The following is a 144,179-nucleotide window of genomic DNA, read 5'->3' on the forward strand; positions in this document are numbered from 1 at the left end:
CTTGCGCTAATGTTTTAGCATCTCATAAATAAAAATGTAAACATTACAAATGTAAAAGAAGTAGTAGGTCGTAGTAGTAGTTCAGTCTTCAGTCTTTGTCTCCACAAAGTCCTGAGAAATATCTGGCTCTTTAGCTGCAAAAAATTCCACTATGTTTACCAGCTTGTTGCTAACTTTGTCTGTGGTTTGGTTTTCGGCATATAGTGTCCATATTTAGGCTTTTTTATATAGATTATAATTGAAACATGGACTAGCTTAAAAGTCTTTTTAAGCCAGAGATAGGCCGCTGTTCAGCAAAAGTCACATTAAAGTGCTTCTGTTGACAGAGCAATACCTCTGCAGGTGGGAGGTGGTGTACATTATGCACAGGGTGCTGCACCGTTACATCTTTGTCCTGAAAGAACTTTGGAATCATCCCTTTCTTGCAATCGGGGAAGCAACCTCTATTGCAGTCTTCAAATCAACATTCAAAGCCTCTCAATTTTAGCACCATCTAGCTTGGGAACATTTTAGTCTCTTTCTTTTCCAGCACTGATATAGAAATCTGCAGTTGGGACCTTGATGGAAACTCATTCTCTGTTTGCTGTGAGATCACACTAATCCAACGTCTGCTATCTGTGTCAGAGTGAGCGTGTGAGTCATGATTTACACAGTTACCTGTCTAACTGTCTTTCCTCTGCCCAGACTCGGGACACCACGGCTGTGTGTGTGGGTGCTGCCTCCTACTTAGCAGTTGATATGAATGCTGCCTGTGATTCTCCGTGTGTTGAATCCCTATCGCCAATGCTTGACAGTTACATTAACAGAACCTGGCAATGGCCAATGTCCCATCTGTCCTATTTGAAGCATATGAGACTGGAAAAACATGTCCAACTATGTTTTTTTTTTTTTTCTACCTTGTATTCTTTGACTCATTGTCATTTTACATCTTTTTGATGATAGGGAGTCTGTCTTAAGCACGGTGTACCCAAAGTTTCTTTCATTACTTTTTGTCCCAAGAAGTTTTATACACTTTAAGCTCAAGGGTGATACTTCTGGGTTTCATGTTGTTGGATTTGTAGGATCTCATTATAGTTTCTACATCGTTCAGTTACTGACTCTTTTTCACTTTTCTTTTTACTCTTTGATACTTGCTTTGATAAAAGGCTATATAAATAATTTAACTTGAATTTCTGTAAACTTGTCACCTCTGTCAAGTATACCAAAGTCTGGAAAATTCAAGCAGAGCAGGTGGTTAGAAAATTGTTTCTCACAGCTACACCTCCACCTAAGCTGGAGCTGGTCCTGGAGAAACTCAAACGGATTCCCTTTTAAGAGAAAAACCAAGAAGTTTGATTTATTAGACAAGATTGAATAGCGCTCTATGTAGAATTCTTGTATGTATCCTATAAGACTGAACACGTGCTTGTACATGTTTACTGACGTCAGTTGATTATTGCTAGTGCTTGCTGTGGATTTTGAGCAATAGCAGTAAGGTGTTAAACAACAGGAATCCCTTCCTTACATGTGTAACTGCTCATTCTGTCTGACCTACTTCAATATGTTGTTATTTGTCAACTGCAGCTTGTGTGTTAATGACTGTTCTTTGGCTCCTAACTGGAAAATAGTGGTTTCAACTGTTGCATAGCAAGGGTCAGGATGTTATTTGATCTCGCTGGTTTGTCTTACTTTATTATTGACTGTAGCTTGTTAGATGGAATTACAGCTAGCTGACAAGGTTTCTGGCAGAAATGGGTCACTGCAATTCTTGCAATTCTTGAGCTCAGCCATCATTAGGCTGGAATGGTATATCAACCATAAACATGACATAGGCCTAATTTATATTCACTCACATTTGAAGTCATGTTCGCGCCGTGGCTGTAGGGATGGCAATATCAGTCTGTCGGGCTGCCACTGCCTGACTATATTGTTAAATGATGGCTTGAATATATAGTTAATTATAGTTATTATATTATTATAATGCTGTCAGTGTTGTCTATACACATAATGCAGAACCACGCATTTCTACCGAACCCTGCTCCTGAATGATAAACTAGTAATGTAGTTGGACGTCATTTTTATCATCTGTGGAGACAGTTTAGTTATAACATAATGAGACAATCCTAATCAATGCTTCAAAAACAGTGCTTTGTAAACCAATGCTCTATTTCAAACACCCTTGCATCAGTGTGAGAAGGAGCATGGACTAATCATAATAAATAAATAATAAAAACCTTTGGTAATCTCTCACCCCTGATGGATTTCAAGTACTGAAACAGATAAAATCCCAACCCAACGTGAACTACTTTATTGTGTGCGTGTTTACTTTAGCGAAAAAGCCCAGGGTGCTGATAAAATATGCAGCCACTGTCTATTGTCCTTTTGCAAAAGATTTATTAACTCTAACACTTTATGTAGACTACAACAGCTGCAATATACTGAACCTATGGATTTTTCACTTCAGCTATGCCTTTTTCCTTCCCCAGCATCAATGTGCAGCAGTCCTTTGCATTAATAAAACTTATTGCAGATGATAAAAAAATAGCCACATCAAATGGATGATCACTAATAAAGTTCGGTGTTGTAAATTGCATGTAATTTGACTCGGCAGCAGTTTGTCCCTGTAAGCTGTATTAGTGTGCTTCTGCAAACAATGGGAGCATGAGACTCACAGGGCGGAAACCTGAAGGAAAACACTAAGTCTGAGTGTAAGATCAGACTTTTCAAGGGCAACAATGGTGAAAAGAATCAAGTCAAATTTAGCTGGTGCTTCAGAGTAAAAACAGAACCAGAGGGGCTAAAGATAACACACTTTCCTGTATCTACTAATTTAAAATTTAAACCAATGCACCTCGTCAACCCTTCCCTTTTGTCGTTAACAGCATTCTTTATTCAAGTACCTCTCCTCCTTTGGCCCACTTCTTATAAATTAAGATATTATTTGCAAATCTCCAGTGGACTTTCATGATGACACCAGCAGACACGGCTGGGACACTTGAGACGCAAGCGACGAGCCTCTATTAGTGATGAATGTGGCAGGAAACACTACTTTGTGTTGTTCAGCCCCCTTCTTGGCTCACTGGTGGAATAAACGCTTGAAAGATGATGGATACATCTTTGTATTCGGTGATTTACGGAGCAGTTACTGCTGGGATTTTTTAAATGACATAGTTTAGTTTAAAATAAAAAACGGAATGGGTATATCATGCCTATAAAACGTCTGTCGCTCAGACAATATTGCAGTTTGCAGCGTAATATTCCTTCATTTATCACACTGAGTACTCTTCTCTATGAGCAAATCAATGAAGACCTCGCTGTATGCTGATCATCTTTTATTTGAGCTAATAACGTTCCCCAGGAAGACCTTACATGACAGAGGGAGGCTATTCTATTGACAGCATGACCCAAATACCTCAATTATTCCAGAAGAGTGAAATCGAAGGATAGAGCGAATAAGAGAGGTGTTAAAATAGAAACAATATTCAGAAATTTAGTCGATTTGACACATTTGGAAAGTGGCAAATAAGAGCCATGGCACCAGATCAGACAATTTTCAGATGAATCAAGCATTAGATAGACAATCACATTAAGCTGTGCAGCCGTGACAGATTTCAGGCAATAATCTATATGCAAATATTTTACATCTTTTTTTCATTGCGCCCTTTATGGGTCAGTGTAAATGTTAGCAAAGGACAGTTCTAACATTTTCCACAGAGGTGCGTATGCTGACCTTCATGCATTAAAACCACTCCCCTGTCCATTATTGACAATGTTGGCTAAGTTTCTGTGTGCTGTAGTATGTATTTTAATCAAATATATATATAACTATCTCTGCACTTCTTCACTCCCTCTGTAATGAAAGAAAATGTCAGATCATATTAATATCTCGCTTTCCTTTTCTGAAAAGTTGCTCAATGGTTGCTTTAATCTGGTGATGACAAAGACTGAATGAATGTGGCAAACAAAGTTGCCCTGTTGCAGTGTCAGGGAAATCTTGCTGTCGCTAATCCTCTCTTGCAAATGTAAATGTTTGATGAGAGCCACTTCTGGGGGTTTTCATTTTCACAGCAATTGCACATTAAACATCCAACTGTTTCCCAGAGTGTTCAGAGTCTGACTCTGTGTGTGTCGCTGTGGGTGTACAGAAAGCCAAGCCTGTGAGTGAGTGTTCACACTGGAAAGACTCTCCTCTTTTGTAAAAAATATAGCAGTGTTAAGGATTCATGGTTTACAAGTTAGGCTCTTCACCGACACTCTTATCAATAATGATTTTGTACAAGAGCAGCAATAAAACAAGTCAACAAGTGTTCTGTAATGCAATGCTAAAATAAACTACTAGTGATGGAAGGGGATTTTTCAGTATCTCAGTAATACTGTAGAGGAATGTTGTTGTAGGCCTAGTGGCTTAAAATCCTTCCAGAGCCACTAAGCAACATAGGGGTATGATTTCAATGCACAAAAGACCAAGTCCGAAATGAAAATCCATTTTAAGTCCATTTATTTCCATTTCAGGTATAGCGATGCAAAAAAGAATGTGTACGTGTGTCACAAGCCACCCCGCTCCCTACTAGCAGACATGATAAATAAATAAATAATTATACCACTCATAATGTAGGTAGGCCATCTAATACTTATAGAAGAAAGATTTGGTAAATATAAATGTAGATAAAATATGCATGGTAAACTCAGTAAATGGCTCCTACCGTTGTGTTTAAGTGTAGCATGAGGAGATTCTAATATGTTTTTCCAGCACAGTATATTGTCTGTGAAGCTCCAACATTATTGGTCCTGTCTTCAGAAAAGCATGGACGTGTCATCTGTGACAGCCTAAAGGTTTCACCAGCCTGATCAAACAGAAATAAGCAAAATGACCACAACCTCTTAACACCACTTTATGTGGTGGTGGTACATAATGTGTGAAAATTAAGTGCCGGCACAACAGAAACAGTGCCAATAGAAAGTCAATTATGAACTAGAAAGGAGGTCGGGGTGGATGGATAGGTCAAACTAACGTGGAAGCTTCTCCCAGGAGGCTGCTGTAACACACTTAATGTACGTCATGTACGTGATGCTGGTAACTTAACAAATGTACTCATTTTAAATCAAACCGTGATCTTTTCATAAACATCTTTATCCAAAGCTACATTTTGCCCTACACACATTAGGACTAGTGACGTCCAAATGAAGCTTCATAAACCATTAGTTGAAATTTTTTGACCCAACTAAATGCTCTTTGTTTACCGATGATACACAGCTCTATATCAGCACCAAACCATCCACTCAGCTTCCCCCCCTCTCCCTGGTCAACTGTCTACATGACATCAAAGGATGGCAACCAACCTACTCAAACTGAACAGCAATAAAACGCCCCCAAAGCGCTGCTTCAGAAGTTTGGAGATCTCAGTGCTGGATGTTGATGGGTGCACCATCTGCCCATCCTCTGAGGTCTGCAATCTTGGTGTAATCCGGGACTCCACCCTGTCTTTCCGTACTCGCATCAAATCCATCACCAAATCCGCCTTTTTTCATCTTAAAAACATCTCCAGACTCAGGCGCCCGGATAGCTTAGTTGGTAGTGCGGGCGTCAATATATAGAGATTTACTCCTTGAAGCAGCAGGCCCGGGTTTGACTCCGACCTGCGGCCCTTTGCTGCTTGCCATAACCCCCTCTCTCCTCTTTCATGTCTTCAGCTGTCCTGTCAAATAAAGGCCTAAAAATGCCCCAAAAATAATCTCCAGACTCCAACAATCACTATTTGACTCCGTGGCAGAAACCCTAATTCATGCTTTTATCACTTCCCGTTTGAACTACTGCAATGGAGTCCTGTCTGGGGTCCCCAGCAAATCCCTAGACAGGCTTCAGTATGTCCAAGCAGCCAGGGTCCTCACCAACACCAAGACCTGGCAGCACATCACCACAACCCTCATCCACCTTCACTGGCACCCAATCAAGTCCTGCATCAAATATAAAATCATCCTCAAATACAAATCCCTCCACACCCTGGCCCCACTGTACCTCTCTCCCCTCCTCCATCCATACACCCCACCCCCAAACCTGCGGTCCTCAGACTCTGGACTGCTCTCCATTCCCCACACCAGACTCTGTACCTTTGGAGACAGAGCCTTTAGTGTTGCAGCCCCATCCCTCTGGAACACCCTCCCTGCAGAAATCCGAAATGCTACATCCCTGGCCACACCGCCAAGGTGTCATGTTTTGCATTCGTGCAGGTACTCTCCACTTCCGTTGTGCGCTGCATTGTGGATTGGATTGCATTGGATTTAGGCTCAGCATTGGCTACATTCTTGTAAGTTACTGGGTCTGTCCCAACGCCTACACATTTAGTCCAGACCACAGTAGTAGTAGTAGTAGTAGCAGAAGAAGGCTGCTTTAACGATCGAGACTTTAAGTTTAGGAGATGCAGGATTAAGCCTGAATCATATTCATATGCAAACAGTTATGACAGAACCCCCACAGATGTTATCACACCATATCAAAAATGGTTTCCTCTTGTTGAGAGTGGTAAGAATGATATTGCATATCTGACATGGTAAAAATTAAATATTTTTAATAACTTTTTATGAATCATTTTGAGAAATACATTCCCACCCTAAAACACGTATCAGACAGAATCCATTCAATGCAAGTGTGGGCATTGGGAAAGAAAACGTAAAAGAGGATAGAGCCAATGTAGAGCTGAAGTGAGACAAGCAAATGGTATTAAAACACAGCTGTGTGTCAGCCTGACACATCTGAAATCAGTCAAGTCTCTTTAAGCCTTAATATCTTCTCAATTAAACTATCATTTTAAGACACATCAGACAAAGTGAAGTTAGCTTCAGACCATATTTTTGTAGGAAAATTGATTGACTTTGTACATCAAATTCAATATAGTCTGGATCCAGCATCTGGTGATTATTAAAGAGGACTGCAGCTTAAGGCATTTTCATATCGTCTTCAACATTCAGCTGCTGTGGTTGCTGCTTGAATCAAAAAATATCAGTATTACAGTAACTCATATTGTGTTTCCTGTAAGACCCAGGAACTGACTGTCCAATCAAATTTAAAAAAGGATTCCCTTGCTAGAATTGAAATACGTTTTTCATTGGAACCCCAGGCCAGGTTATGATAACAAAAAAAGTGGAAATAAAATGTCATTTCCTCTTTTAGATTGGACATGGTGACGTACAGCACCCATCTAATTACCTTCAGCACAATTAGGCCTCAACACTTACAAATTCTCCTCACTTCTTCATCTTTTAGTTTCTGTAATTGCATCCTGTGTCTCTCTACGTCATTTATTTGCCTTATGCTTCCCGGCTCTGTGGCCATGGGAGACGTGAATGAAATCTAACTGAAGAATAATTGTCATGCTGTGTTCATCACTTCCTTAATGATTTTCCAATCATCACTGCGGTGTTGTTTTACGATACTCAAGGCATTTGTGGCAGGATATTAACATGGCGATGACTCAAATTGGAGAAAGTTGAGTCATTCCATTAGATTAAAAGAGCTGAGTTGCATTAAGGAATAAAAAGTCAAGGTTTTCCATACTTTGCCCTTAGAAATGTTTGAAACATCTTCTCTTACACATAGCAACAACCTGTCACCCCTGGCTGGATGCCAGTGTCGATCCAAACTGCATCATGTCCATCATGCAGTAGATGAAGAGAGCAACATATTCTTCATAAGTCTTCTGTCCTGTGGGTGTCTCCGTGGTGCTGTTTGCTCTCATTACCCTCCTTCATCAAGCCTCTGCTTTCAGCTGTCACTCTCTCACTAAAAGCAGAAACGGGGGAGCTAAGTTGGACCAATCATTGCCAGATAATGCGCTTAAATCCGCCAGTGGGTGTGAAAGCCGACCACTTGGGTTTCAGCTCCTCACTTCAAAGCCTCCAAATTTGCCCGACTCTCCTCATTAGCTCTGAAGTATATACTACAAACACTGCTTTCAGTGCTTAATCAATCGCATAATGAAAGTCTTAATGCCTTTGTGTGCCTTTGGGCGGTCTGGTGCTTGTTTTTTGTCATAGGTGCTAGCAAAAAAAAAAGGACCAAAACTTCAGTCTTTGTGCAAAATGCACTGAAGCTTTTCCTTTCAGTCTGAAATCAGATTTTGGAGCTTCTTCAGCAGAAACCGGGTTCTTGCACCATTTTTGAAGTCAAATTTAATGCTTTTAAGACCTTTTTAAGACCACCACAAATATACACTCAACAAAATTATAAAACGCAACACTTTTGTTTTTGCCCCCATTTTTTATGAGCTGAACTTAAAGATCTAAGACGTTTTCTATGTACACAAAAGAACTATTTCTCTCAAATATTGTTCACAAATCTGTCTAAATCTGTTAGTGAGCACTTGTCCTTTGCCGAGAAAATTAATCCACCTCACAGGTGTGGCATATCAAGATGCTGATTAGACAGCATGATTATTGCATAGGTGTGCCTTAGGCTGGCCACAATAAAAGGCCACCCTAAAATGTGCAGTTTTACTATATTGGGGGGGTCCGAAAATCAGTCAGTAAAAAAATTAAATAAAAAAATTAAATAAGAAGTTGCTGGATATTGGCAGGACCTGGAACACGCTGTCGTATACGCCGATCATGCTGCAACATGAGGTGATGAATGGCACAACAATGGGCCTCAGGATCTCGTCACAGTATCTCTGCATTCAAAATGCCATCAATAAAATGCACCTTTGTTCGTTGTCCATAACATACGCCTGCCCATACCATAACCCCACCGCCACCATGGGCCACTCGATCCACAACGTTGACATCAGCAAACTTCTCACCCACATGAAGCCATACACGCTGTCTGCCATCTGCCCTGTACAGTGTAAATTGGGATTAATCCATAAAGAGAACAGACACCATCGAATGTGAGCATTTGCCCACTCAAGTCGGTTACGACGATGAACTGCAGTCAGGATCGAGACCACGATGAGGATGACGAGCATGCAGATGAGCTTCCCTGAGATGGTTTCTTACAGTTTGTGCAGAAATTCTTTGGTTATGCAAACCGATTGTTGCAGCAGCTGTTCGGGTGGCTGGTCTCAGACGATCTTGGAGGAAGATGCTGGATATTGAGGTCCTGGGCTGGTGTGGTTACACATGGTCTGCGGTTGTGAGGCCAGTTGAATGTACTGCCAAATTCTCTGAAACGCCTTTAGAGACGGCTTCTGGTAGAGAAATGAACATTCAATTCACGGGTAACAGCTCTGGTGGGCATTCCTGCAGTCAGCATGCCAATTGCACGCTCCCTCAAAACTTGCGACATCTGTGGCATTGTGCTGTGTGATAAAACTGCACATTATAGAGAGGCCTGTAACTTTTTTTTTTTTTACTGACTGGTTTTCGGACCCCCCCAGACCACCCCAATAGAGTAAAACTGCACATTTTAGAGTGGCCTGCCAATATACAGCAACTTCTTTTTTGTTTTGTTTACTGAATGGTCTATGGACCCCCCCCCAGGACCCCGCCAATACAGTAAAACTGCACCTTTTAGAGTGGCCTTTTATTGTGGCCAGCCTAAGGCATACCTGTGCAATAATCATGCTGTCTAATCAGCATCTTGATATGCCACACCTGTGAGGTGGATGGATTTTCTCGGCAAAGGACAAGTGCTCACTAACAGATTTAGACAGATTTGTGAACAATATATGAGACAAATAGTTCTTTTGTGTACATAGAAAAAGTCTTAGATCTTTAAGTTCAGCTCATAAAAAATGGGGGCAAAAACAAAAGTGTTGCGTTTTATAATTTTGTTGAGTGTAGTTTAAGACCTAAAAATGTTGAAAAAAACTATTTGATAGAAAAGAGAATATATTGGGTCATTAATAAGATTGTTAATTAACTTAATCGCTTAATTTCAATTCAATTTTCAATTCAATTTTATTTATAGTATCAAATCATAACAAGAGTTATCTCGAGACACTTTACAGATAGAGTAGGTCTAGACCACACTATAATTTCCAAAGCCCCAACAATTCCAGTAATTCCCTCAAGAGCAAGCATTAGCAGTGGCTGTTGCGAGAGTGGCGAGGAAAAACTCCCTTTTAGGAAGAAACCTCGGCAGACCCAGACTCTTGGTAGGTGGTGTCTGACGGGGCCGGTTGGGGCTGTGATGAACAGTGGCAATAATAGTCATAATAAAGATAATGGAACAGTGACTTCGAAGGTAGTCGTTATAGTTCAACAATGTCCTTATAGTCCTTGTGCATCCTCAAAAACAAAAATGATATAAGTAGTTTTGAAAAGACAATCTGAATGGTCAACTAGACATGTAGAACGTGCTCAAATCAGCATGACCGCCAATACATCCGCGATGACAGCACAACAGGCTCATCACTTAAAATATTACTTTGCCATTTCCATTTCAACATCACAGAATTCAATCAAAAACCATTTTTATAAACGTTCAACATATTTATAAGCAATTTGTTTTAAAGGATTCACGCTCTGAAGTTAACCGTTACTGGAAATGTTTGGATCACATCAGCTGTGCCGCTGACAGGGCACTTAAAAAATAACTTCTACATTTGAATTTCGCAGATGTACAGAGGTAAATCAGTCAATGGAAAAAAAAAGAATCAGCAGATATCTTAGTTACACCAAAATGGGTTAGCAAAGCAGTTTTGTGTAAATATGTGCACTATTTATTCGGTTTGGGAAATCCCATGATCTCTACAAAGCTAACTTTTATTTCGTTGGTAACGTTAAATGTATAATCGTGTCTGCTTACCGTGTGTAGAACCCACAACTGCTCTGCCCTTTGAGTTTCTGGCGGAGACACAAAAATCACTCGAAGCCGCCAGTTGAGAAGCAGCGAGGGAGTCTGAAATTTTTGCATAATAGCCCCACTAGCCACCGCTGTGGAACGCTTGTTTTAGCAAGCTAATTTGTTATTCAAGTGCTTTCAATCCCATGGTCTCTACATCTTACGGCCCTAAATTGCACCTTGTTTCCTGCCGACTTCAACCAACCCTGAAACCTATTCTCGTCAAACCATTTTTCATTAAACTTGCACCGTCCCATCCTGAACGTAGCACACACAGCTATATAAAATAAGTTGAAACATGCATAACCGTCACTAGCTAGCTAACGTAACAAAACTTCTGAAAATGCTGCAAGGCCTCATCTCTAATAGACGACAAATGGCTACGAAGGTGAGGTAACCAAAGACACATTAGGTGATTTACGCTGAATATTGGCTTTACAATTTTCACGTGGCCACGAACACAAATTTCAAATACATGCTAATAGGGTTGCTCCATTGCTCCAGGGTCTGCTGGATGTGTAAACAGGTTACTGCTTGCTAACACGGTAGCCATGTCACAAAGTGTAGCCAGGCAGCTTGTGTGTTTTTCAAATTTTTATTGTATATAGTGTGGTGTATTGCTTTTGGTTATTTTCTTTGCTTGCCTGGCGCAGATGCTAAGGACGCTCTCCAAACACACCTGAGGCGCATCTCCTAATCAGGGGAGAAGCTGGATTGTCACGAGGATGCTCTCCAAACACACCGGTAGCGCATCTCCTAATGAGGTGAGATAGGAGCTACATATGTGTTCTGATGCTGAGAACGGGGGATGGAGATGTGGAAGAGACTGATTTAACAGTTATTTAACCAGCTAGGCCGTTGAGAACAGGTTCTCATTTGCAATGGCGACCTGGCAAAGAAAAGCATAAGCGTGCAAGACAACATTTCAACAGTTTCACATTCAATACAATACAAGAATACAGAATACAATAGGCTACCTAAAGTGCTGATTAAGTAGGCATTACAAAGCCGGTGCAGAGTGAGGTGTAAGTAAGTAGATGGATATGCGAAAGTGATATGGTAATAACAACATACATGGATAGACAGTCTATATCACTGCTGAGATGTAGTAAGAGTCAAAATACAGTTAGTGCAAATTGTGGTCTAGTTAGTGATGTAGATCAGTTATAACGTAATATATATGAATAGACAGTGTATATAAATGTTGAATGTGGTAAAGAGTCAATATACAGTAGCAGGTTAGTGTTAAATAGTGATTGTAGCTCAGTAGATGTGAAATGACAGACAAGCAATAGATGTAACAAAATAAACGTAAACAGATATGAAATGATAGGATAGCAGAGCAGGTGAAAATGTGCATCTGAGCAAATATGCAATGGGGCATGATAGAGATAATGGACCTGACATGGTGCAGGGCTAGTGGGTGGTCAGGAACTGCGGTGGCACCATTGGGTGCACAGGAACCATTGGGTGCACTAACAACTAGTTCAGTCAACTCAGAGTTTCCCAATCCAGCAGCGCACGCGTTCACATAAAGAGGCGTTGTTTGTGCACCACGACCAATCGCAAACATCTACCAGAGCCGCATATTTTAAACAAGAAGAACAAACTATAATTCTACATAAATATGAAGAACACAAACACAGTTTTACAGGCAAAATGCAGGAAGGAAAGCTGGCAAAAAAGCCGACGCTGTTTTACGTAAATCACAACGCTTATCCTATCAATATCACTTCCAGTGGTGTAGTCTACGTGATAGTAAGCTCCAGGATTTCTATATAGGCTAAACACTTACAAATGCCCAACGGGGTGCCCAGATGGCTCAGTTGGTGGAGTGGGTGCCCGTGTATAGAGGTTTGCTCCTCGGCGCAGCGGGCCCGGGTTCGGCTCCGACCTGCGGCCCTTTGCTGCATGTCATTCCCCCCTCTCTCCTCTTTCACGTCTTCAGCTGTCCTGTCAATTAAAAGGCCTAAAACGCCCAAAAACATTATCTTAAAAAGAAAAAAAAAATGCCCAATAACAACATAGGCTACTTTACATTATATTTTTGATATATTTTGAATTGTCATCTTTGCTTTTTTATTAACATCTATAGGCTGAATAAAGGTATTTTTACCGTAAATTGGTGCATTAAAGTGTATCGGAATGCAGGAAATGAAGTCGTTAATGCTTAAAACTTCCCTGGGGGAGGACACACAGGCCCCCCCACTATGATATGACCCCTTCCTCCCCCAAAGGCAGATTCTGGCCAATATACAGTAGGCTACAGTACACCCACTATAATAGCCTACATTAGACTACACTGGTCACTTCCCCATCAGTCAGGCACAAGATCTGACCATAATTACACTTTTGCTTTCCATGAACTATCGTTGCTTTAGCCTTTTATTTCAGTTGAAACCCTGGCAGTGGTAAGCGATCGTGAGAGAAAATAAAAAAATATCAAAACATAATTCTAACCGATGTGCGTATTGGCGACACACGGCTGAAAAGGCCAACAAATAGCCTACATGTAATTCCCTCCTCTTAAAATCTATATCTTTCATAAAAATACCCATTAGTGAATGTTAATGGGGTTGTCTGTCTCTAAATGTTTTAATCTCTCTCCGCCTGGTCTTCTAAGAACGGTGACGCCGTTAACAATCGAGTATTGATTGGTCAGTAGGCGGTGCTTTAACACCGGTTGATCGCTAATCTCCAACTTAACCTGCTCCCGACCTGAGGCCTGTACTACGAAGCAGGATTTGATGTTAGCGAGCTAACTTCAGGTTCAACCCAGGATTTTCTGTATCACGAAGGTGGATCACTTGTTATCGGGTCCAATCGCCATGGTAACTCATGCTGAACACCTAACCTGGTAGGGAGCAGGTCAAGTTGGAGATTAGAGATCAACCGGTGTAAAAGCCCCGCCTACTGACCAATCAATACTCGATTGATAACGGCGTCACCGTTCTTATAGAAGTTCAGGCGGAGCTCTGTGCAGAGAGAGAGAGAGAGAGAGAGAGAGAGAGAGAGAGAGAGAGAGAGAGAGAGAGAGAGAGAGAGAGAGAGATACACTCATAAAAGTTAAAACATTTAGAGACCGACAACCCCGTTAACATTCCCTGATGGGTATTTTTATGAAATATATATATTTGAATGGGAGGGAATTAGGCCTACATATCAGCTTGAGCTGCGTGTCGCCAATGCGCACATCGGTTTGAATTAAGTTTTTATATATTTTATTTGTCCTCAAGATCGCTTCCAAATGCCAGGGTTGCAACTGAAATAATAGGCTAAAGCAACAACAGTTTATGGAAAGCACGAGTGTAATTATGGTCAGATCTTCAGGTCAGGTCCTGCGATATTGGAGTTGTGATTTAAACATCTACAGCGTTGGCTATTTTTTTTTGCCATCTTTCCTTCCTGTTTTAGGAAGCAGTGACTGTATTGTGTTTTCTCCGTAAAACCGAGTCTGTGTTCTTCATATTTATGTAGAATTATAGTTTGCTCTTCTTATATAAAACATGCGGCTCTGGTGCGCAAACACCGCCTCTTTTATGTGAACGCGCGCGCCGCTGGATTGGGAAACCCTGAGTTGACTGAACTAGTTGATGACCAGCATCGTGATACAGCTTATGCGGGACTGCGGTTGTTAGGTTAGGTGAAGCCGGATAACTGAAAGAGATCCAGGGCATGTTGATCTTGCTTCGTAGTACAGGCCTCTTAGGTGTTAGGTGTTCAGCATGAGTTTCCACGGCGATTGAACCCGATAACAACTGATCCCCCTTTGTGATACAGAAAACCCTGGGTTGAACCTGAAGTTAGCTCGTTAAAGCCAAATCTTGCTTCGTAGTACAGGCCTCAGGTCAGGATCTGCGGAAACGCCCTTTGGGAGTGCAAGACGCCGCACAGTGAGATGTGTGAAGGACAGCAGAGCTGAACCCAGGATAAAGGGGCAGGCTGTCCGACAGCAAGAAGTACGCTAGGCCACCAGCACTGCACGGACACACCGACCAGTAGGCGACAAAACGGGTGCCACTGTCCCCCTTCCCCACGTGACAGGGTAAAGACTGTAGTCCCTCTAAAAGGAACAGACTGTTTTAAAGCTGTTTCAACGGTCAAAAATAAAATGTGTACTTTTGCTGCTGCTAGTAAAATTAACCCATATAAAGACAATTTTAAACTAAAACCAACGTGTGTGTGTGTGTGTGTGTGTGTGTGTGTGTGTGTGTGTGTGTGTGTGTGTGTGTGTGACAAGGTCTGGGGATTTTAAAGGACCTAAAATGTCTACTTTGTGACAGCCATAGCAACTTTAAAAAGGTGATAATATCAGTGTGCACAGTGGCCAAAGAATCACATGACATTGGTTTAAATAAAAGGTTAAAATGGTTGCTAAACCACCCCCAAAATATTTGAGTAATGTTTCAAAAATCCTTCAACCCTTTTGCTAGAATTAAAGTATGTAATGTTCTTTTTCATGGATAATGCCAAGTCTAGGCCAAAAATATTTTTTATCGCTTGTGGCAGCATAACTGTCATGTTTTGGCTGGAGGTTCTATAGAGAGGATTGGGAGTTATAGGAGTCTTGAGAAAAAGCAAATCATTCAGCATCAAAAACAACACCGGAAGGAAGTCATAAATTCTGTATTAGATGAAGAACAAATCAAGTCACGTGGCCTCAGTAAGGCCACTCAATGGCTATCATGTACACAGAGTGGCAACTCGACGTTTGACTGCACAAATGTGGTGTAGAGGTAGGGTAGTGGCCTACTGTGTGTGCATGTGTGTGGCTAGTGGAGTTGATGAAAATTTCTTTAATTAGATGGCAAAGACATTCATCACTCTACATAAGCTCGGTCTCCGAGGCAACAAAGTAAGGTAGCAACTAGGTGCCCTGAGCCGAAGGGTGTGTGTGTGTGTGTGTGTGTGTGTGTGTGTGTGTGTGTGTGTGTGTGTGTGTGTGTGTGTGTGTGTGTGTGTGTGTGTGTGTGTGTGTGTGTTATTATGATTATTTTTCTACATGCTCGGCCTTCAAAACACTGTATTTGGAAGAAGCATTAGGCAAGACCTTTTCTAGAATGCCATTGTTAACACATTTTGGTATGATTACCAATCCCCATGACAGGAATTTCTTATGTTATTTTAACCAGCACAGAGTTTTTTTTCACATTATTTTTAACAATAATTAGACACCAGTTGGTTATGTTGGGTAGAGTATGTCTTTTGTGGATATTTAATTTGTTAACTAGGCACAGTGTGATCTAAGGTGTAAAATAGAGTAAAATGGTGCAAGTGCTCTCTTTCCTTTATAAGATTTACGATTGTTTGCCTTTTTATGTGCGGCACCAAGGGGATTCCCTACTGTTATACAGTAGCCTAATTTGTTAGCATTAAGGATTGCCATTTAAAATGTAAATTGGAGTAAATCGCAGCTAAGGTCATGCTGCTGTAGGGAATGAATTAAAGATGAGTTTGAATGTTAAAGACGAGTCTTAGAGCTTATACAGAATGTAGTGCAGGAGGCTGGGATATTGTATTACTACAACAGCTGTTTCCTATGAAACCCATTTTAGTGAAAGAGTTTTACCTTCCATTTTTTTCCTTGATGACATTTTAATGAATAGCAACAAAATTGAGTTCCTTGCCATCGGAGGAAACATTTTGGCCCAGAATCAAAAGGTGCCATCTGCCCGAGAGCCTTGTGTCTGCAGTTTAGCCATATCACACTATCTACCACATCTATGTGATCAGGACATGGCTGCAGCTCAAACGCTCACCCGGAATGACGGCTGGGGACAGAAACAGTGGGTGGAGAGAGATGAAATCTCAGCTTGGCGAGTGCTTTGATGTGAGCCAAGGCGTCCGTCGATTACAGCTGCCCTGTCTTTTGTGGTCGGGGCTGCTTTGCCCCTTTGGGGATACACCCTGCAGAAACCAGCTACTGAAGAAAAATATGCCTCTTTTGTGCAACTGTAAGGCTGGAAATCCTGCTCCTCAATTGGAATTGATGGGATGTTTGTGGAAGTGGATGTGTCCAAATGCAGAATGTACACCATGAAGCCTGTCAATGCATGCTGTAGGCTCTCTACTGTTCTCACTGCCAGTATCATAGCTTTGAGTGGGTGTAAGAAATTTGCATATGAAGAAAGACATACACATTATTTATCATATAAAAAAGGTAATTATGCCTTCATTTTTAACTATTACTCTCCGGAAGTTTGCCTGACACTTCATCGCAGGACCTCTGCTGACAGATATAAACAAGACCGGAAGGAAACCATGTTAAAGGCAGACTTCATATTTACCACCAGCAGTGACAGCACCGCCCCAGGAAGTATTTGTCCTCGTCCCAAATAGTGTTAGTCGTCTGGAAAAACGACAGCAACACAGAGCATGTTATTACATTTTTGTTCGGGGCCAACACACAATGCTGACAGAGACAGTACCGTTTTGGCCTGGAGCAAGCAGCAGAATCATAAATAACACTTCTTAATCAGTGAGTTGCTGCATTGTGTTCTCCGGCTTTACCACCCCAACCAAGGCAATTGTGGGGGTTTCGTGCTGAATTCCCCAGGGGAAAAACCTTAAATCGTTGTGGTTAATCCTGTCAGAGGCATTTAGGATAAGCACATTATATTTCATTTCAATATGTGAAAAGAGATGCCACACTGCCTTCACATCTTCAAATCTGCTTCAGCTCATGTTCAATTCAACTTTATTAATCCCCATGAGAGAAATTGATTTAAAGGCAAGAAGAGTGCCTCAGACAACAAGATGAGGGACATAAAGACTGAGTCATGGTGGGAGAGAGGGAGGGAGAGGCGTAGCAAGTGCCTTCTGCAAAACTAACTTAGCCAAGGTGAAGTCTTCATTGTGTGGGCTCTGTTTTCTTAAGGGTGTTAAAAACCTTTTGTTCTGGCCTGCTGCTTAAAATAGTGGGTTTCAGTCGTTGTTGAGGCATCCACGGATAGTACATGTGTGCAAGTCTGTTTATATTAAATCAGTAAAACAGACAACATAACAAAATTCAGCGTATTTGGAAAAATAGCTGGCAGAAAGTCTGTTATTGAACAAGAGAATTGTGCTTCCTGGTAAGTAATCACAGACCGTCTCCAAAATTTCCTGTGAGAGACGATGATTTAATTTTTCCTGCTCTGGCATCATAGCTGTTAAGAAAGATTGGCTTTAGTCTCTCAAAAAAGACATTTGTCTTTTCATGAAACCTCTGTGTATAACAGAAACAAAGACATTGGCTGTGTTCGAAATTGCATACCAACATACGGAATACTACATCCTCAATCTGTATGGAGAGTCGGCAGCTTCAGGTTCCTCTGGGGAGGGAGTCGGCAGCTTCAGGTTCCTCTGGGGAGGGAGTCGGCAGCTTCAGGTTCCTCTGGGGAGGGAGTCGGCAGCTTCAGGTTCAGCAAGGACCTGACCTGGACTCACCACATGGACACCATCACAAAGACAGTAAGACAGCGACTCTTCTTCCTCTGAGCTTAGGAGATTCAACATGGACTCAAGAATACTTTACAGCTTCTACAGGTGCACCATTGAGGGTATCCTGACCGGCTGCATTGCCGCCTGGTATGGCAGTTGCTCCACTCTTATTCTGTACCCACCACGTTCCACTTCCGGGATTGCTCCGGTGCCGCTGGAAATTCCGCCGGATGTCCTTCTTTTCGGCTGGATGTCAGTTACCTTCCGCTTTCTTTGGGTTGGAATTTTAAACTTTGAGGACTATGGTTAACTGCTCCTCAGATCTCTGCAGGGTAAATCCAGACAGCTAGATAGACTATCTGTCCAATCAAGGTTTTCTGTTGCACGACTAAAACAACTTTTGAACATACACGTGTTGCAGCAAAACAAGTTCCTTCCCGAGGCTATTTTGCAGCGGCACCTTGGCTCCGTCTGGCGCTTAGCGCCACCCAAGACGATTGCGATTGGTTTAAAGAAACGCCAATAAACCCGAGCATGTTTTTCTTCCATTCTGGAATGATGTGTGGACTCGCCAGACCCTCCTACACAGCGCTGTGGAGGAAGGTCTGGCAATGCGAGACTACTGCACTCTCAACCGTAGGCTCTACAGTTGAGAGGGTGGTAAAAACTGCTGAGCACATCAGGACTGAGCTGTTCTCCATGTAGGACCTCTACACCCAGTGGTGTAGGAAGAAAGCTAACAGGATAATCTGAGACCCCAATCACCCCAGCCACAAGCGGTTCCGTTTGCTGCCATCTGGCAGATTGTACTACAGCATCCGGTCCCGCACCACCAGGCTCAGGGACAGCTTCATCCCACAGGCCATAAGACGTTTGAACTCTTGAGCTCTGAGCTCAACAAATGTCAATTTACCTTTAAACCGTCACTTTATCTTTATATACTTTTACTTACTGTTTACAACTCTGTATTACTTTAACATTCTGTTCAAATTCAGTTTTATGCATTTGCAATACTGTCTACACAAATGTAATTTGTTTATATTTTAGACCTTAACTTCATTTTCTCAGATTGTTTTTATACTTGCAGGATTTTCCTTAAGTATTTTATGCATGGGAGCAGGCCTAAGTTGTTTGTTAATTATGGCCGTTATTTTTCAATACCAATAAAACTTGAATACTCTTCACTAATGTAATATTTTCTGTATTATTTGTTATGTTATATTTGTTGCTTAAAGTATGCTTTGAAAGAACACAGAAAAGAAGAGTCCAGAGAGGAAACCGATGGCACACTTAAGGAATAGATAATACACCACTTAACCTTAAGCTTTATGTATTCTTTACAACACAATCAATGTGCATAATGAAATATGAGTGGATCTTTCCTGAAATTAAGGTTTGTTTTTTAGATTAGACTAGATTCAACTCTATTGTCACCGTGCAGAGTACAAGTACAAAGACAACGAAATACAGTAGGTAGTAGTAGCTGCAGCCAGAATTGATGCCTCATCTCAATTGTCTCAGAGCTTAAAATCCTTCCGTTACTGACTGATTCTTTTAATTGTCTACATCTCCTTTGAGATTGACATAACAAAAGAAATAATTTAAAGACAATGGCCTTTATAAGCACACTGTACATAAACGTGTCTAAAGGGTTAATTCACCCAATTGACCGCCCAAAAAATTTACTTCGTGCTAACCAGGTAGATAGTGTTTTTTTTTCTGTGGATTAAATTGTACAGCCATATATCTCAAAACCTTGGCAAATACAACATTTGACACGTTTTTGACATGGGCACTTTAAGCTGCACAAATTTATATTTTTATTTTAACAGTGGGTCGAATGACATATGGCTGTGATGAACCCACAGAGAACTATCAACCAATTAGCTTATTTTGGTTTTACAGCCTGTAGCACCCAATAATGTAATAATTTCCTGAAAATGTAATCAAATTTGCACTTAACCTTAAAAAACAGTGTCTTTGGGTCTACTGGATGTGTAAATAGGCAACTGTTGCTAACACATTCGCTGATAATAAAACAGTGTTGTGAATACAGCTTGTTGAGCAGTAGCCCCCAACTGCCCAGACTTTGGTTATTAAAAGGTCACATAATGGTGACACTGTTTATCTCAAATTTGGCATAACTGCACCGACATTTCTTGTTACTTATTGGCTGACATGATAAGCTTACATTGGCCCATAACATTGGTCTTTTCTATTTCATCAGTTTCTTATGTTATAATTACCCACACGGGATCTCAAGCTGTCAAGTCCCTACACCAACATTTATATTTATGAGCCTGTCAGTGTACTTTATTAAGACCTAACTTGCTAATCCACCTTGACCCACCTTTGAATGTATTATGTGATTCATCCACTGACAATGGCAACAGCATGTCGCCATGATATATAATTTCAAAATAATGTAAAAAGGAAAAGTTGAACATGAGAGCAATGATCAAGAAAAAAAAAAAAAAAAAGTTAAAAGGCATATCTCCATTTTGGCTAATTTTAGAGCTAAAATGGCCAGAATAATGTGTAGTTTAAGTCTTTGACAGTTTGATTCTTTTAATCATAACTACAAAGAGCTTAAGTAAAAGATATCTGGCTTTAATCAATGTGTAGTCTCGCTTGGCCAGATCCACCGCCAAAGCGTGCTGGAGGAGGGTCTGGCTACTCCACATAGCATTCTGGGATGGGAGGAAAACGTGCTCTGGTTTGTTGGCATTTCTTTAAACCAATCACAATCTGCTTGGGTGGTGCTAAGCACCGGAGAAAAGCAGTGGTGCCAAAATAGGCTCGGAAGGAACTTGTTTTGGTGGAATGTGTACATTTAAAAGTTGTTTTAGTCGTGCAACAGAAAACTCAGATTGGACAGATAGTCTAGCTAGCTAGATAATAAACCAGAATTATCCTTTAAGCATGACACAATTTATCTAACAGTACATATATCCTGTATAACAAATCCAAGCACAACAAAGACGCAACATGTTGATGCAGTAGTTAATTGATTTATTGACTGCCTGGACTAAATGACAGCATACTGAACTTGCTGACTATAGAACTGACACACCGCATGTGTCAGAGGCCTCTGTATGATGCACCAGTGGCTGCGTGGTATTTAGCCACAGTCCTGTGGAGATCTGACCTATGCGCTCCCTCTGGACAGCTGCTGTCTCCCCTTTTATGGGACTTCATCAATCCTTGCAGTTAAGTCCCAAGCTGTGGCCACTCTCACGACGGAGAGAAGGTTTTTGTCTGCTCGCCTGGACCTGCAGGATGATTTGTTGATCTTCATCACAGACAGCATTTGCTCACTCAGACGGGTACTTCTGAATGGGCCAATTTGACCCTCTGTGCCTCTGCTGAGCTGTGACTGTGTCCATTTTAGAGAAATTTAATTCTTACCTGTTTATTGCAACTTGGAGACGCTGCTATAGATATAAAGCATACCGCACAATTCAGTGACTGAGCCTGGTTCACTGTAGCGACTGTAAAAGCATCTTACTACCTCCTGGGTAGATATAGAAACTGTAGCTATGTCCAATTTCATGAAGCTCCTCATTAGGGAGACTGACGGTCTGTAGGCTGAACCTGTACTTCTGTCCCCAAATTATAGTCTATATATAGCTTTGAGTGCGTCGGCAACTAAATGAACGATCAGGGTCATTCTGTGTGTTTGACATACAAACGCTGCATTTGTTGTAAATTCTATTTTGTACAAAGTAAAAAAGAACCTCAGTAATTGATAATAGCTTGTATCTCAATGCCAGGAGTCATTTTGCAGAGGCAGCCGCTCTACGGTTTCCATTGCTGATACCTCAGAATGAAACCTACCCACCACTTAAAATGGATTTGTCACCATTTCATACTGAATTTCAGTTCCTTAAGGTCAGTTACAGCTGTGTTCAATTTCTGCACACACAGTTCCTAATTCTGCTTTTGAGAAAATAGTGGCGGTGGCTGCACCTGTCGTTGACTGACGAGCCAGGCAGAAAGGAAGGTTCTCCTGTTACGCTTCACTCTGCAGGATTTGACTGCATCATGCATATTCAAGAGCACCTGTTTGCATCGCAGCGATACACATTGAGGAAAGCGAGATGATCGGTTATGCCACACTAAAATGCCAAAACATTAAGTATAACCGCCAATCAAATTGATAAGTTTTCCCTTTGAAGGCCAGGAAAGTGGCGATTCTTCATGCATTTGGTAGAACTTACAACAAGCTTCTATTCAGCTTTGCCAACACAACACAAACAGATACACTTTTCATTTAAGACGCCCTAAACAAGCAGTGGTCTGAATATAGGCCTATACCTTATTTAAGGCATCAGGTGGATTCCTTACTATGCATCACTGTGAGTCAGTTTAACACAGCACAAAACCCTCTAGAAGTAGGATAGACTTACACCCATCTAGGCAAGTTGTTTCATTCTCACGTAGAATGCAACATGTAGGGAAAACGAGAGCCGTGTGTCGTCGTTGTACGAGCCCAGATTAGCTTAGCAATAATGATGTTATCAAGAGTTCAAGAACAGTGTCCAATTTATTTATTATATCATGTTATGCATGATAAGCATGTTTATTTTTTTTAGACTTTGAGTTTCTGTAACAAGTGGACCAGATTACCATTCATTTAGAAAATCGGTTCTGAGCCTTGAAGTATGGAGGACTTTATAAGTGGTCATCTTCCATGTGGTAAGTACTTACATATGTTGTTTATCTTGGAGCACTAAAGCATGCATTTGGAGTGTCATGTCTTCAGTGCATCCAAGCCAATTTCCAGAGTGAGAGATACATTTATGATTATAAACTCCAAGTGTCACGATTACTGATATTAAGTTAAGCTCATTGGAGCGCAAGTCCTCAAACAGTTTTTCCTAAGTAGAGACAGTCTGCCTCCCTGTCAGTTCAGGGCTTGTCTGTCTGCTTTCGTCCTGGGAGACAGGTTTTAAAAATACTGACAAAACTTTGCAAGACATTTGAAATCGTATCCTGCAGTTCGGCTTCCATGACAATTTCCCCCTTCAAAGTAAAAAAATTGTACCGACCTCTGCAAATGCAGAGCAGTAGATGTGGTTTCCCTCCGCTTAACCTCCCTGGGAGCTGATCGTCATATCAGCTCCTTCATGTTGTACTTGCTGTTTTTGTGTTCCAAAAAGGTTCCAGGCAGTAGAGGAGGATGAGCAGTGAGAGACTCATTCCTGCTCCTGCTGCTCTACATGGGGGCTTGTCAAACTCAGTTTACAGGCTCGGAGCTGAGGTCTAGCCTAAAGCCGATAAAGTAGCTACAAAACCTTCATGAATATATATTTCACCTCCTCACTCCCAGTGCCTAAACCCATCTACGTATTGTGGTTAAATGAGAAGTTCTTTCATTGTTCGACTTTTATTTAATATTCTCACTTTGCCTGAACTTAAATTAAACATGGCAGTCTGAGCTGTTCGTTGTCAGGGAAATAGGACTTCATTCTGACCCAAAGGTCGATGCCACTATGTTGAAATGTGATGCATTCAACATGTCCCTGACTGTTTATCTCTTGTTTAAATACAAGAATATCCCATGACTCAGTCCTCATGTGTACTCAGGCTAGCCTCATACTCCATCATACATGCATCCCAAATAAATTAAACTGCAATTAAATGATTGGCTGGCTCAGCTAGTAATCTCAACCAAATGGTAACTTGTTATCTTGGACTTGAAGTTAAATGTGATGGAGACTCTAATCCCTATGCAGCTACATTGGTTTTACACATGAAGAGAAGATTACAAGAAGAGAGAATACAAGAGAAGTATTACACAGCTTGTGAAAACAAAACTGATATTTTAGATTGGGCTTGAGACAGCTAAAGCAGCGTTGACCGAAAATCTATCAATGAACCATTTCCCAAGAAAGAAGAAGAAAATCTAAACTCTGTTGGGCAATTTTAAAACTATTTTCAGACATTTCAGACAAAACAACCAATTAATCAAGAAAGTAATCAACAGATTAAACTTTATTCTAATTATTCTTAGCTGCAGCCCTACTTGAGACTTAAAAGAAAAAAACATGAAAAAGAAAAAAAAGAAACGGGGGGGATGTGTGGTTTGAAAGATGTTTGCATTGGGAGGGTCTAAGACACAAGTTAGATGCTTCAAAACAATAACAAAAAAAGTCTGTCTATTACCATCTTAAAAACATCAGAAGAATCAGATAGAATCAAAGGATTCATGTCGGACTTTTCTCAAGTCTCCCCCCCCCCAAAATAAAACAAAAAAAAAACACAAGCAACGCCATCTTGTTCAGAATGCTGCTGTTAAAGTCCTAACAAAGGAAACTGAAGGTATCACACCAGTGTTAAATAAACAAATCTCCCAATGTCTTGGGACCGCGTTATTATGGAACCCACGTAACTTCTAGGAAAGGCCCGACCTACGAAGCAGCTCGATTGGTTGGGGTTAGGCATTGACCTCGAGTGATTAAGGTTAGGATAGCCGATTGGTCAGGGGATAGGACCGGAACAAATCGGGTTACATTAACTTGCGTAAGCATGGACGCCTGGCTGTGTACTGTGTGAATGCTATTGAAGGGCGGGCCTTTCCTAGAAGTTGCATGGGTTCCATAGTAACGCCTTGGGACCACATCTAAGATGACTGCAGCTGTGGATACACACAGTCTGGCAGGTGCTGCATGTTTTTCACTAAAGACATCAAATAAAACCATCTAAACTTCCTTCACAAAGCTGGATTAAAATACTGTACATCGGTACGGTTTCGATTTATAAAAAAAAAGAAGAGCCTACACCTTTTGTTTTCCATGGTCCTAAACAGTGGCCACGCCAAGGCGCCTCCCAAGACACGCGAAGAGATAGGCCTACCATCTATCACGTGTATGGGACTTGTTCAATTCGCTGTAATACTGAGACTGGCAAGATTAAACGTTGGCTTTTGTTTGCTTTGAGCCCATAATGAAAAAGATTATAACTATGTCAAACCAGGAGACTACGGTCTCCTCCTCCCCCTGCCCCCCTCTCCCCCTGCCCCCCCACCCCACCCCGAGCATGATAGCTGCAAGCAGCTCTCCTCAGAAGTTATTTAGTTTAAAGTAATGAGCGGAGAGAGAGGAGCCGGCTCGGTGCTTTTAAACACCTTTGATGAATGACTCCTGTCCCAGTGGCTCGTGCTGTCATTAGCTTGACACCAGATAGAAGTGAAGTCCTAAAAGAAAATGGAAAATTGATTTACCTCAATTTTCATCCGGAGCAAATAGTTCATCTCCGTAATCCCACGCGACGGTGCACAGAGCGATTAGAAAACTGCTAGCGTTTGCTTCCTGCCGGGCTCATTCTAATCCGCGGTTATGCCATCGTTTCACCGTGCTGCACCACTATTAATGTGATATGAAAGACAGTCACCAGAGCTGGAGCCTTAATTTGGGAGACGTTTCAATGGGACCTACTTGGAAAGCTAGTTCTATTAGATCTAGCTAATTGTATTAGATTTGAGCATATGTTCTGGGCCTAAGTGGAAGAAACTGCTGGGGATTATTGAAAAAAAAGCTTCGTATAGTGGATCACATAAGGTAGGTGTTGGATACAATGAATGATGGGTAGTCTTAATCATGACAATGTGTACATGAATTTGTGATGTGATGCATTGTGGGTAAACATGATTGTAGTCTTTATTGTACAACACTTATTACTTATGAATCACACTTCAACTTTGCTAAATGTTTTTTTGCAGCTTTATAGAAAGCTTCCAAGGCATAGGTTTATGTTTCACTTCTTATTCTAACGACCATTTTATACATACTGGCCCTGATCCTTTATTGCTCTGGGAAGGTGTCAAAGCATCTGCCCCTTCAAACAAGATTTTGCAGCAAGAAAGTTAAAGCTGCTGTATGTAAGATTGTGAAGATCCAGGACTTTGCCAACAAATTTGAACATCGACAACTTCTCAGTCCCTCCACCATTTCTACTGCAGCCCAAACCGTCTCCTAAGCCCCTCCCACACAAGGGAGTTTGACATAACTGCCTAGGCATGTCAGACAACATTTTCAATAACACCCACACAATGTTAACTCACCAACAGTAAAACGATGCTAACTAGCAGGCTACCGTTAGCCATTTCAGCATCATATCAGACCGACCACTGTGCAAACGTTACTATTATCCTCACCAACGTAGCTTTGTGGACTTTTGACTACTAATAACCAATTGAAAGATAAATCATTCATGGTAATTATGTTACCTGTCGAGAAGAAATGTGGCTACATCTGCATCGTTCTTCAGATCTTTAAAATCCCGCAGCTCACGCTACCTCTGTAAAGCCTCTCCAATATTCACCCGAGTTTTGGGAAACGTTTCTGCAGCTCGTGCGCGGGGAAGGGGGAGGGGAGAACGCTATCTATGCGTGTGTGTGCCCGAGCAGTGATTGACACGCAGATAGACACCCCCTGTGGCCCTGATTGGAGAAAATCAACCGGGAGCGGTGGAATTTTGCCAATCGCACTACAGGCTGTAGGTGGTGCCAGAGGAGCTGGATTTTTTTTTATATTACATAATTCATGTAGTTCTACTGGATCATAGGGTCAGTTTCAGCAAATATGACAGAAAGTTAGTTTTATAAGTTTTACCTACTGCATCTTTAAGTTCACTGGCAGAGCCAAAACAATGTCAGTTATTATGGATTTTCCTACAGACAAAAGTCGCATGTAGATTGTATGTATATATTATGCTTTAGGTCAGGGATCTTTAACAGGGGGTCCGCGACCAGGGGGGCCTCCAAATTATTGTTAATTAATTTTTCTAAAATGTTAAAGTCTTAACATGAATCCAACACATTATTAGCAAATATAAATTCCCACTGCTTACTGGCCTAGGTGGTCACTAAGGCCATTCACAGATACAGATAAGGATTCACTGTGCCACATGTATGTTTAACATTAAAACAATTTATAAAACCAAGCAAACAATTATTAGGCTATTTTAATTGCTTAGTATTCTATGCAAAAAAAAAAAATGTATAAAAGCTTTAGGCCACCCTACACGTTATCGTAGGCCCAGTTTATTATGCAACTTAATTTTATACCATATTTGTAATAGGGGGTCCCTGCTCCATCTCACTTTCAGTTGAGGGGTCCTTGGCTTAAAAAAACATTGAATTCTGATTTCCAACTTACCTGCTTTAGGTAAGTTGGAAAGTTCTATGCTGCAAACCATTTGACCTTGGCATTTGTATTGGTGAGCTGGGTCGTATGAGGATGTCAAAGCAAAACCAATAGCGGAAAACTGTGGCAAACAAAAACAAGAGTGAGGCTAAATGAGAAGATGATAGCATCTACCCAAAATACTTTGGCTGTATTCACCATCTGTTTCTTCTTCTTCTCCGTTTTGACTTTATGGATTCTGGATAACTCAGCCTGAGGCGGGATGCCATTTCAATGTAGACAGCTCATCAAGACAAGTGACAAGTGTCGAGGTGTGAATGTGACCAATGGAGAGAGAGAGACAGGCAGGAATAAAAAAAAAATACACTCCAGTGTTATGGTGTGAAGTTGCACTTTTGCTTTTAAAAAGCAGACCAGCACATGCATAGAATTTGTAGCCCTTAAAACAGTTTGTTTAATGATGCGTTGGCGATGTCGAGACAGGTGAGTCACATTTGGCAGCTTGAAAAGCTTTCAGCAAAACACCATCAAGTAGAAAATGTCTGAATGTTGGGGACTTAGCTAATGGATGAGTGTCCACGCTCTATATGAAGCCAGTTTCTGTCTCATTACAGAAATAGACACACATTGCAGCCATGTTAAGTTCTCTAATGGAGCCTAGTTAAAGTTCAATTTACCTTCTCTCCTACTTTTTCACTCATTACTTTCGCCTCAAACTCTCTCTCTCTCCTTCCTGTTTTCTTCCTTTATCCAATTAGTCATATTGGATTGAATCATCCAGCCAACGAGCCTAATCTCTCCCTCGTGTATGAGGGATCCAATAACTAAGCCATGTTCTTTATTTTAATACACCTAATCAGCTGTTCCCATATCGTCCTGCCTCCAGCAGACGTTGTTGTCGTACCTTAGTTATTGTTTTTAATCATTCCTGCATCTGGGGCCCGTTTCAGGAAGGAGGTTTAACAAAACTGAGTCTAACCCTCATGTCTGAGTTGATTTACCCTGAGATGGGAAACTGAGTTTTCGGTTTCAGAACAGCTGATATGTGTTTGAACAATCATCGCGGGATATAGAGCATGTTGAGTGGGAGAATGCAGCTAGATTAAAGGGCGTCCAACATATGTGGGCTCACGGTACACTGCCTTTTACTGCCAAGGTTAAACGCCTCAAAAGCCCACACCGGAGTCTCACACCTCCCACCTAAAATGTTCCATCACCATTGTTTTAGTAAAGTCTACTGTCCAACCTCAATATCATCTCCCACATATGTTTCATACTAATAGAAGCACACATCTCTGTATACCCTTTTTTTCTTTTTTATCATAAATTTATTACTAATACTTTTTTAGAAATCAATTATGTAGAGGTCAAATATGGGCTGTTTTACAAAAATTGATTGCCAATTGCAAATTTTGTCCGAATGGGTGTCGGAGTTCAGCGGCCGGTGCTGCCTGGGTTGCTGCCTCGCCACCCAGCCTGTCCTCCTTCACAGACCCTGGCCTACTGTGAAGTAGATGAAGCTCAGTCACGGCTGGCAGCCCACGGTGCTTCATACCCACGCAAAGTCACCATTTCTGGACTACCAAACGCCGCTGCCCTGACAGAGCTCCAGGGCCTGCAGCTCACTGTTCTCCCTCCCCTCTTCCTGCTAAATGGCCGGTGTGTGACTGAGAGCGCGGTCAGCGAGCTTGTTACGCACGCAAGCTCTTACCGCAGGTTCCAGTTAATCTTATAATGGATACGTGTGTTGAGTTATTTAAACAAACGATGGGGGAAATAAACGCCTCTTGTCCGCGAGTCTCGTTGATAGAGCCCGCGGTGAGCTGGATGGAGCTCTATCAATGAGAGCTAGCCAGCATCCTCCTAAACCTCTGAAATTAACAAAAATGCATTAAATTGAATTTAGCGAAGCTTTGTAAGACCTTAGGGTAGCTGTGATACACGTCGTGACTAAATTCAAAGTGTAAATATATAAGATAGTTATGCTGAAAGTGTAGCTAGCTAGCCGCAATCTTTACCCATAGGATTGAAGGGACACTAACAGCTAACGAAACCCCTCACATTCACAAAAATGCATTAAAATTGAAATTAGACACAAGTGTTAGCTTTGTAAGACCTTGGGGTAGCTGTAATATAAGTGGCGTGAATAAATTCAAACTGTAAATATACCATAGTTATGCCGAAAGTGTAGCTAGCTAGCCACGATCTTTACCCATAGGATTGAAGGGACACTAGCAGCTAACGAAACCCTTTACATTCACAAAAATGCATTAAATTGAAATTGGACCTTGGGGTAGCTGTAATATAAGTGGCGTGACGATATTCAAACTGTAAATATACTATAGTTATGCTGGCAGGCGGCAGCTGGCCAGCTCCGCAGAGCCCTGGTAGTCCAGTAACCCAGAAACTGTGACTTTGCCCTGGGCATGGAGCCCAGCAGGCTGCTGCTTTCTTGTCAGACTGTGTGGAGCTCCTCAAGTCCGACACGTCTTACCAAATTTGCAATTAGCCATCAATTTTCATAAAACTGCCCATATTTGAGCTTTATATAGTCTTGTTACAAACAGGGCCATATTCACAGGGTAGTTAAGGGCTCATAGAGCACTCAGGCAGTTTTCAGCCCAACCAGTGTCGCATACCCTATTAGGAGACCTTAAGGAATAGTGTGAAATACCCTATATAAATCATTCTATCACCCCTTTAACACCCTGCGAAGTAATACAACTTCTTCATCAACAGAATAGTCGACAAGGAAATGCCATGTTTTGAGAAAAAAAAAATTATGTTTTATAGTCTGGCTAACATAGTTAAACCAGACACTGTTTTTTTTAATTCATGCTGATAAACTGCGCTAAAATGCGACTGATACAGACTGAATGAATTAATGACGAAATGAAAGAGGGAGGAGACAGAGAAACTCAAGGTTTATTGAAGAAAACCTGCTCCAGACCAGGTTAGGTTCACAGACTCAGTTACCATAGTAACTGACTGAGGTTAAGTTACCTCTCTTTCTGAAACAGAAAACCTCTGAAAATATAGTCCATATTTTTTTAAAGGAACACGCCGACTTATTGGGAATTTAGCTTATTCACCGTAACCCCCAGAGTAAGACAAGTCGATACATACCCTTCTCATCTCCGTGCGTGCTGTAACGCTGTCTGACGGCTCCAGCATTAGCTTAGCCCAGCACAGATCCTGCAGGTAACTGGTTCCAACTAGCCTACTGCTCCGAATTGTGACAAAAGACTGACTTATTCGGAGCAGTAGGATTACTGGAACCATTCACCTGCACGTTCTGTTATGGGCTGATGCCGCTGGAGACGTCAGACAGCGTTATAGCACGCACGGAGATGAGAAGGGTATGTATCGACTTGTCTTACTCTGGGGGTTACGGTCAATAAGCTAAATTCCCAATAAGTCGGCGTGTTCCTTTAAGGTGATTTCAAATAAAGTTTGGTACAACTGAAGAGGTTCACATCAGCCACCCAAACGTGCGTCTTTCCCACACAATCAAAAGTTAAAGGGTTAAAAGACAACGTGTTCAGCAAATGAAAAATAAATAGCACAGAACAGTACCGTTTCTAACTTCTGATTGGGTAGGCAGCCTGCAGCCCACCTCCAAAGTCGCCCACTGCCCACTAGGGCTGGGTACTGAACTCTGTACTTTTAAGGGTGCCGACCGTATTACTACGTTACTACCCAGTACAAATAAGTTTTTTAATAACAATAACAACAACAAGTCATTTATAATGCACTTTACATTTAAAACAAATCTCAAAGTGCTACAGGGTAAAAGCATAAATATAAAAGACAAATAAAAGCAGCAACCAGCGAGGTTAACTAAAAGTCACAGTCTATATCCTTCTGGGATTGCTCCGTTGCTGACAGAAATTCTGCCGGATTTCACTCATTTAGCTCGGAAATCCGTTGCCTTGGGCTTCCTTTGTGTTGGCATTTTAAACTCTGGTGGATTTATGGAGGACTATGGTTAACTGCTCCTCAGATCTCTGCAGGGTAAATCCAGACAGCTAGCTAGACCACCTGTCCAATCTGAGTTTTCGGTTGCACGACTAAAACAACTTTTGAACATACACGTTCCACCAAAACAAGTTCCTTCACAAGGCTATTTTTCAGCGGCACCGTTGCTTTTCCCAGTGCTTAGCACTGCCCAAGATGATTGGGATTGGTTCAAAGAAATGCCAATAGACCAGAGCATGTTTTTCTCCCATCCAGTGTCATGCCAAGGTACTCATCTTGGCCAGGATTTGTATCCCCTGGCCGCGGGAGCATGCGTGCACTCAGAGAAGCAGAGTTTTACTGCTGCACTTCAAATTCAGAAATAGCAATGTGGAAGACTCAGTGTTTTCCATACAAGGGACTCCTTTATCTACATAAATACGTTTGTTACATTAAGGCAACGTGTGAATTGCGTAATGAGTCATTTAGTTTAGGGTTTTCCAAAGTTCCATATTGCCATGCACCTAAGCTACATATAGGCTGACTGATAGGCCTATCTATGGGACTCGACATCACATGCAGGTTTATGAACAATACTTTTTCCTTTAATCTAGGCAACCTCCATATGTCCATTTCTCTGCGGGTGTGGTCTGACAAGGATGCCTCGTCTTTGCCAACCCTGCCCACAGACAGACAGACAGACAGACAGACAGCTCCTCTGTGGTACCAGTGTTGGTACATGAGACCACTTGTGAGTGAGAGAGAAGCGTAACGCCTGCATTTACGCCTGTGAGACGTGAGCCTATATGGAGCAATGAAAGCGTATCTGTTGCGCGAGATGTGCGAGTGAAAAACAAGTCTGATATGCTTCCGGTCTAGACACAAGATTCTTTTTACGGTGACTTTTCCTGCAGGAGTTTAAGGAATCTTTTCCTAAGTTGCATACATTGTCTGTAACAGCCCTGGTAATTGGTGTGTCTTTAGCATTATGTGACTGTCAGGAGTCCTAACCCCCCCCCCCAAATTGTTGCACATGAAAGAAAGAGGAATTTGGTAATCTTGGCCCATTGAGAAATCAATAACAAATACCTTAGACATGGACGAATGTGTTTGATAGAAACAGGAGACTGAATATTAGGTATGGTGAGAAGTCTCACTTGATTAGATTTTAATTTTATTTTAGAACTAAGCTCATTCAATGAAAACTGTTATGGAGTTGATAATGTTAAAATCTAGATGAAGATTTTTATTTATTTTATCAATCTGCCCTGCACTGACTCAAATCATAGGGTAGCAGCAAACTTAGACATGTGCTTCACAACCTCAACACCTCATTTCCCTGGTTCAAAATGTTCTTTATAAATGAGAATGCCCTAAAATAGACTACTTTATTAATCCCCATGAGGGAAATTAATCTTTTGCATTTAACACATCCAAACAGCCCATACACAAACACAGAGCCATAAGCTGGAGAGGCCACAAGGGCAGAAGCTTGCATCTGTGATTTTGCCCAATTTTTGTGCCCTCTGGCCAGGGATTCAAGCTGGCAACCTACGGGCTACTAGTCCGCTTCTCTCAACCTCTGAGCTACCTACCGCCCTAATATACAGTAGCAGGCTAAAAACAACCCCCGCTTAAAGAAAAAAAAAAAAAGAAAAAAAAAAAAACTAGAAAGCAAGCGAGCAGAAAGGTCAGTTCCATAGAACGCATTCGGAACATGACAGGTGGTGTCGATGTAGGGCTCACATGATAGGGCTGTGTGGGTACATCTGACAGAATAGGCTGGTAAGCACAGACACACAGCCTACTGATTAAGACTGTGGAACACTCTGGACGAATGAAAATAAAACCTCACATGTATCATTTTTTGTTTGTGTTTCTTTGACATCCTAACTGGCAGACTTAGAAACTGGTTCTCTGCCCAGCAAGGTTTAACTGAACCAATTTCCGACACCCGACAGCTCTGCCTCTAAGAAATGTTTGCCTAAGTAAAAATCCAATCTTTCTGTTTTTCCTGGATGACAACATCTGTCTGTCAGAGAATTGAGAGGACAGATCTAAATGGTGTTTTCATAACTCAAGTTCAGCAAACAAAACTGGTACACCACCTATCTGAATAATCTACATCTATATGAAAGTCTGATTTATTTACACTCCACCTCCTCCACGTCTCCTCCCTCATCTGTCTTCTGTCTCATCTCCTGTGGGAGAGTGAAGGGAACATCAAGCAGACCAGACTGAGATGCCAGCTCCCCCCTCCCATCTGCTTCCTTATTCTTTCATAAATTATCCAACTAATTTCTTGTTAAGGCCTGGTTTGTACTCCTACATTTGACACAAACCCAGTTGATCACTGACATGCTTTTGTCAATGAGGTCTATTTTTGTGTCACACGTGATGAAAAAAAAGATTCGCTAAGCCCTGTCCCCCTTAGTTACTGTTGCTATGCTTATTAATGCACTGCACCTACATGCAGTTTAACTTTACAACAATAATAATAGTGATAGAGTTACCAATCTTTTAAACTATGAGTCCTTGATTTCAACTGTCAGAGGCAGACAAAAGCAGGCTGTTCTAGCCGGCGGATGTCGATTTTTCCAGCCGAAATTAAACACCTTTTTTTTTTTTTTTAAACTGCTGTAGCTAGATAGCTAATTAAGCTAACGCCGACTTGTCGGTAGAAGTGAATTGAAGTGTACAGCTAGTAATAAAGTATGAGAAGTAAAAATGATAAGGAGGTGGGTCACAGGAGTGTAAAATCAATGTAATTTGTTTGTCATCAAGATGGTCCAGCTTCAAATTCTCTCTCTTTCACTTCAACATGGAGAAACTGCTGTGTGTGTGTGTGTGTGTGTGTGTGTGTGTGTGTGTGTGTGTGTGTGTGTGTGTGTGTGTGTGTGTGTGTGTGTGTGTGTGTGTGTGTGTGTGTGTGTGTGTGTGTGTGTGTGTGTGTGTGTGTGTGTCCATAAGCACTTTTAAAACATTTCTCAAAGTGTTTGCAGTAGCTGGAAATGACTTCTAGCAACATTTTAGTAGAACACAGGAAATATTTCATTCCAACATAACCTTGTTTAGACTACATACATGTTTTATATTTTTGAAACCGTGTGCTTTACGTATAGCTTAACTCTCTCAGTTATAGTTGATTGGGCTCAACTGAAATTCAACATTTTTAAGCAAAAAGGACCCCTTAACTGAATTTGATTTTTATTTGATTAGGATCCCCATTAGCTGATGCAGAACATCAGCTACTCTTCCTGTGGTCCACACAAAACATTACCACAGATAAGACATTTTCAGACAAAACAGACCAAAAAAAAAAAAAAAAAGCTATAAAAATAAGACATTTTCAGACAAAACCCTCATATAATATAAAAGAGCAGTATAGTTAATTATTTTTCTTGCAAATATAAATATTCCACTTCATGTACTCTAATAATAATAATAATAATAATAATAATAATAATAATAAAATAAATGCATAAGCACAGAATATAGAAAAGTTAAATCTTACATCTTTGTTTACATATCAATATTCCTATACATAAATGAAGTACAAAATATGGTTACAGTCTTAGGGCCCTTAGATGTTCCTTTACTTGTTTTTTAAAGCTTGATTTATTATGCACTTTTGCAATCTCTGCTGGAAGTGAGTTCCAAGCAACCATCCCTCGATACAATACTGTACGTTGCATTGATTGTGTTGCGGCTCTAGGAACTTTAAAAAGACCTCTAGTGGCATGTCTGGTAGGGTATTTATGCATGTTAGAGCTAAATGTAAGTTGACTATACAAACAATTAGGAATTTTCAATTCATTAAGGTTTCTAACAAAAACCAGGAGTGATGCTGAAAGTCTCAACTTTCAACCAGAGAGATTGACATGCATGTTGTTTACATTAGACCTAAGTGGACACTGAAGGGCAAGACGAGCTGCTCTGTTCTGAACCAGCTGCAGTTTTCCTAGATCTTTCTTTGCAGCACTTGACCATATCATTGGGCAATATTCAAGATGTGATAAAACTAGAGTCGGCAGGACTTGTTTGGTCAGTGTCGTGTTAAAAAAGCAGAGCATCTTTTTATAACCGATATATTCCTCCCCATCTTTGCAACAAGAGAATCCATATGCCTTGTCCTCAGCAGTTTACAATCTAAGATGACACCAAGAAGCTTTGTTTCCTCTACTTGCTCAACCGCTACATTATTCAGCATCAAAGTCAGCTGAGGTCTAGAGCTCAATGAATGATTTGTACCAAATACAATGGTTTTAGTCTTTTGATAGGTTTAGGAATAGTTTATGGTTAGTAAGCCATTCTAGTGCTATCTGCAACTCTTTGAGGGTTGCAGTTATTTCATTGATAGTAGGTGCACACATGTATATTGTATCATCTGCATACATGGACTAATTTAAAAGCAAGTGGAAGATCATTAATAAACATAGAATAGTAAAGGGTCAAGCAAACTTCCTTGTGGAATTCCACACTCTAAATGTTTTGTATCAGAAAAGCTCCCATTAAAGAAAACAGTTTTCTATAGGATAGATAATTTTCTGTCCATGATAAAGCAGATGGCGCAAAACCATAACATACAATTTTTTTCAATAATAATAATTTGTGATCAATGACATCAAAAGGCAGCACTGAAGTCTAACAGTACTGCTCCCACATTATTCCTCTAGTCAATTTCTTTCAACCAATGATCCGTCATTTGTTTAAGTGCAGTGCATGTTGAGTGATCTACCCTATAAGAGTGCTGATACTCGCTTGTCAAATTGTTAAGAGAAGTAGCACTGTATCTGATCAAATACATTTGTTTCCCAATAGTTTGTTAAGAACAGGTGACAGACTTATTGGTCGGCTGTTAGTGCCGGTGAAGGCAGCACTAGCGTGCTTGGGTAAAGGAATAACTAGCTTCTTTCCAAATTTGAGGAAAAGACATTACTTACAAAGCTTAACCCTTGTGTTGACTTTGGGTCACATTGACCAGTTTTCAATTTGTGTTTTATATCAGAAAATATGGGACGTAGAAATAAGTGCTGAAAATGTCTAGAAGAAAAATTTATAATTTATAACGTTGGAAAAAGCAAAAACAAACTGAAAAAAACTTTTTCAAGGATGACGGGAAGACAACACAAAAGGCCAAATTGAAAATGTGGCATATAGGAGTGGCAATTTGGTCAGCAACCATCCTCAGTAGCTTTCCATCCAAGTGGTCAAGACCAGAGGCCTGTACTACGAAGCAGGATTTGGCATTAGCGAGCTAACTTCAGGTTCAACCCAGGATTTTCTGTATCACGAAGGTGGATCACTTGTTATTGGGTTCAATCGCCGTGGTAACTCATGCTGAACACCTAACCTGGTAGGGAGTAGGTCAAGTTGGAGATTAGAGATCAACCGGTGTAAAAGCCCCACCTACTGACCAATCAATACTCGATTGATAACGGCGTCACCGTTCTTATAGAAGATCAGGCGGAGCTCTGTGCGTGCGGAGAGAGAGCGAGAGAGAGAGCGAGAGAGAGAGAGAGAGAGAGAGAGAGAGAGGCGCTCATAAAAGTTAAAACATTTAGAGACCGACAACCCCGTTAACATTCCCTGATGGGTATTTTTATGAAATTAATATTTTATTATTATTATTTTAATGGGAGGGAATTACATATCGGCTAGCCAATGCGCACATCGGCTTGAAATATGTTTTTATATATTTTATTTGCTCTCACGATCGCTTACCACTGCCAGGGTTGCAACTGCAATAATAGGCTAAAGCAACGACAGTTTATGGAAAGCACAAGTGTAATTATGGTCAGATCTTGGTCCTGACTGATGGGGAAGTGATATTGATAAGAGTAGGCTAATTTACGTATCTACAGCGTGATCGGCAATTTATTTTTGCCAGCTTTCCTTCCCGTTTTAGGAAGCAGTGACTGTATTGCGTTTTCCCTGTAAAACCGAGTCTGTGTTCTTCATATTTATGTGGAATCATAATTTGCTCTTCTTATATAAAACATGCAGCTTTGGTAGATGTTTGCGATTGGTTGTGGTGCGCAAACACCGCCTCTTTTATGTCAACGCACACGCCGCTGGATTGGGAAACCCTGAGTTGACTGAACTAGTTGATAACCAGCATCGTGATACAGCTTATGCGGGACCGCAGTTGTTAGGTTAGGTGAAGCCGGATAACTGAAAGAGATCCAGGGCATGTTGATCTTGCTTCGTAGTACAGGCCTCTGGTGGTTTCTCATTATTGATGGAAAACAATATTTTTTTCACCGGTTCTATACTCACTTTAAACAATTCAAAAGTACAGTTCTTGTCTTTCATTATTTGGTCTTTTATACATAAATATGATGGATTACAACTTGTTGGCATTTCCTGCCTTAGTTTACACACTTTGCCAATAAATTGATCATTAAAATGATTAGCAATTTCAAAGGGTTTAGTAATGAAAGACCCATCTGACTCAATGAAAGATGGAGTTAAGTTACTCTTTCTGCCCATGATATCATTTAAGGTACTCCAGAGTTTTTTTTCCATCACACTTTACATTATTTAATATTTATATTTAAAATGTCTTCTTTTTGTTCATTTTAGTCACATAGTTCCGTATTTTACAGTATGTCTGCCAATCAGATGTACATCCAGACCTTTTTGCCACTTGTTTGGACTCCTCTCTATCAACCATGCATTTTCTCAATTCCTCATCAATCCAAAAGGGCACTGACGGTTCTAACGGTCCTTTTCTTCACCGGTGCGTGCTTATCAATGACTGGAAGCAGCAGTTTCAGGAATACTTCAAGTGCAGCATCTGGGTCCGTCATTTTACTCACATCAGAGCAACAAATATTTTTAACATCGTCCACACACGACTCACAGCAGAATTGCTTGTATGATCTCTTAAACAATACTTTAGGCCCCACCATTGGAACTTTGACTTTCCTGGATATTGCTACTAGATCATGATCGCTAAAACCTATGGGAGCCAATACAGTTTTTGAGCACAATTCTACAGCATTAGTGTAAATGTGATCAACGCATGTGGATGATATACTTCTTGTACTGTTCTTGAATACCCTGGTAGGTTGATTAATGCCCTGAACCAGATTACAGGAAGTGGTTACAGTGAGAAAGAGAGAAAGAGCAGGGACCCCCTACTACATAGGTTGTATGAAATTAAGTTGCATATTAAACAGGGCCTACAATAATGTGTAGGGCAGCCTAAAGCCTTTATGCATACCTTTTTTGCACAGAACACTAAGCTATCAAAATAGCCTAATAATTGTTGCCATGATTTTATAAATCATGTTTTCATGTTAAACATGCATGTAGCACAGTGAATCCTTAGGACAAACTGTATCTGTGGATGGCTACCTTATCTATAGGTCGTTACGCCTATCATCAGTGGGGATTTATATTTGCTAATAATGTTAAATTCATGCTAAGACTTTCATTTAAAAAAAAAAAAAAAAAAAAAAAACATCCAAAATGAAGACTAATTTGGAGGCCCATCTACATGGACTCTGAGGACACCATAGGGTTCCTGGACCCCCTGTTGAAGATGCCTGCCATAAAGAGCAGGACAGAGATGCTAATGTTACGCTAAGCTAATGGCTCTAATAGCCAGTGATGCCACGTAACTTATGAAGTAACGTTACTCTAATCTGACCACTTTTTTCAGTAACGAGTAATCTAACGCGTTACTATTTCCAAACCAGTAATCAGATTAAAGTTACTTATCCAAGTCACTGTGCATTACTATTTTTGTCATTGTCCTTAGTAAAAATATATATTTTTGCTTTCTTCTTGCGTCTCGAGTAGTGAAGTCACGTATGAGACAAGTCACGTTTTCAGCATGAGGACAAGTTACATTTTCAGCATGTGGACAATTCACGTGTACCACGCAGCGACACAAACGTAAACAACAATGGAGGGAGGAGAGAGATGCGCGCTTTCTAGCTGGAAATACAGTCACTATTTTGAGTTTGTGTCAGCTAAAGATGGCAATATTAAGGTTCGTTGTACACGCTGTGCTGGTGGCGACAAAGTGCTATCTAGCTACGAAAACACTACGTCAAATTTGAAGAAACATTTGGAGTCGCAGCACTGCAGTCAAACTTACAGAGCAAGTCCCAGCCGGTGGTGCGAAGCAGAGAGCAGGAGGTCCCCCACCACCCAAACAACAAAAGCTGGACATCGGTGCAAAACCAGTAAGTGGGGGAGAGTTGAAGAAGTTGGTCGGGCAGTAGGCCTATGTTGTAGCGGAAATGCTGCCCTTAAACCCGGTTGACTCGCTCTCTTTCGTGCCATAATAAACCAGATCCCGACTACTGCCAACGCCGAGCTGCCTCACAGTAAACCGGTTGTCATTTTTATGTTGAGGCTGTGGGGGTGTTGTCGGCAGTTGCTGAATGTAACTAATAAAGTAACTTGTAATCTAATTTAGTTACTTTTAAAATCAAGTAATCTGTAAAGTAACAAAGTTACTTTTTCAAAGTAACTGTGGCAACACTGCTAATAGCATACTGCACAGTGGACATGCTAGTCGTAAATGCTGCTTCTCCATTTTTTACGTAACCTGTAACTCCAAAGAAAAAAAAATAACAGTTGATGATGTGCTCTTTGGACTTTGAAATAACTCTAGATTACAACTAGCATTACGTTCGAACACCATCCACCAAACCCACGCTCTCTGGCTGTGTGTGCATTTCACCTATAAATCTTGGCACCGATTGCGATAAGAATTGACGTGAAACTTCAATTGTGGTGACCCTGTGACCTTTAATCTAGCAGCATCCTCTGGCCAAATGAGTTTACTTCCTAGCACCTTATTCATATGTATTCATCCTTGATTCTGTCATTTTACATGAACAAAAATCAGTGCACATTCATGGTCCCAGCAAGAAGAAACCAACTTCTCCTTTAGTGCCACCACCAGGCCAAACTTCAGCTATCCCTGTATCAATATTGTCGTCTGCCCAGCATAATGTCTGTGATAGTCACAACTAACTGAGGAGATGATTAGACCTTGGCAGAGCTCTGAAGTCTATCGAGTGCTTTCTTGCTTAGCTTGTACATTTCTACCATGCTTCAGCGGTTTATGCTAAACATGAAGGCAATTGTGGCTTGGTAAAAGTAGTTTCCATCAGCATTACTGCAAGGTACTGATGGTCAGAATCAAATTCATGCAGTGATAACCATAGACCTGGACGGGGACACACACACACACACACACACACACACACACACACACACACACACACACACACACACACACACACACACACACACACACACACACACACACACACACACACACACACACACACAACACACACACACACACACACACACACACACACACACACACACACACACACACACACACACACACACACACACACACACACACACACACACACACACACACACACACACACACACACACACACACACACACACACACACACACACACACACACACACACACACACACACACACACACACACACACACACACACACACACACACACACACACACACACACACACACACACACACACACACACACACACTTAAACTAAAGCTTTGTTCCAATCCCAGGGAAACATTTAAAACTTGAGCAATATTGACATCTAGTGGTTTCAAATTATTTGAGCTCCTGTTCTGTAGCCTTCAATTTAGAGATCCAATTTTCCTCCATTCAATGCAAAACTATTACAATACATGCAATTAATGTTTAGAATTGAATTTTGGTTTGCATGTAACTACACAAAACAGGTATGAACACAAAAAACAAAATTACTACATTAGAGCCTTACTTTTTTTTTTTTTTTATAGTTTGTTTTAAGGTGTATAATGAAGACCATAATGTAACGAACCATAAGCAAATCAGACTAATTATAATGAAGGCTGTAACTTTTCCAGTGACTAATATCATCAAAATCATTACTCTTGAAATACTGTTTAGAAAGTGGCACATTGAAACATAATCAGAATCAGCTTTACTGTAATAAACTGAGGAGGGATGTTAAAAATTGCCCCCTTGCAATTTTTATTCATAAAATTCATTGATTTAAACATGCAAGGCAAGAGTCGATGAAGAAGAAAATGAGGTCAGTTTTTGGCTGCCGTGCTCATATTATGCTCATTTTCAGGTTCATAATTGTTTTTAGGAGGTTGTACCAGAGTAGGTTTATGTGGTTAATTTAAAAAAAAAACACCACACTATTTTTGTTGTACTGCACATTAATGCAGCTCCTCTTTTCACCCTGAAAAGAAGAGTTGTGTTGAGCTCTCCGTTTCAGCTACAGAGTGAGGAGTCTCACTTCTGTTCCATCTTTGTTGGGAGTCGCACATGCGCAGTAACTAGGTAACTAAGCACCGCTAGCCAGTCAGTTGCAGAGTATGAGGGCGTGCCATGCTAGCAGCTAGGAGAGCATTATAACGTGTGTTACAAAGTGACGCTCATTTGTCACAGAAGTAAATGCTGGACTACAATAGAGCTGTTGGGAGCAGTTTGTCTGTGAACAGTGTTTTCTGTTGGAGATGGTAAGTCCCTAGATTACCATTTTTGTTAACGATTACAACATTGAGCTCCTCAGCCAAAGTGCCAGCTAACTAAACATTAGCCCCTGATGGTTCCATTATTTTATTGCTAAGATAATATTAGCAAGGATGAGCAGGCTGTACAAAAAATGCTACGCAAAAAAATAAGACTGTCAATGCGATGAATGAAATTACTGCAGTAGCACCTCTGTGATACAGCTTTGCGCTGCATGTGTGTGAGACAGAACCGCTTGTTTGTGTGGGAGGTGAATCAATAGCGCATCGCTATTCTACTTATCTACTGTATCTTGTGATGGTCAGACGGCACCTGGATGTAGCGTGGACCTGTCAATGCACAGTCAACCCACGTTGGAACCGTTCACATGAATCAACCATCACACAAGATGGACACAAGATTTTCTGTTCATATAGCAATGTCATAATGACATGCTTTCCACTGTCTAGACCATGCCCCCAGGGGTCTTCGTCACCCTTTTCACCCCTGATGAGTTTGCATACCTTGGCTAGGACATCAGTTTTCCTCAGTGTGTACTCCCATCATACACCAAAAAAAAAAAAAAAACTTCTTCCCCCTCCTCTCTTGACTCTGAAGCATCCAGCGCTTGCTGGTTTGACACAAGGAACCCAATGATGCCCACGATCTCACTCAGATATAAGCCATTCCTTGCCAGCTGCCCCTCATTAACAAGTATGGAGACCCCAGCTCTTGTAGCATTATCACGACAGAATTCTATCCAGACAGCACTGCATTTTTAAAAATCCCTAAACACTCACACAGGTGTGTTTAGTTATTCTGGCTGATTAGACCTCTCCCAGGACTGTGTGGGTGTGTATGGATTGATTGACGGACATCTTCCTGAGTCTCATGTTAGCTTAGTTGCTCCTGAAAGGGCAGGACAAATGACAGCTTTATCATTGCTATTGGAAGATAAAACTTGTGACCTAGCAAATTCCCATGTGAGCTCCTGCCCACCTTTAACCTGAGCAGAGGTCTAATCAGCCAGAATAACAAATCACCTGTATGGGTGTTCAGAGGCTTTGACATGTTCCTTGCTATATTCACGTTTCACTTAAAACCTTTGATGTTGTCCGTTCACATTTCCAATTAGAGAAGCTGGCTGAAGGCTTTGTCTGCAATATTAGCACTACACCCAATGATACAATTCTGACATGGAGGCAGCATCAGCAATTCCAGCCACCTGCTTCCATTAAACCAACTTCTGTTAAACAAGCGTTTTTGGCCATTAAATATCCGAGTAGGGTAGGATTGTCTGTGAACTTGGGCTGGCTTCTGTCCCCAGACCGATGGGTGGGCTCCTAACGTCAGCATGCTAAAATGCTTACAATGACAATTTATGTTCTAGCAGGTATATTGTTTACGAATTTAGTTTAGCACGTGAATTCAGTCATTCATGTTTTAATAAGCACTAAACAGGAGTACAGCTGAGGCTGATGTGAATGTCAGTTTCGCAGGTATTTGCCCGTAAGTACTGGAAACCTACCAATCACCTGACACTCTCATCGCTGCTACGCTGCTACCATAGCAAAAAAAAACAAAAGTGTAAAAACAAAAATGTCAACATTTTGATTATGGTTGACGTAATTATTGCTTGCAATATATAAAGATAGGTCAAATAGCTGGAATTTCAATGTCAGTAATACATTCTGTTTTTAATGGGATAAATCCCTTTTTAAAATGAAGCCATCGCTAATCAAAAGGTGTTTTTGTCATCCTGTGTGACCACCCCATCTATCAGGGCGCCATGGGACCAAGAGCTCAATGTTTGAATGAAATGGACTGTGTGATGAGGGAGAGGAATGCTGAGAAGTGGATATCAGCAAACATTTATATTTCTATGTTTTTAAATGGAACTTTTCAGATCTGCTCCTAGTGCTTCCAGACATGGTGGTGACAAACACTTTAAAGGAGCGTGGGGGGGGTCACAACGTGGGTTGGAGTGTAAAAGCAATGCAATTTGTGCATCACCGAGATGGCCTGACTTCAAATGTCAGGGGCCCATCACTAAAGGCTTCACTTTAACATCGACAAACCTGCTGCATGTGCATGTGGCAGTAAACACTTTTGAAAGTTGCTAAAAGTGTTTGCAGTTGCAGGAAATGACTTTTGGCAACATTTTAGCAGCAGTAGAAAAAAGGAAAATAATTGGGCATGGTATTTGTTTCAGTTTTGAGTGAAAACTGAAATGGAGTATGTATGCATGTATACATACATAATTTTAGGGACTAAAATGTTGAATTAAACAGGAAACGTTATTCACCTCTGCTTATGTGCTGGACATAAATGAGCAGATGTTCGGCTTTTTGACTTAAAGTAAATAATGTCAAAACTTTATGGCTTGATGTTGGTACTACTCTGCATTACCAGAGAAATGACATGAAATATGTAAGATAAACTAAAAAAGTTTGCTCTAGCCACCATCGCTTGTCAAGACACTCAAGAGGCCATTTGTTATTCCTCGTCTGGGAGAGGGACTGACATTTCCCATTGGCAGTTGAAGCACATCTAGCGCTGCCCTCTGCCCCCTTCATCTCTTGTGGTTTGCTCAGCTGAAATAGGACAAAGCTCGCAGGGCTTATAGAAATGCACGGGGGAACTCCGGCGGAGGCACATCCAGGTTTTTTTTTTGACAGATGTGCCAAGGTATTATGGGACTGCGATTGCCTCTGGAGACTGGTAGATCACCTTATTACATACATTTACACAGGAAATAGAAGCATGAAGATAATATTTGAAGCCAGCAGGCTAGTTATGACTTTTCCATGCTTCATTCGGTGCATTTTGCCTTTGAAGAAATCCAAGGTCCCAAGTGATAAAGTAAAGCAAGGAATCACTCTCTCTGGGATAGTGAGTGTCTGTCATTTAAATATCTGGAGAACCGTTCATCCATCCAATCTACTTTCCCACTTGGCGGGTGTATTCATGCATTATAAAAAAAAAAAAAAAAGTCAACCATGAGTATAGAGATTAGAACTCATAAAAAGACATAGAACACTTTGAGAGTTTTAAAACACTTTCCCCGGGGCACGGTAGCAAGTGACATACAGGACACTGGCTACTGGTGGCGGCTCAAAACCAATTCAAGTCATTGGTAAGTGCGGATGGCTCAGGCCCATTGTACATCTAGGACAGGGGTCGGCAACCTTTTTGCTATGAAGTGCCCTTTTCAAAATGTCTTGTTTATTAGTGTGCCATGTCAACATTAAGTTTAATTATGACATCACATCAAAATGTAATATCCAGGGAATCTAATTTTATTCCATAGCAACATTTGATATAATTTATTTCTCATAATCAGGACATTATTATTATTACTACATGGTTTTAGTATGCAGCGTCCTGATTGGTGGAAAATGGGCTGACAAAAATATCACCGTCAAAGAGCCTGAAGCGAAAAGTTGAGTGGAAAAGCCCAGCTTTAATGATGAACGGTATAAGCATGGGAATAAGCAGGTCCTGTATGCCTCATTTTCAATGAAAAACGATGCTAGGGCAAAAATAATAACACAACCAGCATCATTATCAAGAATGAAGAACACGAACATAACGATTGCGTCATTCACGTGCATTAATATGCACATGAATGACGCAATCGTTACCACATGCATTTGTTTTGGTATTATAATGCGTCCATATTTACCGCTCCAGCGGCGAGGATGGTTTCTTCAGCCAGCTTAAGTTTATAAGAATTTGTCAAAATTTCAAGATTCCCTGCAAACTAAGATAAACAGACTACAAACCGACAGCGTTTGTTTTAGCTGGTTTTGTAAAAATGTGCCATTTGCAGAGTAGAGCTGTGTTTGCGTAAAACAGCGCGGTGGACAAGAGTGGACTGAGCAGACTGAGTGCCTGTCTACACAGGTGAGTGCATTGATAAGTATTGACTTTTAACTCACGAAGGTTTTAATGTAGCCTACTTACAGTAACAAGACTAGCGTTAGTTCATCTGCCCCAGCGGCCGTTAGTAATCCTCTTTGTATTGTTCCCAGTCAGAGATATGAGTCAAACTACCGTAAATAACAGGTCGCACGCAACTGTGAACGTTGTAATTTGGCATGCGGATGAGAGAGAGTGCTTCAGCATTTCAACCATGATTTCAACACATCAATGACTCTCTTGAACACATATTGCCAGCGTGCCATTGGTTAAGGTCCCGCGTGCCCATGGTGGCACCCGTGCCTAAGGTTGCTGATGCCTGATCTAGGATATGGTCAAACCATACACCCAAGCCCATCCACTACACTCTGCTACTGCCAAACGGCTTGCTACACCCTTACTACGAAGGGGGCCCAGCTATCGCTCAACTAGTCTAAAATATAACAACTCCAACTTTGGGGGGGGGGGGGGGTGGGGGGGAGGGGGGGGCGGGTGTTTTTTTTTTTTTTTTTTTTTTTTTTTTGTTAGAAAAAAAAAAAAAAAAAAAAAAAAAAAAAAATGAGTAGAAAAAATGGGGGGGGGGGGGGGAGGGCAGAAGGAAAGGGGGGGGGGGAGGGAAGGGAGAGTTAATAAAAAAAAAAAAAAAAAAAAAAAAAAAAAAAAAAAAAAAAAAAAAAAAAAAAAAAAAACAAAACTGCGGGGGGGGGGGGGAAAAAAAAAAAAAAAAAAAAAAAAAAAAAAAAAAAAAAAAAAAAGATTGTTGGGCTGGGGCGAAAAAAAAAAAAAAAAAAAAAAAAAAAAAAAAAAAACAAAAAAAAAAAAAATTTAAAAAAAAAAAAAAAAAAAAAAAATTTTTTCAAAAAAAAAAAAAAAAAAAAAAAAAAAATTTTTTTTTTTTTTTTTTTTAAAAAAAAAAAAAAAAAATTTTTTTTTTTTTTTTTTTTTTTTTTTTTTGAGTTTTTTTGTTTTTTTTTTTTTTTTTTTTTGTTTTTTTTTTTTTTTAAACCACAATTTAATTTTTTAAAAAAAATCAGTAAATGAATTTAAATGTACTATAATTTAATGTAATGCTACGGTGTATCTGAATTTTGGTTGATGGGGGTGGTGATGGTGCAGTGGATATGTCACATACCTTTGGTGTGAGAGACCAGGGCTCGATCCCCCACGCAATACATCAACCAACATGTCCCTGAGCAAGACACTTAACCCCTAGTTGCTCCAGAGGTGTGTGTGCGTGACCTCTGATATGTAACAATTGTAAGTCGCTTTGGATAAAAGCGTCAGCTAAATAACATGTAATGTAATGATTTAACTGTCCTGAACCAAATGGTGCACAGCCTGTAAGATCCTACTTGACGTTTCACAGCTGCGACAACCAACATGATCACACAAACACATTATCATGAACAGTTCCACAAATTCAAAAGAGAAAACATTTAAAAAAAAAGGTCTTATTTACATAACAGTAATGTCCTTTCGTTAAGGACATAGGGCACTCTCTCTCCACACATTTTCTCACCAAAACAAAAAATGTTTCTCAATAAATAATGGTAAATGGACTGCATTTTCTAGTCTGAATAAGTGAGTCACTAAAAATACTTCCGTTTGTCCATTCAGGATGTTCAGTTTCATTTAATATTCTCAAACTCTTACTTTTCCTCCAAACATATCATCGTTTGCCTCCACATTCTCCATGTCCCTCCATAGCTGCGTTCAATGTATCAGCTCAAGTGTTGGACTCACCGCTCAGCTGTTGCTTTGTTAGCAGGTTGGTAGATGCAACTTATCCAGATACGGTTCCCCTTCGACTGGACAAAGTCAAAAAGGTCCAGGTCCACTCTGTGACAGTGAGAGAAAATGTGATGACAAAACACAGCCTGCTTTAAAATGTTGCACTGTTAAAAAGTTTGAACTATAGCAGTGGCTTGAATTATGCATGCCGTTCATTATTCACACACACACACTCACAAATCCATTATTCAATGTGCAAAAAAAGGTCTGCTGTTTATTCACACAATTAGTGAAACACTGACATTTCTTTATATAAGAGTTCGTGAACGGTTAACCAGCGATTCCGGTGGCTCTGGGTAACCAGTCATCACCGATCATTTGGAAGGCGACCTGCTTCTCTCTTCCCTCGGCTGAACTCGTCTAACCTCAGTTCAACCACAAGCTCTGTTAATCAGCCAACATCTCTTCTCTCCATCATCTACAGCAGGGGTGTCAAAAAAAACGGCCCGTGGGCCAGAACTGGCCCGCCAAAGTGTCCAATCCAGCCCACTGGATGACTTTGCAAAGTGTGAAAATTGCAGAGAAGTGATTCATTACAATTCCAAATTTAGCACTTTAATTTCAGTGAATATCCTGAGTTCTTTTTCCGTGAAATCTACAACTTTAATCTTAAATATTTTTTTGTTTTTTTCTCGGAATGTTACCCCTCTCTCCCCCACTTCCTTAATATAATATTTTTTTATTATAATTCGTTTTCCTACTATGGCCTTAGAACGCTGTCGTAGCAGAAGCGACTTGCCTTTGCCAACATCAAGCGGACAAGAACCTCTGTGGCAGATAAAGATCTTTCTGGAGTGGTTTACTGGTCTGGCCCACTGGAGATCAAATTAGAGGCATATTGCCCATTAACTAAAATGAGTTTGACACACCTGATCTACAATCTTATGGACCAAGAGGGGCGGTCAATAGCATGACAGGAATACATCTCTGTCGGGGACTTTATTTAATACGTTAGACAGCTCTCTCGCTCTCATCTGAAAGACCCTCGGGGCACGTGCTAGGTCAAAGAGCATGTGGCTAGTACCCTGTAAATCTGACAACAGACGAGGACCCATGGCGAATTGCACCAAGATGAATGTATATCCATCTTATTCAAAACAGGCTTGAACCAAGTCAGTGAAGGGTTTACAGGGGAAATCGAGCTGAAACTGACCAGAGGGGTGTTTCATTAAAAAAGGCACAGAACCCATCTATTCACAGTGTAGAAAACTGACCAAACTGTGATGTAAACGGCTACAGAGCAGCACATGGTAAACATATATTATGGAGAATAAAAATAAAAAGTAAAATCTCTGCACTTTAAAAAAGCAGTAAGTTGTAGACCAGCTGTCTTACACTTTGACACAAGAGATGAACTCAACCCGCCTCCGTTACATCATTTTGTGCAACGCTCTGCTTGCAATCATAAATTAATGTACATGATGTGTGAGACATGACATTAAAATTACATAAAATAAATAACATTTTCTAGACACTACAGTTCTCTATTGGTTGGGATTACTGTGTAGATACTGAGACTCAGCTCAGATTTGAAGTACACAATAAGTGCAGCCCATGTCAATATGTGATCAATGTGACATGCAGCAAACTCCTGTTCACAGTTCAGGATCAAAGAAGAGCGGTCAGGGAGGAACGCACACTAGATAATGCTCCCACGCACACCACGTATTTAATTAGGAGGAAACACTGTTGATTGACTGGAACACTGGTTTAGCCCGAGGGGATGCTCAGCCTGAAAACTAGCCTGATCAGGATCAGGCCTGTGAGCTTAGGAACCAAACGCAGCACACCAAGTCGTGTTTGGTCTCACATTAATATACCCAGTCGAAAGCCAAATTGCGACAGGATTGGGAGTAACTTTTAATGTTCACTATAACACTTAAACCTTTTGGTAAGTGATCTTGGTGGTTACATTGGGACCAAACAAACCGTTATTTTTTGTTTGGCTGGGAATCAGAGTCTTCGATTGCAACAGTGAGGCATGAAGGAAGGTGTGCTCACACAGAGGCTGAATCTCACCCTCCCCCCTATTTGACAGCTCCTCGGCTGAACCGGATGTTGTTTTGTCCCTCCTTGGTGACGGCCGTCTCAAAGCTCTTATTTTGTCCACGAGGACCGAGCATCGAGGAGGGATCATCGAGGAGCTATAGCCGAGGATACACGAGAGCAGCCTTCCCGCAAGCCGTGCAGCTGAAAGGAGTTGCTAACTCCGCCCAAACTGCCGACGTAATCATGGGACGCTTCAAAGGGAAAGGACGTCTCATCACTCTTTTAAAAAAAAAAAATAAAAAACACAAAACACATTTGCTCGTTGCCTCTCTCCTCCAATTATTTCCTCGCATCTCTCCCAAGCCTCCTCAGTGGGAGGGACTAAGACGCGAGGAAGGGAGGCAAGTGAGGGAATTGAGGCAATTTAAAGTGCTCATATTATGCTCACTTTCAGGTTCAGAATTGTATTTAGAGGTTGTACCAGAATAGGTTTGTGGTTTCATTTTCAAAAAAAAAAAAAAAAAAAAAAAAAACCACACACCATATTTTTGTTGTACTGGACATTGCTGCAGCTCCTCTTTTCACCCTGTGTGTTGAGCTCTCCGTTTTAGCTACCGAGTGAGGCATCACACTTCTGTTCCATGTGGGACAAAAGAGAAGTCAAAGTAAATAGGTTGGCGGTTTGTAACAGTGTTTTCTGTTGAGATGGTATCTGCATCAAAAAAAGAAAAAGCAGAGGGTACAGAATTTAAATAATAAAGGTGAGAAGGAACGGGAACGGACAGAAGGCAGGTCTGGTTTCCAGGAACGCGGCAAGGCAGGAGAATCAAGACCAGGCAGGGTCGGTAACAGACCAAAACCGGAGAACACCAGGAAAAACCTGGCAATGAGTGAGTGAGCCGGGGAGGCTTAAGTAGTGACTTGATTGCAGATGAGGAGCAGCTGTGTGTCCAGGTGAGCAGAGCTGGCTGATGAGGTGAGCGTGTTTCCATGGTAACTTGGGTCACGCTTCAAATCAAATCAAATCAAAAGAACTTCTATTTTGAATTTGTGGTCAGGCACATACAACAATACATAGTCAATAATCATCTGTCTGAATATACCTGTATTCACCCGGTCAGCCGAGGAATAACTGTTCTGGCACTGTAGTGGCAATTTCGACCTATTGCTGCGTTCCAGACACAGTTTTTAGCCCGTAAGTTACAACTTCAAGTCACGACTCACGGCTTGGTAGCGTTCCAGGCAAAGTCACCACAAACCCTTCTAGCTAGCGTTAGCTTGCGGCTACCTAACGTTGACGTTAGCTATCTAGGTTACTTTACGTTGCCTATTTATGTCTATTTATTTCTACTTATCACTGTTAATAAACGGCGTCTGTACAGCATCAACAGGGGTCGCCATTGTTGTTTATGTGTGTGTGACGTCAAAAACTGTAACTGGGAGTACAACCATCTGGTACGAGTTCACGGGTAGTAAGTTACGGGTTTGACTGCCGTTCCAGGGCACTTTAACGGGTAGAAGGTTGTGAAAACACGAGTTACGGGTTGCCTGGAACGCAGCATAGATATTGTATAGTTGTGACATCACAACTGTACTGAAGTCCTGATGGCTCGTTTAAAGGCACGGTTTCTGAACACGGCCTGTGGATTGAGGGTTTCGATACTTTCACAATATTTATAGATAGCACCTCGACCTGCTTTATCATAAAAAAAAGACATGGAAACCTCACTTTTTTTTTTACAATATGGGACTTTTAAACCTTCTTTATGAAACAGAATTTCCACAAAATAAACCAGACTTGCTGAAGTTAGTCGAATAACTGGTTATGAAACTAGATTTCTTGAAAAATCGTAATCTGGCTCTATGTTTTGCTATCGTTTGTTAGAAGTGAGATCGCCAATTAGTGGAAAGCACTTCTTTGTCTTCTTAAACATAGCTGTGGACCCCCCCCACCAGAGGAGCAAGAACTCATGCTCCATCCCCTCTGTCACGGCTGACTCTCACTCAGCTGTTACCGTGCACTGGGAGCACAGAAAGCCTGGATGACACAGATACACTACAGTGTAACTGCTGCCACTGATTGATATTTGCTATAAAAATCATTCGATGCCATCCACTGATGTCAAAGACAGCTCCCTGCCCCGCAGGATATCAAACCTATATCCAACTCAAGACATGACTGCACATTCCCATATTCTCTGTTGAACTTGTGACATGAGATGGTTGCTATGCAGCTCAGGCTCCTTCCCAGAAGAACAAAGATCACTAGGTGAATGCATGACGGATAGTCGTCCTACACTGTAAGAAATGGCCAGGACCAGAGAGGCACTTAGCTTGGTATTCGGAGCCTCGCAACTGTCTTGTCAGCCTTAATCACAAAATGGTGCTGCAGCAGTGGAAAGTATCTTTCCCCCTCCAATTTATAAATATACTCCACTTACCAAATTAAATTCTGATATTGTATATGATTGCTGGCATGCAGGTACAAGAAATAATGAGGTATAAATGTAGGAGCATGAACACAAAGATTTTTCAAGGTTTTGAAATGTCAAGGCACGTGTATAACTCTTATTTGTCTGCCTGTTCATCTCATCTTTAAAGTCACATCGGAACACTTGCTTTCACTTCACTAACCCCAAACATTTATTTCTGTAAACTCAGTAATAGACATTTTAACTTGGCAGCGAACTAATAACAGACGGAACTAATTGGGGGAAAAGAAAAACATGTAAAAAAAGGGCTAGACCATAACCACAGGCTGTGTGTCAAATAAAACTGCATCCTTGATGTATTTTAACTAACACTATCTTGTTCCAGTCTTGTGTTCACAGAAGGAAATAACTAATCCACACTGAAATGATTAAAAGACTTTGCTATATTTCATGTTGGGTCCATTCTAGAAACAATAAAAACTGACCACTTCAGAAGTAGGGAAAATCTGAATTTTACCTATCAGCACAGTCCCAGATGGTTCACATAGAAAAGCAGCAGTTTTTGTTTTTTTAAATGTAGTAATGTATATACCTCCCTGTAATATCTGGGTAGGATTTCAAGCTCATTATAGGATCACAATTCCAATGTTGTTGAACCAAACATTATTTCTCGTCCAGATTGCCCATATTTTTCCACGGACTTTAACTTCTCACCCCTGCTCTCCTACCCCCACTCCCATCAGACACAACCAGCCATTTTGAAAACCCATTTATTCACATTTTCTTTTTCTCAGTTGCCCCTGTGACTATGGGTTCAAGGCAGTAGACATCAGGGCATGCCCAGAAACTAAACGCACAAAAATAAGACCATTAAAACAAGAGGGCTGCAACAAACCTGGAAACTATTAAAAATAAAAAATAAAAAACAACAGCATTCAGGAGACTTTACAGGAGTTCATTTAATCCCAAGCATTTCTGGGGGATAGCTGTAGAGGGAAGAGCTCATACAAACACTTCACTGTACATACAGATTTACATTGTGTGGGGACATGATGCATGGTTGCCTGACAAGCCCACCTCTGGATCGGGCAGTATTCTGTGCAACCATGAGCTGGTGGTGGGGGGGTGCCTGCATCCCAACTCCACTCCTGCACTAGGTTGCATCTGTGGGCTCCACTGAACAAGGCGCGTTCCATAGAATAAACCGATCACAGACAGTGTGCTGTCTCATCTACTGTTAAGATGGTAATACAATATACTCTAATACTATTAATTACATAACATAAAATTTGGAATGCAGATTGCAGTGTAGGCAAACTGGAACACCACCAAATAATATTTTCAGTCATTTTCAATGCAAGCTCATCAGGTTATAGAGCTGGGATGCAGACTGAACTGACAGCAGAAGGGGAAGAATGTTTTTCCTTACACCCCAAAATGCTGGATCTGTTCCTCAAAAAGGGGAAAAAAGACGGGGAGCATGACATCACCCCCCCCCCCCATGGCTGGACTGTGTTGTGGCGAGGCAGGGGGTCAAGCCCTCCACATTTCAACATCATGTGTCCCTTGATTTTGTAAAACCATACTTTAAAATAAAATCAAAAGCATGAAAATAAAATGAAAGTATATATAACTCTTTCAGGTCCATTTTATGTAGGATTAGCATTTCTCTTCATTCGTTCTCACTCCTCTTCGCTCTCATTTCCGTGCTCCATGTCCTCCTCTCCGTTTGCTTTGGAATCTGTTCTGCTGTCTGGATCATCGTTTTCCTCGTCTGCTGGTTCCTCCTTGTCTTCCATCACCTCCTCCTCCTCCCAGTTCTAAAAAGGACAACCACAACAAAAAAACATGTAAGCGCTCATCGCAAAAATGGACAGCGTTAATAAGATATCTGTAGTTTGTAAACATGCACTACCTTACAATGGGAACATTACTGGTTGACCTCTTTCAACTGCTGTAAAGTTAGTTTTAACTTCTTTGAGCGGACACTTGCAAGATCTGCCTGACTGGCCAGTTTTTCATAACTTACATCAGAGTCGTCATCATCATCATCATCAGGAAGACCTTCGTCACCAGAGGCCTCATCTTCATCAGATGATTCTGAGGGCACACGGAAAACAAATCCATTAGCGGATACTGCAAAAAATGTTCCACTATATCAATGCTGGTACAACCCTTCCCACACAAGGGAAACTGAGGAAAAAGTGAAAGAAGAAAAAAAAAAAAAAAAAGAAGCTTTCCACGCTTTCACTTGTGTATGAATAGAATGAGAGCGACAGCAGATATTTGCATTTCAATACCATAGCGGGGCTGTTTGGTTGCGATGATACGGACTCAGTGGTGCAGGAGGGAGGAATGTCAATATGATTTGCTGAGGCTATGTGCCCCATTAGGTCAGCCAGGCATCATCTGCAGCACACAGTGACCGGCAGCCTTTGATACGGATATTACGAAATATTCTACTATTGTATGTCATGATTGTAAATATGCGTGTATGCCGTACACAGGGAAATGAGGCAGAGGGTAGTTATTACAAAATTACATAAGAATTACATTGTAAAAAGGTGGAACATGTCATTTTTGGTATTCCAAATAGCCACAGGAGAGGACATTATTTATTCCTGGGCCACAATTAGAAATTAAATGATGCAGGCAACAATAGTTATTAGGTTTGCACACATTTCCACTGAAAAATAAGTGCCAGTCAGTCATACAGTTGAGGTGAAACAGGTCAACTTGAGAGCCTGTTACCTTTATTATAACATGTACCCATCAATTCAATGATCATTTAGAGTAGGGGGGCAAAATATAAACATGCTGCATGTTGTGAAAAAGCAGTTTTTTATAACCTGTACAATTTTTGTATCTGGCAGCAGAGTTATCTGCATCACCCCTGGGTGACTTGTAAATCTATTCCTGTGTTCTGACAGACATTTCTGCAGCTACTCTAATTGCACCAGCTCATGCTACAGAATGGTTGGTTAGTGTAGAATTAATGTTACCTGTGAAGGCAACAACCAGCACAATTAGAGAGCACAGCAATTGTTTGCATCTGAAACATCAATTAAATCACAACCATTTCAACTGTACATGCTGTCCACACAACCTGAGCACACTGATTCAATAACTAGTCTGACACAACGCTGAAACAAACTGAAGCATCCAGTCAGATTCCCACGGTGGACCCATAATAAGCCCAGTGCACAGCAGCGTCCAGTAACAGCCTCCTGTTCATCAGCTCCCTTTATGAACATATTTGTTTTAAACAAACCTTCACATCCTGGACCTCTGACAGGGGTATTGGCACTCAAAGCAAAGCTCAATTATTTCATGAAAGCCAATTTTCGACATGGTTCAAATAAAGCATCTTATACAGTACGGTAATGAGAAATGAGAGTGAACAAAACGGGGCCTTGTTGTGCCGCTCCAAGGGAGGATCTGAACGCTGCCGGTCAGGTTGCCAGGCAACAGGAGACATGTTTGCGTGTGGTGCATCGCCAAGAGCAGCTGCATGATGGGCAACATTGGCTCCATGAATCTTAACCTATTCAGTGCAGTCTTCACAAAGAGTTCAGAATGACTTAAGGTGAATTGACAAGATAATGAATGCCAGTCAAAATAATCAGAAACCATTAGTCTGGCAGGGCAGAGATTTTTAAGAGCGAATCAGTGTGACCTGTTGCACTGCAGTGGCTTAAAGGAGTCACTCCAGTCAATCACGCAACGGAAATGTACAACTGATGAGTTAGAGACCCAAATAATATTATCTTTTTATTTCTGTCAGCTGCAACTCACTGCTCACCCGACTGAAACATCACTGGGACCGGTAGATTGACCAAGGCTGTGATTATACATGAGATTTGAAGGGCCTAAGAAATTGTGATTCTACCAAGTAAGAAGGTTTTAAAGAATAAGGGCAGCTGGGAAACAGACTGAACATAAAGAGGGACACAACAAGAAGAACAAACACTTACCTTCTTCATACACCAGCTTAGCTGTGTGGTCAACATCTGTAACTGTGTTGCTGCTGTCACTTGTCGCCACCTAGTGGTAAAAGGGAAGATGGGTACCATTTTTAATCCACAAGTCACTTTTTAATTAAATGCATCTTAACACAAAAGGGCATGTGATACAATACGGAGCCATGTCTCAAGGCTCTCTTCATTTCTGTTGTTGCACACCTGAACCAATTGGGGGCTCTATGGTCATGTGACACCTTCATTGGATTAGGTGCGTAAGAGCAGAAATGGAGCAAAAGCGCACATGTGCAGTGAAGCCACTTCCATGCCAGAGATGGCAACAACGTTGACTTCACACTGGTGCAAATGAAAAATTCTGAGATCACATTCACGAAGTGCTGTAGTTTTATGCAGCAGGATGGGGATTCAGAAATTGCATCGGGACAATATACATCCGGGCCTGAATTCCCTGTGTGGATGATATTAAGAACACAGCCAGTCTGAACCTACAGCATGTCTGTTCACAAGCGGAATGCTTGTCTACTACCTTCTCCACAAGGTCAGAAGCTGTCAACTTTGCATTTTGGGAAATGATAATCAGCCCCGTAGGTCCTTGTCCTTGCAAAGTCTGCAGATGCATCTTTGTCTGAATTTATTGTGATGCTGATGTCAGGGACAAAGCTAAAACCTGTTTGGAAGAATCTCTGTCCACTTTCATAAACCTATCGCTCCATCCAAGACAACGTGGTAACAACTTTCGCCACAAGGTCACAAGTATCAACTTTGCATTTTCGGGAACAGACAATTGTCCTTTTAGGACAGACTGTTCAATATGAATACCAGTCGACTGACAAATGTATTCAGTTTTTCAAAGTTAAATTAAAATAAATCTTGTGCAGCTAGTCAAGAATAAGCCCAAACGCATACCAGAGATTGTTCTGTTTGTTAATCATACATATTACATGAGACAACGACCCTGTGTACATACTCCCTCAGGGAAAACCGTGTTAATTATAGTTGTTTGTTTAATGGATCTATAGTCATATGTTAACACAAAATTAACTGCTCAATCTTCAAACCCCTCTCACGTTTGTCCCCGTTGTAAGACTGAAATTTCTGGCAGCAGCAGAATTGCACACAACTACTCACTGCACTATGTACTGTACTAGTGAATGTATTAAAAATTTTCTAATGCCATCTTTTCCTTCCTGATACCGACAGAGTACCGATCTGGTACCAGTGCGTAAAAAAAAAAAAACCTGTATGGATGAGCTTTCTATTGTTGTTGTATGGCCTGGCTCAGGTTAAACTTAAACAGAACTTTCTATTATCTAGTTTGACAGTAGGGTTGGGTATTGTTTGGTTTTTTTTCGGTTCCGGTGCTAAATCGATACTTTTAAAACGGTTCCGGTGCCTGAATCGGTACTTTTCAATAAAGTAAAAAAAAAAAATAAGAAAAAAAATAAGGGTAGTAAACAACAGTCAGTGACTTGTTTATTGCTAAGGACATGGTCAAAATTAAAGATTTAATAATAATGTAATAACTATAACAATAAGTTATTTCACCAGTAAATTGCTGTTGAACCCCAGATGGGAAAAGGGTATTTTACAATTACTGTGAATGCACCACGAGGCTACCTGTTTTAAGTGAATGCACCGTCTGTGTTGTTTAATTCCGACAACGGCAGCTGCAAGTGAACGCACCGTCTGTGTTGTTTAATTCCGACAACGGCAGCTGCAAGTGAACGCACCGTCTGTGTTGTTTCATTCCGACAACGGCAGCTGCAAGTGAACGCACCGTCTGTGTTGTTTCATTCCGACCATATAAACATACTGTATCTATGAATTGCGACAATGGCAGCTGCTGCGCTGCAGAGCAGACTGTTACATCCCGCTGTTGAAGTCCTCCACAGTGAAATACAGTCACACTTTACACTGTTTAACGTTAGCTGTCAGCATTTTACCGGTGTTTAATCCAGCTGCTAGCTAAAGGTAGGCTAACGTTACATGCTGTCAGGTGTAGTGTAAAGTCAAGCACCGAAATGAGGCACCGAAATTTTCGTTCTTATTCGGTCTCGTTACTACCGTTTACGTCGGCACCGGTTCCCTATTGGCACCGAGTTTCGGTACCCAACCCTATTTGACAGTAAGTCCTAATGGAAAAAGAACATAAATTAACTACTTTAAAGTTGATTTAAATACCTAATTTACGTGTTATCAGATCGGCGCATACTCACGTACTCGCCAATACGAGCATTTTAGGCAGTATCGGAGGCATTTCTGATACTGGTATCGATACAACTCTAGAACGTAAACTGAACATAACTGCACTGGGGAAAGGTGTTTACCTTTATCCCAATCTAGCAAATATCATTTTGATAGTCCTGATTTGAGTGCCGCAAATACAGCAATCCTCTCCGCACACCGATGTTTTGGAACTGGTTCAGTCAAGTTTCAAACAGTGAGCTGAGAGGGCATTTTACACTTGAGGGTTCTATTGGGCCCCAAATCCTCATCAAGCAGGAGATCTAAGCCATCCCTACCTCCCAATTCGTACCTATAACATTACAGAGTCCAGTCACTTAAAAAAAATATCTAGAGTCAAAGATACTGTCCTTATTTCTGCACATGGTGTCACCTACCTGTGTCATTAGGAGATACAGTTTTCCATGCAGCTTTGTTAGCTTGTGGAACATCTTCACTCTGCTCTCAATCATGTGATAAAGCACTCCCAGCTGGGTAACCAGGTCGGGCAGCTGTTGGGATACACAGATTCAGATCAGTTGGAGGTAAAAACATTTCAGCAGCAGAAAACACACAAACAAGACCGCACTCAATGTCATCAATGAGGCAGCCCACTGCCAAGGTCTCACCTCCCTCATTATTAACTATTGCTTTCTCATAATGTAAACATCAGGCTAGCCAGTAGACTTTAACTCACATTTATAAATTGTAAATGGAAGACAATAGTTTAAGCTTAAATGAAAACCAAACAGTTATGGTTTTCTCTTGTTAAGATCATCCTGAACAGTAAATGGGCCGGTAGTATGACCTTGCAGGTCAGGGGATAAGCCATTTGAAAAGGAAAATTTAACGTGCTATGGTAAAGGTCACAGGGACCCCAAAAGTCAATACGTTTTCTCATCTTTTGCCATCAATGTGCATAGTAAATGGATATTCAACTGGTTAGGGAGATATTTTGCTTGTAGTCAAACAAACGGACAGAGGGTCAGAAGCAATCGCATTATCTCGGCTGTAGATCTAAATAAGATTAAATATAAATGTAGAGAAAGGGAGGAAATATGCACAGAAGGATGCCGTGCGTTTGTTAGTATGCTTGCGTTATTTAAACTGCCACGTGCTGTGCTTATGGGACCGTGGAAAGTCTTAAGTGTGCGTCTGAACAGAAGACATTAGCTCCCAAGTCAAACAAGCAGCAACAAACTGGAGCAGTCTTTCCTCTGTTGATTTGAAAATGGCGGCCCGCCACGGCAAAATTTCTGCCGCCATGGTATCAGAAATAGGGCAGACGCACAATGTACAGTAGTCGCGGTTGCCTTTTAAATTATCCTGCCTGTTGGAAAGCCTGTTTGGGCAGACCTTCACAGCAGTACAGAAGTGGACTCACCGATGCCAGGTATGATGTGTGGTGCATGAGCACAGCCTTGAGCCACCGTACCATTAAAACTGCCCTGCAGGAAGGAACAAATAGATATGCTGTCAAGTGGGAACCAGAACTGCCTGATTGTATATATATCCACATGATGGGGCTCATTGTGTTTATAATGGAAAGTAAAAAGCAGCAGCACATACATCACTGTCTGCATTAGTGACTTATGTCTAATGTGTATGTCAACTGAAGCCAACTAAATGTCAGCAGTTGATCTGTCAAACGTCGACTTACGTAAAAGGGTGCCCCTGGAGTCTATTTGTGATCTAGGAGAAAGGAGATAAAGGGCAGATTAAAAACTGCAATAAATCATTGGACAGAGTTAATATAACTTCACTTTGAAATCTTGACAGTGACAGAAGATTTGGGCAGGTTACAAAAGAATACTCTTGACGTGTCACATAGGAAAACTGACTCTCACCTCTTCCACCAAAGGTAAAACAGCAGGGAGGGGTAACCGAGCAACCGTTTTCTTTATCACCATCTCTTTACGAGTCTGAAAAACTTTCTGTGGGCGAGAAAGGGGGAACAAATAAATTATGAGGATTTGACAAATTTAAAGTAGAGGCTCATGTGAGATGAGCTGAATATCCAGGACATTCAGGTCAACTTCTGCAATTGGAAAAGCTTTTTACAAGTTTAAGCTTATGAAAGCCTCAACATGTTATGAAAGATGGTTGTACTGGTAGCACGTCTTTATAACCTTCTGAATGGTTAATGAGCTGAATGTCTGAGCAACAAACAAACGTAGACATTTTTCTTTGGTTTTTCATATATCAAACTGAATGTTTTATTTTAGAGCTCAGACTCGGGGAGAAACACTTACATTTAGGATGTTGGCATCTTTGCTCTCCAGGCCCTGCACCAGCAGAACTGCAAAATTGTCCGTTTGTAAAGAGGCCGTCCCTTTAGGAGCACCCTTCTCGGTGGAGACTATAGAGAGATCGATTTCACCCAGTCGCTCCGCTATTGACATCTACAGGAAAGCAGAGTTATTTTAGGTAAACAGGAATAGGCGGATATCTGTTCACACACTAAATGTATCCATCTTATCCAGGTTTAATACCAATACAACATCACAGAAAACAAGTCAGAAAGCATGAAAAGCCAAATGGCAATATAACACTATGCTTAACATGTTCTTATACTTGAATAAGTCAGATTTTATTCTGTATAACTAGAATATTTAGAATGTGTTGTGCATTTCAGGATTTTAGGTTTTCTCCAGTACAATAAATGAATAAATTAATTAAATGAATGAAGATGTCTCCAACTACTGCAAAATGAAACAAGTGAACTGATGCAGACATACATTGTCACCAAGCACACTGCTCTACAGTTAGTGTCTTTCTGACCAACTGTCTACTAAGAACATCTACTGGCTTATAGTGCTTGTTGTGCATCTAATACCTGCACCAACACTGTGGTGCAAACATTTCATTAGGTTTTTTGGAGTATGAGCCAATTCCATCAACGTGAGAAACAAAGCCGTTGTTTGGTGCATCATCATGAACACCGAACCCACCTCTTTGGTGTCCATGTCTTTTTTCCTCTTCTCTGATCCCTGTGAGGTTCCCTTGACTGGGGCTTGGTGACCAGGAAGTCCTGGGACCAAGACTCTGCTCTTGGCGTTGACAATAGGGGTTTTGACCTGGAACACAACAAAATCTCAGATTCTGATCTTCAGTCAGTTATAGCCTAAATATATCTACAGTGCCCATTGGATTAGCAAATAAGACCATAGAGAGTCTTGATATCATGCTCAGGCTAAAATCGGGCTTCTTGACTCATATTAGAAAAAGTACGACTTTAGTGTTACCTTGGAAACGGTGGACTCCATGGAAAGGGACAAGTTGGTCTGAACATCCCGGGTCAAACAGACATGTCTCTCTGCTGTGTTGATCTCCTGTACAGATAGGAGGAAGGAGCATGGCAGGTAAATCGAGAGATTGGCGAACACAGGATTTTAAAGGCTGATAATAATGCCAACATTATATCTCTGCAGCTATCAAAGCTGACGAACATCTTCAAATTGAAGTCAAGAATTGTGTTGTCTTTAAAAAACGGAAAAGAGTCTAAACTAGATCCAACAGCTGATACATTAGAGATTCATCATTATGTGTGCTAGTATTGATGTATTATCTAACATAAGGAATACAAGTCAACACCATATGCTTCTGACTTCCTGGAAAATGTAGAATGTTTGTGGTCCTGTTGCTTATATAACATAAACAGACAGGATAATGAGCTCTTCTATAAAAAGGAGAGATGAAGAAGAAGCACTATCATACAAGCTGTACAAAACATGGCTATTCAAGCAAATATTCATAGTGGTCTAATCCAAGTGGTGAAAGCTGTGCAATTAATCAAATTCTGATTGCGATTTCTAACCTTCTATCACAAGAACAATCATTTTGCACATACATTTTGCAAGTAAACTTATTTTGTCTTGTGTTCTCAAGGAGAAATCAAAAAGTTCAACGGTAGAAGTATAAAGGGAAATTTGACTGTTCAAGGTGTTTTCAAGGTTTGTTTAACATTTCACAGTTTTTTTTTTAAGTTCAATAAATGCAATATCTTTCCAAAAGTCAGTTAAATAATCATGATTTAAATATTTACCAAAATAATTGTGATCATGATTTCTCCATAATTGAGCAGCCCTAGGTGAACAACATGCATTTTTGCAGTCTCCTGTGTACTTACTACTTTCTCCATCACAGGCTGTAGGTGGTTGCCGTAGGCCAGCAGCACAGACCGTGCATCAGCTCTGAGGGCAGCAGCCAGCAGTGGGATCGGTGCTGGGGAGTCCTTTGTGTCTGACATCTGCACCGTACACAAGGGTGAAAACGGCTTCTTACAGGGCCTGTGGAGACAGATGTTTAGACAGACCATAAGCACGGCTAGTATACAACATTGATTAAAATGGGTAAGATGAGATTTATTATTCAACACAAATTTGATTTGTGTCAGCTGTTTGCAGTACAATGTCCCCATCAGCCAGTAGGGGGCAAACACACCAAATGTGAACGAGCAGACAAATCTAAAAAATTACTTTCAGCCTCCATGGGGGTGCTCTGCATCTAAAAATACACATTTTTTAACAGATATGAAATTGAGAGGTGAGTGTAACAATAGAGCAACCCACCCTTTAAAGCGCCAATATTATACTCATTTTCAGGTTCATAATTGTATTTTAAGATTGTACCAGAATAGGTTTACATGGTTTAATTTTCAAAAAACACCATATTTTAGTTGAACTGCACAGCTCTCTCTCACTGCTGTAAATCCTCTTTTCACCTGGTTTCTGTTTTAGCTACAGAGTGAGACCTCTTTTCTTCTACTTCTTCTGTACTATCTTTGATTGCACTCGCACATGCGCAGTAGCTCAGATGTAGATCATGTCAGCTAGCTAGCTCCATAGAAGTAAAAGATTTCTCCAACTTCAGTCAGTTACAAGCCAGGATTAGCTGGGAGACTTCTAAATGAGGGAGCACATGTAAGTAGTTCTTTTGTAGATTATGGTGAACTTGTGTGTGTTGTAGCAGTGCTTTGCTATTGAGAACGAGGTACCATGCTAGTGTTAGCATTAGCGTTAGCATGCTAACACAGTTGCAGTTAGCCACCTCGTTTCGGATTGTGACGTCATAGTCCGAGCCGATTTTGAACAGCTCACTAGGAGACTGAAGGCAGGACACATTCAGAAACTGTATCTCACTCAAAACAGCATGGATGGATTTTTTTCAAAGTTTGTATGTGTGTGGAAGCACCAGAGACACAAAAGAACACCCCAAATCCCAGAAAAAGTGATTTTTTCATAATATGGGCACTTTAAGTTGAGAGGCTGGCTTTGTTTAAATCAAACGTTTGGTTTTTAGGTATAGACACACTCAGAAGAGAGAACAAGTGAACTATGAGTGAAATAAAAAATGTCTTTTAAACAAGAGAGTGTTTCAAACGGTTATCTTACACTGCCATATGTTGCATAGTAGAGTGTTTTAAGGGCTTACCCATTTAAAAAGTGCTCAAAGAGATGCAGCTGCCCATCCTTACACACCACTGCCAGCCTCACCGCCTGTGTAAAACAAATAACGCACAAACATTTGCATACTTTAAATAGGTTACATAAAACAATATGTCTGTATAGCTCCAACTTTATTTTACCACTGGGAGAAACACTTCAGCAGGGCTTGAAGCAAGTGATTATATATTATGCTCTCTCCAAGTAAATGTGACCGTTAACAAACTCCAAGTATACATTAAGACGTCTGCCAAATTAAATTATTCAGACTTTGGTCCACTCTGACCTCTTCCTTGCTGTTGGACGCGACAAGGTCGATGTGTTTTGGCTCGTCCGTCAGTGTGAAGGACACCACTGAATTCTTGTCCTTTCCATCTTCTCGTACTTGCCTGCAGTGAGACAACTTCATGTCAGCTACATAAAACTAAGCATGGCAATCAAAGCCAGACAACAGCCGTATATTTCAAATGAGGTCTAACGACACAGCATCACTAACAACCGGAAATGGGCTCTGGCTTTTACGTGTGCACTCACCAAACACTGAGCAGTCGTTCATGTGCAGCGCCAGACAGGAAATAAAGACCATTGCTGTCCGGAGGTCGAGTGGTGGCAAAGCGCAGGGTCGTCACAGCCGCGGAATGGCCTGTGAACTTCTGCAGAGGGAAATAATGACAGAGAGGACAGTTGAATCACGTCTGCTGAAAACGCAAGACCCGTGTTTGACTGGTTCATAACCCTCATTGTTTTTCTTCAACTAAACTGGGATCAGACATTTTCACTTGCATATATTCTGTAACAGTGTGGTTTTTAGCATATTTACATGAATACCCGGAAATGTTAACCCCGGCCTAATAAATCAACAAATATGAATATAAACCAGCTGTTTAAACAAGATACTTACCCTGTAAACTTCCTTGGTGTCCAAGTCCCACATCTTGATTATCTGACCAGCTGAGAGCAGCAGTTTGCCATCAGGGCTCACACACAAACTGGTCACAGCTGCACGGTCCGCCTTCCACTTACTAAAGAGCAAAAGAGACAATGAAAACTGTTGGTGCATGCGTTTATGCATTAAAAGGCTTATCTTCTAACTATGGGTGGGAATCACCAGAGGTGTCACGATACGATATCATCGCGATACTTACGTCACGTTACGATATGATTGCGATTTTAAACATATTGCAATATTCTGCAATATATTACCTTTTTTCCAACTTCAAATTTTTCCCAATTTCAAATGATGTCCCCAAAGGAAAAGGTTGTCATAGGGCTGGGCGATATGGCTGAAAACTGTATCACGATATAAGTGTTTCATATCGGTCGATATCGATAATTATTGATATTTTTTATGACCTATTTAAAATAAGGACCAGGAGAAAAATATATTAAATTTAAACATTTTTATTTTAAACTTAACCTTCCTCTGATTATAATCCCCTCAGTTATAAAAGCAGAAATGTAAACACAACCATGGAAATCACTCAAATAATTAAAATGTAAACGTCTGTAAAAAGACGTTTTAAAAAAAAATTTAAAAAGTCTAAAATCACAGTGAAGAAAGAATAAGTAAGAACTGCTTAATAAGGTGTAATAAAATGGTGCAAAGTGTTAAATATAAACATAGAGAAACCTGAAACCTGAGAAGAACTATTTTCTGCAGGTTTAGTGCTAGGTTGGTAACCTGGCTTCTGGACAGTGCTCAGCACGTCTGCCACCGTTATTTCTTTGTAGCGTTTAGTAAGGCGCTGATGCAGAGTACCTCTCCATGGCGGTCTGCTGCTTGTGCGGTATAGCAGCTGCAGATGTTGTTGGACGTTGCTGACGAATACGGCTGTGCTCCAAAGTGTGAGCGCGGCTAAGGTGGTAAAACAAGTTTGCGGTAGTGTTGGTGGGGACGACAGTCAGACTTATAAAATCCCAAAAACTGCCATACTGACTTTTCCTGTTTTATCAACAATTTCCTCGCTCGCTGCGGCACTCACTTTCCACTTATCGCTCCACGCCGCCGGTTCTGTTATTGTAGAATCCAACACGAGACAGCAATGTGGCGCAACCAAACTTGATACCGTTACATGATTGGCTGTTAGAGTGTCACTCCCTACGTTGCTAGGTTACCAGAGAGTGAGTGCCTTTGTTCATGCAACCAAACTTGCTTTGCAACTTCTGGTTTCTTCCGAAGAAGAAAAACAAGTTATCGAACGTTTTATCGACCGCATTTTCTATTGATATTGATTACGTGTCTATCGCGATACATATCGTTATATCGCCCAGCCCTAGGTTGTCAACATCTGTTTTATCGAAATTTGTTCATCTCACTTCAAATTTATTGCTGCCAAGCAGACAGACTGACCGACACATAACATAAAAGATCGATACTTGGCGTCTGTGTATCGATACAGTATTGCCATGAAAAATATCGCGATACTATACTGTATCGATTTTTTCCCCCACCCCTACTTCTAACCGCATTTTTATGGGATACCGCTTCTTCTATTGTTATCATTAAACAGGATCAGGAGCATGACAAACACCGCTTTTGCTCTCCAGTGTCTGAACCAAGTAGCACTTTGTCCATTGTGTTTTCCCCTCACAGCGTTTCTCTTTTTTACATTTAAGTGAAGAGCCTGACACTTCAGCTACATTCAACAGCATACTATTTACTAGTGCACTCCACCTGATAGCAGTAAGACATGTACAACACTCACCACTCTCCAAACCATTATGTGGACCAGAAATGGGCTTTGGAGAGCATCAAGTGAGGATTAATGGTGACATTACGGCTCATGACTGATCCTCTACTAAACTGTAGAAAAAGTATTTGATGAAATACAGTAACGCTACATGCAATATGGTAGAGCTTTTAATGGTATGGCTTTCTGGTGTATTTCTGTGTTTTGATGGAAAGGAAATGTGCCGTTTAAAAGTAACATTCGTACTACATTTGAGAGAGGTACTCTTTTTGGGCCAACTACAAACACTATTTGTTTGAGACGCGATGGTTTGACAGCCTGAAAGTAGCTGAAGGTTTACAGCAAGATGTATTGTTATTTGCCCTGCCTTGGACACCCAGTTAAACCTGAAATCAGGCCGTTTTGTCTTCCGAAGTCCTGCTATTGACTGAGAACTGCACTTAGACTCGGGATGAACAGAGGTCTACCACTTCCTGTTCTAAAACTTTCAAAGACAGCTTCAGACAAACATCTCTCTCTCTCTCTCTCTACAGATATCATACACAGGTATCTGATTGGTACAGTAGTTTAGAAATGTTTCTCCACCATTATAGTGGGGGAGTTCGCTTTGGCTAATTTGAAGAGCGCCTCCACTAATGACTTGAGAAAATTATGAAATATTAGTTTTGAGGAAAACAAGTAAAGCAAAAAAAAAAGCCACACATTTAAAGGAGTGAGCAGACCGTTATACCAGTAACTACATGGATCACAAGATGAGATGCAGTAGTACCAGTTTTACCTAGCCCCGACTTTTGTTTTCCCTGTTACAATGAAAAATGTCACCGGCAGTGGGTCATGTCACCTGATAATTGACGTTAATTCCATAAACAGCCAAATGGAAACCTGGCTGTTGTCTGGTTGACATGCTCTCTACAGGCCCGTGTCTGTACTTGTCAAAGATCATTTGTGATTAAAAAGACACGCTCCTTAAACCCAGAGCACAGTCATGATTGGACTGTGTTTTTGTAGTTTAACAAGACGAACAGAGGAGAAACTCTGCTCTACAGAAAGTTACAATTAAAATGTAAAAGAGGCAGACATGTGTTCCTGGAAAAACAATGGGCTTCTATTTTTCTGTTATATATATATAGAGATGCACAGATTACAACTTTCTAGGCAGATTCCGATTTTCTTTAAGTTAGGTACTTACTGATTAGACGTACGATACTGATTTAGGCCAATTTCATTTTTTCTAACCAGCACACAAAAATATTTTCTATCTTTTCTTTAATAGAACATTTTGCACAGAACATTGAATTCTTTTGAACAGATAACGGATCACTATAAAATAGAACTATATAAATTACTCATGGTGTGGGAAATTCACACACACATCTAAAGTGCAATGTTAGAACCATTTCCTTCTTTTCACATCCAATATCCAACAAAAAAAAAGTGACTTTGGTGTCATCCCTCCACGCCCTATTTATCCTTGCAGGTGTTGCATATTGCAAACTTGTTATCTTCTGCTCACACACACACACACGAATTTCCAAACAGCTGACATGTTGCAGGTTAATTCACGAGGTTCCCTACATGTGCGATAATAGCGCGGACACACGCTTCACACCGCGAGCGGGTATGCGCGACACACGGCGGAAAAGTTGAGAGAAAGGAAAAAGAGACTGTGCTGTCGCATGTGTGCATCCTTGAGAACTGTAACTCGTATAACTTATGTTGTCAGTTAATTGTAGCGTTGACCGGCATATGTCAGACTGACCTGCCGGTCGCCAGTCATGGCCGAGCACGTGACAACCGGCCAATTCCGGTCACCGGCCGATCTATCGGTGCATCTCTAGTTATACATTTGTTCTTACACAAAGCAACAAGAGGAAAATAAGAAAATTCTAGGTGGGATTCATAAAACGTGCGCTAAGAGCCTAGTCTGTACGTACCCACCTGAGTATGTTGATGAATTGCATTTGATCTTAAATTGCCAGGCAATTTGGAATTAGCATAGAGAAACACCCCAATAAAGCCATATAAGAACAGCAGACTGATGTGCCGTGTGAAAACCACTGACATTTGACAGGTAACCCTAAAGTCAAACATAAGAAAGAAAAACCTTTTCTGCAGAGAAAGAAACTTACCTAATTAAGTTGTTAAAAAGGGCTCTTCAAAATACATTGTTTTTTTGTTTTACAAATGAATGACTCAAAAGGAATACATGAAACCCTTTATCAAATAAATACAATTAACTTTTTATCTGCCATGAGAATGGATCGAGGTCATTTCCCAAAGTAAAAAGGGGATCTGCTTATGTTAAAGTGAAATGAGTCGGTCGAGTTTTAACGCCGCTTCTATGGTGAGGTCCCACATAGTCTAAATCATGGTGCATTGCAATATTGTGCAGAACACAGCAGGCCATGGTTATATTGCACACTTTTACAGGTGTGTAAAAAAATTCTGCCACTGGCCTTTCAGTATTATCGATAGGGCGCTCCACTACTGAGTGAGTGCATGTCCATGTTCCAGAATCTCCGTGCTATGGACTCAAAACAACGGTCTCCACGGGTCCTAAGCCGGGTGCGAGGAACAGTCAGGAAACTGGACATATTGGACCTTAGGGGCGTGCTGCAGTTGACTGACCGTGTAATGATCTGTATGTGAGAATCTTAAACTGAATCCTATATTTGACGGGTAGCCAGGAGAGACTTGAGTACAGTGGTCATGGGAGACCGTCTGGACGAGCTTCCAAGCAGCCTCGCGGCAGTCGTTTTGGATGGACTGAAGGCGATTGAGGGTAGACATAATGTGATGTAATGAGTGCCGAGAAGCTAAAATGAGCATCTCTAGTTGAGAAGTAGAAACTACAGATCTCAGTTTACAAATATTCCTCATGTGTAATGTATGTGCATGTCATTTAGACTTCCACCTAATCAGCTTGTGTAAACTTTTTTAAATTAGTAAATGGATAAATAGCTAAAGAACATTTTTCTTTTGTGTTTTCATAAAGTAAATTGCTTCTTTTTTTAATGTTAATATTTCACAGCTCAAATTGCAAGTTGGCTTTGGTGCGTATTGGCTTATATGTGCTCCACAACACTTACATTTTGATCTTACCTAAGAACAAGTTGGAAGTACACAAGTTTTGATGTTTGCCCCAAATGTTCTTAAATTGTTTGTACACACAATTTAAGATCAAATCTGTACGTATGCACGTTTCATGCATGAATCCCAATGTTCTTCTTAAGACCATCAGAGAACACCCTCACAGTCTGAGACACTAACAGTGATTTAAAGTGTGATAAACCGAAAACACACCACTAGTTTGCCTTCATCTGGCACTGTACTACAGACTGCAGCTTTCTTTGGATGTGATATGTCCTTTATCTTCATAAATCTAACAACATCCCATTTAGATTTAAACCTCAACAATGTGACTCAATATATCAAATGTGTTTTGGTTTAGTTAGTTCTGGACAGACATCTCCTTCCCCAATCAGGAGGCACTCCCACATTATTTTAACATATTGTTTTTTGAAAACTAGACACTGACCTTCGTGCCTTGCCTGTCTGCAGGTCCCACTCTATAATGTTTGTATCATCTGAGCCGCTGTATAATAAACTGTCTTCAGGGTGCCACTGGACACAATTCACTCCTCCACTATGGCCTCCATCCTGGCAGAGACAGAAAAGGATAGTTAGCAGTGGTAATCAAATTATGCTTCTTTTTTTTTTTTTTTTTTTTACACACACAAATATATTTCCAGGTTACAGGTTCTGCACGTGCCAAGATATCATTTTGGGAATTGTATGAAATAACCTTTCGAATCTAAAAAATGACATTGCGGGTTGCATCTTGCATTTTATTTCCCTTTTATAGGATGTAGTATACAAGCCAGGATGTTAGTGTGTAAAGTCTCAGACTCACCAGGGTACAGTGCAGTGCTCCCTTTGCTGTACTGTAGATGAGCACACTGCCCGCTGCTGTGCCCATCGCCAACAGGTCTGCCTTCTCCTCCACCTGCCCTGCCTCCGATTTCCTCTTCTTCCTCTGAGGCCCCTCCTGAAACACAGCACATTGCTTATGTAAACCTACCTAAACATTATGAATAATAATACGTATGATACATGCTTGGTACAGTTGGGAGGCTCTCTCTTTATTAGTATCACAGTAATACCACCTTTATAAAATCTCAAGTATATTACATCACTGACCAGTTTGCCATTATACACAGCACATTGACAGCTAATAAGGCAAACGCTGTCTTTGACGGACTGCTACTAATTTATATTTAAAAAATTAGCTTGCTCAACAACCTACTATTAATTAGTGGACACTACTAATATAAAATATAATGTACACAATAAACACATTTCATTAAAAAAAGCGTAATTACGATTCAATGTTTAAATTTCTGTCATAAACTAAACACATCGACTATTGTCAAAAGTTGTGCAAACAAATTGCCAGTAACGTTAGATGCACTAAGGTACAACTTTCATAACTTCTCCACCCAGAAGTGTAATGGTGGCACACGCTTCTGAAGCTTTGGTGGGCTAATGCTAACTTGAATAACGTGTTTATTTGCATAACTAGCTTTCTTAAAAGAGTTAGAAATTATCGGTCGGATTAATGTGGCTGCGATATGTATTCTCTAAAGTTAGTTTTCCCTGAAATACCAAATTAAGACATTGTCCAAGTTTTCTATACTACCATGTGGGACTAACATGTGCGTCCTGCGCAGCTTCTGAAAGCTAGCTAGCCGCTAACGTGGCTTCCCTTCTAACCAACCCTGTGTCGGATACATGAAAGCGTCAGCATTAACACACAGCCTACGGTTTCAAGCCTTCTTTGTCATTTCCTTGGGGGAAAAAAAACAGTGACACTTTTCTGTTTTGTTGTGTGCACTTCTATAGGAAACATCACAGAAAGCTTGCTCGGGCCTCACTAGCTAGTGAAGCTAACAGCAGGGAATTCCAAAGCAGCCTCACGTACCTTGACTGTCCGACATGGTCCCCATGCTATGCAGATACAAGTGGCACTCAAATGGGCTGAAGGCACATATTCTTGTTGAAGTGTTTTACTATCTGTGTTCCAAATGCGAAGTCTGCCGTCCTGGGCACACAATGCTAAGTACTGTCGTGATTTTGGTGAAAAAACGCAAGGTAGCTGCAGCGTAGCGCTCCCAGCATCGGCCGCCATTTCTGAGCCGCTGCTTGCGTCTGCGTGCGTGGTTTACACAAACCAACCACGTGTGGACCTCGGAGGACATGCGCGTTAGCACGTCAGGAGAACGGCCCTCCCATTGGCTGCTGCCAGAGGCAACGAGCAGGCTGCCTTCAAGTCTCCTCGTAACAGCCATAGCAGCTTCTTCCTCGTGTACGGCAGTTCACATCCTCAACATTGCATTACTGCCTCAGTCCTTATCAAAATAACTATATATTATTATTCTTCATTCTTCCCAACCACTTCTTCAGTCCCTACCTACCTACTTAAATGTTTAGCATGATAGGCCTATGACATAGCCTATTTCATCTTTTACCAGTGCAGTCCTCCCAGTTAGTGCATTTTTGATTCTCCCTTGCTCTGCCTCTTCATCCCACTTTTGACAAAGTATTGAAACTGTGTACTGTAACAAAAGTGGACTATTTACCAATAACTCAGTCTCTTTCTTATTGGTGGCTGCTACTTTATTTCCATTACTTAAAATAGGATAACTCCTATCCCTTTTTAATCATTCCCCAATCTTCTCACACCTGAGTTGCATTCCAGATTTAGTCAAAGTAGGCTACTTTCTCCAATATGTCCCCTTTGCCTGTCTTTATTGTCCTCCATTATAATCATATGCTGAACATGATTTGCTCTTTAGTTTATCTGCTTTATTTCTTTTTCTCTCACTGCTACTTTACATTAGTCATATTCCACCCGCATACTGCTTTCCTCTTTATTTTGCCTCTACTTTTAGGAATGTACTTGAATGCAGCTGATATTATGTCTTATCTTATTATATAATCAAATGTTTCTCAAATGTCCATGTTATAATCAATCTGATTTAGGAATATCACTTTCCATCTGAAATCTCTCCCAATTAGCCTTTTCAAATACCCATCTCCCTCCCCTGTCTCTGTGATGATGTGGAAATATTCACTCCTAACTCAAGTATTCCAATTTGTCAAGTATTCCAATAAAAAATACAATAATAGGCTACGTTGTTGTTGTTTTTTTATTATCTTTGCATCACTTTGTTGGATATCCCATGGCCATAATTACGAATTCTCGAGCACAGCACCTGAAAGCATCAACAACAAATTAAGTTCTCTCTACTGTAAATCCCTGTGTAGAAGAAGAATATGTTAACGAACTCCTTTTGTAGCTCTGTCTTTGATGCCATATTCTCTTCATATTTGCATTTCACATAACCCAAATAAGGCAATGTAAGTATAATAAATTGTACATACAATTCACGAAGTCGTAAATCGAAATTCTTCAAAAGAAAGACACAATTTCCATTTAAAAAAACATTAGTCAACGCCGGTTGAGGTTTAGACTTTGGAAATGGCAGTGTGCAATGTAACGTTAGCTATTATTACATCGATTCTCTAAAACTAGACAGTTCCATGTCGTTGTTGTCGTGTGGCTCCAGTATTCCAAATAGTGGGCCATGTATTACCAGTTATAGGACAGGAAACGAAATAACCAAAGTAGTGTTAAGCTGAATTCCACACTGCAATGCCTATTTGAGCTTGGATGAGGCATACATCAGGGATGTATTGGGCATACATACATATCAAAAGCAAATTAATAGTTATAATATCACCCTCTGCTGGTAGACTTGAATTACTACACCTGTCGCTCAGTTATGACGTTCCTCACGTGTGTTTTTCCCATGAATAGCATGGTGACCTCCTTGGTCTGTAAATACCAAATACAGCCGCGCTTTGGAGAAATTAAGACGAGCGAATGCTTAGTTGTTACACTGTAAATGGAGCAAGTGTACTTTCCACCAGGTTTACTGTTATATTCACTTTGAGTTGCTTATTTCGTAGGGATTCATATTATATTTAACAACTATAGCTGTCATTCTTTATTTGTCATCTGCTCTGAATTCTTTGGATGGGATCTCAGGAAATAGCCTTTGCTTTTAGTTTATTAAATAAATAAAAAAAAAAAAAAAAAATAAAAAAAAAAAACTTAAATCCCTTTTTTTTGTATAGACAGAAAACACAAAAACAAAAAAAAAAAAAAAACAAAAAAACAACACAAAGGGGGGGACAAAAAAAAAAAAACAAAAAAAAAAAAATTCAAATTTTTTTATCTAAAAAAAAAAAAAAAAAACCCCACACAACCGCGCCCCGCGCCCCGCCCCCCCCCCCCCCCCCCACCCCACCGGGCCCCCCGGCGGGGGCCCGTTTCTCCCTGGAGAGGCTCAGTAGCCTGCTGCCCCGGGACGCCCTGAGCCCCGAGGTGATGCAACTGAGGGAGCAGAACCAGCAAGACCCTGAAGAAGCCCCAAACATCCAGGTGTTGGGCACACAAGACGAAAGTGGACACGAAACGACTCCTAAGGAGGTTGATTCAGAGACCCGTCGCGAGTCAGATGCCGCTATGGAGACAAACGCTTCAGACACCCAGCTGAACGAAGCGTTTGATGAGGGAAAAAGTTTGACTTCGCCCGCTCTTCCTGGGGAGAGCCCGCTCGCGTTCGGGGAGTTGCTCGTCGCCGAGTATCGTAAGAAGGGGCGAGTGGAGTTCAGGAAGATGTTCGAGCTCCAGACAGGGACGCGTCTGCAGAGCAGCTGGGGGGTTGTCCTGCACGACGACATAGCCGGCCAGCCTGCGGGCTGCTTCCTGAAGACAAGCAGGGGCGTTCTCCTTCTCGTCCGTCGGGCCAGTCTGGAGGATTACGTGCTGTATATGAAGAGAGGGCCAGCCATCGCCTACCCTAAGGTACAGTATTTGTTTGGGTGTGGTAGTGCCACGTGCAGTCCTGTTTCAGAGTGTCTCAAAAATGGTACTGATCATTTGTTCTCCTTACAGATCTCGTGTTTTGTCTAGGGTTGGGCGGTATCCAAATTTTGATACCGTCAAACCTCCTCCCTACTTTACCGCGGTATACGGTATTACCGTGACTAATTAAAAATGATGACGTAAGGCTCAGACGGCGTCACCAAACTGTTGGCTTGTGCACCGTTCAGAAACTGAATACCAAACAGTAATACTGAAACAATAATAACATAACAACTTACAAAAAAGCTACTTTCTCCTCCACACTGTCACGTGATGACAACCACACATGATTGCATAAATTATATTTAATATTTAATCCTTGTCTCCTATATAAGTGCATTGCATTTTTTATTTTTTTTTAATGACAGTATTGAAACTGATACCGTTGCTGTTTTTAAGACCCCGCGGTATACCGTATTACCGCCCAGCCCTAGTTTTGTCTCTTTCTCTTTCCCCAGGATGCAGGCACTATGCTGATGATGATGGATGTCACAGAGGGAGACCGCGTGTTGGAGTCCGGCTCTGGGTCCGGGGCCATGTCTCTGTTCCTGTCCAGAGCAGGTCTCATCATACTGTCACCTTTGGATATTGCACTAGTCCATATTGCGATTTCGATACATTTGCGATTAATTGTGCAGCCCTACTGGGCAATATACAAATATTATATTGACATAGATATAAAAGAATACATATCGTCTTAGATTTTGGATATTGTCATATCGTAATATGACATAAGTGGTGTCTTTTCCTGGTTTTAGAGGCTACGTTACAGTCAAGTGATGTCGTTTTCTAAACTCACCAGGCTGTTCTAGCTGTTCTGTTATTTGCCTTTACCCACTTAGTCATTATATCCACATTACTGATGATTATTTATCTCAAATCTCACTGTGTAAATATTTTGTGATAGCACCAATTGTCAACCCTACATCCTCATCGCAATATCGATATCGAGGTATTTGGTCAAAAATATTGTGATATTTGATTTTCTTCATATCGCCCAGCCCTAGATCCACTACATAAAACCAGCTTACTTGTTTAGTTCCATCAGTTACGACATATTGCAGTTATTCATGTGATGAGGGAAAGTGGCTGAGGTGACTAAAATGTCACAAAAAGTGCTTGTGTTGTCCTCGGGTCAAATTTGACCCGTTCTCACTATAAGAGAAATATGGGTTTCTTTTTAACCAAATTACCCAAAACGTTAAGTACAATTGCAAGTACTTGATCACTACTTTGATTGAATTTTGGGTATTCAATTTGATATCATTTGAAAAAAATTGAAATGGATTTAAAACCTGACTAAACTTTGAGATACACGTCTATGATTATCCATCAACATAGGTTCCTCTAATATTAGTCAAAATAATTCATCATTTCAAAATTAGGTATAATTTCCTATAAATGAAATGTATTGACCATGTATTCCAAAAATAAATGTAAAGCTAGTGGTAATAAGTTGGTTTTAGTGAAAAATAGCATTGAAAACGTCGGGGGAAAAAACATTGAAAAATGTGCTTTAAAAATGGGACAAAAACATCATAAAATGTGTTAAAAATATATAAAAAAAAAAAAACTGTAAAAAAATAAATAAACAAATGTTGACCCAGAAGGACAACAAGTGCATGGTCTACTGGAAGACTTTTTTTTTTTTCTCAAATTATGGAATGTTGTATGTAGTGTATTCCTGCATGCTATAATGAAATGTCTGAGGAAGTTAACAGAAGTGACATTTCCCAGTATGTATTTTTTCGTCTTCTTTTTACCAGTTGGCTGTAAGGGCAGCGTGCTGAGCGTGGAGGTCAGGGAGGACCACCACCGGAGAGCTGTGCTGAACTACAAGCGCTGGAGGACATCATGGAGTCTGCGGCGAGGGGAGGAGTGGCCCGACAACGTCCAGTTTCACAACTCTGACCTCTGCACGGCTTCCTCGCTCCTCGCTGCTCAGGGATTCCATGCGGTCGGTGTCTGCTTTTAACGGGCCAATTTGTAAACGGAGACAGATGAGATAGAAAAATACAGCAACACCCGATTATATCATTCAGCGCATGCATTCTGTCTGTTGCAGGTGGCTCTTGACCTGATCAACCCTCACCTGGTCTTACCCACTGTGATTCCACATCTGCACCCCGGAGCTGTATGTGCTGTCTACCTCGCCAAGTGGGTATCTCCAGTGTTTCACTGTCACCTTTTCAATCAGACCTAAGACAAAGGGGCTACAGCGAATGAGGTTGCATACATTGAGCTCTGAAAAAGTGCGGTGGCTTTATATGTGCAGGTATATGTGAAGGAATAGTGTGACATTTAGGGACATTTGCCTAATGGCTTTCTTCTCGAGTTAGATGATAACACCGTAATGTCCACTCAATCTGAAGCTACAGCCAGCAGACGGTTAGCTTAGCTTAGCACAAAGACTGAAAACGGGGGGGAACAGCTAGCCCGAGTCTGTCCAAAGGGGAACAAAGCCTGCTTAGCAGCACCTATAAGATTCACTAACTAACGTGAAATATCTCATTTCCGTTAAAACATCTGGAAGACTGCTGAGTCGCACACTGTGAAGCGTCCTCACCTTCTGTCACACAATTTTCTAGCATCAACGCCAAGGAATTGTACGGCACATAACCCTCTGTAACACACTTTTAACTACAAAGTAAACAGGCTACATGTTAATTAAAAGAGCTTTTAGAGGTGTGGGTAAGTTATTTTTCGACCTTCAAATAGAGCCAGGCTAGCTGTTTCCAGTCTTTGTGTGAAAATGTGTGAAATTTGGATTGCCTTGAGTGCATAATACTAAGTAAAACAAACAGGATAAAGGCAGAACAAAAACAAAATAGCATGCATGATAATTAGTGTCACTAAACTAGCTCGTCAAGTCAGCTTTATTGTCAATTCTGCAATAAGTGCCAGACATACAGAGCAATTGGAAATGCGTTTCTCTCCGACCCACGGTGCAATAAGGACACATACAAGTATAATATAAAAGATAAGAAATATATACAAATAAAGAACAGAAAACTAAAGATGAAGATATTTATCGTGCTCGACTTGGACACATCCTGAAGCATTCGTGGTGTTCACCAGCGTGCACTACATTTTCACTTTACACTCGGGACTGTCCCTCTCTGTAACACAGTATAACACAGGTCATTGACCTACTTGAAGGGCTCCGATGTTTGGCACTCCCTTTGCTGTGTGAACGCATCATCGAGGTTCCCATGCGAGACTGGGTGGTGGCTCCGGCCCTCCAGAAGGACGGGAGCTACTGCGCCAGAAAAGCGCCGATCCTGAATGAAGACCATTGGGAGGATGAGACATCGGTTGAGGCTGACACAGGTGACTTAAAGTGACATTACAGACCACTGTGCTTGTGTCCATTTGTCATACGTTCAATCATTTCCTTAAGTTGATGTTTAACGGTTATATTTCAGAAGAGATGACCAAAGAGAAACAACCAGCCTTCGGGAGTATTCCCTACATTGCCAGACCTCATCCGGAACAAATGAGCCACACAGGTACAGTAGATATTACCACATTTCTAGTCCCGGTCTAACAGCGTTGGTTTTATGTTGTAAATAAATGCTCATTGTCTACTTTTTCCATTTTCAGCATTCCTGGTGAAACTGAGGAAGTGTGTGCGGTAGCTTTACTACCGTTTAGGAACCTTGCAAAAACATGATTGTTGCATATCCACCAAATTACTGTAAATAAAAAATAAATCATCAGGTCACTATTTTCACTGCAGAGTATTTCAATGAAAGGTATCTTGCAAATGACAAGTTGAAAATCCTAGACAAAATATTCCAACAGTGTGAATTTCCCCATTGTGGGATTAATAAAGGATTTTCAATCTTGAACAGTAAATTAGGTGAAATTGACTCTGTAATAGAAATCAATTTAATGCACTGCACAATAGTGTGTATACAGTAATTGCCTGCATCTAAAGAGCAATAAATTTGCAAAACAAAGGCTGACTGAGACACGCACGTTTATCTTCATTCCTGTAGTGAAACTAAATAGTGCAAAAAAAAGTATTGTAATAAAGACTAAAAAAGACAAATTTAAGTTCAAGTCTTTATTCCAAACTTAAGAAGCAGTGTTGTAACGGGCACATTGGTAACAATACTAAAAACGCACCCACTAGAATCCCAGTATGCAACAGTGGCTAAACTTTGATTCAGTGTCAAACTAAGTTTTTTTTGTCAATTTCATTTAACATCTGTGTATAAATAAGTGGTCATCAAAAAATCTCAGAAGGCCTTTAGCAGATAAATAAATATATATATAAATAAATACAAACAACTCAGTGCAGGTTAAACACATCTTTACATTACTCTTTGGTGTGCCACATCAGTCTTACTGCATGTTGCCATCACAAAATGATGTATGGAATGACATTAGCTCATTCTTACAGCCACCTAAATGGTTGAATTTGTTTTGACCCGTTACGTTAAATCAGTACCAGGTTCACACTGCGTTACACTTGTGATTCGGACCTTTACTTCAGAATAAAAGTGGTATTAAAGAGGAGAGAGAGCAATACACAGAACAGCTGGGTCTGCTGAGGTGGTGTGACGCTCTACTCCTCACTGATCCAGTCCATGGAGGAGTCATATGTGGACACACAGCAAGACTCATCCCCTAACGAAGAGAGACGATAGAAACATGTAGTTTAATGCAACTTGAAATATCTTCTGAAATTATATTAGGAGTCATCAATGTGCTAGAATGAATCCTATTCCTAAACCAAATATTCAAGCTTTTCAAATTGAAGTCAGAAACACAGGTTATATCTACATACATTTCATATGTACCATCTATCCTATTTTTACTTTCTAATCCTGCTTGGTGAAATACCTACCAGGTGTAATCCAGCTAAATCACATCTACACACAATCCAGACACAAAATAAGTAAGTATAACAAAGTGAGCTTTGATTAATATACATATTACTGCTGCTCGAGGCAGATGTTACTCTCAGGGCGTTTTCACACCTGTAGTTTGTTTGCTTTGGTCCGAATCAGTTGGTGAGTTAGTAAACTTGGAGCGATTTGCCCTTGGTTTGGTTTCACACCTGGAAAAATCCAAGCGTACCAAAATGCGCCATTACAAATCACGCAAGAACGTCCACTCCTCTTATTGGTCGAATGTGTCTGGGGGCAGGAGCAAGAAAGTAAATACAGGAACAAGGTCCTGTGTTCTGGACTAGTGCATATTTCTTGCATCTCCATGGTCAAACCAGCTCATTTCATTAAAATGATCAGACATTGTTTCGCGAGCGACGTTACTCTGTCTGCTCTGGTCACCGAGACTATGCTCTGCCAGCGTCTTTCTCCAACTTTAGCGGCGGCTGGTTTGACCACGGAGATGCAAGTGACGGACGGCAAGCTTAACTGCAGTCTATGTCTGTGAGAGAAACACTGCAAGCTGCTACAGTTTGGACTGTAATGGACTACAGATGGAAATTAGCCCTTGGGCTACAATCTGGCATTTTTTACGTGTACTGTTGTACATGTTCATCAAATGTGCATTGTCCTGAAATAATAATAATAATAAAAAAATGTTTGCTGGATCGCAGATTGCTAAACACACCTGACTACAGGAGACATTTAGCTCACACTTGCGGAGTATGTATAGCTGGTGCAGTTCGAGTACGGATCACGTTCTCACCACAAATTAACCGCCCGAGAGTTCGATTGAAAGCGTACCGAGACCACCTCTTCAAGCAGGTCTCGGTACGCTTGTTTGGTCCACTTTTGGTGACGAACTGCACCAGCGGGACAAAATAACGCTAGTGCGATTCGACCGAACTAAACGAGGCAGATGTGAAAGCCCCCTTAAACTCATTAAACCAGAAATCAAGCAGTGACGATTTCATGAATATGCACAATGCATCGATTGTAGATGTCGGTCACCTTTTTCAGTTGGCTATTAGTAGTGATGTCCAAATAAACCTTTGTGAGTCATTAGCTGTATTTGTTTACCCAACTAGTGTTTAAAGAAAAAGGCTCAAGGAATGGCAATTCCTTTTTTTTTCCTTCAAAGTTTCATTTGGACATCACAAACAACATATGCACCATAAATAATTAAAATTAAAAAAAATTATCAAACAAAAAAAAAAACTGTGGCTGCTCATACAGGTTACCGAAGCCTCTTAAGATAGCTTCTACAGTACAAGTGGGTAGGAGGTATTTGTTCATGTGCCATCATTTCTATTTTTAAGTTACAATTCTTTTGGGCAACACTCAAGTTTAAGAAGCTTCCTGAGATGAATATAATGATCATCTTAGCCTTTTGCTTTTGGGAAACATGATACCTACTTGGAACCTCCTCAGCACAGCAGCAGAAGGAATGTTGTGCCTGCCTTTTAGTCTCCACCGCCTTCCTGCGAGAGACTGCAGCTCTGGGTGGGGTGATCTCCAAACTCAGTGCAGAGGTGAATGGGTGTGAAAAGGCAGGGTTCGGGGTCTGCACAGAAAAACCTCTGGAGGGAGAAGAGGCGCCTTGGCCATGATCCAACCCAGTGCCACGTTTACAAAGGGCACAGGAGACCGGGGAGGCCGAGGGCCCACGGGGGATACGAGTGTGGTACCCATACTGTCGCTGGGCGCCACTGTGGTGTTCTGACCGCTCTCGCTGCCACACAAAGTGAGAGGACACGATGGCCATCACCTGGGGGGCAGAGATGGGAACCCACAGTCTAAGAAATACATAAATACAGCTCCATCAGAAAAAAAAAAAACAGAACTTCTGGCATTAAACCAAAGCCATAAAAAGTGCACTGTGCAGCAAAAACAAGACACTTAAAAGAATCCCAGAGAAACACCATTTATCATTCTCCTCAGGCAATTACACTTGTGTACCTCTTCGCAGCAGCGCCTGCTGACAGCAGCTCTGTACTCGACGCGAACCCACAGCTTGTCTCGTTGCTTGAGGAAGCGGGGAAACTGCTTCCTCCAGTTCTTGCCCAGCGCCCATGGAAAAATCTCATACTTACTCTCTTCCTCATCCTCCTCCATGGTGTTGGCAAGATACCTAGATGTGAAGCACATGAGCCAGATTTAGGGTTATGGTTTTCCAACAGTGGCAGAAAAAGGTTCACGTTTGAATGATAATAACAACATACAAATGTAGAATGGCAATTTCTTTCCCATGAAACTTACAGTGCAATGAAAAAATTCTTTCTGGTGTATTCAGCGATAGTGAAGCGGGCCCTTTTGAAGTACACAAAGGTCATGGCAAGAAGGTACTGATGATTAGGGAGAAAAGTTAACAGTCAGTTAATTGTAAGCATCCTAAAGCTTCAGTGAGATTTTGTCACTTTCACCAAATTTTGTATTTATTATAAGGATCCTCATTAGCTGACGCCTAGACGACCAGCTAGTCTTCCTGGGGTCCAAGACAACATTTAACCAGACAATATTAAAACATTTCACAACATATACTGAAAAGAAATAAATAAATAAAAAATATATATATATATATATATATATATATATATATATATATATATACACATACATACATATGTGTGTGTAACAATATCTGCTTACAAAACTAAACAGAAGAAAAATTAAAATTAAAATAAACTGAATAGAGAAATATCTTGAAAACAAAGTTATATATTACATGGTTAACATTAAGGTAGATCACATTAAAATAGATGAAAATCAGTCAGAAACATCATGATCAATAATTTAAATGAAGGTAAGATTTGACTTTTTTAAAATATACCTTTCCTGTAATAAAACAAATGTTACTTGGAATTTTATTCCACAAAGAACTTGCTCTATAAATGAGTTTTTTTCAAGTTATTAGATTTTGGCAAAGGTAAAGTCATCTGCCCCCTACTGGCACCTCTTGTTAAATAGGTATGGATATCTGAACTGTAAGTTATGCTATCAAAAATAAATGATGGTGTCTGAGTTTGAATAACAGAGTGCAACAAAGTAAGCACATTGGCCAATAGTCTTTTTTCAACACTCAACCATTTAAGACGTTCATGCATTTTAACAACATTGGACCTAGAATGCACGTCAGAACAAGTCTGACCATTTTGTTTTGTGCTACCTGAAGTTTTCAAAGTAGGGTTTTTGAAGCAGATGACCAGATTAAAAATCAAATAATTTACCTTGTCAGTCATTTTACAGCAACAGTCCATCCACAGGAAGTCATGGATCAGGTCATCATCTGTAACCAAAAATAATTATTTAATACAAATGTCAAACATTCTTCATTCTCTCAAGTTTAAAAGTAAGCGTCATCACTTTGATGCCACTGAATTTAAACATGTTTTTTTTTTTTTTTTTTTTTTTTAAAAAGGGGGTGGGATATTTATTTACCAAAAAGTCTAAAGAACGATGCCATTTCCTGCCGCTGGATGACAATGGTTGGGGGCATGGTCATTTTGGTGTAATAGATCGCGTCCCGACGCTGGCTTGGCTGGCTCTTCTCTGGTGGGCCCTGGGCGTCTCGGGCGTTGGCTCTTTTGAGCCGTAGACCTCTTCTGATTTGGAGGGAGTGGGAATTGCTGGGTTTGACTCCAACAGTCATTGAGGGAGTAGCCTGGCACCAACTGTGTGTGTGCTTCATCATGCTCCAGTTTAGACCATCTGTAGTGCAGGGCTCTATAGTGTGTTTAGAGAGGAAATGGAGGAGAGGTAACGTTACGAGGTTGAAGGTAACGTTACCATTAAACGCTTAGCTAGCTGCAACCCAAAAAATAGGGGTTATTCCTATAATAGAAATAACCTCTATTTTTATTGCAATAATTGCTCGTTCAATATAGCTACACAAATCATTAGGTAACGTTAAGTTTAACTTTGGAGAACACCTAATACCCCCCAAACCCCTTTTTTTTGTTTTTTTTTTTTTTTTTTGGTATTTTCGAACTTGCCCAGGTCAATACACTTAACATTAGCAAACAAGTATTAAAGTTAAGTCAACGCTAACCATAACAACGTCCTTACCTCCGCTGTTCTTCCTTTTGGCTTAACGTAATGAAGCAGAGTTGAGCAATTAATGTTAGCTAGGTTAACGTCACCCTGAAAACCGATAAAAAGGTCGAGAGATTCAGTGTTACCAACAGCTCTATCAGTGACACAACGGGGCATAACCTTAAAGCGCTAAGAGCTGAATTGAATAATGTCAGTAAGAACAGGAAAAGCTAACAATTACAACGTTTAAAAGTTAAAACTGAGAATAAAGCATTCATCGGTCCTTACAGGGCACAGACCAGTGAAGAGGGTGGTTTGGGAACGCGCTTCAGGATCCGCGCCAATCAGCAGTACACTTGCACGCGAGGACACGAAGACCAATCGCGCCGCTCTTCTTCTTCGTCGTCGTCAAGTAATGGCGAATCACCTCTCTCCAGTGTGTATTTCCAAAATATTGTCATGTAGACATGCAGATTTAGATAAAACACAATCATGAATGAATACAAAACTAAAATAATAAATTCATATAATTGTGCAAACATATTTTTTTTATTTCGTCTTTCCATTATTTATTTATCAGAATTCAAATAATTAAATGTAGTTGGACTTTATAGGCTACAATGTTGTGTTGTTCATAAAAGCCTACATAAATAAACGGGTGTAGGTAACACCTTGTTGGATTCCTGTGTCAAACTCAAGGCCCGCGGGCCAAATCCGGCCCCTTGCAGATTTAGATCCGGCCGTATATCAGTTTGGGTTCACAATAAATTTTGGCCCAGCGTTTGCCAGATTTGCCGACTCTGAGACTCAGAAATTCCCCCAGAAGCAGCAGAGAGCTTTCATATTCAGGCTGTGAAACAGGTTGTTGTTAAAAAAAATGTATCATTGTTTTGCTTGATTTGCTAAATTCTATGATGGCTAAGGAACTCTTTTGTAGGGCTTCATGTCAACAAAAATACGACAAAAAGTATACAAAAATGTCGGAAAAAGCAACGGATAGGGACAAAACTGTCACTTTCCTCTACACAGATAGTAAAACTGATTGTAATTCTTTTTGTGGTCATGCTGTGATGTGACTGTGTGAGGGAAGAAGTCAAGGCCACATAGGGATTGGCATCTGCCATACTGAAGAGATTCAGTTTTTACTAATATATACAATATTCATGATATATAGGGCAAATACGTACACATACAGGCAAATACATAGGCTACACTTATAACTGGAAATAGGTATTTAAAAGAACCAAATGAGAAGATTTGAAATGTTCTAACAAGTTAAACAATTTAGGTAATATACCACAAATCCACTGAAACAAGTTGATACATGGTGTCTTTGTCAAAAAGCCTTCATCACATTATCACAGGGCTTAGCCTTCTAAATATATATATCTTATTCTTATTATCTTTTCCTCTTAATTTTAATTAATTTGTTTTTAATTATTTGTTTTCAGTTAATTTTCTTAACAGGATTCAAAAGAAAGACCTAGGGAAAAAAAAGAGGATTACTTTAATCTTTTCTTTTAACATTTCAGTGTGTACTACAGAGACAGAGGCACTTCAAGTTATTTTAAAGCTTGCCTCACTGTTCCAGGAACTGATTCTAGATAAAGAAGTTAAAAGAAGATCAACAAATCACGAAAATAACTTACTGTACAACGGCATGACAAAGGTATTTAAGTCTGTTTTTAGATATTTTGTCAAATGAAAACATTTTAGAACGGCAATGATAGCCTATAGCATATCACTGTTGATAGAATAACATTAGTGTTAAAATAATTATTTATCAAGAGATGTACAGAAACACTGAAAATGTCATAAAGTTATTTTTTACTTGCAAGTAGAGTCAATTTGCAGCACTTACAGCAAAGCACAGTAAATATGACTAACTTGAAGCCCTCTACATCAGCTTATTTATGAGTGAAATACAATTATAATACAGAGTCGATGTCGTCAGTTGTTATCTGGTCAATTTTTGATTTTGTCTCCTCTATCTGGTCAGAGTCAATGACGTCTCCCTTATCTGGTCAGGGAGACGCATGTTCTGTCCTCAGGCTCCAGACAAGATAACCAATGGTTCCATGTTATCTTGTGGGAGAGTAACCAGTATAATATGATATTCTTATGCAAACAGTTTAAATATTAATGAAGACAGTAGAATGCAAATCATAATTTTTCTAACAGTTAGTATACCTGTTATCTGCATAACTGCAACCACATGCAATTGAAAAGAAACACTTTTTCCTTTTTTTAAATGTAGTTGGTTGTTTTTAATTTTGCAATGGAAATGGCCCCAGGGCTAAATAGGGAGATATTGTATTGCAGGCTATAAAAAGCCACCTGAGGCCAGCTCTCATTACGCAAATGAGCTTATAGTCTTACAAGTAGGTGAGTTTTATATGCTTTAACATGACATGTGTGCATGCTGAGTTCACCGAAAGCCTCACTAATCCTCTCAGCTGCTTGTCCTCTTGGAGGAGGATGTGTTTCATAGCGCGTTACAAGGACATTTTTTCTAAACATGACCATCGATCTGTGGATTTATTTTGCCTATCTATGACAGCTGGAAGGGATTTGTAAAATGGATGTATCAATGTGTTGTTTTGGTAGCATCCTTGTGGAGAGGGATCTAATCAGACTCAACAACCTCAGCCATCTGAAAATGACAGATACAGCAGGTGGCTAAGGACCTTCGCAATTCTTTGCATCATTCAATGCACTGCTGTGTTGGTGTCTCAACGAAGACTGAATTATCAGCTTTTATTTGAAAACATTCAAAATGGGCTGCTCACCATCCAAAGGTAACCATTTTGGGACTCTGGGTTCCATGAGGAAGGGTCGAATGCTTCCCCCTGCGCCTCAAGAAAGCCCCAGAGATTCCCACTTTGAAGATAGAAAAAAAAAAATTAAAAAAAAAAAAAAAAAAAAAAAAAAAAAAAAAAAAAACGGCCAAAAACAAAAAACGCAAAAAAAAAAAGGGGGGGGCACCCCAAAAAAAAAAAAGAAGAGGACCAACCCCGCGGGGGGAGAAAAAAAGGGGAAAAAGGGGGGTCAAAGAGTGGACAACAACACAGTTTCACAGAAAAAAGACAAGCATGTTGACAAGCAGGATGTGACAGAAAAAAAGCCTGGTAGAAAACAAAAGAAAATGACCAGAGGTATTAAGGGACTAAAAAAGAAAGACAAGGAAAAAGACAAACCACCTACAGATCAGAAAGTGGACTTCCCAGAACCTTTGGTAAAAGCTCACCAAGCTGCTTATGCTTTTTTGAATCCTAGCATAAACAAATATGACGATTTACTAGGACTTTTGGAACAAGCAACCCAAACGCAGGTTTCTGTGCAGACTATGGTTGCTTTTATGGCTCTACGCTATGAGGAAATAATTCAGGGTCTGGAGGAGATGGCCGACGAGGGAGAAAAAGTTTTAAAAGAAAATGGAGAACATCTTGCTTGGCCAAGTCAAATGAAAAACCTCTCATCTTCTCCACCTTTGAAGTCTGGCTCTGCTAATATTGAGCCCCCACCGGATTTGTTGCAGCAGCTGCTTCAGTACACCACACAGAGAATGCAAAATGTGAGCCAGACTGTGGGTGGAATTGGGGAGTCTGCTTTGGAGGAGGCAGTGGAGTACTTTGCCTCTGTCTCAGAGCTTTTAGAGGAAAAACTGAAAGTCAAACATGCAGTAGAGACTAGGCTAATGCGACTCTTATCTCGCATTGAAATGGCCTCTCTGCGCAAGCCTGGGCCAGAGGATTCTGCTCTCTTTAGTGAGGACAGTGGTATTGGAGCTGAGAGTGAATCCCTTGCTGGATCTGAAAGACGCCATAGACGAGAGAGCTGTGCGTCCACTGGGACAAATAGAACTACTCCTGTCAGTCCTATGGGATATACCTCCATGACCATTAGGCAAAGGGTATCAAGGCAGAAGCTTGCAAGTCAAATAAGTCCGAGTGTTTCTCTCACCTCACTCAACTCATTAGGTTCTATATGTACCATAATGGCTAATCACCAAAAAGACTCATTGCTAGGATCAGTCTCCTTAGATTATGGGGAGGAAGATGACAATGGTGATGACGAGATGGATAAAGGCATGGAAGATGTAGGTTTTAGACCACGATCAAATTCTTCACCTGTAGACCGTGAACAACAACACCCACGCCGGCTACCCCCAAAGCGCATAGAGAATCCTCGAAATGTCGAAATGACTCTCAAAATGAAAAATGCTATAAGTGGTAGGATAGAGTTTGTCCCATCACAGGATGCTAATGCCAAAACAAAGATAGTTGGCAGCCCAAAAACCAGTAGACACCAGTGGACAGAGGAGGAGGAACAATCTCCAAGGAGGCCTCAAACAACAGCACCTCGGAAGGCAGTGGTAAAAAAGACCCCAGTGACTAGGGAAAGTCGTTCCCAGTCAGCAGAAGCCCTGCGGAACAAAGGTGAAGATCCTACTCTGCTTGAACTAGAAAGGACACAGAAGGATTTAAACCAGAAGTTACAGAGGATGAGTAAAAGCAAGGCAGGTGGAAGCAAAGCAGGTGGAAAGACTGCTCCATCAAAACAAAATCAAGGAACCTCACCAGCACAATCTCCAGCAGTAAATCGCAAACATCCCTTATTACCGAAGAACAGCAATCCCCAACCACTTGATGACAAAGCGGGCCTTATAAGGAGCAACAGTAAAAAACATGAGGTAGCCAGTGATGTGGAAGAAGATAAACTTAAGGACAAGAAAACATCCAAGGGTCCAATAAAAGCCACTCCACCCCCAAGCCCTCCTGCATCACCACGACCATCTTCGGGACTTTACAGAGGCAGGAACTCGGTCAAAAGACTGATTGATACCTTCAGCCAAGGAATAGAGGATCTAGAAGGTCCTAAAGTTCTGGGGCCTCTCAAAGGAGTACGAAAGTGTGGTGTTCCTGTGTTACCTGGTTTAGGGAATGTAGAAGCTGTGCTAAGCACTGGAATAACCAGCTGTAGACCGGAATCCACTTCATCTGAGAAAGCCAATGATTTAGATCTGGATAGTCTTCCTCCGCCTCCACTGGAAGTATTATTGGACAATTCCTTCGAAAGTGCCCAGAGTCTTTCAACTGGTGGAGCAGATGATGGGGCTATAAAAGTTGGAAAATCACCTGTATTAAAAAGGGCTGCAGTATCACATCGACTGAGGGCCTCAGTTAATTCAGGGACAGTGTTGCCAAGTAAAGGAGGCCTGCCGCAAGCTTCCAAGGTTATTTCCCTTGCTAGAGCAGATCAACAAGACACATCAGCTCCATCAAAGTTCAGGCAACCAGATGTCAAACTGGAGGCAGACCCAGGAAAGGAAAAGGATTCCTTGTACCAGCAAGGCAGAAAGAGTATACATCTAAGACACTCTTCAGACTCACAGAGATCTTCAACAGGTTACGTAGCAACAAATCGATCTGCCAGTCAAGAAGAATCAGCAGACATACAAGATGGTGGCAACCTTTCAGTGCCTAGATCTAACTCTACAGTGTCTACAGTGCCTCCTTCTTCAGTGGTCAGGAGCCAACCACCTGCCACGCCTCCCATGCATAGGGGGCGAATGTTACCCTCCACACCTTCTACACCAAGTAGTCTACATCGAAGACTTCCCAGTCCCCATAACTTCAAAAGGCAACCTACTCCACCCTCTTCAGCTAGCTCCCCTGTTAACAGGAAACTCACCACACCACCAGTAGTTCAAGAGAGGCTCCCCAGCCCACCTGTCACAAAGCAGAATATTTTAAACTCAAATACATCCTCCTCCTACCCTTTCAAAGCACCGTCTCCACCAGCCTCGCCAAAAGTACAAAGATGGTCAAGGGAGAACAGCAGTGAAGACTCATCTAATGCACGGATGATCAGTAATGCACGTTCAGTGTTCTGCCCTGCATCCCCATCCCTGTTTGAGGCCCATCCTTGTCCAGTTCCTCGACCCCCTCAAGCATGGACCTCTACTGGGGTCTCTTTTCTCTCACGTTCTTGGGGGAGTCGTGGGAGGTTTCCTGTATCTGTTCATGGACCTCGACCCTTCATCCGACGTAGCCATTCAGACCGAAGGCCAAGTCTAAATCTGCCACCAAGATCGCCAGGCATCTCAGTGGCTGAGACTTGTGGAAGTGAGCCAGCAATATGCTCACAGGGGTGAGTGTTTACCATGTTTCTATGTTACACATCCTAAATCTGTTAATATGGCTTTTCATTCAATCTTTTGTAATAGCTTATTTTACAGGTACCTTCATTTCATAGTTTCTGTAAATTTTCAGAGCAATTTGCTGGTGTTAAATGGTTAATTCTTAGGAAATTTCCCACAATGGGCAAATTTGTACCAATTACTGTGTAACATCTTTAGTTTAGTTGATATGTACTCACCAATTGGATTTTTTTCTGAAAGAACCAGGAAAACTATAGCAGTTATATAAAAAATAGAAAACAGTAGCCTATGTATGTAGGTGGATTTTATAAGAAGCAGTTTATTGGCAAAACTCCATAATAAGTAATAAGAATGAAAGGAGATATCTTAACAATTCTTTAACTGACAAAGATTAACTTGGGAACCAAGTAAATGTTAATTTGTAAGTTTAATGCTTCACAATTGTTTAATTATGTTTACCTGTAATTTTTAACCACTCTGGAAACTTTTTATAGTTTTGTTTGTCAAACTGCATATTTGTATATAAATTGTTTGAACCTCCATGGGCAATTAGCTACCAACTGTATCACCTGACCATTTTCACCACAACCCTTTCCAGGAAATATCCAGCTCCTTTGTAGAAAATTACTAGGACATTTCCTGGAATTTACTAGGAAAGTAAGAAACCCATAAAATCGTCACTAGCTCAACATTACGTTGCTGATTTCTTAAGTCATACATAAGAATTACTAAGGCATATTACATTCTTACTAATCATCGGTATAAAACCATACTGCAATAAGCTTTGAAGGTGTACACAATATACTAAATTAATAACATGACTATGTCTACTGAGACATGACTTTGTCTGAATGAGCAAATGCAGTTACCTCAAATATCAGTAAATTGTTTAAGTATCTAACTGATTTGACAATGCTGTTGTATCACATTGACGAGATTATCATTCAATTATCTTTAATGCTAGCCAAATAGACATAAAGATGATATGCTCCCAAGATATAGTGGGAGTACATCAAGGATAAGAGAATATTTGAATTATAGATACATCAGCTAGAGACTATCACATACAATATAAAAGCTATAAATCTAGTCTTTTTAATATCTCTGCATTTAATTCTCTCCACTATGTATTTACCTTGCTGTTTCATACATTCTAAATGTTGAGTATATCAAGGGTTATTTGTCACAATAGTCTCCAGTAACACTCCAAAAATCTCATTTTAAGCGAATGTTTAATTTTAGGGGGGTTTGCTCCTATGCGGCCATACATGATTTCTTCCAGAGTAACTGCGTGAACTGAGTCACTTTACAAACTAATCTCAGTCATGCACCCTTCTTGTTTATAACTGACTTGGCTGACTTCCCTCATTGTGATTGACAACATTCTCCATACAATCTTACAGGCTGGATGATGAACCAACCAGGGACGAAGAATTATGGGGGAGCCAATCAAACCTCAGAGCTCAACTACGCTCTGCATCACACCCGGACCTGTGTGTTGTTGGACAGGCCTTGCACAGAGACTGAAGGGCCCAGTGAAGGGCCAGTGGGATTATGGATTAGCAGGCTTTAGCAAGGATTTAAGAAGACAGTGTTTACGCCACTGCGAAGAGAGGAAGAGCTATTTTATCCACTTTGCTGCAGTAACACACCTCCACAATGTTTGTAATAAGTTTGGCAAAAAGGTGTGCATCTTTGCATGCATACTTGTGCACTTACACTTTCTGCATAAATATGTTCTTGAATTTGTTTGTGAATAATATGTATTTAAGAGGGAAAAACTAATTTTAATGTTTACAATATATGGAACTCATTTCCTGGTTTCATAACAAGACTACATATGCAGGTGATTAATCATGCTTCACACAAGGTTGCATACTGTACGTTTACTTTCAGTTAATTTAGTTCAGAGGCTCCTTCTTCAAAATTCAAATACTATGTGGCGTCTTGGTAACTCAGTGGTCAAAGGTGTCCTTTCTCAACTTTTATCGATTTAAGAAAGAAAGAAAAAAAATAATAAAATGTAAATAATAATGGATTAGTATTGCTTCATTACTGATAGCCATTGAATGAACTGAAAGTAACTTGACCACAGTGCCATGAACCAGGATTTGAAAATTATTACAAGTATTTCTTTGGTTTTTGGAAAGCCTATTAAACCAAACAATAATGTCGTCATCAATAATGACATATATGATTGTTGATTGAATTCATTGTTAAAGTGAGACATTATTTCTCTTTGTTGTCATATGCTGCAATCTTAAAAGTAAGGCCACCCTAAACCAGTATTTAAGATTTTTTGTTATCCAATTGTTATTTTTCTGTTTCATGTTTCATTTTTACAATTTGTTTATCAATAAAAAACCTCATACAATCAATCATACCTTTGCATCACCTATTATCCTTTTTTATTAACATTAATTGTGTCCTTAATTAGTTAATACATTAAATAATTAGTGAAAGATTTAACTAATACCTAGTGTGCTTCAGTGAAACCCCTTAAAATGCTTATATTATGCTTTTTTCGGCTTTTTCCCTTTCCTTTATTATGTTATCTAGCCCAAATAGCCCAAAGTCCACCCCAAAGGTGCTCCAAACATCTCTATTGTAGTCCAGCCTTTAGCTCCGTGACAAACGAGCGTCACTTTGTAACACATGTTATAATACTCGCCTAGCTGCTAGCATGGCACACCCTCATACTCTACAATTGACTAGCTAGCAGTCCTTACCTAGCTACTGCGCATGTGCGACTCCCAACAAAGATTGAACAGAAGTGAGATGCCTCACTTGGTAGCTAAAACCGAGAGCTCAATACACAGGGTGAAAAGAGGAGCTGTAGCAATGTGCAGTATGACCAAAATATGGTGTTTTTTGAAAATTGAACAATGTAAACCTATTCTGGTACAACCTCTAAATACAATTATGAACCTGAAAATGAGCATAATATGAGCACTTTAAAGGGTTACTGCAGCGCTTTAGTATTGCACTCCTATTAACGATTCTTAAAAAAGAATGTTCAAAATTGAGGCTGCGGAGGCTTAGATATCCTGACATTTATCCTTAAGTCAAGCTCCAAAAACACTAGATCCTACAATACCCATGATGCAACTCAGCAACATCGGTCATTAGACCCTGCCTGGTACTGTAAATGTCCATGAATTCTACTCCACTTTTTAAAATCCAGCTTAAACTGCAGGCTTGATGCTGACATCATCAGGGTTATTTTCTCAGACTATAGGAAGCTTGCTACAGAGCCTCAAAAGACATTATATAGTACTGTGTTACAAGTAAACTGATCTTCATGTGTAAAATTGGTAAAGCACCCCTTTAAGATAATGTCCACACAAGACTGTAATTTGGGAAAGTACTTTTAGGTCCATCTTGACTAGCATTTATCGCCAACGAGAGACATGGCAATTTCTAAAAATAAATGTATCCCTACCTTTTTTAGATTTTAATTAGGAGATTAGGAGCTTTGCTTGGAGGAGATTTGCTCATGTTGCCGTAAATGCTAGCCTCTTGTTCTAACATATCAAAACTCACCAACTTTTCTTCAGCGTTGTAAGCCGCATTTGTTAATTACGAATTGTGGCCGCACAAGCTTATAGTGCCTGAGGCCTCCAAGCTGAACAAATACATGAAGATACGCAGCACAGCTCCCTTTAACAATAACCAGGTAAATAACTGTTCCAGAGAAGAGGTGAATACAAGAGTCACCTAATTGTTTTAGAGAGAAGCAACAATTTAGATCTAGAAGTCCACTGGGCGACGGAAATTGTGGTACAGACCTTGAAAAAAATCCTCAATTGAAATACCAGGTGTGGGGTTGAAGCATGCAAGGTTCTGTAAAGCTGAAGATGGTTTGTAGTGGGATTTTTGAGTTATTTTGTGGCATAGCATCCAACATTAAAGTATCCAACAGGTTCACAATGATGTCTCGTGCCACGTCAACAATGTCATCAACTCCTTTAAATCAAAAGAAGGCGAAGCAGATACATGCAAAGTGATTCTTATGGCATCATTAAAAATGGATTCCAATCATTTGGGCACGTTGTTTCAGGCTGATGAAGAGTCTGAAAGTGGAATGATTTCCTGTCCAGCACCTGAGGACTGAGTGCTGGGCATATTTTCTGCCTTTTGATAGAATTATGCTTTGAGTCTGCACAGAAGATTGTTTTTCCTATTGAATAAATCATCTGTTTCCTTCTAACAATTTACATGTATTAGGAAATAATACAACAATATAAAATTGTTGGCAACCTTTGAAAAACGAAGAATACATGATAGGCTTATACCTGTTTACCACCAGAGTCAACACTATTTTTCTTTTAGAATATTCATATAGCATAATATATTACAACTGGTAGCCTGCTGTAGGCTACAACTTTTCTTAGTCATCTCACTTGAAAGTTCAGTTCAGTGACTTTATTATCCCAGACGGGAAAGTTGATTTGCTGTCAGGAGCGCAAGATAAAAAAACACTATTACAAATAAACAATACAAAATCAAGAAGTACAAAAATGTTTGCTGTACATACAATATAGGACAACGAACGCCGTGCTTGAGCTATGTTACTGGTTACTGGTTACACGGCGTTCGTCGTTCAACTGGTTGTGACTGTTTTCCCAAAATGGCGCCTGCCTGTATACGTGAACGGTAATGTCTTTATAAACTATCTTCTTAATAAACTGTCTGTACACAAAGTTCTCAATGCTTCGGTTTACATGTAGGGACCCTCATTATGCTACCGTGGAAGTGTGGGGCTATTTTGAGCCTTGTTAGTGGTATAGAAATAGTGATTTCTTTTTACTTTATCTGTGCCCCGACGACTAGCGTTATAAGCTAATTAGCGGTTTGCGCTAAAACTGGTCACATTCGATTAGCATGAAAACATGAAAGAACAGTCGACTCGGTACACATGTGTTATTAATCCCTAGGTTCATTTAGCGCCGGATTTGTCATTTAAGCTGAGTTATTGCATATAGGGAACAAAGGAGTTTTTACTCCTATTGCTCTTGAACTGAGGAACTCTGAGTATACGGCATACCTGTCAAGTATCCCGTTTTGGCCGGGAAAGTCCCGTATTTTACTCTTCTTTCCCACCGTCCTCCCGTATTAGTATTTTCCCGTAAATCTCCCGTATTTTAACCTGCGTTATTAAAAAATAATTTAATAACCCGGACCTCGCGATAACTGCCACGTGCAGTAGCCTACTACAGGTACTGTAGGTGGCAGTTGTCGCGAGGTTAGTGTGTGAGGTCCATTTCCTCCTCCGGATTTGCATTTCTATTGGGTATTGTTTGGTGAGTTCCCACAGGTTGGTGTTAGAGATGGTGTTAGGCCAGTATATTCCTAGGAGGCGTCTGAGGCACCGGTTGGTGAAGGTCTGCAGCTTATTGAGTATGGTGGTGGTAATTCTCCAGGTTTCTGAGCCATAGAGTAGAGTGGTCTTTACGTTTGAGTTGAAGATTTGCAGTTTGGTCTTGAGTGACAAGAAAGGGTGTTTAGCATGGTACAAAAGATTGTTACAGAGAATAGGAGGACGTTAGACAACAGAACTGTTTACGCTCTACTCTCATGTAAAATTAACCGCTCTGGCCCCGCCCACAAATACACTCCTTCCAAAACAGTCTTGTGCAAAGTCTGCAACAAATTTGTACAATAACTCACTAAAGAAAAGTTATGTGAAATTAAAAGAAAAACTGTAAAAGAAAAGCAATATGAAATGAAAAGAATGTGTGGAATGAAAATAAAATGTAAATGTAAAGACAAGCAATGTTATAAATTGTAAATGTTTTCAGCATTCTGCATCAAGTGGTGATTTTAGCTTTCTTGTACACCTGTCTTAAAATGTAAGGGGGAGCTTGGTTGGGGTCGTGGGACTGCTCGCCGGAAAATTTCCCTTATTTTCAAATCCAAAACTTGACAGGTATGGTATACGGCCTGAGGGGAGTGTTTCAAACTCACAGTGAAGGGGGTGGTTTGTGCTGTCTAATGTAGACCTGGCCTTGCAGAGTACTTGCTGGTCAAAAATAGCTATCGGGGGGGGGGGGTAATTTAGGAAAGAGTGCTTTTAACTTTTACGCTCCTGACAGATGTACCTGGCGTCAGGATTTTCTCAAATTAAACTCGTTTCCATTGGGACGTTCAAGATGATGCTCGAAAATGTGTTACACAGGGACTGCTCTTGTTTTTAATAGCCCGCTTATTCACCTGCATCAGTGATTCTCATTTGATTTTATTGGTTATATGTACTGTAATTTTGCAATTGTTCCTTCATTCATTTTCTTTCTTTTTTTTTTTACATATTGTAATTTGGGTATTGTTTTATGATCAGATAATTTTTTATGATCATATTATTTAATTGTACTGTAATTTCTTTTTATTTGCGCTGTAATTAGGGCATCATTGGAGAAGAGATCTTGCTCTCAATGGCCCTCCCTGAATAAATAAAGATATAATTACATATCTTATGTGTTTTCTTGTCCCTGATGAGTCTAGGAGAATCATGGAAGATCCAAACCGCCCAAGTCATGCCTTTCCTCCCTGTTAAGGTCGGGAAGAAGGTATCGGATATACCAGGCCAGCACTGAGAGGCTCAGGAGGAGCTTCTACCCTCAAGGCAAGGCAGCTTTATTTGTATAGCACATTTCAGCAACAGGGCAATTCAAAGTGCTTTACATAAAAACAATTAAAAAATATGAGGCCAGTAGGATCCTAAACCAGGACGCTGCCTAAGACCCCCCCCACAAATTGAAGGAGCAGCTAATTGGATTACGTCACGATTTCATGTGATTCAATACATTTTATTGAAATCAATCGATTACATTATACCTAAATACACAGTCAGAGGACAGCAGTAAGAGGACTACAAAAAAAAACTATTATCATGATTAACTCATAGTCAACGTAATGTATTTCCTTTCTACTATACATATATTATCCACTAAATAGGAAATGATCTTTAGCACAAAAACAAACAAAAGCAACCCTCTATAGTAAATGAGCTGCAGTAATCTGACTGGTGGATTAGTAACTATGTGTCCTCAGGTTAACTCAGTACTGTAAGTAACATGAAGCCATGCCTGCAGTGAAACCTGTTCTCCACCAGAGGAGTATCTCACCCCACAATCCATCTCCCATCATCCCTCTACCCTCATATGAAACCTGGTTAAGATGCACAGCTGCAGGAATGCAAATGTAATGCAGCGTTATCTCACTTTGTTTGTTATGGTTAGATTCGATAGAGAAAAAACATACACCATTATCAATCAATTAATGTGTCAGACAATACATATGAGATATGTTTCTTAAGAAGCACAATTCTGAAATGTAGAAAATGTAAGGCAAGAGCTTATTGGTGGAATATTTCTGCCTAGTCCGAATCCTCTCCTGAGGGACAGGAGTACAAACCTGGGTGGGAATTTGTTAAGGAAATTATGATACATACTTTCTCTCTTGTTATTTATTGAACTGTTTGCACAGAATAATATTATAGTGATTACTATTCTCCTCTCTCTGTTCTATTAAACTATTTGCATAGTAAGAAACCATAACACTACTAGCCCCCACAAGATAACATGGAGTCATTGGCTATCTTGACTGGGGCCCGAGGACAGAACATGCGTCTCTCTAACCAGATAAAGGGGACGCCATCGAGTCTGACCAGATAGAGGAAAGGACATCTTAACTGACAAGATAGACAACTGACGACATCAAATTCTATTATGATTGTATTTCACACATAAATAAGCTACTGTTTGAGGCTTACATTAGTCACTTTCTGTACTTATGTTGTGAGGGCTGTAAACTGACCCTACTTGCAAGTAAACCAAAATTTGATATAACTTCAGTGTTTCCGTCTATCCTTTGATAATGTAAATTATTCTAACAGAATTACACTGAATAAAATAAACCTCATGTTGATGAGGGAATGTTGATAATAACGTATATTATGGTGTTAGTTTTATTCTCCCTTCAGAGAGTAATTCATTTTAGGTTCATGTTGCATTGCTTTTTGATGGACAAGTGTACTTTAATTCAAAAATAGCTGGAATATTCACACAAAGCAATTCAATTCAATTTTATTTATCAAATCATAACAAGAGTTATCTCAAGACACTTTACAGATAGAGTAGGTCTAGACCGCACTCTATAATTTACAAAGACCCAACAATTCCAGTAATTCAACTTACTTTACTTATTATATTACTTATTATAACTGTTAATAATGAAGCCTTAGTGGTCTTGTATTTTATGTGTGACAGCTAAGTAGGTTTCTCTATATGTTAGTTTACTTTAAGAGACATTAAGTTCAAATTGATGTCATAGAAACAATTACTTTGGTTGGATATGACTTAATATATAACACATAAAACAATCCATCCACAAGCCTCATAAATAAATAATGAATGTGCACTCAAAGAACACAATTTCCCACAAAACATTAGGGATTTATGAAAAGCACACTTCGTTCCATGATTCCCCTTTGTATTTGTGTTAATATGTTAATATGTTCTCTGGACCATCTTACATTTATAGTTTCTTAGTTTTTCCCTTCGACCCTTTTCTGAATTTGAAGTTGTTTTTATTACTATATAAAGACTGCCACTGGGATTGACACAGACGCAAGCTGCACCCATGTTCAGGTCCCTATCATGTCATTTGAACTAAAGTGAAATAAAACAATCTTTGTACGCCAATTAGTTCTGATGACAATGACAACATATTCCCAAACAACATTTTAATTAAATTTTGCTTAAACCAGTTGACAAACAGCAAGGCTGGAGCTTTCAGGGGCCGAGGTTCTTGGTTACACAGAAGTAAATGAAAGATGCTGCTAATTTATACGCCATACAAAACTGTATTTGTTGCAGAGACTATGTTATTTTTGCTAAACAGTGGCCATGATTATGGAAACATTTTAAATGTTAAAAACGTAGTGTAAGTAGAGAAAAGGTCAGTAAAATGACTCTGTAACATCTGTTATACAGCAATGTTTATCTTTAGTTGGCTAACATTAGCAACCACAAGCTACTGTCATGGCCACCAGTTTTAATTGTTTATTATTCGCATGGTGGAAATATTACAATACCCATGAGCCTTTGCCTCCATTGTCATGGAGAAGAAGCCAGTCAGAACGTATGCAAATTCAAAATGCTTTGTTGTTTTAGTTGAGAAAAAAACACATCATCATAGTTGCTGAATTCATCCAGAATTGAGCCAGACTTTTGATTTAACCTGCAGATTGGGTTTTTGGTTATCCCTTCAATGAAACACGTCACACAGTTTTAAGCTCTGTGATTGGTCACGTCATATTCTCTATGGGGAAAAATGAATGGGAATTTTACTGTTGGAACCACCTAACTCAGTTTCTTTATCAGACCAAAATAGACTTATGAGCCACTAAATAGAATTATGGCAACCGTTCCACTTTTATCAGGACTTGGGGATGGTGCATTTAAAGGTCCCATGGCATGAATATGTCACTTTATGAGGTTTTTTAACATTAATATGTGTTCCCCCAGCCTGCCTATGGTCCCCCAGTGGCTAGAAATGGCGATAGGTGTAAACTGAGCCCTGGGTGTCCTGCTCTGCTTTTGAGAAAATGAAAGCTCAGATGGACTGATCTGGAATCTTCTCCTTATGGGGTCATAAGGAGCAAGGTTACCTCCCCTTTCTCTGCTTTGCCCGCCCAGAGAATTTGGCCCACCCATGAGAGAGAGACATCATGGCTTTCAAACGAGCAAAGTGGCAGCTGGTCAAGGCCACACCCTCACCCTTCACATTGCCCCCCCTTCTCTCCTCCTCAATATCTACATACACAGAAATGGCACATCCTAAGGAAAGCTCATTGTGGGACTGGCTCTAGTGGCTGTAATTCTGTACCAAGGCTGAATTTCGGGAAAGAGACTTCAGATACAGTATTAGGGGACCACTGAGACCTATATAAAAGCATCCAAAGAGCACCATGTCATGGGACCTTTAATGATGCAAGAAAGATCCTGATTGTTCTTCTGAAGGAAAAATAAATTTGTCAACAGCTTCAGGAGAATACTAATCCTGATGTGAAAGCCATACAGTGTGGAAGCTACAACTTTTGTCCCCTCCAGGGAGACGTAATATTTTTCATGCCCTCTGCATTTAGCTACATCCAGGACCTGTACCGGTCCAGGGTCAGGAAAAGGGCAGCAAAAATCTCTGCAGACCCCTCACATCCTGGTCACAATCTGTCCACCCTCCTTCCCTCTGGTAGGCGATACAAGGCACTGTATCGCCTACCAAAACCAGCTGCTCTGTTGAACGCTCAGAAATAGCCCCCACCCTTACACTGAACAAAGTCAATCATCACTGTTCTGCTCATCTACCTCATGTATATTTCAATCTTACAATTACAATATTGTTATTAATATATTACCATTGCACTGAACTGCCTTGCACTATATATTTAAATCTTAAATCTCAGACATTGCACTATTCCTTCCCTCTCTTTAATTGTTATTGTATAATTTTTGTAAATTTGTAAATTATATTGTTATACTGTAACAGTATTTTTTTTATATTTCTTACTGTCTTTCTGTTTTTATTGTTAAAGATGCAATAGGTAAGACTTATAAAACTAAGATTCTGTCATATTTGCTGAAACTGACCCTATGTTTGAGTAGAACTACATTAAGCAGGTAATAAAAAAAAAAAATCTTGCTCCTCTGGCACCACCAACAGCCTGTAGTGTGATTTGCAAAAATCCACCGCTCTCTGGTCAGATGCACCAATCATGGCCAGGGGGGTGTCTAACTGCTTGTTAATCACTGCTCATGCACACACATTAATTCTCCCTCGAGGAGCTTAGGAGACAAATTCAAAGACAAATGTTCAAATTCTTTGGCTAAGTCCTGGATCTTCACGATCCTACCTACGGCACCTTTAAGTGAGCAAAGATTAACCGGAGTCAAATTCCTTGTTTGTTCATGCAAACCTGGCCAATAAAGCTGATTCTGATTCTGAATGGAAACAGTGTTCATCCTAAACACAGCAAACAAAGTACATTGTGAACTTTGGCACGATATCACTGCTTCCTGGCTTTAGCATTATAAGAACAGGAACGTTGTACCTTTTGTAGTTTACAATGTAATTACCTTTACATCTACACTCCCTCCAATACAAAATGTGGAACGGAATTTGGCACATTAATCATCGGAGGAAAACGAGTTAAATAATGATTTATTATTTTGGTTTATTTTTCTGTTAATGAGATGGGGCTAAAGTGATATTTATGGAATGAGTTCCTCTCATAATTGCCTACTCCACATTGTTATTGCATGTTTGCACAGCCTGTCAGGAGGTGAAATTAACATTTGCCTTGCTCTCCAGCTCTTCAGTGGATGTCACAGTTCCAAAATCTGCATTTGTTGTCTGGATCTGACTGGCTCACATCAGTTCACACAGGACAGCACCAACACTGGCAAAACAAACACAGTAGACACACAGACAATAACTACACACAAAAATAGACATTTAACTATAATATTATTTGTTTACAGATCTCTAAACAAGAGCCTTTCTACATTCTATAATTAACTTTTTTTTTTTTTTTTTACTGTTACCAACTTCATTATGATATGTTTTTCTCTTTCTTTTCTATTTTTCAGTATTTTGGTTTCTTTCTATTTTAATTGGATTATGCATTGGAGAGTGCCCATCACATCTTTTATTGATTATGTGTTTATTAATCTGTAGTATTTGTATATGTGTAAATCAATAAACTAAACTAAAGAGCCAGGCATTTCCCTCAGGAGTTGCTGGAGATAAAAACAGAGTGAATATTGGACACATTTCGTTCAAAGGTTGTTTTAGTCGTGCGAGAGAAAACTCAGATTGGACAGATAGTCGAGCTAGCTGTCTGGATTTACCCTGCAGAGATCTGAGGAGCCGTTAACCATTAGTCCTCATAAATCCACCAGTTTAAAATGCCAACACAAAGAAAGTGGAAGGAAACTGACATCGGCGAAAAGACATGCATCCGGCGGAATTTCCTGCGGCACCGGAGCAATCCCAGAAGTGGAACGTCTATAGACTAACACAACACTAAGACTGGTAACACGTTCACTGTTACAACTTTGAAAGGAAAATGAATAATAGATGAATTCCGGTTCATATTAGAACACAAATATTCCAAAGAATGTTAATAACCTCACAGCTAAGAAGCGTATTTGTTTCAGGTGCAGTATGTAACAGCACATTTCCACTAACCTCCATTGGCAGATTTATTAATTGGCTAGAACGTGCTTTACATCAAAAATAGAAATAACAATGTTCAGTCCATTTACCTGGATATTCATATTATTACCAACTGTATCCGTTTCAGATTGGTCTTTTTTAGTGTTATAATGTAACAAAGTACAAATACTGTACTTAAGTAGAATTTTCACATATCAGTACTTTACTTTGTTACTTATATTTCTGGAAACTTTTACTTTAAAAAAATACTAAATAAGATGTATATTACTGAGAAGGTGTGGAAACCCTGAATATTATGCTTCACTATAAGGAAGCCACAATAAAGTTCATAATCAAAGTTTTTATTTTTTTTTTACTTTTACTTCTAATAGTTCTAAAGTACATTTAATATCATAAAATTACATTTGATACTTAAGTACAGTAAATATCAGATACTCTAAGACTTTTACTCAAGTAATATTCTAAAATGTGACGTCAGCTTCTAACAATGTCATATTTTGGTAAGATACTTGCATTTTTACTCAAGTATTGCTTTCAAGTATATACAAGACTTTTCTAAAGATAATTTTTAGGCCTTTATTTTCCCAGGACAGATGAATACATGAAAGGGGAGACAGAGGGGTATAACATGCAGCAAAGGGCCTCAGGTCAGAGTCGAACCCACGGCCACTGCGTTGAGGGGTAAACCGCTATATATGTGCTGCTCTACCAACTGAGCTAACCCGGCCACAGTCTTCTCCATTTTTATGTGGTTGTAATGTAGCATTTAGCTACCGTTGCAGGAGATATCTGACTCAATAGTAAACCAAAGTATCACTATCTAAAACTCTCCCCATCTTGCTGAGCTGGCCCAGATTCCATTCATTACACACCATCTGAGACCAAAGCAAATACATACATCCGCAGTGTCTTTTTTTATCCCATTTACACAGCCTGACTCCTCCGGCTGGCTTACAGCTACTGAGCCCTGTGGTCCAGCGGGGCTGAGGAAAAACATGACCCACCAGCTGCCATGGACGCCTCTTATCAGGCCCTGTGTGTGCCCAGTGCTGGTCCTAACATGGCAGCTCCCTGATAATACCATCTGATAACTGTCTGTGTCAAATGGCCGTAACCTGAAGGTGAGCTCCAGCTGGGCTGCACTGATGCAGATGCAGAAACGCAAAAAAAAACAAGGCCTAATGGGAGGGGGGTGAGCATGGCGAGCATTCAGAGAGTTATTTGGCAACAGGGCTCGCTCAGACATCTCATCTGCATGCCTGCTTCACTGATTCATATCAGATAAAAGCATTTCTGTCCATAGAGCTCTGCCTCTATGGTTACATTGTGCAAAATAAATATACAGTTTTTTTTTTACTTTTTTGACAAACTGTTGCCATGCAAAGATGCTGTTAAAGCTATATAAATGTAGACATATTCACATATTGGGAGGAAGTCTCCAGTGCCTTATTATATCTAGGGGTGCAAGATATATCGACTCAATACCGTTATCGTAATATCACGTTGCGCAATATTATATCTAGGGGTGCAAGATATAGCGACTCAATATAGTTATATTATCGAATAGTGATATCTAAATATATATATATCAAAAGTATGCAATATTTTGTTTATATCGTGGAGCGCTACGTCCCGTCCGTTGGCTGTGTGGCTTAATTGTGTTTGATTTAGAGCCCGCTTGAAACGCTATAATGATCATGTTTCATTGGCCAGTTACCGTGCCACTTGCACGTTAGTGCACGTCAGCGCACGGGTCCACTACGTGACAAACCCTATGGAGTGCACCATGTGTGTGCATATTTCAACACAGGGACAGTGTAAGTGAAGAAATAGATAGACAACTAAACGGAACGAATCAGAGAAGCGAAAAAAAAAGTTGTGTCCTGTTCTCTTTATACTGTATATTTTATACTGTCCAACCAGTAAAACATGTCCTGTTCTGTAGACATGGTCCTTATTTATGTATTCATGTTGGACCGGTCCATTATGACAGTCAGTTGAAATAAACCTTGTGTTGTAAGAAAACTTGTTTAATTTGTTATGAATCTATTTTGATGCGTTTTCTCAAAACCTTTGTAATTTTACATATGTTTAGAAATATCGAAATTAATATCGGTATCGCAATGTTCATAATCGATATCGCAATATAACATTTTGTCAATATCGTGCAACCCTACACCAATGGTAAAGTTTGTTGACAAGCAATTTATAGATTCAACCCTGTTATCTGTAAATATATCAAGATCTCCCAAACTGAAGTTCCATTTTTGCTCTATTGGAAACAGTGTTAAAACTAAAACTGTGACAAAACATATTTGTTTTTTGTCACAACGAGAACTACACCAAAATAAGACTAAAACAACAAAATAAAAAGTAAGACCAGCATCCATGCGCAGAATCCCACACTGTAGCTCCTAATTAGTAAAACCGTGTGCTCCGCCGCTCAACATATCTCTTGTTATAAGGGAGTTAGACAAGCAGCAACAAAACAGCTGGGACAAACCACGAAAATATGTTCATATTTCACTAGGTTATCAGACGAGAACAACACCCGTAACCATAGTAACTGTACAAAGCTAAAATGGCAAAAGCTGAAGCCTCAAAATGCTTAGAAGCAGATATCTTTGTCTGTAATGTCCCTTCTGTACTTTTTGCATCTGTCTTTATGTAGGCCTATAAAAGCACATTATATTACATGTTCTTTTTAATTCGCTATATAATGCAATATACTATTAAAAAACAGACTTCATAGCAAAAGAGGTGTTAGTGGTTTGATGCATACAAAGCAGCACGTCTGCAGAAAATCAGACTAGCAATGTTTATTTCCGAAATCAAGCAATAATATTGAAAATGTAGGTAGAAGTAGTTGAAAGTGATCTATGAGGCTTTTTCATTAGCACATATGAGTAAATGAGGAGGAAGTGAAATGTTGAAACATTTCTGAAGGATTTATCCTACTATATAATCCATAGAAAAAGAACAATAAGACAGGAAAAAAATTAAAAAAAAAAAATAAAAAATATTTTTTTTTTTTTTTTTTTTTTTTTTTTTTTTTTTTTTTTTTTTTTGTTTGGGGGGGGGGGGGGGGGAAGGGGGGGGAGTGGGGTGTGTTCATGTTGCGAATTGTATGTTTTGTACGTTGTTAAAAAATAAAAATTGTTAATCACCAAAAAAAAAAAAAGCAGCTAAAGACGCATCTTTTTAGTCAGCCGTTCGTTTAGCCACATTGTTGACTGTATTACTATGTAGCTTATGCTTTTGTGTTTTACAATGATTTACTGTGATGTATTGTGCTTTTTAATTTCAGTTTATTTTAATGTATTTATTTATTTGGCCTGTGAAGCACTTTGTGATTGTCTGTGATATAAATAAACTTGACTAACTTACCAACATGTCTTTTCAAAGTATGTCAGTCTTGTTCTTCCATTATATTAATATGCCATATGCGAAAGTGTTAGCAAGAGGAATCGCCACACTTGCATAAACCAGTCTTTCATCTACTGTAGATCAGCTGCTTCTTGTTTTGCTATCTGCCTGCCCTCCGGCCCTGACACTCTTTGATCTCTTACCATGGAGCTCACACTGAGTCTCATGAAGTGCATTTTCGCTGATTGCTTGCATAGCAACATTTAGACTGGTTTGCCCCATGTGTTGATATTTATGTAAATGACTTGATCATTAGATTATCTTCCTGCAAGCATGAGGTATCAGAGACAGGCAGCGGTGAGAGCTTTTTGTTCCGAGGTACTCTACAAAATGATTAGGGTTGCAGAGGAAGTATAAAGGAAAAGGTGGGGTTATGTTTTTTTCTTTTTGTTGAAGGGAGGATAGTCTGGCTTTTTCAAAGAACAGAGGAGGTTTTTTTTTTCCTCACCCCAAATTTATATTTCAGCCTTCCCTAGGAAGGATCAAATAGTCACAAGTTATGGCCTCTAGTGTGTGCTGTGGCCTTTATTCATTATTAGCTAACACGACCAATATGTCAGTTTTTTTTTAGATATTAATGGTTAAATGCTACCTTTATCTCTCTGCATATGTATGTGTCATTTAGAGTTGGCTAACTCCAATTACAATACACATATTGGTAGCTATTATGCAACTTATTTCATTAATATATTTAAGTTTAAATGAGAATATACTATGGTAAATATTAAGATATTGTGGAGAATGTGTTGCAGTGGGTTTTTTTTTTTTTAAAAGTCAAATAATATGAAATATGTTATCTTAGGGGAGCTCAAATAATGTCCAAAGAAAAACTAAGGGTGCAACATCTTAGAGATGGTTCGGGACATTAGTTACAGAAAACAAAATACAGAGCAACATACAGGGTTATTCTGACTGACTACATTTTATTTTTAAATTTATGTCTATTGTGTTGTTGTTATTATTTTATATTTATTTTCTCTGATGATCTTTAGTGTTTTTGCTTTTCTCACCATTTCTTTTTTTAAATGTGTCTGAATTAGAGGACTATATCCAATAAATACAAATTGTTTGTCTTTTTTTATAATCAAAAATGCTACAACAAATAAAAACTTTAATCTCAAAACATTGAAAACTGATTTTGAAATTGAGACCATGATATGAGTGTGATTCTAAAACCTATTTTTACTCCTCTGCAGTTGTAAAAGTTACATGAAAGACCCTACAATTGTTGAACACTCAAAGCTGGAATATTACATTGCATTACATTTTGTGTTACAGCATGTTTGTGTAAAAAGCCAATCATGTGTCATTATCATGAGAGAGATTTGTACGCTGTGCTCTAATATGTACTGTATGCACTCAGAGAGCATTGGGAATCATACAGGTTCTGGTAAAGAAAAGAATGCTGTGAACATTCAGCAGCCAGACAACTGTAAACACACGTATACACACGTATACACACACACACACACACACACACACACACACAGTGTTGACTAGATTGTGGCTGAATACTGTTATTCCAGTTATGAGAGGCTGCTGCAATTAAATATCAATCTGACCCCAGGAAGCTTCTTAATAGCTTATTGAATATGTGACTTCTTTTTTTTTAAATTGATGATAGTAAGTTACACAGGTTTGTTGGTCTGCTATATACTGAGCCACTGTCGAATTCCACGGGTCATTTGCATATAGATAGCACAATCAAAGCTCTGCAATGACATGAGAGTTAACATTTTTAGATTGCTTAAGTGTCAAAGTGATGATTGGATGAAAACTGATGATTAACAGGAACAAGTTCAATCAGTTGCCTGTACAATAACACGCAACAATGAAAATAAATACTAGGGAAAGGAAAGGGAAGGGCAAACAGGTCAGCTTTATTGGTATTCAGAGCAGGGAGAATGCGGAATGTGTAGGGAATAGATCTCTAAGCTTAAAGATGCCCTAACATCCTTAAAAACAAATTGTGTGTGTATGTTGTATGGGCTATTAGTTCAGAGCGTGTGCATACATCTCTGGGCTTTGTACTCACTCACTGCATGAAGGCTGGGGTCCCAGCACAGCGCTGGCATGCTCTGCATTTCAATAATACCATTAGCATTCAAGGTCTGTAAACTCTGCTGGACTAAAAATACTGGGAAACTGCAGCAGGGAAATGGGTGTAGTAATTCCCCTGTGCACCGGGTGGCAGTGTTAGCAAAGAGATTCTTGTCAGGTTCTTACACTTCTTTAATTGTTGGTGAATATTTCCAGGAAAGTATAGTTCACAATTGTGTCTGCTAACTCATTTTGCTGCAAGTTGATGCACATATCAACCTGCCTTATATAAGGATATAAAAAGAAAACCTGAGATCGGCATTTTCCAGGTGTAAATCGCCAGATGTTATAATTTTCACATTCTTTATAACACCTTCACTGATCCATCTACCACATTTTCTTATGTGCAGTCAGCAGGCAGTAAATCAAAGTAACTAGCATGTGCAATACCATTACACCTTTACTCGAGAGCACAAATTGAGTTCTTGTGAGAGACTGCTTTGTCCAATAATGCAGTTGAGAGCGTCTCCGCGGTTCTTCCGACATGGCGTTGCCTTTGTGAAAGGTCAGGTAAGCAGCTGTGACATTGTTCTACTCCCCAAATGTCACAATGTCCCAGGGGTCCACGTGACTGACAGGGGACCTTATCTGGTGGGATAACACCACAACTGGTTGATGACCACGCGAGGGTCACTGGTGGGGTAGTCTCGCTTTGCCAGACCTTCCTCCACAGCGCTGCGGAGGAGGGTCTGGCTAGTCCACACAGCATTACGGGATGGGAGAAAAACGTGCTCTGGTTTATTGGCATTTCTTTAAACCAATCACAATCGTCATGGGTGGCGCTAAGCTCCGCACGGAGCCGCTGCCAAATAGCCTCGGGAAGGAACTTGTCTTGGTGGAACAAAATTAGTTTTAGTCGTGCGAGAGAAAACTCAGATTGGACAGATAGTCTAGCTAACTGTCTGGATTTACCCTGCAGAGATCTGAAGAACAGTTAACCATAGTCCTTGTAAATAGACAGGAGTTTAAAATGCCAACACAAAGAAAGCGGAAAGAAACGGACATCGGCGAAAAAACATGCATCTGGCGGAATTTCTTGCGGCACCGGAGCAATCCCGGAAGTGGAAGGCCATAGATATAGACTAGATAAAAGTGAAGGGTTTACCAAAGCTATTTCAGTCTCCACCAAAGTTGTGGACTGACAGACTGACCAAATAAGCAGACAACTCGAAAACAAACACCAAGGATATACTGGTTTGTTAGCAAAAAACAACAACTTTAACATATATTGCCTATAGGACAGTCAGAGTTATGAACTATTTTAATTAATGTTTTCCAACTATACCGAAACACACTTTAACAGCTGTAATACAATTTAACTTAGCACAAATATTAACTTTTTATTCAATGTAATGTGATCCAAAGAGTTAGTCTTTGCGGAACTGCTGCTGCTGCTGCTGCAAGGATTTCATTATTTGGGGTTTGAATGGAGAGTTTTAATGGACTCTGGTATACAGCTATATAGTCGTATAAGGTTGAGGTCTACTGTACAGTTCTGGGGAAACATGAACTTGAAGGTTTTTGTGCACAGAAATGATGAAATATAATATAGTAGCAAAATAGAAGAACTAATGGCAGCTTCAATACAAAATTAACAGTAAATGTACTAGCCTTCATAGTCCTTGATTGAACCTGATAACACATTAAGGATTAAGGAACAATTGATTCACGCAGAGCTGGATTACCAGCGTGTTCTCGCCCTCCTTCAGCTTGTCTCTTCAGTCTTGCAGTAGCTGTTGACCCTGGTTGCTTCTTCTGTTTCCTCTCACCTGTATAGTGTCACCATTAAAACAATGTTTCAGTATACAATACGTGACTTCCTCTCCCTCTCTGCCCTGTGCACTCTACACGTTCATTTGAATCATGTCTGAATCACAACTGAATACCTGATGAGTAGGTAAAAGAGAAATATAAAAAAGGAAAAAGGAAATTAGAAAGAAACTATAAGGGCGCTCTCCGAGCGCCGACCTTGTTAATGCAGTCTAAATGTTCCCAGTGTGGAACCTATGTTCCTATTATTCCGACACCGCTGAATGCAGCACAAACGCCCTATCTCGCAATGAAGACAAAAAGTAAAAAAAAGAGTGTACAGTATCCGCCCCGTGATTCAGATCTGCTCCAAAATGTATTGGGTTCTTCCTTGGCCCATAATACACCCTTCCACTTAGTTTCATTAAATTAGGCAAGTAGGTTTTCTGTAATCCTGCTGACAGACAAACAAACTAACCAACAAACAAACGGACCAACCGAAACAGGGCTTGGGCTGAAGCAGTCAAGCTTTAGCTGTGTGGCTCACCTCTAGCCTCGGGTTATTTAATTAATATAAAGCTGTTGGAAAGTACACGGCATTTTATTGTCGTGTGTCTCCTCTGTGTGATATGAAGGAGGATACCTGCAAGGCACACAGAGCTTTCAGATTCTTTGACTCCATACTGTAAATCTGGACAATATGTCAAGAGTGTTGATCCTGTCTTTTCTGTTACTAATCATATGATATTCAAATAGCAGATGTTGGGTTCTTATACTCACATTTTTTTAAGCTGCATTAATGGATTTATTTTGGCCTCTACGCTAAGAGTGCCCCTTATGGCACATCAGATTTGGTGTGATGAAATCACAGTTCAAGAATAACCGATCAGATAAATGCTCATTTTTGCTCATGATTAAAATATAAGCTAAAACTAAACTAAGAAAATGAGCAACTGTCCTGATCTGAAATGTTTTCTGAGAGCTCATACCAGTATTATTGACCATTTTGCCTCCTTCTTATGGTTGGTGATAGTTTATATCCACAACGTTCCACTTCCGGGATTGGTACATAGTTAAGTTGGAAATTCCGCCGGATGTCCCTCTTTTTTCCGCCGGATGCATGTTTTTTCGCCAATGTCCGTTACCTTCCGCTTTCTTTGTGTTGTAATTTTAAACTCCAGTGGATTTCTGAGGACTATGGTTAACTGCTCCTCAGATCTCTGCAGGGTAAATCCAGACCGCTAGCTAGACTATCTGTCCAATCTGAGTTTTCTGTTGCACGACTAAAACAACTTATAAAACGTACATGTTCCACCAAAACAAGTTCCATCCCGAGGCTATTTTGTAGCGGCACCGTGGCTCCATCCGGTGCTTAGCGCCGCCCATGACGATTGTGATTGGTTTAAAGAAATGCCAATAAACATTTTTGTGCTTTATACCGCATTTTGAAGCTGAAACAGCCAATCCTTTTGATATACAGTACATCATGAAGAAAAGATGGCACTAAAACACCTATTTGCAGATGGGCACAGATGAACCAGTAGTTATTTCTATGACATGCTTTTCTTGTTTGCAGACTAAACATTCCCCCGCCTGTGGGATTTTCAATCAGATTCGGGTAATATTATATAAGTAAATTATTATTATTGAATGACATCAAGGATAAATAGCAAAGATTTACATGAATTAGAATAGTAGTATTATTAATGATCCTACACTACTTCCTCACAACTCTTCAGTTAAAGACATGTTTAATGATGATTCAAATCAAGAACAGCAGTGAGTGCATTACTACACTTGAGCCAGTGTGTAAATGTGAAATATATTATCGGGACCATGAATGAACTGAATACATTTTCTGTTGGTAAAGGCTCAGTAAAAACAGGTTTAAAACTAAGCGCCAACCTCCGGCGCTGAACAATGAAGCCAATGCGGAAGTGTCAAAAATGCCCCATAGACCTCCATGTTAAAATGCCCAACTTGGCTCTTCAGAAGCCTACGGCTGATGTCACAGAGACTATGTCCATACATACGGTTTGAACCCAAAAACTCAGAACAGGCCAGTAAAATAAAGTTCACTTTTAGTCGAGTTTGAAATCAGGCAAAAAGCAGGCAGGGGAAGTGAGGCAAACTTATTCAATAGGGATCAGGCTAGAGAGCAGGAGTCCAAAAGGCAGGCAGGGGTCCTAATAGGCCAAACTCAGACAGGCGGGGGGGGGGAGCGGGGTGTTGTGGGTGGGGGGGGGGGGGGGGGGGGGGGGGGGGGGGGGGGGGGGGGTTTTTGGGGGGGGGGGGGGGCTGGAAGAAAAGAAAAAGGAAGAAAAAAAAAAGAATATTTTTAATTTTTCTCTTTTGCTTGAAGTATCTTTGGGGGGGGGGGGGGGGGGGTTGATGTGGGGGGGAGGGGGGGAATGGGGGGTTTGTTGTATAAATATTAATTTTATTTTTTTTTTTTTTTTTTAACCGGGCCGACAGTGCCACTGTGCTGCTGCGAAATAGCCTCGGGAAGGAACATGTGCACGTCAAAAGTTGTTTTAGTCGTGCGATAGAAAACTCAGATTGGACAGATAGTCTAGCTAGCTGTCTGGATTTACCCTGCAGAGATCTGAGGAGAAGTTAACCACAGTCCTTAGAAATCGAACGAAGTTTAAAATTCCAACACAAAGAAAGCAGAAGGTAACGGACATCCGGGCAAAAAGAGCGGGATCCGGCAGAATTTCCGGCAGCACCGGCGCAATCCCGGAAGTGGAACATCGTTGATATACAGTACACTACCAATCACTTACCAGCGATTAGACGTGTCAATCTGTTTTGAGGCGGTGTGAGAGTCCAGTACAGTAAACAGGATACATCCCTGTCTCTATCGCTGACACAAGGAAGTTAAAAAAACACAACTATGAGGGTAAAAAACGAAACATAAGCACTTTACTGCCCAAGAGTTTGTGTTTTTGTGTTTTCTGGAACAACAAAGCACAGTCCCTCGTCTATTTTATTTCTCTCTTTCCCCGTGAAATGAAGCTGCCTTCAAGTGGTATCGTGACTTTACAACATTATAACAACATTTGTAGCTTAGAAAAGACGAAAAAACCATAATAGGTGCTCTTTAATCACAAATGATCCTCGTCAAAGAGATGATTCACATTTTACATAATCAGAGTTCTGGTTCCTGTTCAGCGTGCTCTTTCTGTGCCCTGTGATCCACCCATAATCCCTCAGTTTGAGGCAGCCTCCCTAGACTGTATCTCTAGGTACCTTCAACAAATTAGTACTTGCCACTAAACCAACCTGCTGGCTATTCTACACGCTCAATGCCAAGCTCATTATGGACCCCCTCTGTTCACTCTCATTAATACTTTCTCCTCTGGTATTGTGCCCTCAGCCTGTTAAAGGACCAAAGATTAAAACCCTGCTCATCCTTGTTCCTGAAATCCTTAACAATCACAGGCCCATTTCAAATCTCCCTTCATCTCTTAAGTGCTGGAAGACACTCACTTAACTGATGCTCTATCCAGCAAAAGAGGGTCTTCTATAGACAAGGTTGTGTGTGCATTATCCGATTGATGTCGAAATGAAGCTTCATGAAGCATTTTCTTTATTTTCTGAGCTCAATAGAGGGCGCTCTCTGTTCAACAAAGGGTTGAAAGCACACTGAATTGCCATTCCTTGAGACTTGTTTTTTAAACCAAGGCACCATCTGGCTAGGTCAACAAATGAAACTAATGGTTCATAAAGCTTGATTTGGACATCACTACCGATTACCACACAAAAGTTTAGAATTGTATTTGTAGTCATAAATCGGATAGCGTTTATTTTTTTTCTCTGATTATTGCAGACACGTTGTGAAGGAAAGCACAGCTGCAACATATCAGATAACCAAAAAAGTGACAAAAAGGCAAAACAAATGGGCAAAACAAAAGACAAAAGACTTACCTCCCTAACTAACAAAAACATGAGAAAACAAGCTCAACACATCTGGAGGTCCACCCTTACTAAACAAACGAAAATCAATATCCAATCTAAACCAAAAAGCACAAAAGGAGTGGCCGGTTGGGAGATTAGGAGGATGAGGAAGTGCCTGCTGCCCACCAGACGCCGCCATCTTGGCTCCTTATAAACGGGTTGCTTCCCCAGCTGCAGCCAATCACAGGGTCGGGCCTGAACTCCTCCTCCAATCCACGGATGGCTATGGCACACCTTCATTTGCATATATAATTAGAACAAAAGAGAAAAACACAGGGCACCCACAGCACACACACAGCAGACCATACACAAATATGACCACAGTCATAACAGTAGTCAGAGATTTGGATGTTAGTATCGGCTTGTTATGTTAGTAGCGGCTAATGTAGCCTGGACCCGGTAGCCTATGGCCTTAAGCAGAGATGAGGAGAGGGCTACAGAGGTAGCTCACTTCTTTCTAACTCCACACCCCCAGATTTTTTCAAACTTGTCAAATCCAACAGAAGCTGACACAGGTGACATCATTTGAGGCATTGACTTTACACAGCTCCCTCTGGAGCCCCCCAAAAAAAACACATATGCAGTAGCACTCCTGTAACACCTGTAAACAGACTCTGGTGTGTACAATCAGTGCAGTTCTTTGGTCTTTTGAAACAAATATGTTTGCATGAGGCCCAATGTGACAGAGGAGAACTGACATCACCCTATTTTAATAGTGGCGGTAAAGTAAATCAGTCTTTGCACATTATGGTGCACTCATGTTAGGATGCCATTAAGTCATTAATGCAATCAATACAACACCAAATACCACAGTTGTAATAATTAGTAATGGGTCTCCTATTTTTGAGACTAAGACACAGAAAGCTGTTGATTACACTTCCCTCAGGATTAAATTTTTTAGGTTTTCTTTCACATTCCTAAGTTGGAGAAAATTTAAAGCATGTCTCTGTGGAAGTTATGAACTTGTGTGCATTTTCACCGGTGTGTCCTCAGCCCTGGAACAGCAGAAAACAAAAAGGAATAACAGAGGATGGCGTAGCCTTCCCCAGGGCACCACTCTGTGCAACACACACATAATCTAACTGTGAGTTTGAATGCTCTATTTGACTCCAAGCCAAAACATATGATGTGTTTTGCAAATAAATTGACACCCACTTGTCAAATGCATGCCTGGAAGACATGACTGTTCGCTGTTTGTTTTCTGTCCGTGGAGATGTTGCTTGTGTTGGCGCAGCTGACTTTGAGAAAGTGGTGACTCGCGGACAAAAGAATGCTTCAAATGGGCCATGAAGAGATGAATTAATTCAGCGAGCCTTCAGAGGATTCTGCTTTAAATCAAAGAGTAAATGAGAACAAATGTGATTAACGTTTCATTTCATCTACAGTCTAAACATTAACATATTGAGTGTGTAAGTAGTAGGAGAATGAGATCAGGTCACAATATGAAAACGCGCCCTGTCAAAAGCATCACTTTTTCATTTTTGACATAAAAACAAACAAACTGGATAATTCAAACTGGTATACTATCGGTATAGGTGTACTATAGGTTTACAGTTGCAGTCTCGCATTGGCAGACCTTCCTCCACAGCGCTGGGGAGGAGGGTCTGGCTAGTCCACACAGCATTCCGGGATCGGAGAAAAACGTGCTCTGGTTTATTGGCATTTCTTTAAACCAATCACAATCGTCTTGAGCGGCGCTAAGCACCACGGGAAGGAACTTGTTTTGATGTAACATGCACATTCAAAGGTTGTTTTAGTGGGACAGAGAACTCAGATTGGACAGATAGTCTAGCTAGCTGTCTGGATTTACCCTGCAGAGATCTGAAGAGCAGTTAAAGTGCCCATATTATGAAAAAAATCCCTTTTTCTGGGATTTGGGGTGTTATTTTGTGTCTCTGGTGCTTCCACACGCATACAAACTTTGAAAAAAAAACCATCCATGCTGTTTTGAGTGAGATACGGTTTCTGAATGCGTCCTGCCTTCAGTTTCCAGTGAGCTTTTCAAAATCGGCACGGTTTTCTACGTCACTCGCCGAAATGAGGGGCCTAGGGGGCTAGCCTTTAGCATGCTAGCATTGTATATACAACATTGCACTGTTCTGCAGGTATTCCACGCAAAGTTGGAAGTGCGCCCTCATTTAGAAGAAGTCTCCCGGCTAACCCTGCCTCGTACAGGCCGAAGTTGGAGAAACAGCTAGCTAGCTCATGTAATCCTTACCCCTTACTGTGCATGTGCGACTGACAACAGAGATGTTACAGAAGTTGAAAGGTCTCGCTCTGTAGCTAAAACAGAGACCTGACACAGGATGAAAAGTAGTACAACAAAAAATATGGTGTTTTTTGAAAATTAAACCATGTAAACCTATTCTGATACAATCTCAAATTACAATTATGAACCTGAAAATTAGCATAATATGGCCTCACCTCCCCTGCCACCAACATAGTCCTCATAAATCGACTGGAGTTTAGAATGCCAACACAAAGAAAGCAGAAGGTGCGGGACACCCGGCAAAATTTCCGGCTGAATTTCCGGCGGTACCGGAACAATCCGGGAAGTGGAACGTTGTCGATATAGACTACAGTTGTTGATCTTTCAGGTACAGTAGATCAGCAGCAGCTCACACAGTTGACAGCAGAGAGCCCAGCCTGAGATGTCAGATAATCCCACAGCAATTATGGACTGTATTAGTTACAGATAACATGCTTCATTTTCTCAGTTTTGGCACCGTGTACGCATGGCTGTGAAAAGGACTGGCAAGCTCTGAAGGCAGGAGCTGCCAAATGACTCCCAAAGTGACCTCACTATGTGAGACAGACTGCAAACTGCTGCCAAACCCAGAGGTAGGGTCTTCAAGAAGATGAGGGGCGGCAGCAATAGAGGCATCAGCAGCTATAAACAAATAACAGGCTTATAGATAATTTCCTGGATACAGAACATGCTTTAATGAGAGTTTGAATTCATCATATTTCTCAAGAGACATACAAATCTTTCTGTTGGCAGAAAAAACTACAGCCATGCAATGAATTATAATTCCTGTCCGTCGAGAGCAACGGAGGAAGTTGGATGACTATAAAGTCCACAGAGGGAAGAAGTCGTGGTGAATGTCTAAGTCAACAAAACGAGGGACTTTACATCTAACCATAAGTCTATGGTTGTTCCCTAACCTTATTCAAGTGGTTATTATTGTAAACATGATTGCAAAGTTCCAAAGTGGTCATTTTCAGCCAAACTATGATATCTTTGTAATCTTAAAAAAGTACTTATTTAAACCCAAACACTGCTCTCTCCCTGAACCTAACCAAGTTGTTTTTGCTCTTAAACCCAACCAAACCTCAACCGTGTTGTCACATTATAAAACAAATGTATTTTTTCAACAGTGTCGTAACAGTTTTGGAAGGCACAGATAAATTATGTCCTGCCGACAGGGGCGTGAGAGCAGAAAACACTTCCGTGTCGCTCTGGATGGCAAGGACAACAACGTATTTTGTCATTTAATTTGGAATACTTGTCGTTAAAGAGTCAATCTCGGAAGCCATCGGCTATCGGGAGCAACGGCAATATTTCCAGTGTAGCCAGTGGATTTCTGGGCCTAGTCTTCCTCTTCCGTGCGCTGGTCATTGCAAGTCAATAGTTTTTGTAGCTGTTTTAGGTCCAGATGACATTACAGCTAATCTCTATAAATCTCTATATGAACGCTGATAAAAAAAAGAAACTAATAACTAAATCGTTGTCAGACAATAGCCGATGGGTTCTGAGTTTGCATTACGGCCAATGCGTTCCGCTTCTTTAAGTCTCCACACGGACTGCTCACCTGCATGCAACCAAAGCCCGCTCAGACGTGATTTGTCAATATTACTCCTCGGACTAAACGGAAACCAGAATGCTTCCGATACCAAAATCTTGTCCCGTTGCCTACAGATTCTACATTCACATGCAGATATCTGTTTATAGAAATTAATAAAGAGTCATTTCAGGTGTTTGTGATGCTCAGATACAAATATTTCTTGTTGGTTGTGGTGTCTTTACACAAAAAGTTAAACAAACTGAACATTAGAAACAGGCAGAACTGCTTATCACAAGGTATGACACTGAACTGACAGCAGACAAAGGGAGCACACAGACTAAGGCCGTTTTCAAAACCGCATACTATACTAGCAGTGTGTACTGATTTGGCCAAAATGCAGCACTAGTATGCATTATGCAAACAAAAGCTAAATCTGCAGACCACGGAGCAGGCAGATGCGAGGGAGAGCAGCGTCCGAGTAAATAAGTAATAATTTATAAGGTATATACATTAGATTTAATATTTCAGTTTTTTAATTAGGTTTTGTTTTATTTGCTTATTTCACATAAATAAAGATGTAAGAAATTAAGTTTCAGTTTCCAGATATGACACATGGGAAGTGACCCTACAAAATAAAAACAGGAAACTAAACAAGCCCCAGGATGATGACACACCACAAATACTATCAACTTCAAAACTCATCTATATAATAAATCAGGAAACTTTTGCATGTGTATGTGTGTCTGTGTGTGTATGTGTCTCTGTGTGTGTATGTGTGTCTGTGTGTGTGTGTGTGTGTGTGTGTGTGTGTGTGTGTGTGCGTGCGTGCATGTCTGTGTTTGGTCTGTCTCTGAAAAATCTCATGAACTGTTCATTCAATCTACTTCACACTTGGTTTTCTGTTTACCCAATGAACTTGGGGTTTGGAATTTGGAGCAGTTTGGACAGCATTGGATATTGGATATTAATAAACTGTGAATTAAAAACGGCAATAAAGGTTTAGGAAAAAAGGTTGAGGGAAAAAAGTGCTGCCATAAGCGGGCTCTTCCGGGTCTACTCTTCACAGTAAAGATCCAGCTTAAATTCACTCAGCACTATGCTCACCCTGAAAAAAAACTGATAGACTTTGGGGTCAGAGGTGCTTGCAACTGATGGTTTCGAGTGGGGGGGCGGGGCGTAGCTAGGCGGAACAAGGGAGAGAATACCATTGCAATATTGAATAATTGACAAAAAAAAAAAAAAAAAAAAAAAAAAAAAAAAAAAAAAAAAAAAATAAACCAAACAACAAAACAAAAAACAAAACAAACAAACAAAAAAAAAAAAAAAAAAAAAAAAAAAAAAAAACAACAACCCCCCCCCCACAAAAAAAAAAAAAAAAAAAAAAAAAAAACACAGTGTTGGGGGGGAGCCTGCTCCCCCCAACAAAAAAAAAAAAAAAAAAAAAAAAAAAAAAAAAAGAAGAAGTGTGGTGGTTGTGCGAGAAAAAAAAAAAAAAACCCACCCTCCGGAAAAAAAAAAAGAGAGAAGTAGAAGGAAAGAAAAAAAAAGAAAAAAGTAATTTTGCTAACTAATAATAATAGTTAACATTAGTAATTAAACTTAAACAGCTCATTTAAGTCGAAACTGCCTGCGAACTTCTTCAGTACTGTACAGTAATTTCTCTACTATGCGAGAGTAAGTTGCTTGGTTATGACACAATCGTTAACCTATTTTTATAAAAACGTCTGCTACGGAGCCATAACGTGAGTTACAAGGTAATGGAGCCTTTTATACATTGTCGTGTTTCTTTAGAAATTAACAATGGACAAATAAAGTCTTTAAACACTTCAGATGTAAAGTTATTCGCTGTCAAAGTGACATCAAAATGAATGACAGTCAATGGAAGGGGCGGGTGAGTGCTTGTTAGCATCAAAATGCCGCCATAGGAGCTACGCGTTGTTGACAGACGCTTACCCCCTTGGTTCCAAATAGGAACATTTTAAACTCAGTACTAGTTTTTCTAAACATAGCAACACAGCATTATCATTTTTCACCTCTTAATATTTATGAGTAGCCCTAACTAATTCCAAAGTCAATCTACAGTTAACCGTAACACCTGCATGCTTAAAGGTCCCATGGCATGAAAATTTCACTTCATGAGGTTTTTTAACATTAATATGCGTTCTCCCAGCATGCCTATGGTCCCCCAGTGGCTAGAAATGGCGATAGGTGTAAACCGAGCCCTGGGTATCCTGCTCTGCCTTTGAGAAAATAAAAGCTCAGATGGGCCGATCTGGAATCTTGCTCTTTTTGAGGTCATAAGGAGAAAGGTTGAGGTAACCTTGCTCCTTATGACCTCAAAAAGAGCAAGATCTCTGCTTTGCCCGCTCAGAGAATTTGGCCCACCCACGAGAGAGAGACATCATGGCTTTCAAATGAGCAAAGTGGCAGTTGGTCAAGGCCACCTCCACCTTGCCCCCCCTCTCCTCTTCAATAGCGACAGACACAGAAATGGCACATACTAAGGAAAGCTCATTGTGGGACTGAAATCTAGTGGCTGTAGTTCTGCACCAAGGCTGAATTTCGGGAAAGACACTTCAGATACAGTATTAGGGGACCACTAAGGTCTATATAAAAGCATCCAAAGAGCACCATGTCATGGGACCTTTAAAAAATGTCCTATTGTAAAAGATTCCTGTTCTTTGAAAATAAATATGATACAATGAACTAGTTCCTAATTCAACCCTTTTTAAAATACCTAATTTTAAAATCCGGAATGCCACATTCATACTGCAACTTCACTAAATCCCCCTCTCTCGGAAGGAGAGGTAACAGTAGTGATTTGAGACACAGTGCACAGTACATGATGAGGATGCAGATAATATAGCAGAGCTCCAGTCTTCTTCAGCCTTTTTCTCTGTGATGCCACAGCAGTCTTAGCTGTCAAGAGAGTCCCCCCCGCTGCATCTACACATGGCCAGCAGCAGACTAATGAACAGGGTGACGCAGGACAAGAGCCAAGAAATGGCTTGACAAGTCATTGCAACTTCACAGGTGCATCATTAATGTCCAAGACCCCTACTTGGCACCATCATTGAGGTCCAGTGGAGAAGTAGTTGTACTTAAATCAAGATTAATTATATATCAACATAGCCGGTTCGACATGAGACAATGTACTGAGCTGCAGCTTTTCAGCCCAGTATCCCTAGTTAGTTAATTCAGTGCCAATACAAGACGTAGTGTGCCGTTTATGTAGCAAAGAAGAGTAGCTATTGTTATAATGCAGTAGCTAATGGGGATCTAAAAAAAACTAAGGGTGTTTGTGTTCTGTCACAGACAAGATATTTTTTTTCAATAACTTACTATCTTTTTCCTAACCTTACCAGTGCTGTAGTTTAGTAATATTATTTGCCATGGCCACAATCTTTACCTAACCTTAACCATATCCAACACATTCTCACTCCCATTGTGTAAAATACAGACGCTTGGGCATGTGCCTTTGGCGTTGTTATTGACGCGTTATATCTAAATCCGCTTGTTCGGGACTCTTGGCGTCACTTTTGATGCTCTGGGTCGGGGACGTACGTTTAACTGACATGCGGCATAAGAATGGGACAGTTAAGTAAGGAGTAGGAAAGTAGGAAAAGATTGTGGATGGGGTTATTAAAAGTATGTTTCAGTGACACGCAGGACAACAACGGGACACAAACTCAGGTCTCCGGGGTGAAAGTCCTGTGTTATTTGACCCATCCACCACCCCAACTAACCTCCTTAGGCGGCATTTCGGTCTTTCATGCTACTCGCTACCGTTGTCGCTCTTAATACTATGTCATCTTAAAGCGCCATGGAACTGCCGCTCGGCCCGTTGCGTTCCATACAGACGCTGAAGGGTGCTTTGTGTGTTGTATCTGACGCTGAGAGGCACTGCCCAAGCGTCCGTATTTGACGAGTTGGGAGTGAGAACGGGTTGCCATATCGTTGTATGCGCAGATATTACAGAAAACAAGAATTTTAAAAATCCTTGCCCTTGGCATTGTAAGTTGAAGGTAATGGTCAAAGAGAATTTCTTTTAAAAGGGAGATCAGTGTGATCTAAATTAGTTTTTGGCAAAATGGCAAGTAGGCTAATTAAGTCAAGGTTGTCAATGTTGCTATGATCAGCAAGCAACTACTAGTCAGTATTTAAGTGAGAATTCTACACACAAACTAGATGAATACACAATAAAGCCCGACAAGTAAACCTAGAGATCTTTTCCAGTCTAGCTCCAATATTGCAGTGAGTTCCAACCCTAACCTGTGCCCATTAGCTCTGGGTAGTGACTGAAAGAATGGGATCGCAGATATAAGTGGCCAAAATGAATTTCCCTCCCTGGGTGAGGGACATCTGAAAGGAGCTTGGAGTAAAACCACCGTTTCTTTTTAGTGGAGCCAGTTGAGACAGTTTGTGCGCCTGGAGTAATTCTGAACATGTCTAACTGTCAGGAGAACCAGGGCAAACCCAGACCCTGGAGGGATTACATTTCCCATTTGGCCTGGGACTACTTCAGGATCCCTCAGGAGGAGCATTAGAATGTGGGCGGGGAGAAGGACATCTGGGTTACCTTTCTCCTACTACCACAGTGACCCCATCCCTCAGCTGGGAAAAAAAGGATTAAAAAGGGAGTTAAAATTTCCAGTTTGTCCTTTTAGAAACAGACATTTTTGCCGGAAGACCTCCAAGAAAATGGCCAGGGAGTGTGTCACTTCACTTGAATAAGCCATATATATCTTTTCCATATGCGCTGTTGCACTCAGTAGGTTGAGGGATTGAGCCAATGACACGCCAGAGGCCTAGACACCATCACCACTGACCTGAAAAGCTAAATAAAAAAGATTAAAAAAAATGTTATTTGATTAAAAATGATAGACTGGTGAATAGGTATTTTTCCTCATAGTTGATTTTGTGCTTTGATATATTTCCTCATATTCACATAAAAAGGGAAACATTTCCCCTTATCTTTCTTTTCGGCTCTAACACAGGCACATTGCTGATTCATTGTGTGCTTCAGAAGACAACTTGATTGCAGTGACTTATTGTGTTTGTGTGTGTGTGTGTATGGCATTCCATTTTATTATTACACTACCTCAGTGTTGTCAGTTTTTTTTTTTGTAAGCATGCCATTTCTGCTGTCCTTATCCCTGCCTCGAGCATAGTAAATCAATAAATCCACTCCTATCGTTTATACAGGTGACCAGATAAATGCGCAACTCAAATGTGGCCTGCTGGTGTGTTTATCAGTGTACAAAAATAAAGCACTCCTGGACTGTATTCAGTGGCATTTCACAAAGCTGTTCCAAGAATACGCCAAAGTCATTATAGTGATTTAAGCTTGTGGTTCCATTCATCCCAGTCTAAATGAATCACTGTGTATAACTGAAATTTGCTTTGATATAGTGACCATACAGTACATATATGATACATAGAGAATATGTGTTAGGTAATGGTTACATTGTCTGGAGAAAAGGTATATTTGCTCATGTAGCGGAGTTAATGATTTCACTTGCCGTCACTCACTGCGTATTAAATTCAATTGACATTTAATATGATTTATTATCAGTCAGTTTATTTTTTTATACTGTTAACTGTCTCGTTTTATACTGCTTTTTTTCCTGTTTTAAATCCATGGTAAGCTGCCTTAACATTAGCTGCGTTATATCTTTATTTTAATCGCCTTCTTGTGGGTAACAGTGTGTTTTGTATTCATTGATCTTCAGCATTCAGTTACTTGAGTAAATGCAGTATGTCGATTTTGTTCCTTTCATTGTTCTAAATGGTGTTTTTCTGTTCATTTGTTGTCAACGTGTAACGTTTTCGCTAGCTTCATTTTAGCTTAAACTCACTACATTCTTATTTCTTTTAGCATTCCGTGTGAGAATGGCTATGACCAGATGTGGAGAACTACTGTAACTGTTATCCTGTGTTACTCATCGGGTAATAAACGGCCGGCTGGAGCCAAAGAGAAAAAGAGTACATGTTTCATCGATACACAACGCACCAGAGTACACAACCGCTACACTAAGTGCAACCTGCACAATAGGTTTACTTAAATCTTTATTAATACTATTTAAGTAGTTGTATATTTTTATTCCTAACTTGTAAATATTTTGAATATTTGTTCTTGTATTCTATCCTATTTATTATTTCATGTATGTTATATATACCTCTAGTTCTCCTCCTGGTGCCGGCTTCTTGAAGTGTAATTAATTAAGCTAATTCTTAAAGCAGTCATAACAGTGGCATTCTTTATGTGTGTGTGTGTGTGTGTGTGTGTGTGTGTGTGTGTGTGTGTGTGTGTAAGTAAGTAAGTAAGTAAAGGATAACTCCCTCCTTACTCCTGCTAGTTACAATCACTCTTACCCAGCGAGAGCTGACTTCACATATGTTGGAACTTAATTACCACCTCTATTTAGAGGACTGTTACTTTTTGGTGTGAACTCCTTATAACGCTGGAAGCTTCTAAATCAGTGGTAAACAAGCTGGAGGTTAAGCCCCCCCCCCCCCACATGGTTATAAGATAAGCCAGAGGGGTCGTGAGATGAGTAATGGAGGAGGAAAGAAAGATCATATTTTTGCTACACTAAATTATCGGGTATCAGCTTTTGCGTTTATCTGGTAAAGTAGTGAATAATTTTAAGCATCTAGGTCTCTGATAATTAATCAAATGAAACACAGTCTTAAGAGAGTGAATCATTGCTCAAATCTCGTGGGCGTATTAAGCCTGTCATATGAGGTCGCGAGTGGAGATTGCTTTGTTTTAAGGAGCCGAAAAGCTTGACAACCACTGTTAAATAACATGGACAAAGATACAGCTCATCCATCTTCAGCAGGGAGACTAGTTTTGCCGCAGGATGTTATAAGCTTCGTTGTTACATATGAACCATGTAACCTCACTTTTTGATTATTTTCATTTGATAAGGCAGCTTTGGAACCCTTTCAAAACCCAGAGGATAACTTAAAGGTGCTGTAGGTAGGATTGGGAAGATCCAGGACTTAGCCAAAAAATGTGAACATCGACAACTTCGCAGTCCCCTTTCTGCTAAAGCCCAAAACATTCTAAGCCCCTCCCCCCACAAGGGAGAATGAATGCATGTGCCTGAGCAGTGATTGACACGCAGTTAGACACCCCCCCTCTGACCCTGATTGGTGCATCTGAACAGGGAGCGGTGGCTTTTTGCAAATCGCACAACAGGCTGTTGGTGGTGCCAGAGAAGCTGGATTTTTTCTTTTTAATTACCTGCTTCATGTAGTTCTACTGGAACATAGGGTCAGTTTCAGCAAATATGACAGAATGTTGGTTTTATAAGTCTTACTTACTGCACCATTTAAAAATGTAACAGTTACAGAGAGCAAATAAAGAAAATAATCATTATGCGTTGAAATAAATGGATACATAGATAAATGATTAAATTCACATACAGCTGGGAATACTATAATATTATGAAAGTATTGGACCATAGCACTAAGGTCATAGGATTTGTTACACAGAACCGTCGGTGAAGCTGTCATTGGAAACTGTTTGGAAAGAAATGCCCTCCAGTGCTGATATAACTGATGTTATATAATTGATGTTATAACTGATGTTATATCAGTTATATCAGATGATATATGTTATATCAGTTATATCAGCAGCTATCCTCATTAGGAGTTGTTGTTGTTGAGTTGTTGTTTTGAACGAACAGTCGCCCAGCACACACTACTAAACCAAGGCCGTATCTGCCTATATGCCAAAATCTCCAGAGTGCTTAAACTCATCATGTTCATTTCAGAGGACACAGAGGCACATTTAATAACAGTTATGAGTCACAGCTCTGAAAAAAAACTCTCTTCAGCTTGTAGCTTCTGTTGCCAGAGTGTTAACTGGGTATGTTGTGAAAGCCTGCAACAAGTATTTTGTTTTTTGTGGCGCCACTTAAAAATGCTGTGAGAATCCACTATTCTTTTTTTTTAAGACTTATTTGTAAGTTTTTAAATAACTTGTCATTGTAGCTGTCTACAATTAAATTTGATAGAAAATGAAAATAATGTCTGAAGACAAATGATTTCAAATCAAATGTGAAGTCTTGCCAAAAACTTTAGAAAGTGAAAACTTTGTAACAACTTCCAACAGCAGGTAAGAAGAACAGGAAGCACTTTTATGACTCACATACAGCTACTTAATTATTTTTGGAATATTTTTAGAACAAAGCTCATATTCTGTTCTTACTTTCATTTGCCAGTGGCTCAGGTCCTGACTTTACATGCAAGGTTTGTGTGCAAGACTATTTTTGCCTCTCTTCTAGTTTTTACATTAGTTATATTACATTTTCCTTGGGCATTTCAGGAAATATTATATATATATATATATATATATATAGACCTTTTCACAGATGTAAACATAAACATTCTAAATAGACCGAAGTTGATTTCCTGTTGCAGTGTATGTGAATGGCATCAACTGACAGGAAGTTAACAAGGGGCCAGGCTGTTGCCTAGCAATGGAATTCCATTGAAAAGGTCTATAGTATATACCATCCACACGCTGCGGAGCGGAAGAGGGTCTGGCTAGTCCACACAGCATTACGGGATGGGAGAAAAACGTGCTCTGGTTTATTGGCATTTCTTTAAACCAATCACAATTGTCATGGGCGGTGCCAAGCGCCGGATGGAGCCGCTGCAAAATAGAGAGAAAACTCAGATTGGACAGATAGTCTAGCTATATTTAGTCTCAATTTACCCTGCAGAGATCTGAGGAGCAGTCGACCACAGTCCTCATAAATCCACTGGAGTTTAAAATTCCAACAAAAAGGACAGCGGAAGGAAATGGAAATCGGCGAAAATACATGAATTGGGCAAAATTTCCTGCGGCACCGGAGCAATCCCGGAAGAGGAACGTCGTGGATATAGACTATTCAGTAATGGACGTCTGATGTTGCACCATCCTCTTGTCTTCCTGTGCCAATCAAAAACACAGCTCGCTTCTCACTGCTTTGCTTTGCAGAAAGAAAAATTCTGATGTTGGTCCAAATAGTAAAAAAACAGTTGTCTTATGTAAATACAGCTTAGAATGCTGTGAAGCTCACGACTCGTCCTCCTCGCTATGTCTGTCTGCTGTTACGTGGGAGGAGTACTCTCCCGCTTCACAGATTTCAAAACATAGTTTTTCTGGTTTTGTTTGTTTTTTCCTCAAATAATGTTAGAGACACAGCACCTGTCTGCAAGTAAATAGCCCAATGTCTGTCTGGCAAAGTGGACGATGGAACCCACATGCATTGTTAATTACTGTTTATATAGACACCATAATGGACTTCTGAGACTGCTTAAATACACGCTTTCAGTAATATGTGTTAGACCATTAAATGAGCTATGTCATATGACATCAAAAGTATATGTATTGTGGCGTATTGTGAAGACATCTAAAAACAACAGTAAGCGCAACATTAGCCAACAACAACTAACTGTCTGTCTCATAATGTTAGTGATCAAGGAAAATATTTGCATATGAACATAATTTGTTAGAATAAGGCCATTGTTCACTCTGTTGGCGTTTGCATTTGATGCGGTTTTAAAGTCTCCTTGTGTCACACAAAGCAGCAGTCACTCAGAACCCAGAACAGTCCATGCTATAAAACCCTCTGCCACAGAGTGACTTGGTTGCTGTTTCTGTCATGTAGCATCTGGCTGGCTGTGCTTCTGCCTCTCTTTGTTGCTTTTCCTCAGCTGTGCAGTGTGGCTCATAAAAAACGGGCTTCGACTCTGACAACATGTAATAAAATGTGAAATAATTCATAATGTCCTCTGAGCACATACACTGGAATGTCACTTTAGTTGCCCAAAATGCCCCTCTAAACCTTCATAGTTGAGTAGGCAATAACAGTGCCCCTTGTATCACTCTAACTGCAGTTTTTGCAATCTACTGATATTAAAATACCTCAGCACATGATAAAACGGAATTCCAGGTCATATCTTGCAGTTTCTTTGTTGCTTTTTGAGAAAACTCTGATCCGTATTTAAATTCTGCTTTTACTCTTTGCTGGCCCTGTCAGTTGAAGTTTACCACTTAACAACACTGACGACTGTAAATATAGAATGCTGGGATGTGTGCCAACTCCCAGCAGGGGAATTCAGCTCATTGCTGTGTTGCTAGAAGCCCCTAGCTCTGTAGGCACTGAATACAAGAGTAGGTATGCTGTCTATATGAAGTCTGCTGGGTGCATTCGGACAGTTAGAGTGAAATATTGTTGGCTGATATTTCTCGCTAAACTTACATTTTATGAAACCTTGAGCTTTTGTATTATGTTCAACGCACTAAGAGGAATTCACCTTCAGATATAATAAAAAAGTGCAACAAATTGTACTTTAATGATTGTAATTAACTTTTCCTCCAGCCTTATATGACAAGCAAGTGATACGATTTGTTAAAGGTTAGGATAATTTATTCTTCATCTTTTGACTACTTATCCACATGTCTTGTTACTTAATGATTAATGATACATCTTGAATGATGCATGGCAGGTCTGTGAGTCTTTGGATTTCTCTATGTGTAGGCGGTGTGCATGTGGCTGTAGTTGGAGCATTAAAGATCTTGGAGGCTTTGTTTTTTTTATCACCTTCTCAAAACAAAAAATAGGAGCAAAATTGTATGGAATGGACTACACAGTATGTTTGTCTGCTCTAACGCTTTTGCAGCTGTTATTTTTCAAACTTCAGAAAATGGGCAGATTTGATTTTGTTTCCTCCCCACCTGTGTTGTCTGTAAAGGTCCCATGACATGATGCTCTTTGGATATTTATATAGACCTTAGTGGTCCCCTAATACAGTATCTGAATTCTTTTCCCCGAAATTCAGCCTTGGTACAGAATTACAGCCAATAGAGCCAGTCCCACAATGAGCTTTCCTTTGTATGTGCAATTTCTGTGTCTGTAGCTTTAAATGCTATTGAGGAGGAGAGAGGGTGGTCCCCTAATACTGTATCTGAAGTCTCTTTCCCAAAATTCAGCCTTGGTGCAGAATTACAGCCACTAGAGCCAGTCCCACAATGAGCTTTCCTTAGTATGTGCCATTTCTGTGTCTGTATCTATTGAGGAGGAGAGAGGGGGGGCAAGGTGGAGGGTGGGGGTGTGGCCTTGACCAACTGCCACTTTGCTCGTTTGAAAGCCATGATTTCTCTCTCTCATGGGCAGGCCAAATTCACTGGGTGGGTAAAGCAGGGTAAGGGGAGGTAACCTTGCTCCTTATGACCTCATAAGGAGCAAGATTCCTGATTGGTCCATCTGAGCTTTCATTTTCTCAAAGGCAGAGCAGGATACCCAGGGCTCGGTTTACACCTATCACCATTTCTAGCCACTGGGGCGACCATAGGCAGGCTGGGGGAACTCATATTAATGTTAAAAAACCTCATAAAGTGAAATTTTCATGCCATGGGACCTTTAAAATTCTTGTCTCATAAAAAGTGAAACACACTGTTGGAAAAAACTTCATGAAGCATATATCTAACCTTTGTCTGGTCCAAGAAACCTATGAATTTACATGAACAGGGTTGTATTCAGAGTTGTGGTGCTATGTGAGCGCACCTGTGACTGTGACCTGAAGTTGTAGCTTGTTTTAAAGGTTATCTAACCACTGTTTCTGTGGTGGCAAGTTTACATTAATTAGTCAACCGTCCACACGATCAAATTTGAGACCGACTTCATGAATAGTTTCATCATGTTGAAAAAATTACACAGCGTCAGACAAACTTCTATCTAAGTAATATAAGCAGGGATGTGATAGGTTGTAATTAGTGTGGCATTAATGGGGTTTATTTGCCAATTTTAATCCAGCTCTGTGTCATCTTTGTGCGGGCAGTGTGTTTAGATAACAGAAATTGGCTTCCCTCTGTGGTGCAAGTGCACGGAGCTCAGAGCAGCAGAGGTCTGCAGAGATCCAGCGGCTGACACGAAATAGCGGATCTCTGCAGGCCTCTGCTTCTCTGCTCACTTGAGCTCCGAGTGCTGGGGGCACGGAGGGAAGCCATTAGGCATGGGCCGGTATAAGATACTGGCGGTATGATAACATTCAGCAAAACCATCACGGTTTCACAGTATTGCACTATTGCAATATTAATTGTATTATTTTGAAATGTCTGGGTAAAAAACAACAACTTTTTTTCCCAGTGTAACCGGCCCATGCCTAGAAACCACACACTGTTCACCTGCCCACACTGCCCACACTGCCATGACACAGAGCTGTATTTAAATCAGCAAAATAGCTCCATAAGCAATATAGAGGAATGAACACAAGTAATTTGAGTTTTGACTAATTTTATTGACTTACTTTTGCCACCTTCAATGTCAATAGGACAACTTTGAGCATTCCATTTGTTTTAATTGGCTCTCTTCCATGACATACGCTTTAACGATGATTGGATCTTCAAGCGCTTGAAAAACATTATTTCAACCGGATTATGTGAACTGCGAACACTGACTACGTTTACATGCATATAATATTCCTGTTTTTGCTCTTATTCCCGAAAAGACAAGATATTGTGACTAAGCTGTTTGCATGGCTAACGAAAGTGAATATTCCACTAATATTCCCGTTTACATATGGTGGCCGTGCAAAATATGATTTTTAAAATACCAAGTTTACCACCGATGGCGGACTTGTTGGACCGTGTGAACACAGTGTCCCTCTTTCATTCCTTCAACCAGCTTCTTGAAAAGGTCAGCGTAGCAATGTTTGCGCATATCCAAAAACCTGATATCCAAGTCTTTGATAATGTTTAAAAGTAGCTGCATTTCTCCTTCTTATCAGGTCTGCAGCCTTGCAAACTGTTGGCTGGTTGATTTGTGTACAGCAACCATAGCAACGCACAGAGCTGACCATAAGCCGTAAACAGGCAAGACGCCGTAAACTGCAGTTAAAACCCAGATTGAGACGCATATTCCGAATGTGCTGTATACATGTCCAAAGAATGCCTCTAAAAGCCGAATAATACCAGAATATCCCATGTCTTCATCTGAAAATGCTATATTCTGAAAAAGGCCTTTTTTGGAATATGAAACCGGAATATGCAGTTTACATGACCTGTATCAAATTCAGAATATTGTCATATTCGGAATAATATATATATAATATTGGTGTGCGTGTAAATGTACTGACTGTATTTCCTTACTTGGAGAAAAAGGGTAGCTGGCTTCGGCAGCACTACACCTATGGTTATTTTAGAAAGATATATCTGTCTGTTATTACATTTGTCTTATTATACTGTACTATAACGCTATGGATAACTATCACAAATACTACAATAACATTGCCGCTACTTCATTCCTGTTTTCTAGCTTACATGTAACACTAGTGAGGATGCTGACTTTTTGCTTAGAACAGGTGGCTTTGGTCTTTTCTGCATGTGAGTAACAATCAAATGTGTATTTAACACCCTTTTTAGGGTTTTCATTTTTATACAAGTCAGCTGGAAACATTAAAAACGAGACATGTTGGCTAGCTAGCTACAGCTGATAAAATATGCCAACTAAAGTTGTCATTTCAGTATGCAAAATCAATGGTCTCTAAAAATAAGAGGCCTGTGTTTGTCTGCTTCTGTTTAAAGCAGGTATCTATGGTTTAAAAAAAACATATCACAAATTTCAAGTTGTTAATCGGCCTCACTTATCACTGAAAACTGCATACGCACAGCTGCTGTTACAGGAACATTACTTTAATAATCACAGACTTAGCCGTCACAAAGGGCCTTATCACAACTTTTCTACATTGCTGCTCCAGCCTCAAAAAGGAAGTAAGCTGAGGAATTTCTGCGGAAGCTACACAGCCTCTCCATCATCCAAATGTAATTTGCCGTTGCTATTAGGACCATGAAACCTTTGACCCCCAATCACACTTTTCAAATCAACTCCATCAATCAGGTAAGCTAATTACTCCACAACAGATTACTATGTCATTATTATTCTTTTTCCAATGCAAATGAGATTTGAACCATAGTTCCCGAGGTAGAACGAGCCCTGGCAGCAGCTATTTGCTATATTGCTCTACCCGTGTCCTCCACTGCAAAGAGAATGTGTAATAATATTTTGTGTGACAACCACAGCAGCAAGCCATTTCAGACATATGTGTTCCTAACTGCAAAGAATGCAAAGTTCAAAGTCATGGTGTCCTTAGAATGTTTTTTTTTAAACACTGAACTGCTGTATAAAAAGTATGGGGAAAAAATGAATGAGAACAGGAAGAGATTTCTTTGAGTGGGATTAGAGTGAACAGAGGTGAAATGACACAATGGAGCCGGATGCTGTGTAGATTGGCCGTTAAAGCTACGGTGCAAGGCTTAGTGTGATACAACAGTGTTGGCTTACCCAAACTTCAGATCAGACTCACTTTCAGCTGTGGGTCTGGAGGTAGAGCTGAACTTTAAGTTAAGAGATGTGAGGGTGCAAATCCTTTTGCAGCCCCGTACACCAGCACAGGGGTTTAGATTTGAGCAGCCACAGGCCATCATTGGAGGAAGTATAAGAGGAGAGAGTGAGATAAGATAATCTGCGGAGGAAAAAGGCAAAGTGGCCTGCAAAGGTCTCAATGCGCCGTGGGTCAGTGTTTCAGGCGGCACTTGCACTTTAGATTTAAGATGGCTAAAGTTTGAGGAGCAGCGCAAAGTGTCTGATGATTAGATTTTGGCTGCACGTTAAGCTTTGTACAGTGTGGCGGCTATAAGTCACACCATGGAAAAAGAAAGGAGTGTTGAGCGTCGTTGCTATAACTATAGCATAAAAAATTGGGGCTGACACTGGACGGGGATAAATGTTGTGGATGCAGGATCCAATTTAATGGAAGTAGGGAGGAGGTTTAGCCTGGAGGGGCTCCAGTAAAACAGATGTGAAAACATTTACCACAGCATTTGATGCAGCAATGCTTTCGACCACAGGCTTAGTGAGGATTCACGCAGAAGCCCCAACTCGGATGTCGATAGGATAATTTACTAACCCACAGTGGTGACAATAGAAAACATCGTGGTACGCAATCATCAATCTGCAGGACCATTAAACAGGCAGCTCCATTCAGCTGTCACCTAATGTAAATGTTACTAGGGTGAGTGTGTGAATGCGGGTATCACAGATGTTTTATTGAATTAGGCCCATGACACCTCCGCTATAAGCTCAGCGGTGATTTCTGGCACCACAGAGTGACAGCACAGAGTACACTGTGGGGCAGTTTGAAGCCAGTGCTGATGTAGAGGCTGCTGTGATATTGGCAGAGCTGATCAAAGGGGGGCTTGTTTTGGAGAGAATGGAAAGAGAATGATGGCGTAGATATAAACAAGGCTGTGAATGGATTGGAGGTTGAAAATGGAATTACTGTGGCCGATCTGAAGCTGAAGATGGATGGTTCCAACTCGGTCTTAGGGAGGAGTTGATATTGAGAGTCAGGTGCTTTAGCAGATCAACAGCAATGGTCTGGAGAGAGACAGTGCAGACGGGCCTGCTGGTTTTAAAGGTATAATATGCAGCATATTCCTAAAAAAACAATGTATAGCCAAATACAAAAGTAATCCCTCTCAATCATCACTAATGACCAGTGTCTTTATCTGCGGAGACTCTGCCCTCTGCCTGTATTTTCTCATTTCTTCTTTTTTTTGGTGAGTGTGGGACGTTTTGGGGCGTCAGCAAAGAGCCTTTGTACGGAACCCCAGACATGATATCCGAAAAAATAAAAATAAATTGTGGCCACGAAATGCTAATTTGTGGCCTCGAAATGCTATATTGTGGCCAAGAAATACTACTTTGTGGCCACAATATACTAATTTGTGGCCACGAAATGTTAATTTGTGGCCACAAAATAGTATTTTGGGGTTTAACAACGTAGCCTAACTATAATGCGGGCAGTTCTGCTATACCTGTGTGGGGTACATAGGCTACCCAGAGCAAGCTAAAGGTGCAGTCATGGACAGAGATGATTTGATTGAATTCTATTTTAGGCTGGGAACAGCGTAAACATTAATACATTACATCCACGCGTGCAAGCTGTATGATTATTCATGGTTTGTTATTGCTTCCTAAGTAGAGAATAAACTGCTGGTGACCATATCAACCACCTCAGGCATAGTAACATATGTTTATCTGAAAGTAAATAAAATATTTTAAGGTACATTTTCTCTGAAATGTTTCTAATCATGTATTTCTTTGTGACTGCATGCACGAGTTACATTTGTAATAACCTATTTAAAACCTTACACTAGACCTACATTTAAAACTTAAAATAATCATATTCTACTGTAAAGAAAAGAAAGAACTAAATATTTAATGGACCAGCACACTGGGTAAATTGTTAAAATATGTGACCCCACTGTAACTACTTAAAGGAGTTAAACTTCAAAATATTGTTTGGGGTAGTTATGTCATCCCTTCACACTAATCTGGACACATGTTTTCTTATTTGGAGTCATCAAAGAGCCAGTACAACAGAGGTCACCATATCTGACAAGTAGCAGCAGTCAGAATATATGACCCCACTGTTACTGCTACTGTACTTATAATATATGGTGACCTCTGAGGTACTGGCTCTGTGAGGACTATAAATAAGAAAATGTGTCCAGATTAGTGTGAAGGAATCACATAACTACCCACAAATTAGTATATTGTGGCCACAAATTAGCATTTCGTGGCCACAAATTAGTATTTTTTGGCCACAAATTAGTATATTGTGGCCACAAATTATCTTTTTTTTTTTTGGATGTCATGTCTGGGGCTCCGTACCTTTGGGCCCCACGTCGGTGTGTAACATCAAGCCAATAACAGCATGCAGGTTGTGTTTTCTAAACAGTTATAAGTACATAAACAGTGGGGCTTTTGCATGACAGAGCATCAGCACAAGAGTGGATGTATTGGGTAACGTTACATATAGTTTGAACTAGGGCTGGGCAATATATCGATATTATATCGTTATTGTGATATGAGACTAGATATCGTCTTAGATTTTGGATATCATAATATCATGATATGACATAAGTGTTGTCTTTTACTGGTTTTAAAGGCTGCATTACAGTAAAGTGATGTACTTTTCTGAACTTACCATACTGTTCTAGCTGTCCTATTATTTGCCTTTACCCACTTAGACATTATGTCCACATTACTGATGATTATTTATCTAAAATCTAAGTGTGAAGATATTTTGTTAAAGCACCAATTGTCAAACCCTAGAATATCGCCGCAATATCAATATCGAGGTATTTGGTCAAGAATATCGTGATATCTGATTTTCTCCCTATCGCCCAATTTAATTAGGCTATAAAGTTATGACTATGCTCATTTAGCTAACCTTCGCTATCAACATTAACACTCTGTGGTAAGCAAAGACTAGGATTCCCAATATTTGTTATAAATCGACCTGTGATTAGTGACAGTCAACTAATGTCATCCAGTTCTACCGGCAGGGATACATTAGTGCACAGAAACCCCATGGTTACCACACATAGGGCACCTGGCGTTTACTCGTGCGAGCGCTTGTCTTCACATGAGGAAAGCAGCGAGACCCCGGGGATCCAATCGGGTGCGCAGGCAAAGTGTGAAAAGACCTGAAGAAGGGGAAAAAGTTGAACGTGATTCGACTTTCGCAACAACGCAATAAAACATCATCCAACGACACACTCTCTGTATTGGCCAATCAAAAACAAGTGTAGTAACGCTTGTGGATTGTTGCTGCGTTCACAGACATCGGAAAAACATTTTTCCGAGTGAAAATGTCACCATTCACGTCACTTCCTGTGGGAATCAGAGGTGGGAAACTCGGGCTCGATTTTGCTAACCGAGTTTCCCAGTTGGTGACGCGTTGTTGACAACTGACGTTTGATGGAGGCGACTTTGGTTCACTGAAAATATTTCAATGACAATAAACTATTGTGGACAAATGCCTCTGCCAAGAAACATACACAAACATTAACATGTTTCAAATTATCCATAAATAGGCCCATGTATAAAAAAACAACACATTATCCGTGTCATTTCCCGTTGGTTGTCCTGCAGATAACACAAACAAACACCTGGCGATGTGCTGTTTCTTTGCTCGTATAAGAAAACAGCAGCAAATCTTTGGTTATTGTGGTCTCCATGTTTTCACACACCTGATGCTCTAGGCTATGCCCAACCGTTGGTGGCAGTCATGCAACAAGTTGTTATGCCAAATACCAATATAATAGAAGAAGAAGAAGAAAACGCATCCAAACCATGTGAACGCTGGCAGTCGGAAAAACAAATATTCCCAGGTGGCATGAACGCAGCAAGTGTTTCATTCTCTAACCCACATGTGTCAAACTCAAGACCCGCGGGCCAAATCCGGCCCCTTGCAGATTTAGATCCGGCCCGTATATAAATTTGGGTTCACAATAAGTTTTGACCCGCCTAGTTGTGCGCCAAACCAAAAACACAGGAAAGTGTTTTTTAAACTGCAATTACCTGACATTCAAAGCAGAATTTGGCAGAATTGCCGACTCTGAGACTCAGAAATCTCTTTTGATGACTTTTGTAGGGCTTCATGTCAACAAAAATGTGATAAAAAGCGTACAAAAATGTCGGAAAAAGCAAGAAATTTACAAAAAGGTTACAAATGTCTGACAAAGCCACAAAAAAGTCTGAACAAAAACAACAAAAATGAGGAATAAAGCTACCAAAATGTAAAAAAAAAAAATGTGACATGCAGTAACAAAAGCACGTCAATAAACTCTACATGTCTGGCCCTTGGTGTGATTCTCTTTGTCCAGTGTGGCCCTTTGTGAAAATGAGTTTGACACCCCTGCTCTAACCAGTACCCATAGCAACAGGGGCACACTGACACAGCCTCTTGCATTTTTGCTGCTTCTTTATGCTGAAAAGGATTACATCTCAGCAAATATGCAAGCAGGCAATGTAACACGAAAGAGAAGGTATGCAGTTAGAATTGCGGAACTGGACTAAAGTTTTGTACTACTAACATAGTTAAAAGTTCCTATAATGTGACCTGCAGTATGTAAGCGTAGAGGCCAGTAGAAGTGGCCTATTTGTATTCACAAGTAAACAAAAGGCCAAATGTGGTAATGATTACTGAGGTTGAAATGCTAAATGCTGCCGCTTTACGTGAGGTTAGATCCAAAAGGTAGCTTTAGCGTTTAGCTAGGAGAAGCAGCTTTGAATGTCATCGACAGAAGACAAAAGTGACAAAGAGGGTAGAAGAGTCAGACATAGAAGAACAAGTGGGAAAAGACTGATGGCAGGAGAGAAAGAAGCAGAGTATGACAACAGGAGAGACTAAAAGAGAGAGAGGTCAGCCGGCGAGCCACGCTCCTGCCACTTTCTCTCAACTGTTCGCAGTGGGAGTTCAGTTCACAAAGATTCAGACTCCCACGGCAGGTGGGGACAGATGCAAAGGTCTAGAGGAACAGACGGAGGAGAGGAAGAAAAGACAAGAGACCAAATGTTATGCCCTGTGGTGATGGCATGAAGGTAGACAGTCAAGAAGGGTTATTAGGGATGGGATTGGGGAAGGAAATCAGGTGCTAGCGAGAACCTGAAAGGCTACCAAGAAGTAACACCACTAACTTAAACTGTTACACCTATTTTTACACTTAAAACATGCTCCGTCAGAATGGATTAATGCATGCCCAGTGTCGAGCACATTCATTATTTTGCTTATTTTATGTTTTCATTCAGACATGACATGAATTGGTTTTGCTCAAAAACAAAATAATGTACTCATTATTTGTTTTTGATTGCTCGCTTCCCGGAGAGGACAAATCCCATCTATTTGTGAGTTGCTTCTTGATTGTTTGGAGAATTGCGTCATTTGTGCCAGGAATTAGATTTGATAAAGCCGTCTCTTCCTTTTTCATTTTAGCAATGTAAATTAAGGCTCGGTAACAAAATAACATGTTGCTGTTAGGAATAATGCCTTTAACATCAATACAGACCTGGGCACGTAAATTTATTAACGACACTCTGACGTTAAAAGCCAAAAACTCTCAAAACGTTTTCTCTGTGTACACGACATACAAATGGCATTCCTGAAAGTCTTCACCGTGGTCTCCTCACCTCACAAACATGCTGTCACTGTAAAGTTGCGAGGAAAAGTTTGTGGCGAGAGCTAAAAAACTGCAGGGTTTCTGCTAAACACTTTGATGCGGTAGCCCGCTGCAACATTAACAGTGCGGATCCACTTTGGCGACACGAATGAAGCGTGGTGTCGCATACATCCATGGTTGAGGCTCCACGCCCTTGACCGGGAGCTGATTGGACGAAAGCGTCACATGGGTCTGGCTACTCCCGAATTTCAAAACGACTATTGTGGCGGCTCGTTGAGAATACGATCTCGTATTTTACGAAAATAGTTCACCGAAACGTGTTTCTGAAAACATTTTAAGCGAGAAATAGGCCATGCAGTTGCTGTCTTAATTTCAGATTGACAAAGGATCTGTTGGATAGTCGCGTTGCATTCAATGGATTAATTTACATAAAGATGGGCATCGGCCAGCTTTTTTGATGTGCTGCATTTTTTCAAATGCAGCGCCGCCTTTGCGGGCGCGTTAACGTCGCTTGACGTCACCCATAGGAATAAAGTGGAGTGCGGCGCGGCACAACGGAAATGTCGCGCGGCCAGGTGGATCTGCACAGTAATGCCGCTGCTGCTTCAGAATTTTATGAAAGGTCACTGAGTTGCAATCACACGACTCTGCGGAGCTGTCCGCTCCACCAAACTGAAACGTTTGTCCCCTCTCTCTCCACTTTGAGGATGAGCAATCTGTTCATATGGGACCACGCTCAGGACCCATAACATAACTAACTAATTTTAAACAAAAAAAAAAGCCTTTTTGCCAGAACTGTATTGGTAATTCAACTCAATGTCATCATGAATGAAAGTCTGTCCTCCCACTAATTGTGAAGAACCAACAGTAAGACCATGAATGAGTCTCTCGTAGGACTGATTTTGAGAAACATTAGTAATAAAATAAATATTCAAAAAATATCACTGAATATATAGTTTAAATTAAACTACTTACATTGTGGTTGTATAGCTGGAAACTGATATTTCATTTGGCGACATGTATTACTGTAAAGTAACATGTACAGTAACTATATGTGATTTACAGGAATCTCCTTCATTCAATGCTGAAACCTATTCAGCAATTTTCAACCAGGGAATATTTAGCTGCTACCTTTAGTTCTGCTAAGCGCTTCTTTGTGACGGAAAGTTTTAATAAAAGCAGTGGAGAGATTTCAAAGGCTTTGGGAGTGAATCACCACCATGACAAGATAAAGAAATCCCACTACAAAAGTGCTAAATCATGTACATGCCCAGATTTTGAACGTCGCTCTTCATACTTCTTAGAGCCTCACAGCAGCATATCTGTGACAAATTCACTTGCGATGCAGCAAGCCCCTCGGAGGTGGGGGTTGGGTGGAATAACGGGTGGGGGGGATCTTACAGGGATGGTTAAGTCATGAGGAACAGCCAATGGGGCGACACACCTGTCTTCCACCAACTATTAGCGCGCAGATAGATTGCTGAGTTTGGGGCGAGGGTTTGTGGGTGATATGGGATGATGTGTGAAGGGATGACAAGGTGTTTAACCCCTTTGCATTAGAAGGATCAGTTCTTTTCCCAACCTGCGGGGTGAATAGCAGGGTGTATACATCATAATGTTGCTCTTTGCCCTGTAGGGAAGACAGGCTCTTTAAATACTGCCTCATGCCCTGAATCTGTTTGTGTGTGTGTGTATTACTGGGTGTGTGTGTGTATTACTGGGTGAGAGATGCCTTGTGTTTCTGTGTGCTTGTATGTGACTCTATAGTAGCATCATGGAATACAAATGGCACTTATCACACACACACACACACACACACACACACACACACACACACACACACACACACACACACACACACACACACACACACACACACACACACAAATATCTGTATGCTCTCTGCCTGGCCCTGAACTAGCATTCTGCTTTTCCCCCACACACACTGGGATTAACCAAACTTCCTCTGCCCTGGGGGCCTAAACAAGTCACTAGACGGGAACTGTGTGCTCAGTCCCCAATTTACTCTGCTACTGTTTTTCCCACAGGGGCCACATGCTGCCTGTAGTGAATGACCAAGAATGAAATGAACAGGAGAAAAACAAAAAACATCTCTTGGTCTCATTCTCTACCCTGTTCTTTCTCACATGTGCATACTTGACCTTGGACAGATTTTGTCACATGCCCAGCTAATACTCTTTATCTCTTATTGTCCCAAAGTGTCTCTGTCAATGCAGGGTGTTAGCTTAGTAACAAAGGCAAAATAAATACCTAAGGCCTGTTGAACTGTTTGTTGTGTGGAGGCTGCAGGTGGTGGGGGTCCCAGGGGGCTGACGAGATAGATGGATACACAGTTGTGAGATAGTCAGCTTGGAAGGAAACCACAGCTTTTTATTATGTCTCTTTACCAAACCTTCTGTCATCAAGTATACAGGATTTGAGCTGAGTAAATGATGCACAATAGTTATCTGGTGAAAAAACTGTCTGTGAGGGTATGATAAAGAAGAAAATCTGTCAGCACCTCATATTTTAGCTTTTGTTTCATTTTGAAGACAAAGCGGGCTCCAAACCAAAGCCAGAACAAAGCCAATACTTTATTTGATATCCAATGCACCGATTTGTGGCTAAACTAGCAACGTGACTCTTGGAATGGCATTGTCGGTAGCTCGGCCAGTAAGTTGGTCGGCCCATCACTTTGGTCAATTATAAGATGGTTTGTCAGTCCCTTCAGGAATTTGCGATGTCACGATTGCAACAATTCACGCAAATTCAACCAATCACAACAGTCCCACGTGCCAGAGTTTGCGTCAGTATGTAACGCTGAGAGCCACTGACCAAGCAGGAGTGAGAACGGGTTGACGTAACACACGTATGTCGCCAAATTAATTTCCTTGTTTCTGATATGAAGACGACACGTGTGTGACGCTAACATCTCACATTTACCAACAAAACGTACAGTGAAAGACTGCCAACTTGTATACATTTTAACATCAAAGAAAAAAAAATGTACTTAAAGTATTACAAGTAAAAGTACTCAATGCAGAAAAATCCTCACATTTTAGAAACTGGAAACGATCAAAACAGTTATGTCAAACAAAGTGTTTAATGGGTTAATCATTTCAGCTGTACTTGTAGGCCTATATATTGTTGGGTAGTTTAATTTATAATAAAACATTGTATTTTATAAACTACATGTGTTTTGTGTGCAAAAATCTTAATGTGTAAAGTAACCAGTAACTAAAGATGTCAGATTAACGTAGTGGAGTAAAATGTACAATATTTCTCTCTAAAATGTAGTGGAGTAGAAGTATAAAGTGGCATGAAAAAAAAAAGACTCAAGTAAAGTATAAGTACCTCAAAAAGCTGCGGATGACTTGCCCCAGGGGTAAAATGCAGAAAGAGAACAAGAGTGGCCTAAAGACAGATCCCTGAGGTGCCCCACAGGTAATCTTCACAGACGATGATCATGTGTTACCAACGGCTACACCAAAAGACCTCTCTTGTAAGTAGGAATAAAACCACTTTAAAACTGAAGCAGAGATGCCAACCCAATCTTTGAGACCTTCCAACAAAACAGAATGGTCAACAGTATTAAATGGATAGATAACTTAAACTTAGATCTATCAGAACTAAAACTGAGGATTTTCCAGCATCAGCGGCGAACAGCAGGTCATTCATCACTTTAAGTAGTGCAGTCTTTGTACTGTGGTTTTATAAAACAGTGACACAGTGAACACACAAACAAATTCTTACTGATCCCTACCATAATGATCAGAAAAAGATAACACATTTTACTGTTCTGGGAATTATTGATGAAGTTTAGATTTCACCTTGCGCATGTTATTTTTCCATCAATAACAAGCAGCGTAAATGATAGTCTACAGATTGTTGCTATAGTGATAAAAGAGTCACTTATTGTCATGCTCTGCTAAGCCAGGGAAACCACTACCAGATATAATTATGGATCCAGCAGAGTGTGGGTCTATACGTTTACCTTAGAAAATGCTTCTTTGTTCATGGGTGCAGGTATAATCCTCTGAAAGAACATTAGGATTTTAAAGCCTGTAAATGTCTCGGGGGAAATGAGGTTGCCTCTTAGTTAGAGACTGTACGATTTAGATTGTAGATGGGTATCCTATGCAATGTAATTTTCTTTGATTTGGTCCAGATGATTGCCTCTTAGAATGGGAACATTATTGGCTGGAGGAACTTACATTTGATTAAATATATATTTTGAAACAACTCACATAACCTTTGCTAAGCTGACAACGTATATAAAATGAGAATTATAGCAGGGAAGATATAAGCCAGAGTAGATTCCCCAGATGGAGAGATGATAAGCAGCCATCATAGAAGACTGAAGGCCATTGAGATAATTATTTCCTTAAGAGACGAGTTGTCTCATCAAAGCAATTTCAATCTAAAAGTGATGAAAAAGCTGGTAATTACAATTATGCTATCCTCAGAGAGACTTTTCAGACTAATCAGAGTGAGAAGAGTCCTGAGTGGACTCCTTGAGTCCATCAACAACAGCAGCTTAATGAGCCAAAGGTTCCACTGAAAAAGCACATCTGCCGGCTTGTTTTGGATGTGGTAATGGTCGGGTATAGAGAAGCATGTCTTAACTATTAGATAGATTGCCATGCCATTTGTACTAATAATGGTTCTTAGTGAAATGTATTGACTGTGGATTGATTGCCATGAAATTTGGTACACACACTCCTGTTCCCCTCAGGATAAATTATAATAACTTTGGTGATCTATTAACCTTTCATCTTGCAAAATGTTTAATTTTTCCAATACTTTGGCTAAATGCCTGCAAAACTAATAGCATTGTGATTAGCATCAGCTGCACTTTGTGTTTACTGCTAATTAGCAAATGTTAGCATGCAATAATCATTCCTCATTGTGTGCATGTCCACAGCATGCTGATATTAGCATTTGGCGCACCATTATGCCAAATTACAGCCTCAATGTTACATAATTTTCTTTTAGACATAATTGTATTTTACCACTTTGCAAGTACTGTTTAACAGAAAAGAAGTCAATTAAATAAAAAGTAACCTTTAAAAATAATTTAATTTAAACTTGTAGAAATATAAACAGCATAACAGACACTACTTAATATGTTGTAATGCAGCAGACTGTGAGGATGCTCTATGCTGTTGCCATGTTATCACTGGTTACCATACTGTATATTGACTTCAGTGGGGACTTGGCTTCAGTTCTGACCTTGGCAATTTCGCTCCACTTCTCAGTTGTTAAAAATGAGTGCAAAACTCTAAAGGCAGCACTGTGCATTTGAAATTATGGCTTTTCAAAATTGCCCTTATGAATGGTCATAAACATAACCTCCGTCTGAACAAATAAGCCTTGCTTGGGGCTGCAGCAGAGCACCCATTAAACAGGAGTGCCCGGTAGCTCAGATCAGTTTTTTTTTTTTTGACTGGTCAGTCAGCCAAAAATAAAACTCAGCAGTCCATATAGCAGAGGGCTGTAACAACCCTGAACCAAACGACTCCCCTTAGTCTTTAATGGAGGCCTTTGCGAATAGAGTATGAATCAGGAGACTAACATGCAAGTCAGGAGGAGCGGTGCGAACAGGGATATCACAAGGCCCAGCTCAGACAGCAGCAATAATGCAGCCCTCCAAATCCTATTATCATTGTAATGGAAAGGATGGCATGGGAGGAGAAAAGATGGGTGTGTGGGAGGGGAAGAGAGATGAGGTGGAAGGGTGCTTCTTCTCTCTGTCTCCTTCCCCTTGTCTCAAGAAAATACACACATACATACTGTATTCCTGTATCTTATTGCCAGTGTAACAGAAAGCTCTGAGGTGACACCACCGCTTCAAATAAATGCCTCCCTAAAGATGACACATGCCAGGAGAAGTGTTGATTTCTGATGTAACTCTAAACTTTAACTGGAAACATCCTTCAAGATTCCGATAGGAGCGAGTCAGCAAAAACCCAAAAAAAAAAAGCAGACAAGAAATGTGTAACATAAAGAAGAAGTATGAGATATGGCTGTAATATATTTAGATTCTGAGAAAACAGTGATTCGGAATTGAAATTGTGATTCAGAATTTATGTAAGAGAAAACACACTGGAAATGGGTCTTTATCACATATAGTACCATTCAGTCAAATTCATCATAAGAATACTGCACAGAATAGGATGTCGAACCTAATAAGAATGTGCGAATAATCCAGCCCTCAGAGACTTTACTTAATGGATAAGAGAAGCGATGAACCGTCGTCTTCATTAAGTCTTCAAATGCAAGCATTACATTTTTCAAAAGTAATTGAGATGGTCAAGGGGGCAATACATGACTTGTAGGCGTCAGGATCTTATGGATACCTTAACAAGACCCATGCCAGTTGCAGAGATAACACCTGTGACCCATTTGGACACGTTTAATAACGTCTGGGACACCAGTTTCTGTAGATGGCACGCTATCCTCCATCCAGTAGCTATCACTACTCAATCTAATTACCCTGCTTTTCTTTTATTTATTATGAAAAACAGAAAACCAATCATTTCCTTTGTGACTTTTTGCAAGAAGACATGCCAGACAATAAACATAAAAGCTTTCATTAAGGGAAAATGGGGGAAATCAGTATGAGAGAATTGCTATTTTGTTTCACTTCATTAATTAAGCCTGATTGTGTTCATGTTAAGAGGGTGGGTTGTTTATTGTTTTGCAGGAGAAGTAACATATCCATCCCACTGACGTCCTTTTCAGTTCACACAGAAGCTGCAGTAGTGGTTGCTACGAGCTGTTTTTTACATTGATCAAAGAAATATGTTGCGTTAAGAGTTGTTATTTCTGTTGACTTGCCAAGTAGCTAGCTAGCTAGCTATGTAGGATGATTCGTTAATCCTGCCTACTGACCTCTGATTGGTCAATTGTTTGTATAACTAGGGTAAATAGTCTTTAATTTGCAGACCATCTGACCAGTGTTGCCAACTTGCCGACTTTCTCGCTAGATTTGGTGACTTGTAAGACCTCTTTTGAGACTTTTTTTTCCAGCCAACAAACCAGTGATCCTCATTTTTTTTGGATGGAAAATCCTTATTCTTTTTTTAATGATTTAACTTGACTATTGAGGTTTTATTCTTTTCTCAAAATACACAGTTTACAAGTTTACAAGAGTGAGTCTATGGAGTGTTGCAGGGATGCCGTATTTCTGTAGGCTAAACCGCAAGTTAGCATCGTTGTTAGTTTGCTCTGGTACCCTCGACAAAAAGCCAATTGGATTTTTTCATTTGTTTTTTTAGGCTATAAAAGAACTACACTGTCCATGGTCGCGCACCGCTAGCTTCCAATTGATTTCGGCGTGTTCCCACAGCTGGGGCTAATGGGAATGTCATTAGTTTTGCAGGTATTTGGTTCTAAAGAAGTAGACCTATCAAGTAGGCCTATTGGACAAATATAAGTTCTTACCTGATGATTGCACAAGAGGAAAAGACATGGGACCACCAAAGTTATTAAAATCCTTTCTGAAGGAAGCATGAATGT

The 144,179-nt window shown here is 40.3% G+C and overlaps 4 protein-coding genes and 1 long non-coding RNA gene across 7 annotated transcripts; 2 read left to right on the forward strand and 3 right to left on the reverse strand.

Annotated features, from left to right (window-relative positions):
- Positions 1-52,705: 52,705 nt before the first annotated feature.
- Positions 52,706-71,474, reverse strand: wdr43 (WD repeat domain 43). The gene is made up of 18 exons (XM_039787013.1): positions 71,268-71,474; positions 70,200-70,334; positions 69,825-69,946; positions 64,498-64,618; positions 64,131-64,249; positions 63,883-63,985; positions 63,586-63,650; positions 62,282-62,441; positions 61,398-61,484; positions 61,104-61,229; positions 60,405-60,554; positions 60,000-60,086; positions 59,813-59,844; positions 59,537-59,600; positions 58,551-58,664; positions 55,924-55,993; positions 53,979-54,049; positions 52,706-53,769 (listed from the first exon to the last, which is right to left on the reverse strand). Exons 1-18 carry the CDS (start codon positions 71,472-71,474, stop codon positions 53,632-53,634), a joined length of 1,971 nt encoding a protein of 656 aa, XP_039642947.1. The 3' UTR covers positions 52,706-53,631.
- A 2,175-nt stretch (positions 71,475-73,649) lies between these two features.
- On the forward strand, positions 73,650-78,012 carry trmt61b (tRNA methyltransferase 61B; the record flags this gene model as incomplete). Its single annotated transcript, XM_039785442.1, has 7 exons — positions 73,650-74,219; positions 74,738-74,840; positions 76,046-76,236; positions 76,345-76,436; positions 77,410-77,609; positions 77,705-77,788; positions 77,883-78,012. Coding segments are annotated over 7 exons (1,275 nt in total), but the record flags the coding sequence as incomplete, so codon positions are not given.
- A 568-nt stretch (positions 78,013-78,580) lies between these two features.
- spdya (speedy/RINGO cell cycle regulator family member A) lies at positions 78,581-83,628 on the reverse strand. 3 transcript variants are annotated; one of them, XM_039787014.1, is made up of 8 exons: positions 83,498-83,625; positions 83,243-83,317; positions 82,616-82,900; positions 82,405-82,463; positions 81,437-81,522; positions 81,137-81,308; positions 80,594-80,945; positions 78,581-78,914 (listed from the first exon to the last, which is right to left on the reverse strand). In XM_039787014.1, the coding sequence occupies exons 3-8, from the start codon at positions 82,866-82,868 to the stop codon at positions 78,853-78,855; spliced, it is 984 nt and encodes a 327-aa protein (XP_039642948.1). In that variant the 5' UTR covers positions 82,869-82,900; positions 83,243-83,317; positions 83,498-83,625; the 3' UTR covers positions 78,581-78,852. The 3 variants fall into 3 exon arrangements, with proteins under 3 accessions (XP_039642948.1, XP_039642950.1, XP_039642949.1); XM_039787016.1 differs by lacking the exon at positions 83,243-83,317 and having other exon boundaries at positions 83,498-83,628; XM_039787015.1 differs by lacking the exon at positions 83,498-83,625 and having other exon boundaries at positions 83,243-83,445.
- On the forward strand, positions 82,923-91,755 carry pcare1 (photoreceptor cilium actin regulator 1). Its single transcript, XM_039785443.1, has 4 exons — positions 82,923-82,933; positions 83,500-83,621; positions 86,236-89,362; positions 90,776-91,755. Exons 1-4 carry the CDS (start codon positions 82,923-82,925, stop codon positions 90,897-90,899), a joined length of 3,384 nt encoding a protein of 1,127 aa, XP_039641377.1. The 3' UTR covers positions 90,900-91,755.
- An 8,830-nt stretch (positions 91,756-100,585) lies between these two features.
- Positions 100,586-114,157, reverse strand: LOC120549842. Its single transcript, XR_005637444.1, has 2 exons — positions 114,000-114,157; positions 100,586-100,830 (listed from the first exon to the last, which is right to left on the reverse strand). It is a non-coding gene; the product is annotated as an uncharacterized LOC120549842 (long non-coding RNA).
- Between the last annotated feature and the right edge of the window lie 30,022 nt (positions 114,158-144,179).

Source organism: Perca fluviatilis, chromosome 20 (assembly GCF_010015445.1).
Source record: "Perca fluviatilis chromosome 20, GENO_Pfluv_1.0, whole genome shotgun sequence".
In the NCBI taxonomy this organism is placed as follows: Eukaryota; Metazoa; Chordata; class Actinopteri; order Perciformes; family Percidae; genus Perca; species Perca fluviatilis.

Coding starts and splice junctions, on each gene's coding strand:
- wdr43 (XM_039787013.1), bottom strand. CDS start 71,474: ATGGCGGCCGATGCTGGGAGCGCTACGCTGCAGCTACCTTGCGTTTTT. Junction 62,442..63,585: donor TTTGAGCACTTTTTAAATGG/GTAAGCCCTTAA, acceptor CTGTCTCCACAG/GCCCTGTAAGAAGCCGTTTT. Junction 60,087..60,404: donor AAGATGCCAACATCCTAAAT/GTAAGTGTTTCT, acceptor TCTCGCCCACAG/AAAGTTTTTCAGACTCGTAA.
- spdya (XM_039787016.1), bottom strand. CDS start 82,868: ATGATGAAGCACACACACAGTTGGTGCCAGGCTACTCCCTCAATGACT. Junction 82,464..82,615: donor ATCGTTCTTTAGACTTTTTG/GTAAATAAATAT, acceptor TTTTGGTTACAG/ATGATGACCTGATCCATGAC. Junction 81,523..82,404: donor GCTGTAAAATGACTGACAAG/GTAAATTATTTG, acceptor CCTAATCATCAG/TACCTTCTTGCCATGACCTT.
- pcare1 (XM_039785443.1), top strand. Junction 83,622..86,235: donor TTCTTCTTCGTCGTCGTCAA/GTAATGGCGAAT, acceptor CCGCGGGGGGAG/AAAAAAAGGGGAAAAAGGGG. Junction 89,363..90,775: donor CCAGCAATATGCTCACAGGG/GTGAGTGTTTAC, acceptor ACAATCTTACAG/GCTGGATGATGAACCAACCA.